A 144,179-nucleotide genomic window follows, 5' to 3' on the forward strand; every position below is an offset into this window, starting at 1 on the left:
CTACCCCTGTACTAGCACATTAGTCTACTTGGTTCTTAGAAACAATGGAATGATTTGGCCTTTAGTCAATGTGTAGATGAAGGTATATGAGGGAATGAGAGAAGAGGTACTTTGAAAATTGTGAACTGTGGTTTAACAGTGGGGCCCAGCTTTCAATTACCATATTACCTACAAATGAGAGACCGGTATAAGAAATGAGTAATACGTTAGGGGAAAGGGTGTTTCTTTACAGCTACACACCACTGCACCACAACACACATTTAATGCTATAGTTAATTGCAAACCTGACAACATGTATGTCTGTTTTAGATTAATCTAATCAATCATATAACCTTGTCATTTATTATTAATCAAGTAGCAATGCACAGATCTCGGCATTAACCCTTTGAATGCCAAAGGGGTAAGCAAGTTATTGCTCACTGTGGTGGAACTCCCAGGCTTAACACTAAATCACGAAAATATGGCTTCTTGTAAAAGTCGTCAGGTCAATTATAAATTAAAGCCAGCCTACTGATTAATATTAGTATAGTCTGATTGCTATTAAACCAGCTAGCTAGATATGATGTATGATAACAATCATTCAAAAATCATGACAGTGAAATCATTCAGCTCTACTGTTCAAATGCTCGTGGCCTATAACGGAACAAGATGTCAGAATCAGGCAAAAGGATACCAAGGCCTGTACGGCTATTATCTTGGCCAACAGTTTTGTTCTCAACCACTTCCATATCTACATACATTACTAACACAGCAAGAAACTGTTTTATCTCATTAACAGCAAAAAATCGACCAGGACATATGTTGGTTCCAGAGCCAAAGGGCATAAGGTAATGCTTGAGCTTTTTCCCTTTTTTGAAGAAGGTAGTTTTCTCTTTTCCATCTTCAATATAACGATCATACCTGAAATCCTATGAAAAAAAGGATAAAGAAAAGTTGGCAATAGGTAGAATAGATTCATTTTTAGGTAACAAGATTAATGCATTATAATCGATACAAAACAAAAAAAGTGATCGTATTCCTACACTTTCTTTGCCATTGTAAAAAATAAGGATGAGGAATGGATTTCTTTATGACCAAGCCAACTACAGTACAGATGTGAATACTGCATAGGAGACTGAGGTGCATACAGGTGAGGATTTTCCCTGCTGTGGAGATGTACATAATGAGATGGGTATGGTTTTTCTCATGGCGCAGATGGCCACGAGAATCCCATCTGCTATGGGGTATTGGGATTCTGTCTGCTGCTGAAGAGCAATTGTCAGCTTCTAGGCGGCCATGGTTTAATGCTGGACAGCTGCTGTCATTTCATAAGTGGCCTGAAGCATCCCTTGATGGTTCCTCTTATGTAAACCCACATTGAAGCATTTCCTCTACTTTTATCTTATGATATCATATGTTACCTAGTGTTGGTTCAGTGCAATTCCACCAGAACATGTGAATTTACTTTCTATATTGTACTATTGCTCCATAGGTATTACCTTCACAGGGATTTACATTTTACCACTGTTGCGCTTTTCATGAAAACATTCCGACAACTTTAGTAAACTAAAATCCATATGTTTGTGGTGTTTTTTGTCCATCCATACCACCAATGTAACACTTTGACACCTTATACTTTTATACAGAACACAAAACATGTTCTTGTTGTTTTTATGATTTCCTGGGTATAACTCACCAGTAAATATTTTGCATTTAAAGGGACATTTTACCCATTCCCATTGCCCACTGACCAAGGATATCTGACTATGTTGCAGGAAGAAATTAATCAGTGCTTTAAAAAAATAAATTGCTGATGTAGGTTCTGAATGTGATATTGTCCAAGGGCGTATCCAAGATGCGTGGTCCCAGACACTTTGCATTGAAGGAACATTCACCTTTCTTAGTTGCTTTGTATGCCTTTATATAACTTGTCAATCATTTTTTGGCATTAGATACTACTGTGTCTCCCTGGCCAAGTGCACCACCACTCAAACGGAATTATCCATAGCTGTCTTTGAGACCATGGATGTATTATTATTACTTCAAAAGTCTGCAACATGGAAAAGCGATTCAGAAAGTAGTCATAGCTACTACTCAGAACAAAAAAATGGGATATATATATATATTTATTTTTTTTGCAACCTTTTATGTAATTATTATTTTAAAGTACATCGTAGACTTTGGCATTTGGAGTCATAGAAATGTTTAACAAATTTTGCTTAATTTGTGCATGTAAACAATTAGGAACCTCCAACGAAACAAACAAACATGAATGAAACCTCAGCAATATTCATTGTTTATTCAACTTTTTTTCTGACTTCCCGTTTCCTCTCCTTAACTTAATCATTTGGGAGCTTGCCCAGATTTTCTGGGAACTTGTCCAACAGGTATTTATTTTACTGTTGGACAAGATCCCAGAAACTCTGAGCCAGGTTCCAGTCCATTACATAAGGAGGAAAACTGGGAAGTGAGCCAAAACAAATAATAACAAGAATGCAGGTAAAGTAAGTTGAGTATTTTTCACGTGTATATCTATGAATAGGTTAGTATGCTTGTGTATAGGATAGTGTGACTGTGTATTGTATAGTATGCATGTGTACTGCGTTCTGTCATGTTGTATTGTGTAGCAAGCGTAGTGTCACTGAATTGTTTGGGATGCATATGTATAGGGTAGTGTGACTATGCATGGCATAACAAAGCATGTGTAGAGAAAAAGAGAAAGATTAATATACTAAAATTTATTTTGAAATGAAAAAGCCTTCCAAATTTCATCCAAACCAAAAGGTCAGGAAACAAAATTCATTGCCCGAAAACAAGTGCAACAACAACAACAAAGGAAAAAAAAATTGTCTGAATCAGTTTTGGTTGCTGTGCATAAGTCTATTGTGTCTTACGGAACAGAATGCCTGCTATACCGGCACTATGACCTAATTCACAATAATCTTTCTAATACTGTTGTTAACTCCCTAGTAGTTTACATCATACATATACTGTATGTTAAAGGTTAGTTGAAATTCATACATTTATAATGAAATGCAAAACAGATTGCTTCATTGTGTTGATTGTAATAACATTTAATTCTAACTTGAACAGATCGCACTTTTCAAAATAATAGGACAAACAACTGATTTTATTTCAGTGTTTTCTGAAAGATCAGCCTCTTGGATAATTACAGAAAAAGCATGATTGCACTGGCTAATTCTGCCTTAATGAGACAATTTGAAGGGAAATGCAGTTGTGAGAAGGGATATTTTATGCAAAATACATTCATTGAATAAAATAATTAATCAAATATTTATTAAGGTAGAATCCTTATCAAAGCACTGTCTACATTGTTTTAGTCTTTTTTAGTTGCCAGCCTGTCAGAATAAGGATCATATAGAGCAACAAGAAAAGTTAAACGTTACGGGTCCTTCTCTAAATGTGCAACGTTTTATTCTCACATTTTCTCTAACACTTTTGGTCCATGGTGAGAACGGCATGGCAGAGAATTGTAGTACAGAACAGTGAGCTAAATCATGGCACACATTTGCAAACGTGTTATACATATGTAGGTATAGAACTTTCCATGCAGCTGGCCCAAAGCTGCTTTATTCAGACATTAACCATTTAATACATACAGAAAACCAACTATTGGACTTATATGCTATACATTACTTTTGTGATAGAGATTTTTATACATAACTTCCAGTCTCATGGGTGCCATTTGAACTCCAATAAATCTGGCAGCTAGTCCGACTTAGTGTATGTAAAGGTGTGGATATTAAGAACCATGCTGTGTTATCTCTTGACCACAATATTATATGACATGGTAGTCTAGACGTGCTACAGCAGACACATTACTGAAAGGGATGCTAGAAAAAAACGTCCAGGAGGTAAATATAAAGAATTGCCTATATGACTCAGCACAGTCCCAGATGAATACCCAAATATTTTCTTCATCTTCTATGAACCAGGACAAAGTCTCCATGAAATTCAGAATTAGAACAGCAAAAACAGAAAGGCCTTGGTAGTGGATACCAAACTGATGTATACATTTTAAGCTAATAGAAGATCATTTGGCTTGATTCCAAAAAACATCAACTTATTAATAACACACTCTAGCCCCCATATGCACCTTAATGTATATAATGGCAGGTTGTTACCTTATTAATTACCTCATAATGCTGCTCTGGAGCTGCACCGGGTGTAGTAAGTATTTAATATGCATTCATGTTTGGTGAATCTATTTGGGGAGGACATCATTTGGTCTAATAATAAAATATTAAACGGATAGTGAATTATACTTGGGAAATTTGGAAAAAACATCTGCTTGCCATGCTTTAATAGTGTTACAGAAATCTAATTTGCACTAAAAAGATCCAATTCCTTGAAGAAATAATGGATGTAATTAGGGCCAGTGGTTATTTCTCTTTTTCTAAGATCTATTTCATAGGACTGTCCCACTTAAAGAATATGGCAGTGGTGGATATAAGTTAAAGATGAGCGATATTTTCTGCTATGCCCTATTTTTCAAAGGAGCTACAAGATTGTTGTTAGTTATCGTGACCAATAACAACAAACATGTAATAATAAAGACAGCATACCTGTGGCCCTTTTTTAATTACAGAAGGCATGGTTTATTTGGGAGATTCAAAAGCCTGATCATACGTCACGGTGTCACAGGCAAGGGCTATGGGGGAGTGTGGGAGAGAAAGGGTAAACAAAACCAGATTCCCGGATTTCCAGTTACTATTCCCAGATTAAAATTTGCTGCCACCACTAAGACTTTATATCCGGACAACCAAATTACAGAATAAAATTAATCACCTTAATAATCAGACAGATATAATTAATAATAATATGGGAGGAACACAAGAAATCCCTACATACAATTACTAGTATTTCATCCTTGTGGGAAGTTCAAATGGTAAAGTTCTCATTGAAGTCGGTAAAATAGAAAGCTCCTCTTGGTATTCTCCAAGACCCATATTATATAGATAAACCACCCGGGGTTACCTGGGAGACTCAGAGGTTTGGCCTGACAGTTTATGGCCCACTTAATCAGATGTGTCAGGGACAGTAGTGAAGATTTTACATGAAAATTAATTTTAAAAAAATACATAAGCTTCTCAAAACATGCACATTTGTACCACACATACTTTTGTCATATTCACATTCCTCATATTTTTGTGAATAGCTGGGCATCAAATATCATGGGTTTAACTTCTTTCTAAGTAGCCCTTCTCATAACTCATAACAGGAGCATATCTCCCTGGGCATGTTTGGTATCCACCAAAAGGAAAACACCTGGGTATTCAAGATATATATTTATATTGAACATTTTAACAATATATAAACACATTCTCCAGATTTCATATTATAGTGCTGCCCCCTGGATCACCCTCAGAGCAGATGTCCCAGTACATTTTATGTCATTCTAAGACCAGCTCTGGTGATGTTACCTACTCATTCAATTTATGGACAAGGAATAGCACTAACACTTTGTTAAGGACTGATGATCAAGCAATACCCTGTATGCTCCTGGGTTCAAACACTACAATAAAATACAGGCGACTAGTAGAATCAAGCTGATAACTGTATTGGCTTATTACAATAAAATGAACATACCTGGCTTAACCCTTTGATTGCCAGGGGCTTGGACAGGCCAACTCATGCCTTGGCATGACACACTGCCTTTTTATAACTGCTTTCACTTTATCTTAATAGGTTGGCATACACCTTTTTGTTTAACTAAATTAGAATTTAAATAGATATTCTTTGTTCCTAAAGATGATTCAATCTGAAAAGACCCTTTTAGGTACCGTAAGCTTATGTAACTTCATATCTTTTTGTATAGTCACCCAATAAAAAGGTATCAATTTCGGCTAAAGACCGCGTTTTTTAACCTGGACAGTTTAAAATGCTGTTGAGAAATACACCCAGCATTGAACATGCAAACTCAATTTATTTAGTCGATAAATAGTAAATAGCTACTGTAAAAAGCATCAAATTAACACTAAAATAAAAAAGAAAACCATTGGTTTGCTGTCCTCATCTTAATGTTTTCCTTTCAGAAACCATCGTGCCAATCTAATTATGATTGCATGGAATCCAGAGCATCTCAAATGAAGCTAACAGATGGTTACATAATCTGTCTAAAGTAGTAGAACATTTATCATAATCATATTCTTTCTATTCAAACATTTCATTAATACAGATATTTTAATATTTCTACATAATCTATTGTTTTAATTTCTTAGAACTGACTTTTTAGGGACCCCGCACATAAAAAAAACATTAGGACGTACCAATAACACTGAGATCTTTAGTCGAAAGTTATTAGAAATGTAAAATGTAAACGCTCAACAAAATATATTTTGGTTTTAGTGTATGCAATGGCACTAAAAGACAAAAAACAAACTACTGTAGATATTAAGTGATTTAAAAGTTCAACATTTGATAAGTGCTGGGTTACTGTGCTGCTATATATATTTCATGTTCTTTCCAAAATAATGTATGTTCTTCAACCATTTTAAGTAAAGATACACATCAGAGGATGTTGGTTTCAACAGAAATGTATGCACCATAGACATCATGCAAGGTTGCACCCAGCGTTAAGAGAATATTGTCTAAGCTCTGATGATTCTCTCTGGACCTTATCAGAGATAATTTTCCTCCTAAAATCAACTCACCTAGAACTCTTTCTCCTCACTGAGTTCAGCAGCTTTTCAGACTTATCTTTTTGTTCACCTTGGCAAATGAAGGAAAACAATAGATTCCCCTCAATCTGACTATATTACTCTGTAGCTAAAGTTTTAGTTGATAAACCTCTTTCAATGAAGAGTAGGGGTCATTTTTCTACACCTCATTAATATCTAAATGTAATTTTACTAGTGGGTTGTAACAACATTCACATAAGGATTAACTCTTTTTAGGTTGTATTGTAAAAAATGGATGTTCTATAACTCCCGTCACAACTGGGGGATGTAAGAAATCTTTGCCCCGTGGCACAGATCTCATGTCCTTGTTCAATGCATATTGACACAATTATTTTAACACAACACTTTATCAGACCCACTACCAACCCACATTTTAACACAACACTCCCAGCTGAAGTGGTAAAGGGTTAACACGGTATGGCAATTTAAACATGTATGACATTGGCATAAGGCTATGCTGAATGTAAGATGAGACCAAGGACTGATTTAAATTGAAGTCTTTAAAGCAGAAAAAAACAGACAAATTAGATGGACAGAATGGTTCTTATCTGCCACCAAATTCTCTGCTTTCAGACTTCCTTTAACATGCATATCCTATAATATGTCTTTCTTTAATATGCATATTTTGTATGTTACGGATGCAAATAATGTAATTTCAAATGTTTTGCAATCTGATATACTTTAATCTGGAAGCAAGCTCAAGGTTATATAAATTACCTTTGGCACTATGGAGAAAAACAACATAATTTACATTACAATAATAATTTAAGAATGTGTGCAGTGTTCTGAAATTCATAAATACTGCCCAGCAGAGACACAGCTACATCATTTTGGGATATTGGGATATTCCATTATCCGTTAGTTTCCAAAAGAACAATACCGGTATATATTTGGTACTATTTCTTGCACATCGATGGCAATAAAAGAGTTAAACGCTCAATTTTTCCCAGTTTGAAGCCACCCCTTATTATTTATACTAATATGAAATGATCTAGTGACTAAGACAGTATGAATTTAGCCTCAAGTTTATGATATCCACTGTGCAATTGTCAATTTTTGTGAAAGGACCAGCATTCAGTCTCATCACCATTTTTCCTTCTTCAAGCCACTAAGCTTTTTCACCTGCAGGGCCCTAAAAATTGCAACTGAATGTGGGCGCATTACTTCCAGTAGAAGGGACAATATTAAAAAAAAATGCATGTGCTATAAAATGCTCTGTATATACAGTCTGCCTGAAGTCTAAAGAGAAGCTCCATGAGAATATTTACCTCGGGATCCTCATACACCTCAGGGTCTCTGTGCAAAGTCGGCGGGTACATGGCTATAAAATCTCCTTTCCTCAGACTATATGCCTGATCCTCCAGCTCCAGAAGAAAATCCTCCTGGACTACACGAATGTTCATGGAAGCGGAGCACAATCGCAGAGACTCATTTATAGCGCTACCTGAATTATAGGGGACACAAAATGAGAAAATGATAAAATGTTGATATTTCAAAAGAGTGTATAGTACATTGTTTTAAAAACAATTTTTTTTAAATCAGTAAAAAAAAAAAAAAAAAAAAAAAAACATTTTCCAAGGGAAAATTGGTGCAACTCTGGGGTAAGGTGCTCAGTTTGGAGAACACACCATAAAAAAAAGGGGGTCAATCTGTTAAAGGCTTGAAAATGTATAAGGTTGACAATCCATACAATATTTATTTTGAGAACCAGTAAAGTATTTCTTCCATAGATGTCAGTATAAGAAGGCACAAAATGTTAGGCACCAGCACGTGGCTCCTTGGATTTTCTAGGAAATAACAACAATCCTATATGTTTAGACAGACGTCCCATTTGTGCTTTGAATCTGAAGGCATATTTCCAGATTTTGGAAGCATGCATCAACCCAGGTACTTGACATTGCTTTCGTTATTCCTGCAAACTCACAGCAAAGGGCATATTACTCATGAAATACGCCTAACTTATCATATATGCTGAAACGCAAGTGTGGTTATATTACAATGAAGGCTGTTATGGATCTAGCTTATTTACCATTGTGTTTATCATTATATTGACTTCAGATAGAAGGGATTTATGGCAGATGCACACAACCCGTAGTTTTATTTACACATGTTTATACTCCATGTTGCAGATATGCTCCAGAAGCTGAATGTCCTTGCTTCCCCAGTGGCCTTCACCTTTTGCTCCTAGCGCGACAGATTTTATGGCTAATTTCCGGCAATTTATCCTGGCAGTTTGAGAAGGAATCCCAATGGGATTTGTATGAATAATTTGCATAAATCATTCTGATCGCATCCATATCAGCATGTAGCTCCATCTAAATATGCGTTCTCTTTCTTTGTAATCGCCATTGACTATTTTAAACTAGCTTGTATTAGAGCTCTAATGGGACTTGATTTCCTACGATAATGGGCACTTTGAAAGCAAAATAAGCTGAATATAATAATTTTACATTATAAAATAATAGCTACCAAGCAACCGATAATTTCAGATGATAAATAAAAGCAACATGTTCACTAAGCATTCAACAACTCCTTCACCAAAAGGTTAGTTATCAAAGACAGCAGTTCCGCAGCATACATGATGCATCTGAAATACATAATAACAAACGTTCTTTCAGTAAAAATTAAATCTGTTGCAGCATGCATAGCAAATAAAGTGGCCTTGGATGCTTTCTCGCAGGAGGTTTTTCCTTAAGCGTGCATTTGTCTAAAGAAATGAGGCTTCGGTCAGCTTTGTGTGGCCAGCGCTGTGATTCAATGTGACGTACAGTGAGTCTGTGCATATTCTTTTGGACTGCCTTCGTTACTATAATCAGGGAGAGTCAAATCGGCTTGTTGGTGACGAAGCCAGGAAGGAACTCTGGTTCCAGAATATGGCCTCTACTGCGTATAGCCACAAGGCACCTGACACGATAAATTTCAACTGGCAGCGCTCTGGGTACAAAAACTTTACACGGTACAAAGCCGTGGACCAGCCTCCATTTTTTGTTTCCTTACTGTCTGCAACCTTAAAACGCGAAGATGACAACACATTCAGAGTCTACGTTTAGAAATGGTCGATGACATATGCGGGAACACCATTTACACGAGAACCCTAAAGAGGGTGAGAAGAGGGAGGCAAAGAGAAAAAAAAAGAACTGTAACCAGCTACAGGACTATAAAATCACATTGTTACAATGTAACACGGTCACGTTATAGTGGTTGACATCTGGGCAATCTTTGCCCAGTGCAGTATCACAAATGACAACTGGGGAAGCATATCTTATGCAGACGTTAATCACAATAATAGAGCACAAAAGTGTGGCTTCACAGTCAGATCATAAATGACAAATCTGCTTTACCTTCCAGTACCAGTTGTGAGTGGAAGACGAGCCAGGCTGTAGCTCTGAGCAATCATTCCGATAATTATTAGATGACAAAAGTAATGAGCCCCTATTATCATAAACAAAAGGCAGTGGGACTTAGGTAGACCTGTCGACTAACATAAGAGGAAAGGGGTCTAATAACAAAGTAATGCTTGTCATTTTACGAGCGGGACAAACGTAAGAGCATATAGATTATATTGAAAAGAATGACAATGAAGCAGCAGCCTATGCTTGCAGTTATCATAGTTAGGCAGACACCGAGTGCTACTAACAGACCAGCTGGGTAGCCTGGGATGTCTTCCATTCAGCACCACGAGGAACAGTAAATTATCTAGCACAGTAGGGCAACATCTGTTTCTGAGCTGGTGCCGAACAAACAAGGCAATTTAAAGTACACCTAGGGATAACCAGGCAGCAAATGAACATGACCCATATTTTGCCCCCCTTCTTACACATTTGATGCTTAAACCGTCATTTGCAAAGAGCAAAAAAAAAAAAAAAAAGGGAATGAAAAGAAAACAAATAAAGAAAAAACAGGTTGCTGTCTGGCAAATTAATTCACATCTCTTTGGCATAAAGGGCTGCCATGCTCAAGTATCCTTTCTCGAAAACCACCCACACATTCTCTGACTTCCTTTCCGCCACGAGTTAGCATTTATGTCCCGATGAGCTACGCATTTTTTTTTAATTTTTTTTAGGAAACCATTCTATATTCTTAAAAATAGTCCGTCTTAAAATGCGTTTCTGCTATACTTAGCCTTCAAGCATTTGTCTTCCAATTTCCACTGAATAAATGCGTACTAATGAGTAACAGAGCAAGCTGCTGCAGCAGAACTGGGTGACTAGAGTCTGGCCGGCCACCAGCTTGTGATAGGCAGGCAAATTGAGTTAAAATGAAAAGTCTTGTCAGTTGAAATGCAACACGGTAGCCAAACCGTGAGCTGTCAATCACATAATCCAAACAAGAGACTGCAGGTAATAAAAGGTCATTGGAATCATTAGTGCATTTGGCTTTTGTCAGCCAGTTTATTATAATTAAACATGATCAAAAACTGTAAACACCGTAAACCACATATAACCCATGATAGCCCAGTGGTTTCAAGTGAATAATGAAATATTTACACATAACAGAAAGATCGGAATGATTTCTGAATGAATTCCAGAGAGCGCAATATTTTGAAACAAAAAAATCTATATTTGTCAAACATCTCATGGGCTCAATTTCTAGATTGTAAGCTCGTTTGAGCAGGGCTCTCAACCTTTTTTTTTCAGTAAATCCAAACTTTACATGTTGTCACAGAGGACCTTGTCTAAAGGTGTTCAGCAAACATCCCCATAGGTAACTAAACAAATTATGTACATTCGTGCTACTTTCATACTTATCTTAATTAGACATCATACTAACAGGTCAAACCAGCCACTGGCTCGTGAACTCTAGACAATACATATCCATTACTTATTTAATGTTACATCCCGACAGAAAACATAGTGCAGCTTATGGCACAGTTTATAAAGCAAGCTAATAAATAATTTGCACATATATGTAATGCACAATGGACACGGGCATATATTTCACATATGTCTTAAAACTCATGAACCTAGGGGGGGTCATGTTTTAAGATGTCTGTTATTCACATGCCTGTACGTGGAAATTGGCACCGAATAGTGCAAAATTGCAAGTTGGAAATTCTTACTATCAATGTATAGGCAATTTCTGGTGCTCTTGGTAATAACTAGGGCATGCAGCATCAGGCTCTTGGGGGGGGGCAACAGTCGGCCAACCATAACACAGTCAACAAGTCCCAAAATCACTTTTCCTAAGGTGTCAAGTGACAAGCCATTCAACATTTCAATTACAAGCGGCTAAGTCATCTAAGAGCAGATAACATAAGATAAGTAGCTTTTCCGCCAGAGGAAACACAATTATTACAGGTTAACAGACATCCTCAACACCACCTCCTAACACTGAGCGTAGTCCCCCTAAAGTCGTTCCCTTATTAACACAACTAATGAAGAATCTCTGATGTCTTGTAGCCCCAAAACAGGATAATATATGGTGAAAAGAAGGCATCACCCCAGGTGGGTGAATGTTCCATACTACTCCACACAGTACTTTTTTTATTTTGTTCAAGTTTTCGTTTTTTTATGTTTTCCTTGCAGTATCTTAAAGAACTCTCACAATGAATTTGCTGGTGAAAAGTACTATGCAATTTTTTTAATGCAAAGCCCATGTATTGGAACATTTCATATGCATAATTAACATACTGTTGGTAAGCAGCGTGAATCTTTTCACTTGAATTTTATAAAGAAATATAATTGAACATATTTTGTGGTAAATAAGAAAGGTATCTCATAATCTCATTACATAATCCATGCCAAGAGGTATGGATTAATGGGGTGATTTGGAAAAAAAACAGTTTTACGGAATTAAAGCTTTCATATATCAATATATTTGTTTGATGAAAAATTTATATATGTGCACCAGCAAATAAAATTAGAATATTAAGAAAAAATAAATGTTTTCCTTATATTGTGAAATCTATATTACTGTCATTTATTACTATAGATACAAACTGGCAGCCAGGTTTGTGTTCTATAAATATTGTTTATTTCACCACACTAAGGAGGCAGTATATAAAATATGTACCCTTGAAGACCAGAAAGATAGTACCATGTTTTTTTGTGAATGAGCCCATTGTTTGTGACAATTTTATTTTAAAAAAATTAAATGAATGTTATACATTTTAATCCAAATACAAGTGAAAATAAGAAAAATGGGTATTACTATAATCTCTAATGTCAACAAAACGCTCTTCAAAACACCTGCTGGATATCCTCACTAAATAAAAGATCCTAAGAATAGACTGTAGTCTCTGAAACAGATCATAAGCCCCACTACGTCACAACCCCCTGTTCAGATACATTTTTTATGTCGTTTTGTTTTAAATACACATATGGCACCATTGTGTAAATTGCATGAATAATTTGCATTATAAAGTGCCATTGCTTGACATGATTGTCTCTACCACAGGGAAATATAGTGAGTGATGGCTGAATATCATTTGTGACGAAGATGGTTAATCACTATGACCTACTACAGATTAAGAGCTATATATGAGACATTTCTGTTGTATTATGCCTTTCATTACAAAGGTATGATATTTTCATTTTGCTTACTCAGAACACTACAAAAACATTAATGACTGCACCCCTCTTCCTAACATAGCACTTCAATGCCAATAAAACTATATATAAAACTATATATAAAATATATAAAAATATATATATATATAGCGAGTGAATTTGTATTTAGGACCAGCCCAAGATATACTTGACTGTAATTCTTTAAGGCCATGGAATATTTCAGCTTGGAGAAATCTATTTGCTGGTACCTATCTAGGTCTACACAATAATGTGATAAGGGCAAGCCCTAGGCAACAAAAAAGTAATCCTCAATGATAACTTCATGTTACTTACAAGTCAGCACTTATGCCCCTGCTGGTCAAATGTCCAAACTATTGTGCACATTTCCGGTGGGGTTATACAAAAAGAACGTTTGCCCTGCATATTGTATAGCAAAATCAGTGAGATTTAGAGAATGCCACCACACTACATTATGCAAGACCAACTAGGACCTTCAGGACCAACTAGGCCACTCCTCTAGGTCTTCACATCAGTACAGGGAAACAATAACAATTTAAATATTTCTAGAAATTACCCCATGTATACCCCTGTAGTATCTGTTTAGCACTTCCTATGACAGAGCAAAAGGACATAACATCCACATAAAGAAAAGGCCCAGAGTAGTATACACACATACATCACCTCTAAGGGGACAATATGAATGAATAATTACATAGGAAGGTAAACTGACGCACACACCCTGTTTAACACTCATGTTAGCTGTAACAAGGATGGTTACTGTATCTTTAATCAAAGACCACGCTTAAGGACTTTTTATTCAGCTGGCGTGGAGGGCAGTGGCCAAGTCTTCTGAACAGGTTCTAATTCTAACCACAATGATGTGTACCTGTAGTATAATGACATACATTTTCTAGCATAATATCCATTCAAAGGCCCAGCCACTACCCCAGCATTTCTTTGCTTATGGGAAAACCTGCCTATCAAGTACCCCATGTTAAAAAAGTAAAGCCTCCCATGTTATGTTCTGTGTATGTATTCAAGGTATGGATGTAGGGAGTACACCAGTCCCATATGCCTGTACTGACTGTACCCCTATGGTAGTGGCTCTGATTAATTCAATGAAGAATAATTATGTTATATCGGGCCCCACTACCAGGGAGTCTCCTAAGGACACTGTCTTAAATGGCCATGTCGAATTCCCACATGTATGAAATTTACATAATGAATATTATATGTTTGACATGACACTTTTTGAATGGAAGTCATGAGATACATTTTACACATGCATGAGTCTGTCATGTTACAAGAAAGTGAACATCCACAATCATAAGCGTATAAAATGAATCACAGAAAATGTGCAGATTCTTCTTCCTAGTGTGAAAAACGCTGCCTTATAGTCTGTGAAATTTACAGAGAGGAAGCATTACTGTCACAATAAACAAAAGCATGTTTTAAATGGAAGCTGTCAGGAATTCTCGCTTTGATAACTGTGAAAAAGTACACTCAGAAATGCTATTAAGATTTATTTGACATACATTATTCCCAAAGCAGATGTTTAGAATCAAACATGTTATGTGTATATGTATATATATATATAGAGAGAGAGAGAGAGAGAGAGACAGAGAGACAGAGCACGAGCGAGAGAGAGAGCACAAGCGAGAGAGAGAGAGCACGAGCGAGAGAGAGAGAGCACGAGCGAGAGAGAGAGAGCACGAGCGAGAGAGAGAGCGCGCAAGGGAGAGAGAGAGCGCGCAAGAGAAAGAGACTGAGAGAGAAAGAAAGAGAGAGAGAGAAAAGAAAGAGAGAGCAAGAGAAGGAGAGAGAAAGAAAGAGACAGAGCGAGAGAGAAAGAGAGAGAGAGGGAGAGAGAAAGACAGATAGCGAGAGAGAGCGAGAGCTAAGCTCCGAGTCTTTTGCTTAGAATTGCTGATTGCTAAAGCAGAGAAATGTTTACATGCACTCAAAGTATATGCAGATACAAACTACCTAATTTATAATTGATGTAAATGGGTATTATTATGTCAATTAAGCAGCTGTGTCCTCCACCTTCTCTGTAAACAGAAACGTGTGATAAACGGAGTTTTCTATTACTTTACTCGACGAGAGGAATTACATGATTAAAACACACAAAAAAATTACCTAGTAAGACCAGGCTGTCCAACTGTGCTCTGGTGAGGTGGATTTTATAGTCTGGACCCCTCTTTTGACCTGTTGACTGTAGCAAATGGTCAATTTCGTTACGCACCGCTGCAAGGGCTTCTGGGTGTCTCACCAGATAATACAGGGCCCAGAATGTTGCTGGAATCGTGTTCCCCACAGAGGCCCAAAGGAAGGCAAAATGATGTGCTGAGAGAAATAAGTGAAAAGGAAGATTAATAGCATTTATTACACTGATTAGATTTGCAGTGTGCTAATTAAAAGATGTTAGGACACAGACCCAGCCAAGGATCAGTGAATGCTAATGAGGACCAATAGGCTTCTGAAGTCTAATTTTCTGCTTAATGAGAATAGTTTAAAATGTAATGTCAGTGGGAGGGGGGGTTATGTAGTAAGGGGGGGGTATATGCAGCTCAGTTATAATCTTATTCTCGTTATAACCATTAAGTATCTTTTTTACCATCTCAGCACAAAAAAAAATCAATTATTATAGACGGTTGTTTGAGAGTAAAACATTTTATCATTAGCCAATTAAAAGAAACATTAAAAAATGTTCAAGGTCGCAATTTAGATTTTTTATATCAAAGGTCTATTGTAAATTATGTTGTGTAAAGCAAGTCATTTTGCAAGTTTCCTACCTGCTTTGTCATAGTCTTGGAGGACATCATACTGTTCAAGTATATTGGTTCTAGATTGGATCAGATCCGAGACTTCCAATCTCTTTGCCATTTTATTAGGGTAAAAAAAACGTATGAGCTCTTCGCGAATCTTCTTGGTAGCTCCTAGCAACGCAATTGGTATGTTTATGACAAGATAGGGGAACTTGGCATCAAACTTTGTAAAATTTTCTCTGATTTCGCTAATAACTTTGCGACCATCTGCAGCAGGATCTTTTCCATAGAGTGTCATAAAACTGGCTTCAAACATAATACAGCAGCAGAACTGGTACATTTTTTCTGTTTTCCAATCTGTTGCTTGTGAGAATTTCCATTTGAATACATGTTGGATATTTCCCATCATGCTGTCAGTTAGTTTGTCCAATGGCCTACCCTGCATGATTTTATATATTCTGTGCATGTTATCTTTGAGCTGAGGGAACTTTGCTTCTGTCACGCGTGGGTAGTCAAAAGTTCTGGAAGCCATTTCATCCGCAAAAGCACTGAAGTCAAGATGCTTGGCATGTCTGATAACATGCTGAAACTGGGTGGAATCCATGACAAAAGTCATATATTTTCCTGCGTGAGGGAAAACATAACACGGTTGTCATTTTTTCTGACATTATTATTCTAATCAGTACAAATACAATATAAAACAGTTAATAACTACATGGTAATTTCTATATTTCATTCACAAGTTTTGTTAAGTCTAGTCATTTAAATAAAACGAGTGGGTCTTTCAAGTCGCCAGATTCATATGCCAACAGAAGAATTAGAATAAAAAATAGTAAATAGAACGCAAACAATATTTCACAATGTATCTTATGGGGCAGCCTTAAGTAGTACTTATAAATACTTTAGAGAGGGGATTCTCATTTGAAAGAACTACATGCTTTATTGTATTTCTTGAGGTTTATATGCACATCATTGTGACCTACAGGATTTTAGAACAATGTAATACATATGAATGCACTAAATAATCTGAAGTTCAAAATGAGGGGTATCATGGGACTAAAAGATAGGCTTTATAAATGTCTTCTAAAAATGGACACTGGAAGCATGTAAAGAGTGGCGAGGTGTCGGACCACCTCTGGACTACATTCTTTCCAAAAGCTTCATCTTCATTTATTCCTTCTATATTTGCTGAAGTAGAGCTTTGCTGTTGGCTTCAGCCAAAGATGTGCTGCTTAGCAAAGAAGTGATATGTAAGAAATTTTGCGATTTGGGCTTTTTGTTGTCACCCTAGTAAAAAAAATAAGAAAAAAGAAGAAAAGCTATGGTGTCACGGTCTGAAATCTACATTGTACACGTTGTGCAGAGCTTAATCACCTAAAAAGACCCCATATACAAAAGTGTATGCAGTATACAATGTGTCACATTACTGTAATGATTTTAAAAGATGAAAAAGATCCCAAAAAGCAACTACTTTGCATTCAAGCAGAAATATAGTTGAATATGCAAAAGAATACTAAAAATCAGCCTGAAACTGGAAATGTGGAGTGCTATTCTAGCAAAAGTAAAGCATTTTGATGCATCAGATATCTGGACCATGCAACAGAAATTCCAATTATTTAGATTTATTTGGGCCACAAGGAATTCCCTATTACATTTATAGATCAAGTTTGTCTATGCCTAGGCAGGGCAGGGTGCGGCTTCCCAGGAATTGATCTTCACAGAAATTCTCACCACACAAAACTAACAAAAAAACTGCAGAAAGATAACACTGTGAATATTAAGTTGCATTGTTCCTGTTCAATTCATATTTTATATGTATGACCCTGTGGCTCTTTTTAACGTTTTCTACTTTAGCACAGACATTTTTCAGTTTATGAGCTTTGTAGACAGGGACAGAGTTAGAACCTGCATGTCTAAGGTACCGTGATATGGTGGGAAGGACACCCAACCTTAAAGTTATGGACTAGTAGCCATCCCACAAGGCAGTTTGAGGATTTCACACTGCCAGGCCAGTAGAGGCCCACCTCCCATTGTCTGCTGTCTTTATATCAAGAAGTAATATTTGGGCAGGTTACTGAATGTGAGTATATCAATACTACCCACAATTGACTTGAGTGCAGCAACAAATCTAGACTTATATTATATGATCACAAAGAGTACAGGATGGTTCTCTTAAGACTGTTTTAGGTAAAGCAAAACATTTTAGGGTATGCACAACAGGGATACACATGTGTACAGGACTACTAGACAATGAATTGCACCCAAGTGCACCCAATAACACCTCAGCTTCCCATTCCCCACCCAGTGTTTAGGTCAATCTTACGAACACCTTTGACTTTTGTGGTATAACGATTACAAACTTGTTTTTGTATATATTTTGTTCACATTAGTTTAGAGTTGTTCTTTAATCACTTTTACTTTTAACTTTCTATTGTTTATTTAATATATTTCATTTATACACTGTGGGTACATACAGTAATTTCGAGAGATGATGAGGTATCTAAACACTAGAATTTTACAGTTAATGCAGATCATACAGTAGAAATGTACCCAATAGTAAGCAATAGAAATCCAGAACAGAAATTCAAAAAAGTTTCTGTTAACTGCTTAGATTCACGTAAATGATAGGCGAGCAGATATCATAATCACAGCACAGCGTCCAGTGATATTATGTCAAAAACAATGCATATTTAGTAATATCAAAGAAACCTCTACACACCCAATGAGGTTAAAGTAGTTGTCAAATGAAGTTCAGCTACGTTAAATATGGGCAACCGTACAAAACCAGCAGGGGTTCAAAGAATTTTTTCCTTCACTGTATAACTACAATGTGTAAACCAGTAATTATGCAAAACTTCTTAACTTATTTTTAGGCTGCGCAGGGGCCACCGGAAGCTTTAAATCCCGATTTTAAAACATATTTAAGTTTGTTGGCATCGGCATTTATTTATTTTGTCCCTTCACATATTTAACTAATAGAGAACCGAGACATGTCAAACCTTTCACCAGAAAAATGATCACCTTTCAATTAATTACCGGTAATTGATTTGAAACAGTAGGTGTAAAAAGTATCGATTTTAAACACCCTAAAATCTATGCACTCTACACAATCACTATAGTGAATAGTGATTGCAGTTTATCATTTACAACCACTACTTTATGTTTACACAGGGAACTAAATCATAAACTATTCATTTTAATCTTCTGTTAACACCAATTAGGATTTAGAGGCTCAGTGATTTGAACCCCAGGAGTCTTTTTCTGTAGAGTACGGAACCTGATCCAATGCGTTACACCGAAATAATAGATCATACATCATAGTTCTACAAACCTTTAAATGTAAACTTAAATGTATAAGAACAACAAGTATATATTCACAAAAGATTCCACATAAGGACAAGCTAGAAGATTCACTAGAAGATCACTGTTTAAAGCACCATCTGTTTTGAAATATTTTAGGAACACATAGGATGAGTTCATTATCTTAGTACAATTATTGAATTCATATCTGACTGTCTAGGCACCATGTTGTAATACTGCGTATTAGGAAAATACTGTATCTACTTACATAGTATGTTCCAAAGCACTAGTGTCATTACTCACAACCTTACAAAACCTACTTGTCTGTGATTGGTATCAAATATATATCAAATTGAGGTGTTTCAATCAGACCCATTGCCACAGGTGTATAAAATCAGGCACCTAGCCATGCACTCAGGGTCACCGCAAGCCTCACATCACCAGATGCCAGGAAAACATTACCTGCATTGTGCCAACTGTAAAGTTTGGTGGGATGAAGGCATGGAACTGTTTTTAGAGGTTGGGCCTCTTACTTCCAGTGAAGACATTTTGGACAATCCTATGCTTCCAACTTTGTGGGAACAGTTTGAGGAAGGCCCTTTTCTATTCCAGCATAAATACAAATACCCAGTGCACAGAGCAAGGTCCATAAAGACATGGTTGCATGAGTTTGGTTTGGAATAACTTGACTGGCCCACACAAAACCCTGACCTCAACCCCATCGAACACCTTTGGGATGAACTGGAACAGAGATCGCGAGCCGGGCCTCCTCGTCCAACATCAGTGCCGGACCTCACAAATGCTTTACTGGAAAAATTGGCAAACAGGAACACTCCAAAATCTTGTGGAAAGCCTTTCCAGAAGAGTGGAAGCTGTTATAGCTGCAAAGGGGGGCAACTCCATATTGTCTATCTATTTAGAATTTGATGTAAAGGTCCCTGTTGGTGTAATGGTCAGGTGTCCCAATACTTTGCCCATTTAGTGTGTATGTACAATATATATATATATATGAAGATAGTTAAATCTTGGCCACAACTAAGAAACTTACTTATGCAATCGAGAGAAGTTTTGCAAATTAACTGCGCGGTTCAGACTTACTGGGTACATAATGTATTGTTAAAAACCAAGACCAAAAATCTTATTCCACAAAAAGAGTATGGCTGTCCTTGCTTAGTTCAATTGATATTTTTCAATAAATCCCAGCTAAGCATTATGCTGGGACACCCAAACTCTTCTTTCAGAGAACTCTTGCTGGGGTCCAACCGTAATTTGAATTGTGAAGCAAAAGAGATGAAACCACAACTCACCTACAGTTTACTGCTTTAGTGAATAGAACCTGAAATGCTCCTAAATGTAGACAAACTGCTCAAGAAGGCTGGGAATCACCTGCCATAACGGCAGCCTATGCCAGAAATTCAGAGGGTTGGCAGGCATTGAGAAATATTTATAGTATTCTTGAAAAGCAAGGAGTAATATGATTTATTCCGTAAGATATTTTAATTAGCATTAAATACTAATATTTCTAGCTATTTATTTTTCATTTTTTCCCTACATGGGGTACATCAGCATCATTTATACTCTATTAAATGTATTTTCTCATCCTACGAAATAAATCTCCATTCTTCCGCATTGTTTTTTTTTACTTTGTTAACTTTATTTTGCTATTTTCAATATTGATTTACTAAAGTCTTGAAAAGCATCAGGTGCTCATATTGAGTAAGACGGGACCATCCCTTTAATAACCGTATCAGAAAAGTTTACAACACTAAAATCTGTAAAAAGCGTGGCAGACAGAACATAGGGAAATATGGCTAGTTAATCTAAAAATGATAAAAATGTTATAACCACATGCTAAACAGTCTTTTTTTTGGCAGGTAGCAGAATGGATTGAAACCTTAGGGTGATAATAGAAAGCCCTACAAAACAAATGGCTTAATGCACAGCATCCACAAATGAAAGCCAACATTATGTTTGGATAGCACAAGAAAGGAAGTGGCACAAAGATCTGAAAGCCTGTGATGCCATCGTGCGAGATGCTGACAGCTCATAGGAAACAGGGTTATGTGTAAAAAATGTACTAAGCGGATGAGATTCTAAATATTGCATCTGTTCAGAGCACAAAATATTCAGCTCAGCTGAAGTTTTTTCCAATTTTTGTGTACGAACTAAGATAAAATTAATATGCAGATGAGCTTATTTTTGTTATTGTATTTTTTTTTATTCTTGCTTGTAGCCAACTATTATATTGGATTGTATAACTGCCTGTCTAAGAAAAAAAACATACCATAACATGCCTATATTAAAAAGTTTTAAAATATACAAGTGTATAAAATGTATGTTACAGCCAAAGGTTAAATAGTTGTTTCCAAGGCACTTGGGGTCACGGGCTATTGACTTCTTGGAAATAATACGCCTTTTAACTTTAAATTTACAAGGTAAACAATTTAAGTTATTTTTTTTATTATTATCAAGATGAACCATCTGTCCACCATCTGCTAGTTACAAATTCAAAGTAGATGTGCCGTTATTATATGCAGAAAGTTATTACGAAGATTCATGTATATATGTATTTGTATACATATTTATTTTTTTCAGCAAACAAGTTGTGAAAAAAAAAGTCTAACACAAAATATAAACGACAAACGACATTCTGCTATTATTCAACAAGTAATTATTTTACAACGTGTCTATTAATATCTGTACTATAGTCTGTGCAGTTAATGACAGTAATGAGGTGGCAGCCACCTATTACGGGGTTCATTATTAGAGTCATGTCAGGAGTCCCACTGCAGTTTTTTTAGTATGTTGTCAGCTTCAATAAACCATACATTACCAAGATGTAAATCAGTCAAAGTGAATGATGTTTTCAAGGTCTAGTGAACATTAACAATAATACTTTGTTTAAGAGGTTGTGAGGAAACTATAGTGTATGATGCCGCATTCTGCCCTAGGGCGTCCACCTGTCCCAGAATATCAGAAGCCATCTTGCGTACCAGGCAGTCTCGTTTGGGGAAAATGTAACGTCTAGGATTGAGGTAAGCAGGAATAGATTGAAGGTGGAAATCAGCCCCGGAGCTTAAAAGCTAGTGGCAAATAAATGACATGCTCAAGGCCGTCAGCTTGACACAAGTGCTTGAACAGTACAACATTACACATTTAAAGAGCGCAGCCATTTATATCCAGCAGGATAATGTACACCAAAGCACTAGATCAGAGGGTCAGTAAAGGTACATGGGAGGTGATATTGGGTACTGACCCATAGGATTTGCCCAGTGAGTCTGATGGTCAGTCCAGGTCTGGCAGGAAGTATTGCTTACATATTGTGCACATGTGCCTGCAGACCCATTTGAAGGGGACTGAATTAACAATTTCCTACCTAGGATGCCAGCATCAATTAACCTAGCTGCACCTCATCTACGGCCTCAGCATGCCTGACAGGGCTGTGTTTAAAGCAGGGCAGGAGAAGTAGCTCAGGGCCCATGAATGTCTCGGGGGCCCACCACGGATCCCCCTCTTTCCATTTGTGTTTTCATAAGAAGAAGAATTTATAAACAGAGGAGGAATCTCAAAAAAATTGAGAGGATGACATTTTGAGAACCATTAGTAGTGAGAGGGAACACAAGCAGAGGTTTCTCCTGTGCTCCATATTGAAAAGAGATAGAAATGGGATTTAGCCAAGGCCAAAACTTGGTATGTATGTAAGTATGTAAATATGCTCAGAACACTAGTCCAATCGGCTTGTAACCTTCTTAATACTCAAAGGTATACCACTCAGAGAACAGTGGATTCAAAACACCTATTGTTACACTAAAATCCAGAATTCTCAATTACACATTCCCAAGCGAATGATGGAAGCAGATGCTACACATTATATTTATATAAAATTGAACTTCTACCAACAAATTTTCATTTAAGAAAAATATTGAATTGCAATGTTTCTATCCCATTACATTTTGTTTATAGCTATAAACTGGACATTGCTAAGCCATTAAAGAACAACTCTGCAAAGCTGGAGAATTCTTTTTCACTTCATTTGTCAACAACACACCAATTAAATTGCAAACGCAGAGCCTGTGGTACGAGATTTTTTTGCAGGTAATGCACTGACCTCACCAAACGGTCCACCAGTACTGACTCATTACCTAGATAGCGTCCTTCAACTTAATCTATACTGAAATATTTCAACCCAAAAACTCCATATGCGCTATGTCGTTATTACAAAGAACAACACAAAATATTCTGCGAGATCCCTGGAGATATTTAGAGAACTGTCTACTTTGCCTTGATCCTTACACAAAATAATGTCTATGAAGATACTATTATATCGTTTTTTTCCTCGTAAGACTATCGCATATACGTAATCGGTCTCTTATTAGGAAGATTTCAGTGAACTGGTGACAATGATGTACAGTAGTGCTTCGTCGGAATGACGTTTGTGGAATGAGATTCTGCTGCACCACCACACAAAACCAATTAGAGAACTATTTTCTGCGACAGGTCAGGAATTTACATTGTTTCTTATGGAAAGATGTGCTTTTTAATTTCTTTATTAAGATGACATACATGTCCCTTGTGACTTTTCTGGATGACAATCATTTGCTCATCACGTTGGAAAGAACAATCAGCAAAATCGCATCACCGGTATGGGGCAACGCCGGAATCTCTGAGCTTCGTTCTGTATTTTCCAAGTGAGCTGCTTCAGGAATTGATAATTAAAACAATATTTATTGATCACGTTGGTTGACAGGATGGCTGGACATTTGAACCTCAAGTATAAATAATTTATTATATGGATACATTAAATAAGGAATCTGTTTCAATTGCCTTGCCATTTGTCGGTTTTAAAGTTTTACATATTTAGAGTGTGAATTATTAGCAGCTTCTGGTTTAAAGAACAAGAGCTATAATGTATTTAATGGTGTATTCCTAATTTCTGTAAGCGCATTATGAAAATACACAGAACTACTGAAACTTCATTATCTTTCCTTTGGTTTTTGAGGTCATACGTCTAAAGCACTCATCTTTTTTCTTATTAAATAAATGACCTACTAGTATTATCCCTTTGGGAAATAGGAATCTTGATTCTTAATCATAAACATTCCAGATGCTCTCACTGACGTAAGGGATTTGGCATATTCCAAGTTAAAAAAACAAACAGAATTTAAACTTAAAAAGTTAACATTGCTTAATTAGAAAATAAACATTTTTTTATTAAAAAAACACTTAATATTTTATATGAACCAGATGTTCTATAAATAAGTTATTACATTAAGCATGTTTCTATTAAGACAAACATAGTTTTATAAAGCCCATTTTTTCAAGAAGGACAATAATTTGCTTTCATGTAATTAAGGAATTACAGTACTTTTGGTGATATTTCTTACCGGCCAAATAGACCGTAAAGATGTCTCCATGTTTCTTTTGTTGTGACCACAGGAATTTCAAAGGGTCTTTACCAAACTCTAAAGCATGTCCAATAAATGGAAACCTTCCGTTATCCAATGGGGGCTCCCCAGTCCTCCTCCTGAAAAAAAAAGACATCTTTATATATTGGAAGTTCTTCAGGAGGAAATATATGAAAGCGGGCGTCATAATTTCCAGAAACGGCAACTAAAATATATTAGTTTCATCTTCAAATCTAAACATTAGCCAGAACACTACCGTAAATAGGCAGACTTCTAACTTTTATTTTTTTTTAATAAACATGGTCACAGTGTATATTTTAGCAACTGATTTGTAAATAAAAGATGTTTTTTGCACTTTAATATCACCAAGGCTTTACGGTTCTTTGCTGTCAGGCATTTTAGCATGTCAAAGAAAGCTGCATAGCATGGTAAGGCAATTAAAGAGATTGAGATAATTGGGATTCAAAGGAGTGCATCCTTTTAATAGGGGGCCGGTTCATTGATCCTACTCAGTATGTTGGAACATAGGCTCGGTAACTGTTTATAGTACTGCTCAACGAAAGACTTAAAAGACAAACCGTATTAATAAAGCATTTTTCTTGATTTTTTTTTGTTTTGTTTTTAAATTCTTAACATTTTCTTGTTATTTAAGTGCATTTTTTGCAAACGCAAACGTAATTATTTAATCATAAAAAAAATAATCTTTTACTAAATATGTACTTATGGAATTGCGGCAAGACAAATAGTAGACATAATTCAAGGCGCATCCAAGGTCTATTTAATGTAGGTCCTTTGTCCAATTTGTGAAGGTACGGTTCTTTTTTTATTACAGCTGTTTAGCAGGCAAAATCCGATTTAACCACAGTAACACAGAGTAGGTCTATTTTAGATGAGGATTAATACAAATATTCCAAAGCATTCTGATGCTACATCCCATCTGTGAAGGTGACTTACACTACAAGCAGAACAAGCCATTTTGATTAATCACAAGATATTTACTACCCTGCATGTAATCAAAGATCAAGAGATCACAAGCTTACTACTATCATAACCAGCACAGAAATTTGTGTCACAGAATTAACTCTTTGACTTCTTTTTCCATAATATTAAAGTGTTTATTAAATATGAAAGCCTTTGTTATATAGACGTTATTGCCTGCTAGACCAGATAAATATTATTTAAATTCAAAACTGTTATTCTTTGGGAAAGTAGCTAAAATTTTACATGAACATAACGTGTTTAATAGCAATCTAGTAGATGTCACAGGGGCTATGGTAGGATATCATAAGTTATCTATTAGTTTTGGAGAAAAATGTGGACTAATTTAAATTAATTAAAAAAATATATAATTTTTGTAAAGAATTCTTTTGTAGGGCCTTTACAAAGATTATATTCCTTTCTAGAGAATATAGTAAAAATATAAAAGGTTGTATTATAAAATGATGTCGTGTTTTTGACACCTGAATTATTTGGATACTTATTTCATATTCTGGACAGTAATTAGGAGCTGGTTTCGCCACTTCTCCTCTCTTCTATAGGTAAACTTGTGACAAATATGTAGACAGGCTTTTTTGTCATATTCTAATTTAATACATCTAATTTCACCCTGTATGCTCTGTCATCTTGGTCAAAACCTGTATATTTCACAACATTTCCGCAGGGTAAAGAGGACGCAGCTCAGAAATCCAGGGTAAAATTAACTTAATGCTCCAAGTCTGTGAACTCATATCAGCGAGACGTGAGGGTCAACGCTTGCATCTGACATGTTTACCTCAGCAGTGATAACACTGTTAAGCACCGTGTCACAGGTCTGCAAACTATATTGACAAACGAAACGCAAATTCAGCATATAACATAGAAATATAGAATAATATAACATGTAGTTTACTACTATAAATTTTACTCGTAACATGCATGTACATATATATATATATATATATATATATATATATATATATATATATATATATATATATATACATACATACATACATCTATATATACTGGGATATGTGGTATATTGACCATGCCCAAGGTGAGCTCAACGTGAGATTCAATACTTGATGTCCCAGGTTCAGTTTTGGTTTAGTTTTGTGTAAGTTTGCCTGGGAATGTAGTACAGGCTGAGGTCGGGGGCTATGGACATGGCAGCAGACTGTCTGGCCTCCAAAAATAACCCTGATCCATGGGTAGGGGGGAGCTGCGTAAGTCTACTCACCTACTTGTGTTAGCCATTCCAAAAGTATGGGGAAGTTAAGAAGCCTAGCACCACTTCATAGTGTTTCCACGATGCAGAGCAGAATACTATCGAGACTATTTTAGTAAAATAAACTATGTTTTTAAAAATATATAAAAACAATACAGGTGCAAACATATCAATACTACTACTACTTATAAATCATACAATATCAGTAAAAAGTACTTAAAATAGTTCCATTTAATTATAGCTAAACAGCATAAAAAGGGTTAAATTCAAATCGCACATCAAATATACTTAACACTAGCCACTGTACTACAGAACACCAAGCTTTCTTCTTAACAATGTCTGTTTTCAGTATGATTTGGGTATAACCTAATCTTCTTCTTGGGATAAACATTAATCCAAGTCTGCTTTGAAAAAATATACAATTCATCACCATCAAGTAATCTGTATACTAGCGGGTCTAATATTTTTGTCTTGTGTATAATATATATATATATATATATATATATATATATATATATATATATATATATATATATATATACACATACACACACACACACATATATATATATATATATATATATATATATTCATTTTTTCTTTAATCCATAGTCTCTGCAAGTAGCCTCTTTAGAAAGATTTTCTGCAATACAAACTTTAAGACGTGTACCGCTGCCAGTCCATAAGCAGTCATGCAATTGCTGGAAATGTAATTGAACATTCCACAATAACTATGACTGAAAAGTGCCTGCTCTAGGCCTAAATAAAATGTAGGTTGTCAGACAAGTGTACTTTTTAGAAATTACCGGCATGGACATCCAGTAAATGTAGTTGATTTAAAGCTCAATTTGATTTTTCCAGGGAAAAAAAAAGGAAATATTTGTTGGTACAAATACATCAACTCAAAAGATTACAAACAATGACAATGTAAAAGTAGGCAATGCCTGAGTTTATAAATGTCAATTTATTGGTACAAATATAAAAACTCAAACAAAATTATGAACATGTCAAAACAGTTCATTGCAGTTCATAAAAATACATCACAGGATTTAAACAATTCTGAGTTTAAAGCAGGATGCGTGGAACCCCTAAAGGTTTGTCTGCCTTGAGATGAAGATTAGCGTTAGAATACCTGTCAATGTTCAAATTTGTTAAAAATACAGAATTTTATATCTATCCTTCAAAAACTACACAAGTAAGTTTTTGTCGGTAGAACTTTTATTGTGTGTGTGTGTATATATATATATATATATATATATATATACACACACAGTGCTGTGCAAATGTTTTAGGCAGGTGTGAAGAAATAGTTTATTTTTATCAGTTAACAAAATGCAAAGTGAGTGAACACAAGAGAAATCTAAATCAAATCAATATTTGATATGTCCACCCTTCAAAACAGCATCAATTCTTACATAGAAACACAGAATTTGATGGCAATTAAGAACCATTCAGCCCAACTAGTCTTCTATATACATTTGAAACACAGTTACTAACTGAAAGAGAAACATCTGTGTAGGACGAATAAAACTGGGTGAGGAACAGCCAAACTCACTGACAAGGAGAGGTTGTTGAAAGCAGTTTAATGTCAAAGCATGGCAAGACTGAGCACAGCAACAAGACACAAGGTAGTTATACTGCATCAGCACGGTCTCTCCCAGGCAGACAGATGTTCTCTCCAAGCTCTTTTGAAGAAGCACAAAGAAGCAGGGGAACACGCGATGGTAGACCGTAGATGCAGTGGTTGGCCAAGGAAACTCAGTGCAGCAGAAAGACACATCATACTTACATCTCTTCGTAATCAGAAGATGTCAAGCAGTGCCATTAGCTCAGCATTGGCAGAAAACGGTGGGACCCTGGCACACCCATCTACTGTCCAGACAAGTCTGGTCAGAAGGGGTCTTCTTTAAAGACTTGTGGCCAAAAATTCATACCTCTGATGTGGAAACAACACCAAGTGACTCAACTATTCATTAAACCCAGGAACTGGAGTGCAGACAAATGGCAGTGGGTGCTTTGGACTGATGTGTCACATTTTTAAACACTTGGCTATAGCTGAAGGCAGTTTGTTAGCCGAAGGGCTTTAGAGCAGTATAAGAATGAGTGTCTTCAGGCAATAGTGGAGCATGGTGTAGGTTCATTGCAAGTTTGGGGCTGCGTTTCTGCAAATGGAGTTGGGGATTTGGTCAGAATTAATGGCCTTCTCAATGCTGGGAAGTATAGATAGATACTTATCAATCATGCAATACCATCAGAGAGGCATCTGATTCGCCCCAAATGTGTTCTGTAGCATGACAATGACCACAAACATTAAGTCATTAAGGTCTATCTAACGTCCGCATAAAGAATAACAAGGAGTCCTGGAAGTGATAGTATGGCTTTCCGATCTCAACATCATCAAGTCTGTCTGGGATTACATGAATAGAGAGAGAACAACTGAGGCTGCCTAAATCCATGGAAGAACTGTGGTTAGTTTTCCAAATTGTTTCTAACAACCTACCTGCCGAGTTCCTTAAGAAACTGTGTGCAAGTGTACCTAGAAGAACTGATGCTGTTCTGAAGGCAAAAGGCGTTCACACCAAATATTGATTTAATTTAATTTTTCTTCTGTTCATTTACTTTGAAGTTTGTTAAAAGATAAAAATAAACTATTAACATATCTATTTTGCATAGAACAGTATATTTATACATACACATATACACTGCATTAAAGAGTGTAAACAGAGAAATACACCTTTGTAAATTTGTGGTACATTAAATAAACGAACACCAAAAAATGTTGCTTCTTTAGCACAACTCACACGGGCAGCTTGTAATGGTCAATTACATCACTGGTCAAACTCTAAAAATAGATCATTTTAATTAGAGGTTGACAAATGCGTTCTGGCAAAAGAACACATTTTATCAATAGTATTTTATCTATAGAAAAGTCACTGACCAAACATTCTGTCCAGAACCTGTTTTAGTAAAGACATGCTTCCAAAAGAACCACTGACCGGTACTTTCAAGCTCCAAACAGAGGTTTTAGTTAGTTCAGATAACTAGCATCACTGGAGATATGATTGGGGGTTTTCTACATATGCGTATATTTAATGGTGTGATAAACAACATTAGATGCAGGTTATATCCTGACATTTCTCCAAGATATCATTTTTTATGAAGAGCGATTCTTGTGACAAGTGGTAAATGCAAAGCAATCAGCAAGGGGATGTTACAGGTTGTTATGATGATTGTGCTACTTTTACTAGTTCAGAACTGCATGCATTACCTTACTAAAATATTATTTTATGGGTTTCTATAACATTATAAGAACTATGAATACAAGCACTAGCTTCTTTAATTATATCTTTCGCTTAATTTTATCTTAGTTACAGACAATTATCATTATCCAGATTATCTTTAATTTTAGTAGGAACCTGCGCATTCTTCTGTTGTTGGGGTCCATTCTTTATGTTATGCATTTGGGTTGAGGACACATGCCTATGTGATCACAAAAAACCCTCTTGTGTTATAAGACTCACTCTACCACATTCTACACAAACATCATGGCCAATTTTTTTACAAAATTTCTGCATGCATGTACAAATATTTTTGTACAGTACATTTAAGTGTATAATATAAACCAGTTATCTTTTTTGGAATAAAACACAGTGTTTTTCCACGAATAAATAAGAAAAGACACATCATTTATTGCCATACTTGACAATGTCCCATGGTAGGCTACCTCAAGCCATGCCTCTTCTGGGTGGCTTTGCAAGGGGGCAGTGGTCTCTGGAGATGAGGCTAGCTGTGTGTGGGGCCTGGTCAGTCGAGAGGGTCTTTAGTGGGGGGGCTTGGTGGAGAACTAAGGATTGGCATAGCCAAACAATGCTTCTCTGTCTAGAGAAAGAGGAAAGTGACCCGAGGGGCAGTACTTCACACAGGGGGCTCCCAGGTACTCTTACTAGGTATTGATTGAGATTGAGATGTTGGGACACAGATGGGGCTACAGCTCTGTAGCTAAGGATTCTCCCTCATACAAGTGTAATTTCCTTATTGTATTCCAACTCTCAACAACGCACATGAAAGTGCTTACGAAGGACAAGTATTACTTCAAATATGTCATTTTCCTTTTTTTGCCCAGTTGTTGTCATTACTAAGCACATACAGTTGTGTTAAGGACAAAGACTTTAACTTTGTCCTTAATACAATAACTTTTAGGCATTCTTTTAATTCTTTAAAGGTTATGGTTTGGAGTTCAGTATATATTTTAGAGATTTTCCTTCTTCATAGGGCCCCTATATTTTGACAACAACTGCCCCTTTAGGCTATCTAGAACAACACTGTACAATGCTACAGAATATGATGGTATTACATAATAATAATTATAATATTAATGTGCCAAAGATGTTTTTCACTCCAATGGTTACAATTCATAGATAGGCGGTATTAAATTTCACCTCTAGGAAGCTGAGACTTGAGTGTTAGAACAAGTTTTATCTAATTAATTAATCCCTCTACATTTCTCTCTCCTCTCCTTACTACCATCTTACCGATCAGCAACAGATAGCTTAATGGAACAATGTAATGCCCAGACAGCTTCACCAAAACAGAATGATAAAAGTACTTTAGGAGTACTTGTTTCTTGTTTTATTTTTTTCAGTTTTCAAGGAATGTTAATCTGCATTTCTTCAAAATAAAATAAAAACAGTTAGGTACTTACCTAAGCTGCAGCTCCCTTCCTCCTTCATTGTCAGATGATTCTCACCACTGATTGGCTACTTGAAGCTTCCCACCACCAATGTGGTCCAAGGAATTTTACCACAGATTGTCAGCGACAGGAAAGTGTTGTCACTATATGCACACGGGGTGCCAATAGTCAACCGCCCAGCACAAATAGAAGCTGGGGAGCAGGCAAAGAGGCAAATGTATAGGGGCATATGGCAGAATCCTCCCAAGCATTAAATTGTTATATATTATTGGTTTCAATATATTTTGTGAGGAGTATTCGATCAAAGTACCAAACAGGAAGAAGAAGAAGATTGCCAGCCCTTCTGCAGGAAAGGCAGATTTAATCCCGAATATTACATAGTTAATTTTCCCAGTTATTAATAATAGATAAACAGCCAGGCAACTGAAACTGAAAAAACATTTAGCTATTTCATTGATATCCTTGGCTAGCAAAATGTTCTTATGAGAGAAATGCTTATACTTAGTTATCCCATTTCATTGGAGTCTGGAGTCATCATTGATAGTTTTCATTGGGATAACATGGAAAAAAAATATGGCCCTAAAAACTTCCAGATAATACTACTTGAAATAACATATCACACCAGTTTCACAATGATTCATGGTGCTTATATTTTTTATCCTAACACATCAAGGGTGAAAGAAGCTTCTTTTTGCTGTCAAAGTGATCAAAGAGAGGTTGAGAAAGAATCTATAAACAGATGCTGCCCAGTGACAAACCTTAAAGAAAAAAACTGCAGGGCCAGATGTTTGAGTGACCTTCGGACTATAGAACATGTTGGCATGGTGTTGATTTAGATAACTGTTGGCAGGGACCTTCGATCCTGTAGCTGAAGAAGAATCTAAATTATGGAAATATTTTTTCTCATCTTTCCCCTCTCTACAATATGTAAAACTACTGGTCAGTAGGGCTGATGGCTGTCAAAGAAGTTGAATTCAAAACACAATCCTGCCAGTAGGTATCACATCAAAAAGAAGTTAGCAGAATGAACAAGAACATCTTCAGGCTGTGCCATTTTGCATCCACTTTACTTCCAACAGCTGTTTCTTGAGTGAATACAGATGCAAAATAATTATACAAAATGTTTTACATCTCCAACAAATCTAACGATTTGAAATTTCAGTTTAATTGTCTGATGGAACAGCACTTTAAATCACACAATGAAAGCCTGAATAAGATGTTGTTTTGGACAGTCCTACTTTCATGTTATTTCGTTGGTTGATGTACTAAGGCTAAAAGTAGTTCACATTCAATGCAAGAGAACATGGCACAATATATTTACATTTTGTCCATAAAAAAAATATTCCTCTATTGATATCAAGGAAGGACCGAAGTGGGATATGTTTTATCCAATGTCCGATATCCGTATGAAGTTCAAAAACGAAATGACAAATCTAGAAAAGAACATTAATAGTCTCCCTTTATAATATTAGATGTGATTGAAGACTGCACACCAGTTCTTACACTTTTCGACGTTTTGTCACTTTACCTGGAGAAATATACACTGCTTATTCCGAATTGCTGCTGATGTCCAGCACTTGTCAAAACTGGTATCTGTCAAGGATTTCACAAAGTGTTGCAAAATGACAGATCAGGATGTCTGAATAGATGGAGCCCCAGGAAAAACAGAACAGATAGAAAATTCATGACTATAAACTACATTGAAGCGACTTCTGTCAACATCTTGTCAAAGGGAGAAAAGAGGAACTGTTCATTTCAAGAGTTTTTTTTATCAGAATTACATAAGCACCTTCTTTTATGCACTAGGGGAGTCGAGTGAAATCAACACTATTTAGTAGCAATTCAGATTGCAACATAAGAATAGAAAAGCTTGGGCATGTTGTAAGACATGATAGGTTGGATGATACATCTTTTGAAACGCTTCAATCATGGGGTATTCATCACTGCTTCTACATTACCAGGGTTAAAGAATGTGTTTTATGTGCAACTTGTGATTGGAGAGTATGTCCACCGTGCAACTATTACAACAGAGGACTACTTGAATTTAAAGCACAACCCTGTCAATAGAGCGATAGTAATACTGTATGTGCAAATAAGAGTTTAAAATCATTTTCCCACCACAAAATATACTGCGAGAAGTACAACTACGCCTTCAAGAATATGATCACAAGATTTGGCCCTTCCCACTCAAAGTGAATGTTTCAAATATCCAGTGTGGCTACAATCAAAACTCTATGGAGCTTAAAGTGTAGGCAAAACCATCAATGTCTCCCTTACGAAAAAATTACTGCAGTTTTTCTGAAGTAATACTGCAAAAAACTGCAATACTGCACATTTACTGCATTTGTACTTCACTGTACTGCAGTTTTACTGCAGTTATTTTTGTACGGAAGTGCAATTGCAATAAAGCTGCAGCACATTGAAGTACAACTGTAGGTTTGCAATATAAAAAAAAAAAGTGCGGTAAATGCGCAGTAATACTGCAGTACAGTGAAGTACAAATGCAGTAAAACTGCAGTAAATGTGCAGTAATACTGCAGTAAAAGTGCAGTATTGCAGTTTTTTCATGCCCAAAAAACTGCAGTATTACTTCAGAAAAACTGCAGTAATTTTTCGTAAGGGCTCCTATTCACACGAGAGTATTAGGCCACCTTTAAATTACATTATAACAGCAGAGTATCTGCATCCAAATCCGAAAGGAGCAGCATACAAAGCAGGTGTCTTCTTTAGCGATTAGGAAGCCTTTTATGTAAATACAGTAATGGAGTCTATCTTTAAGATCTTTTACAGCTTGTTATGGGCTTATGTGTTGGATCTCCTATGAGACTTTCTTCCCTATGGTCTATAAACACACTAATAAATACATGTATCTTTAAAACATGAAAAGAATTAAAACAGCATTAAAATGGGCTTGTGATGAAAAAAAAATATTGTATAAAATCCATCTATATATTGTGTTCGCAGCAAATGTATAGATTTTCTTATCTTCTCTGCAGTATAAAAATCACCATCATTACAAGAATAAACGTAAAAAGTAAACAGGAGGTGCCTTGCAAGTTATCTCCAGGAATGAGTATCGATACTAAAGTAATTTACTGTTAACAGAAAAGTATGATGAGATTTACTATGCTTTCTGCCAAACATTATTTCAACCAATGTTTGCCACCTTTTATTTAGTTAAATATGACACACTCACTACTTTACAGATACTATAAAGCTGCCTCGGGCTACAAAACCTGATGATGGGGCTAGTGATCTGGAAACAAGTACTTGCTTAATGGCGCAAATATATATTCTCAATTTCCTCAAAGAAACACGCGTATTTTGTGCCAGGTTTGGTTAAAGGGGGGGGGGGAGTTACTGTAGCATGTGCAGAAAACGAATGAACACAATAAAGAAAAATACTTTTTTTGCACTGAAATTAAAAGGTGTGCTTTCAGAAGTCTTGATACATTTTATGCAGGGGTTAGCAATCCATTAGTGGTAAAGTGAAAGAGATCACTGTTTTTATTGCAAGCCAAGCTCAATATGCCTTGATTGCCACTTACTAAAGAACTTTATTATCTATAACAGTTTGGAAGGCCGTGCTTGCACCAGCAGTGATTGGTAATACTCTTTTTTTTTTACTCATTTACATTGATAGTAAGCATTAGTGAAGATATATGCATTTCATTTCACGGTTCACAAAGAACAAAGTATATGTATATGTGATAGCAGTAGGTGGTTAATGAAATGGTCTGACAAACATAAGCTAATACATAATCATACCACAATGTGCATATGAACACCTGTTCCAGCTTCACAGGCAAGCAATTCTTGAAGAAAACTTACAATTCACACAAATTGCAAGCATTGGTATTTAGCTGTTGATATGCAGAGAAGAAGCTCAAAAATCACCTTTATTCTTGCAAAATATTAAAAAGGGGATACAATTATGTGAAATCCCTTTTACTTATGTCCTAAGAGTAATGAAAACTTCACACATGCATGAGGCTCCAGTAATTATTTTAAACTGCCTTCTGTTGTTCCCCGGTGGAACACAGTGGTATTTGTTTGATGCAGTTTAATTAGTGTCAGGGTAATTAATGCTATGCTATCTACATGAGATCAAAACCTTCTCTTTGCAGCTCTATGGTTAGTAGAATATAAAAAAGGTAGTTTGCATTAAAACATGTTTATTTGGATCTAGTTATGATTAAGATGCATACTGCAGTTCAATATTTAAAACAATGTGATTAAAAGATGTTTAATCCACCCATTAAAAGTTTAATTTGCGACGTTGTTTATTATTTTTCTATGTTTGATTGTGTCTATTGTAACACAATTGTTTCTATTCTTTATATTTAGCTTTTTACTGGCCAAGGGTATTTCACTCAATAATTCTTTTGCAATTTTAACCATATCCTCGTTTAGCCATAATTTCCCTTTTTCCTGTTTAGTGTACCCTCACAAATGATATATTCTTTTTTTTAGGACAAGTAGGGGTTTACATATTCTTATAAGCAATATGTTTACGCACTATTTTCCCCCCATTTTTTTAAATTATTAATACTTTTTAACTCTTTTGACTAGAGACTCTTTGTGGACTTTAAAGATCTCAGAGATCTCTCTTGTAACCAAATAGGTATCACTGATGATGTCATGTTGACATCAATGGAGTCCCTAGAATTATTCATTATTATTATACTCATTTTATTACTATGTTTAAAACCAAAGTGTAATCAGACAATTGGGTTTGGAGGTTAAAAGAGATTCCTAGCATGGACTGAATAGACCCCCCTCGAAGTCTCTTCTCCTTCAGAAAGGGGAATATCCCGATATACATTTGGACTTTCAAACAGTGCAAGTATACCAGTGCCCACATCAAGTGCTGTTTCATTAAAACTTTCTCCTGCCTGTTGTCTCCTGCTGAGGGTAGAATCACGGCAATAGTTATATACAGAAAAAAGTCAGGACCTGCTATTATGTCTTAGGGTTTGGATCATTTTTTAGGGTGTAACTGTATGCACGTATACACTAAGGTGTTAACAAGTTACATCCAGATGATTCCAATGACTAACACAGTTTTACATACATGATTTACTATGCCATTTTGTCACTTTCAATATCCATTTACCTTATGTTGTTCCCTGATATTTTGGCCTTTGATTTTATGTCAAAACTATGTGGTCTTTTAGATTTCGGAGACAAAAATTCACAAAAGGCTTCTCTTCTGCTTTAACCTTTTATCACAGCCGTTACATTGAAAAAATGCTGGTTATCTGAGGGCCTGGGAGGGCCTGTGTTAAAAAATCAATACAAACTGTAATACATTCAATTGCAAAACCAATGTATGAAGTGTGATACGTTGTTTACTCTTTAAATACAGAATTCATATAAAAACCTTAATATTAATATCTGTTAAAAGTTTAACTCACAGATAAAGTGAGATCAGTGAAGTACTTTAATTAATAGATAGTAGCAATCCAGTAAGTCCAGCTGAGCATCTCTCATGTAACATCAAGAGATATAGGGACTTTTGTGAAAGTCGTCGCAGTACATAACATTAGGGTGCATTTATTGCAAGTAGGTCTCCCTTACAATTAGGTCTATTCAGGGAGAGTGCATGAGAGCTTATAATAAAAATATGTAATATAGGCAGGGCTGATTTAAGATTAGAGCCATTCTCCTAAATTCCAATATTTATGACACACCACGGCAAAAACATAATTTAGAGTAGTGTCCGCTGTTCCCAGCTGCACAACAGTACATTCTAAATGTGTGGTTTGTAACCATACCAGGTTTAATCCAGAGTCGTTATGTGAAGCCTTGCTTTCCCGTGTCTCAGGGCAGGTGAACAAAGTCTGGGCTACCCACTCCCCACCTACTATACTTTGAACCCACTAAAGGTTATCTGGGAATAGCCCCATCACTCCTTCAAATTCCTCTGTCAGCTCTCCCTTTAGTGAATAATGCCCAGTTACCTGCATTGTGCAAATAACAATTATAGTAATTTATAAACAGCAAATGTCACGGTGGTTCCGGGTAGAATATCAAGCTTGTAACACTTTCAATTCAAGCGAGTTAGTGTCTCCTTAACTAGTTAACTATAAAGGACTGACTGCAGCACCTGCAGCCTTAGCAGGAGCTGTCATCCTTGCATTGCAGACAACAATTTACCTTTCAGGGGTTCGTATAGTAAAATCATTGTATACCTCATTACGGAGATCTTGATATTGACACACCGCATTAAAGGCAATATACAGATCTTCTCCATTTGGAAAAAAAAGCGTATAGTTACTTATAAATAGTTAGCACTTTGCTACAAACAACTTTCCCATACATTTTCTAAACCATATGGGCTAAGTCCTATACTTTTTTCCTACTTCACTATGGGAATAATACAAAAAAATAAACATGTACACACAACTCAATTATTTACATATATATATATATATATATATATATATATATATTATACAAGATCAAGTATGCTTCAATTTAATTTTCTATTTTATGGGAAACATTGTGAGTAAATATGATTCAGCGGAACAAAACACCAGGCTATTAGATGAAGTAACCTGTAATACCTCTACAATATGCATTGTATGGGGAGATCAACAACTGTGAAAGAACTATACAGAGAGGACGCACAAACAAGTGACCTTGACTGACAACCGAGCTTCGTGCCAGCAATAAACTGTAGAGCTGCTGATAAGTGTTCATTGGCGCAGAGAGTAATTACCTATCTGTCAACGCTGCTGGTGTGTGCGAAATAGTATAAATGAAACATACATAATGTACAGCAATAATATCAGGCATGCAGAACCTAATGTATTATCATCATTCTCTGGGACCAGGTTTATGTGGCTGCCACTACTGAGTAAATGCCTTCCAGCCATGATAATTTCATTCTAATCTCTGTTCCATATTATAATTTTCATAGCTAAAAGATACAGAGAAGCAATACGTTTCAATCAAGGGCTAAATAGAACACAACCTGTAACCGGGTGGTTCAAACACAGATATTTTTATTTCATAAAAACAGTCAAGTTAAAAAAAAAAACCACACAGTTCTTTATTTAAATTTTTTTATAAAGCAATATCAATATAAGAGAAATGTGCTTAAGTTTTTGTTTTCCCTGGTTTAATGCATGAAAACACGTTTCTTCTAAATCCATGGTTTTAGGGAATTTTTGTGGTAATTATAGCAAGTTAATTTAAGGTCTTCAAGGAATGTCACAAAGCATTCCTTAATGGATTTTATAATGTATCAATAGCTGGTCCCAAAAAAATCTTAAATATTAATACCACATTTTACAATAGAAAAATACAAATAGGGTACTGAGTGACGTGATCCTCTGAAACATAAAAAATTGCACATGTGGGGTATTACTGTAACTACGGGATGTTGCTTCAGCAATGGCATGTATTACGTAGAAAAAATGATAAGTGAAATTGCCCAAAAATGAGTTTTTCTCAATTTTTAGCACTGAATTTTATTACTGATAAGTATTGCCTTACATGTATTTCAAAAGGATGCTCTAACTGTGCTGAAAAGAAAATATATAACTTGTGGATACATCAAACATGGGAGAGGGTATGAAAAACCCTTGGCCATGTTGGTTTTATTGCTACCATAAAAAGTTGGGGATGGATGGCCTCTTTAAACAACAGAGATGAGGACTTTTTTAACCACATCCATTCCACTACACTGGAGGAATGGGGGGAGGCATGGTTACACACAAGGCATAGGGTGACCTGGATTGCCGGTACTGCGCAAAAGGTTTAGTCAGGTGTAAAAAAAAATCTGGTAAAGTAAGAATGCTTTAAAAAAAAAATAGACATATTTTAATTTTATTTTTATCATTTAGTAAAATGCAAAGTGAGTGAACTGAAGAACAATCTAGATCAAATCAATATTTGGTGTAACCACCCTTTGCCTTCAAAACAGCATTAATTCTTCTAGGCGCACTTGCACAAAGTCAAGGATTTTGTAATCATGGTAGTTATACTGCATCAGCAAGGTCTCCCCCAGACAGTAATTTCAAGGCAGACATGGGTTTCCAGGTGTTCTGTCCAAGCTCTTTTGAAGAAACAAAGGAACAGGCAACACAGGGGACTGTAAAAGCAGTGGTAGGCCAAGGAAACATGCAGCAGATGAAAAACACATCATGCAATCAGAAGATGTCCAGCAGTGCCATCCGCTCAACATTGGCAAAAAACTGTGGGACCCTGGTACACCCATCTACTGTCCGGACAAGTTTGGTCAGAAGGTATGCATAACAATGGCAGCAGGTTCTCTGGACTGATGAGTCAAAATCTTCAGAGTAAAGAAGAACATTGAGTCCTGGAAGTGAGGCTATGGACTCTACAGTACCCTAATCTTAACATCATGGAGTCTGTCTGCCATTACATGAAATAAGAGAGCCAATTGAGGCTTCCTAAATTTGTTCTCCAAGATGCTTGCAAACAACCAACCTGCTTGGCACAGCTTATGGTGGTCACACCAAATATTGATTTATTTAAAAATTTTCTTCTGTACACTCACTTTGCATTTTGTTAAATAATAATAAAAAAAAACATTAAAAATCTATTTTTGAAAGCTTGACAGAATTCACACCTGGCAAAAACCTCTGCACATAACTGTGTGCATATACACATATACATATATACACATACACAGTATATATATATATATATATATATATATATATATATATATATATATATATATATATATATATATATATATATATATATATATATATATATATACACACATATATACACATATATACATATATATATACACATATATACACATATATACATATATATATATACATACACACACACAGTATATGCATACATACACATATACACTACATTAAAGATTGTGAAATGATAAATACACCTTTGTAAATATGTGATAGATCAAGTAAACATTAAAAAATATGCTGCTTCTTTAGCACAACTCACATGAGCAGCTTGTAATGGTGAATTACATCACTGATTAAGCTCTTTAAAGGGCACATTTTAATTAGAGGTTGAAAAAACATGCTCCCAAAAGAACCACTGACCGGTACTTTCAAGAGATCCAACACTTAATAAACATGTTTTTTTTTTAAAGCATTCTTACTTTACAGAATGTTTTCCACACCTGCCAAAATCTTTGCATAGTACTATACATACTGTATTGGCCCGAATATAGGCCGCACTTTTTTCCCCCACTTTAAGTCTTTAAAGTGGGGGTGCGGCCTATATTCGGGGTCTAGCGCCCGACGCCCGGGACATGCAGTCCCGGGCGCTGGGCAGGCAGCGAGGTTAGGATACAGATCCCCCGCAGCGGTGCAGGGGACCTGCATCCTACTGTCTGATACGCTCAGACAGCCTCCCCTGCCAGCACTTTCCACGGGGGGGAGTACCGGCACGGGAGGTTGTCTAAGCGCATCGCACGGACGTTCACCGGCAGCGGTGATGCGCCGTTGCCGGTGAACGTCCGCACGATGCATTTTAACCCCCCCGACTTACCAGGGCAGACTCCCGGGTGTCTTGCGGGGCCAGCGGAAGACATCTACGCAATACGCGTATACAACTTCCGGTGCCGGCACTTCCGCTGAGTGCCGGCACTGGGAGTTGTATACACGATGTGCATGGATGTCCCCCTCCGGCCCCGTAAGACACCCGGGAGTCTGCTCTGGTAAGTCGGGGGGGGGGGACAGAGTGGCAGCATATCTCGGGGGGGGAGGACAGTGGCAGCATATCTCGGGGGGGGGACAGAGCGGCAGCATATCTCGGGGGGAGAGGACAGAGTGGCAGCATATCTCGGGGGGGACAGAGTGGCAGCATATCTCGGGGGGGGGGGAGGACAGAGTGACAGCATGTTTTTTGGTGCTTTTTTAAAGAAAAAAACTTTTTCTTTAAAAAAGCACCAAACTTTTAGGGTGCGGCCTATATACGGGGGCGGCCTATATCCGAGCCAATACGGTATGTGTGTGTGCATGTGTGTATGTATGCCTTTTACATAATTTTATTTAAATATTAAACTTTATGTTGTAGGGAATTTGTTTTACAATTGAGAGCATGTAAATCGTTGAGTGAACCAACACAAAGACTGTAGCACACAGGAAATTAAAAGTAGGAGGAATGTAAAAACAACTTCATATTAATGAATGTTCAAGTTGCTTCTGTAAGTCATAGCATGGGAGTGCATACGACATACAGTAAGTTGAGTAACGTCACTTGACTTTTTAGTGAATAGATCTCATAACGATAAGAAGTATTTTTTGTCAGACCTAAAATCAAAGCCATAAATATTTGACTGTACCTACTTTTATTCATTCCTCCTTTTAATTTCCTACATTCACTCTGCCTTTTAATTATTTCATTTCATACTCATTACACTCTTTTCACTAAACATACATTTATTTCATTTAGTGTCAACTCAATGGCCCATTTTCTTCCCTAGCACTGCAACAACAGAAACACTGCCATTATGGGCAAAATTCCAGGGGTTAACAAAAATCCACAGCTAGCCTCTGTGAGAAAATGTAAGTAATGTCAAAGTGCAACATTTTCTCTTATAAGCAACACAAAGAATAAAACGAAACACAAGAAAAAAAAACATAAAAGTTAATTTCTGTCTCCTACATCAAAGTTACATTAATGTTATTAAAAGAAAAAATAACCTCTAAAATGTAGGTTCTCTGAAAATCACCTTATATGTAAGAGTCAAATAGTTTATGAATTAGCACGAGTATCAAGAGAGAGCTGGTCATCCGTCACGTTGAGAATGGCAGCAGGCTCTCTCTCTCTCGCAGTCAGTGAGCGAGTGTTCCAGCTGACATATGCAGAGTCAGTTTGCCCTTTGTCATGTATGTGCTTCACCTCAAAAACTGTCAGGGACTTGTCAGAATCAATCAGAAAGTCTAAAGTGGTTTCCTAATGATGTACAAGTTTGGACAGGATGACATCAAATTTCTGGTGCTGAGTGTCAAGCACCATATGAAAACAGATGTCCTCATTTCATTACAACTTGGTATTAAAGGCAGCATCTTACCTTTGGGTGACCTATATCCTCAAAAGCTGAAACTGTAACAGCTGGAAAGCCACCAATAACAATACAAATATTCCAACACCTAGTCTACAGAAGGGATTTTTAGGTAAAACATGGCCCAAAAACATTATGTCCGCTGTACAATTAGTCATTTAAATACTTAAGTATGGTATGAAAATGAAAACCTTTTTGGAAAGGCAGGTTTGAGAGGCCCTTTTATGGAGAAATAAGAAAGCAATGCATTTGAAAAATATTTTTTAATCATTTAAAAGCTAATCAAATATTAAACTATAACACAGTAAGAGAATCTAAACATGACTCCCAAACCTATGATGAGACCAAAGGCTAATTAAGGTTTAAGCTTTAAAAGCTGGACATTTTGTGCAGACTAGATGGGCCAAATGGTTGTTATGTGCCATCAAATTCTATGTTTCTATGCATCTATAATACATTATAAATTTCATAGGGTTACCTCAAACCCGATTATTGATGCACACTATTTGGACTAACATTTCACCAACAGGGACTTTTATGACATTTATGCATTTGAAATACATAGACATTAGAATGTAGTTGGTCCCCCTTTTGCAGCTATAACAGCTTCCACTCTTCTGGGAAGGCTTCCCACAAGATATTAGAGTGTTTCTGTGATTTTATTGCTCATTCATCCAGTAGAGCATTTGGGAGATCAGGCACTGATGTTGGACGAGAAGGCCTTTCCAGTTCATCCTAAAGGTGTTGGTTTGAGGTCAGGGCTCTGTGCGGCCGGTTAAGTTCTTCTACACCAAGCTCATCCAACCATGTCTTTATGGACCTTGCTTTGTGAACTGGGGCACAGTCCTGCTGGAATAGAAAAGGGCCTTACCCAAGCTATTCCAAACAAAGTTGGAAGCATAGCATTGTCCACAATTTCTTGGTATGTGCCTTTCAGCATTCCAACACATATTACCAACTACCTATAAACGTTGATGTAGTCACAATGCAATGTCATAAAAGTCCCTGTTGGTGTAATGAACAGATGTCCCAATACTGTTATTTACATATCCAAAAGGAATAGCTGAAATGTAATTATGTCTTACTGAGAAACACAGGTCACACCTCACAGTTTGCTAACTAATGATGTAACATTTTTATTTATCAGATTATGTTTTGTTCAAACATGTAAATTCCATTTATGTTTGTTTTCTTGAAAATGATATTGTTTTCAATGAATAACTTGAACCATTATATAAAGTCACTAAAACATTTGATGAAACCTCAACGCATGTTTCATTGCTGCGCGCAGCATCATCGGAGGGACAAAGGAAAACTGAATTCTGGGCAAAGGATATAAAGACCATCAAACAATCCTACTAACTATCAACACAGCCGTTCTTTCTAATTGGAGGATAATACTTGAAGCTCATTGGCACTTATATACATACCTTTATATGCGATTACCCTCTTAAAATATCTCTATCACTGTATGACTCTACTACTATCACTACTTATGGAAATTATTTTGCAAGATGCAATTATATATGTTTTTGAACACTGGATATGCCGTATTGGATCGAATATAAGCCGCACCCGAATATTGGCCACACCCTTAAAGTTAGGTGCTATTTAAAAAAAAAAACAAAAAAAAAAACAGCGGAATGGTAAAACAGTATTTTGTCTAATGAACAGGCATACATGTATTTTAACATTTTTGGCATCCATCAGTTTGTTAGCATATGTTATATACAGCCAGAAAACCAATAGCCATTTAATTCATAATGCACCTTACTTACAGAAATGCCCCATATGCCACTCTGTGCCCCAGATATGCTTTATAACCCCTGATATGCCACTTTGCCCCCAGATATGCCACTCTGACCACCCAGATATGCTTTATGCCCCCTAGAAATGCCCTCCTACCCGCTAGAAATGCCCCCTAGATATGCTTTATGCCCCCTAGAAATGCCACTCTGCTTCCTAGAAGTGAACCCCCCCAGGTTACCAATGCACCCCAGACTCCCTGGTGTCTAGCGGGGCCGGCTGGTGGACATCTGTGCGATGCGGGCAGACAACCTCTGCTGATGGGGCTTTTATGACAGAGACGCACTGGGTGAAGTGCTGGCAGCGGAGGTTGTCTACGTGCATCGCCGCAGCCGGTGAACGTCTGCGCGATACGCATAGGCAACCTCCGCTGCCGGGACTTCTATGGTGGAGCACCGGAAGGTTATGTCACGCCGGTGCTCCACCATAGAAGCCCCGGCGGAAGTTCCAGCAGCAGAGGTTGTCTACGCACATTGCACAGATGTCAACGGCTGCCGGAAAGAAGGATCCTGGTCCCCTGCAGCGCTTACCAAGCAGATTCAGAGATACTGGGGATGGCTAATTTCATCACATATATTTACCCAGATATTAACCAATCCTCTATAAGAGAGGGTGTGCTTTGTTTATAGCCAATAGGATCGTTTGCGGTCGTTATATACTTACCTAGAAAGTTCAGTGCTTCAGATGCTATGAAAGCTATGAAACATGTGGTGGGGCTTCAGTATACATTTGAGTGATTTTACTTTAGATCTGACATTAAGGATTTAGGTCCAGTAAGCTTAAAAATTGTGATGCACCAAAATATTTAGATCCACATTCCACAAGAATTCTGTTTATTAAGATGCCCCTTATAACCTGCAAAACGCCAACAAAAAACACATCTGATTTTTTTTTTATCATGAGTTTTTACTGCACTGCTAATTATGCCTCCATTATACTGTTCTGTTTTCAAATATATTGTGCATCTGAAAGTTACCAGTCTGTCAAGACATTAACATCTCTGAATTTTAAAGCAAAGCCTAATTTTTGCAGCAAGTCTGGGATTATCTGATAGGACAGATTGTTGCCTGTCTGACCGACTTAGTTTGTGTGACAGCACAGTGAGCTGCCTTTGGGTTCACAAGTCCTTCAAAACTAAAGATTTGTGCTAATAGAAAGCTTTTCACATAAAGCATCGAGCAATCAGACTTAAAGTTTTATTTATTGGCTCTGACCATCTACTTCTGTTATCTACCATAAGGGCCCATACACTTCATCAACTTCTAACAATAGCCGCAAGCTTGGACAATCTGTCTTGTGTCTTCATTGGGCTCAGCTTCAATAGAGCAGCATCGATTAAAGAGCAACACACGCAGAAAATAGCATCTCATTAAAATAAACTTTTTGTATACACGGTAATATCCTATCCAACTGAATTGAACAGTTTTGTAAAAGATGAAAGGCTCGTTTCTCAGATATACATTTATCTGTTCCTTTCATTCTCTTGGGACTGCCAGACACATGAATTGTAAATCAAGGTTAATAATTGGGTTTTGGTAAGTTGTAGAAATAAGCAAAGAGTAGTATTTTTATGTTCATGTTGCTAGATTTTGTAACGGTTTACAGGTTTTCTATCGTGACATCAAATTTGTGCTATTTTAAAGTCAAAAAAGCTAATAAAAGATTCATTTCATATCAGATTATTTAAATCGTAAAGCAGGAATCCCAATGTCAGAGCTTCTGTTCAGATTAGTGTATTCTCAGTAACAGAGCTCAATGTAACAAAACCTCACCTTTAACACCCGAAAAGGGCAATAGAAATGTAGCACTCAATCACATAAATAAAAAAGTATATTTTAAAGGTTATACATCTAAGACAAGACCAATGACTGATTAAAATCTGAGTTTTTACACCCAAAAAGATGGGCTAAATGGTTCATATCTGCAGTCTATGTTTCTATGCTGTCAAATGTTCCTTTGTCAAGTAAACTGAAGCAAAATAGTTTGCCACTCTAACCTGTCCATTTTAACCCCTTAATGACAAAGCCCGTACATGTACGGGCTCAAAATGCATTGTTTTCAATGGGTTTCGGGACCGCCCATTGTCCTTAAGGGGTTAAGGGCCTCTACTACCATGATATGCATGTAATTTGGGATAGATAAGTGGCCCCTTTAAAAGCATGGTCTCTGTTGCAAAATCCCCATATCTACTTCTTTCCCTACCTCGCCTCAAGCAGTCAATCAGCGATGTGAATTGCTGATCCATGGAGGAGTGTGTCTCTGGAGCTGCAGTTTCTACATGAGTCGTCCAGTTTGAGGCATGCATTTGGAAAGGTGTAAGGAGCAAAAAAACATCATAAGTGTGCCAAGCATGCTAAAAGCGAGTGCTTAAGAAGTAGAGGTTCTGGGGAAGGGGGACAAACCTACCCAAACCTACAACCATACCAAGTCACCACATTGTGAAGGTGGAGGATGACTAATCACCTGAGGAAACCAACATTCATTCATGTAAACTGGTGAGATTCTACGTAATGTACCTGCTGCCCTAGCGTTCAGAAAATGTATTACATCCTCCATTGACTTGAATGAGCCTCACTAAGACATCAATGAGATCCACTTATTTTGATTGTGACCGGAAATAAGCTGTTAAACCAAGCCAAAGGGTCCCCAGGACAGCAGATGGCAAGTAATGGAGCTATTTTTAAATGAAAGGATGGGCATTTATAAATAAAATGGCACTAAAGTAAATCCACAACTGACTGAAATAATTGAGACATGTAAATTTCATGGGACCCTGTTTGTATAATGCACACTAATGAACTCCATTGATAAAGAAAGCCACGGTAAACAAAATGAACTATATTCTCAGTTACTTGGCATATACAAAATGTCAAGTGAAATTTGTCACAGAACAGAAATATCCAATGACTGGGGCCACGGCAAACCAAACCACTTAGTGGCATCTACAAATGACATAAAAAAATGACATTATGTGATTTGGGTTTGTAAATATAGTAATTGAATCATTAAGGATATATAAGATCTAAGATCTACTCCAATTATTGTTTACTGGGTATTTTCACACAGTCCCTATAACTATTATCTCTTCTTTGGGGCTCTTCACGGCCCCTTTATTTCAGTGTATTCCAAATTACTTGAACTCATAGAAAATAATTTGAATTCTAAGCAGACATATGGGACGACAGGCTACAGATCTGAACCTTTTGACATGGGTGAGGAGCATTGTTTAGCTTAATATACAAAATGACTGCTCTTCCCTTACTCTTTTGACACACACACTAAACCACTTTTATCAAAAGGAAAATGGTTAAGAATGCAAAAAAATGTAAATATTAAATTATATTTTTATTAATTGTAACAAAATAATGAGTAAACAGCAAAACAACTGCTGAAAATATGGCTGCTGAGGGGGCTATGCATGCATGTGTCCATAATGGAATCATGAATTATATGGTTAATCCACACTTTATAAAAATATTACTTTTAAAATTCTATGACAAGAAGGAATACAATACGATGTATTTACATTTATCTTTGTAAACTGGCGTTACCGATTGCAGAATGCGAGGAACTGCATTGCAGCAGACGCCATATGTAAAAGGCAAACGTCCAAAGGAACTGGATGCAAATATTGGCGTACAAAGCCTTTAATGAATCTGAAAACGCAGACCAATAACACTGGATGTTAAAGTTTTTCTCATTTTTTGAGAGGCTCTCCTTTGGTTTCGAAACATAAGGCCCCATTCACTTCATTGCCGTTTAACAATAACTGAAATCCTGGTGAATCCGTCTTGTGTCTTTCTCGGGTGAAACTGCAATTGAGCGGAAGCAACAGATGAACAATGGCCGCATTCACAGCTATAGCTCATTAAAATAACGTTAAAAAAAGGGTAAAATCTCAATTGTAAGTGAATTGAAGTTGAATCCATTCAGCATGACAAATGTGATTAATAAACCATACATTCATTAGCTATAGACTAAAAAGGTATACAAAGTGAGTTTTGGGTAACTACTCCTCCCACCAAGCCTTTTTAAATAAAATCAAATAAATAAATTATACAAGATAGCTTACTTTTTTCACAAAGGAAAACCCATGAAATCTGTTTCTATATCTGCTTTTCTTCATTATATATATATATATATATATATATATATATAGTTATTTTTACCTAGTAATAGAGTTTTTACCTTTGATAACTGTTTAGATCCTCTAGATACTATAGCGGGATTTGCCTACAAATGCATCACTCTACAGTAAATTGGCATCATGGAAAGGTCAAAAGTTACTATGTTGCCGGCAGCATACGTAGATAACATCACCTGGCATTTCTGTCATAAATAGTTCTAACCAGGTCTAACCACATAGGCTAGATTAATTTATGTGCATGCATTTTGCTACATACTTTACTAGTAATACAAGGTGTCTATCATAATTCCACTTGCACGGGGATCAAATGATCTGCCATGTAGCAGCATCTATCATACAACTTGTAGCAGCGTTGGAGCATGCTGTTTTGAAGTCATTTTTATCATCTTTGATGACTGTAGACCATAGCCAGACATCCCTAGAGATCCTCTAGTTTTCGATCTAACTCTCTAGCATTAGTTATATTTAGGTGATTATCTTATACACAGCTTACATTTTACCCAAGGAATCATTCATAGAAACCTAGTTTAATGTAAACTGTGTATCTTATCTCATGATATAATGGTGACAAAGTGTTATTTTCCTTGTTATTTCACCATACATTACAAACTAAATAGTAAAAACCAAATATATTTATACATACACAGGCGTTTATATAATTGTTTACAATGGCGAGGACACCAGCGACATTACTAAAGGCAGACATCTTTTTTTTCACAGTTTGGGAACCTGTCAATTAGTCATATAGCGTACATCGAAGGTTAGTAGAAGTCATGCAAACACACAACATTACTAGGTAGGGGAAGACTGCCCCACTACACTACAGAAACGTATTTTTGGAAATCAATTCTAATGATCATTAACATGGGGCTCCTAGTGTGCTACATGGTTAGCATTATGGGCCCACTTTGCCAACTACATACCATGTATGTAACTGCCACTCTAGAGGCTAAATATTATATAATAATACTTCTAGATTGTAAGCTTATTTGAGCAGGGCCTCGTTATCTTTTGAGTCTGTAAGTCTAAAGTGCTATATTGTGCCCTACTTGTCATGTCCTGTTTATCTGTTGTATTTTGCTGCAAAATGATGGTGCTATGTAAATCAATTAATATGGCCATTAACTTTGGAGGTAAGTGAGTATAAAGCATATATAGTTTTGCAAAACTGGACAACTGATTTCATCTGTATGGCTATGCAGTGTTGGGTACGTTTAAGCATGGATGTCTCGGGCTAGGTGTATATTTGAGGTACATTTAGGCACAGAGTTGGTATCTATGGGGAAAAAAATAGAAAATGTGCAGGTTGATAGAAAACGGGCACAGCATAAGCAAGACTATGTGGAGATAGGATAAGCGCTTAATATTAATCCTTAAACCCCAGGGCATAGGGTGGGGGCATTTATTTCATTTTCTTTGTTACAAAGTTGTTGTTCCTATTGTTCCTGCACCATGATATCCCTGTACATTTTAAAATCGCTAGCAACTTACCAGCAATTTGGTGGTTAATAAATCTCCAAGTTGTTGTTTCTCAAACTCGAGTTGCTGTTATGTGGTAGTAGTTAATATGCGAGAGGCATTTTGTCCAATTTGTGCCAACTTGCATTTCCTCATGCTTTGGTGAATTAACCCAAACGTTGGGAATGTTGGTAACTATGGATAGGCTCTACATAGTTAAGTGAGAAACGCCAACCAATTCATCGGAAACCACTGCATTATAGAGTAATATTTAAATATCAAGTACTATGCCATTTATCCAGATAAAAATCTAATCTTTTGCTATTGTGCCATCTCTCTGTTACCAGATTTCAAAGGAATATAAATAAAAATCAATTGTTTTGGATCCCCAAACTGAAAAGGACTCAACAATGATATTCAGACTGCATCTAATATAATTGCTTGATCATACAAGTGCTTATTAAATATAAACACATATGCTTATGTCGATTTGTTAGAAGTATTTGCTAATTGCGTAATGAAAGATGTCTTTGTGAAACTAATTCCTCCATTTAGTCGGACAGATTAAATTTTATATGTGAAGATATTAGCATGCATGTAGCACAGAGACAAGGACATCTAAGATGCACTAATGCTGGATAAAGTGCCTTGTCCGTATTTAGATTAAATACAATACTATAATCCTTATTACACGCATTTAATATCAATCCCTATGCGCATGATTACAACAATAATGCCAAATTATTAAATGTCATTAAAAAGCGCCAATACATATACATACAAATAATTGTAATTAGGAAATGAATACGATTGCAACAAAGGTCACATGAGTTGAATGTTTATTTAAATGATGACTGCATTATGTACAGTACATTGGTTTTCACATGAATAATTCATATATGGAAAGTAAAATATGTTCTTACCAATAACAAATTGCAGGTTACGTTTAAAGAGAGAGTCTAATATTTGCTTCTGTCCGTGTATGGTATGTATAAATCTGTCCAAATAAGTTTAAAAAAATTTAAAAAATATACAATTCTGCATTTTTTTATTATTTTTTTTCTCCATATTACAGATAACCCTGGAAGAATGGTGTAAGAGATGTCAAAATTGCAAAGCTGAGGAGGTCATTATTTTATAAATGTGCCACCGTTTTATAACATAGATACTTTATTTATATAAAACCCCATTATATGTATACTTTAAGAAAAAGTTCAAATCATCTCTAAATTTTAAATAATGTCTGGATCCTATAACAAGTAGCCATTTCATTCTTATTTCCAAGTTTTGGATACTGTCTTAACCCTTAACCTAAGTGATAATTACTTATTCAACGCTGATATGCATTTTCTTTAGCAAAACAAAACGGCCAGTCTGTTCTTCCCGAAAGGGCGCAGAGAGCCCTCTAGCTTCCAAGTGTATTTTTTCTCAACCAAATTGAGAGATGTACAGCTGCTCCACATAGCTGTTTGATTGTACAATGGGGTCATCCCACCACCTTCCTTTCAGATCAATCTGATTGGTAGAAACAATAGTTTGATTTTGATTGCTGTATATTACGCCTGGGTAGAGCCTCTGAATAAGAGCGAATTGCTTTGAAACAATGGACCGGTTCATCATCCAAAGCGTCCCTTTTCAGACAGCTGCCTCTGCCACACTCACCCTGACAAACATCCAGAAAAACAGATGGTTTCAGCATTCATGACCAGTTTAGCAAAAACCTAAGAGTCAATTATTCAATACAGCGATTTGTCAGCTCTGCGGCAATGTTTTTTTCTTTCTTTTTGAATCAATCCTAGACCATGCATGTGGTTTGCAACAAATAAAACTGGAAATGCAAAAATTGTTACCCTATCTATAAGGTTACTGTCCCTCAGATAAAAGATCACATGAAATGATATACTATTCGTACTTATGTTATGTTTGTGGACGTAAAATTCATAAGAGAAAAGATGTTCTGCCTAGTCATGCCGCCTTTCAGTCAAACCTCCTATTACCATGACTGCCAAGATGCCAGCTGCTTCACCCAAGAACCAAACTGCGAAAGGACAAACAGCAGCACCCCAGACTACAGCAATGCCCCACATGCATGTGTAAGCCATGTTTCTCAGATGTTGTGGGGTCAGGATTGGAACATGCGCATTTCAGTTTTCAAACTTGGAACTTTAATAGATCACTTTACTAGGCCCCTGTCTCATTTAGGACACAGTAGAGGTCCCATATTTCAATTTAACACCATAAAACTATATATTCCCTAGTGCATCCCTTTGACGATTTCACCTTCACCTCAATGACATTCCTATGTGCCCCCCTTCAACCAAAACAAACCATGGAAACTGGAACACAGAATTATGGTGTTTTATCTTTACCTAAAAATTGATAGAAAGGGATACATATAATTTTGATTCAAAATCTTGTGTGCTTATTTGCAGAGGGAAAGCCGTCTCTCTTATATAGAAAAATATATGCTCATCCTCAGGAGAAAGAATGAGGTGTATGTATATATATATATATATATATATATACTGTATGTATTGTAAAAAATGCTACATACATTGTTGGCACTATAATAATAAGAGATTTCACAAGACTGTAGGAAATGAAAACAAAATAGAGGGCAAAACTGCAGTAGGCAGTAATGATATGCAGGGAGGCAAAGATTACGAAAGATCAAATTAAGGCTATGCCGATCAAATTATTTATACATTGGGAACTAGAGCATCAGTATGATGGAGCAATGACAAATTTGCAACTTGAGAAGCAACCTGGATTAATAAATCAATTTTTTATCCTCCTTTAACTTGCCTCTCCTGCAGTCAAGCGCATAATTCCAGTTCTGGTGGTCTAGTCTAACTAGCCCTACTATTTTTAACAGAGACTTATTTGTGGTCTGCTAAAATAAAATAGGTAGAGTCCAAAACTCTTTGTATCTGGCTCATCACTGAGACATCATGGGAACTAAATAGAATTGTGAATGAGATGCCTTGGATAAAACAATAACATAAGTGATGAGTCATTTTCACTGCTAAATTTAATTACGGTTACACCTCAGACGTCACGGTGCTCCTTAAACTGCTGTACAGTTGCGCTAAGTCATTTATCCACTAAATGATATCCAGTTCAGTTTTGCGACATACTCATTAGATGAACATGTTAATTTCTAAAGAACTCTCCAGCATGATCTGTCTTCTCCGGTGTTCTGCTAAAGGGTTGAACTAGTATACTAAGCTGAGATAATGCAGGAGAGAGTAAGTGAGAGTGTGTAAGAGAGCATGTGGGAGAGTTAATAGGAGCTGTCACATACCGAAATGGGGATCCCCAGCAATCATCCTCAGCTCGGGCTTTCAACAGTACTGCGAGTGCTTCTGTGACATGCCCTAGGGAGTGCGCCATGACCAACACCGGGAGGTGGAGACAAAGTCCCTGTCTGCTTATCTTGGGGCTCAACCCTTTGCCAGTTGTGAAGAACTTCATTGGTGTGAGCTCCTGGGTCACGGGAGTCATGACAAGAGTGAAAAAGCAATGAAATATACACGAAAATTCAGCGCTCCATAAGGACCACAGTTTGTATTAGGTATAATGTCCATGAGTCTACATTTATAGAAACACCATGTCTTTGGTTAACACCCTAAGACCGGAAGTCTAAACCGGGAAACCATAACCATAATTGGGGACATATGGTTAGAGACTGGGGCATGGTTAGAAGCAGTGTTGGGAACAGAATAATCCACCCACTTTACTCATTTGGAAGTCTAGCATTGGATTAAGCAGAACACTTGGATATGACATCATGGCAGCTATGCTTCTCGAGGCTACCAAGTGGTAAGATCCTCAGCTTGCCTGAATCACCATGGCTCCAGGCACCATGGCACCATGGCAGCTCTGTGGCACAACATGACATTGCCGGACACCTGGGACTGTCCTGCATAATATGGGATGGTTGATAGGTATGTTGCTATAAAACGAAAAAGCTCCTTAAAGTTTAACATTTAGTTCCTCACAGGTTCCTCACAGGCAGTGATAATCCTTAAAATTAGCTATTTACAAACTGTATTAAACAAAATACATCAATATTTAATTTAATATACAGTATATGAAGATTCTACCGTTTTGTGAGGATTCTAAATTTCCTTAGCATATATAAGAACAATATTTTTATTCAATGTGTAATGTACCATTTTAAGCCAAAATTCATAGTAAAAGATCCGTACCTAAACATTTTACATTACATTTAGCCATTTAAGCTTTAAGCTATCTAAGTCAGATTCACTAGTTTTCAAGAAGAAAAAAAAAAACAAATATCGGGGTATGTCTTAAATTCAAAGATATGTAGTGCAATGCAACATTATACAAACTCTCCATGCTTCATCTAATAAGCAGATATTTCAGCCGTCAAGAAGTATGCAAACAGCCTACATGAGCATAAAATTTACCCTACAGCTTAACTTTTATATGTGGCACAGTTTATTATTTTAACAGGAGAAACGTGTATTCTGCAATAATAGATATAGCACATTGCCATGGTCCGGAGCACTCCAGCAGGCCTGTGACATAAATAGTGATAATTGATTTTACTGCCCAGCAAACCAGATGCCTTTAGTTTAAAGGAACCATTTACAAATCACATCAACCACAGTGGAAAGTTTGGACAGGAGCAGAGCCTTGCATAATCAGCGCTCCAGGCTTTAAAATAAAATGTGTACAGAAAGCTAGGAGATATGGACACTGGCTAAATTAACCAGCACTGAAATATGGAAATATCGAAATGGGGTCAAGTTCTATAGAGAATAAACTATTCACATGCTGATCTGCAGTGTCAGTTAAACCAAAAACACACACTCGCTGTAATAGGATTCCTTAAAAACACAGTAACTTCAGCGTAGGCACAAGAAAACAGATCTAAGCTCTAACACAGCCATATATTGGTACGAAAACTGGTCCTTTCTACACAAAGGTGTGTCAGCTTCACAGTTCTTTGCAACACTTTTGTTTTTATATACACACAATATCCTTGTGTTTTCATGGTTTCCATCGTAGACATAGATCATGTTTAACTTTCTTTCGAAAAACATTCAGGTCTAAAGTGACCGTAAAAATCATACAACCCAAAGTATTTTAAAATCTGTTTTATATTATTTAAGCCATTCTTCTACTAGAATATTATCATATACAGTATACACTTTCATGCCCATGATAACTTTTGTGTTGTGCCACACATTTAATAAGAAGGGTATCTTGAAACCAAACCATGGGTAATGCCAAGTTCCTCATCAATAAGTAGAATTTACACTTAACTGGAATTAAAGAAGAAAAGATCCTCTTCATTGCTAGGGGAAAAGGTATACGGGGCTACGTATATTTGGTCACATTGATCATGTGAAGCCAAGTGTTATTTTTTTGTGATCTTTCAGACTTTATATTTACTGGGTGTTTTCTGCCTCTTTTTGTAAATGAACAGATGAAGAAATATAGACACCATCATAACTATTTTGTTACTAAAGAACAAGGTTCTTGTGTTTGATTACATACTAAAAAACAGGATGGTTCACTCGAGACTTTGTTTCAGACTATACACTTGAAAAGAAGGAAATTATTTGATTTCAAGGGTTTTTGCTTGCTTCCGTGTTCCTCACACTATCATGCCCTCTGCTGACCATATTAAAAACTGTGCATTATCATACCTTTTCTGTTCTCTAGATTTCCATTTCTACATTCAATAAATCAGTCAATTTTAATCTACCGCTGCATTAAATAATAAAATTAGAATGATTTATAGGTTTATAAGTTTTATTACTGGCCTAAAACTGCTGGATACGTGAAAAAAACACCATAAACAAGATTATGTGCTTGATTTGACAGAACCAGAGTGAAATCCGCTATAGATCTTGTATTACTTACCACCTTACAAACCAACGTGACATAATATCCTAGAGCACCATTTCGGTGTGTCGCGAGGAAGCCATGTGGGCCCCTCGATCAATTCCACAGATCATTGGGCTGGTAAGGGGAGATCCTCTGACCTCCCTAACCAGGCCTGTACTGGTCCCCTGGCACAAAAGGCAAATGCCCGGTAGGCCATTGGCTGACAGCCAATCTACCTCTCCAGCTGCGGATTGGGTGCTGCAGTGTGTGGCCAGTGCTTGGATATGCCCGGCCACATGTGAGCATAAAAACTTAGCATGCAGCCACATACACGCAGCTGTCGGCAGCATTTAAGTCATCAGTCAGCCCCTGGCCTTAAGGTGTCAGAGCCACCTCCGCCATTGCCAGTCTGACTCTGTCTGTGACTGGCCAATCATCCCAACCGACCACAAAATTAGGTGCCCTGCCTAAATTGCAAAAGTAGGGAGACCACACCTTTAATTGTGAACTCAATCTAATGTATTGCACAATGTGTCTAAAACATGTGAAATCCAATTTCTGTATGTTATTTACACATTCTGCATGTGTGTACTCCTCCCTGGCTGCAAATGAGAAATTCTAATTTATGACAACATGTTTCACTGGGAGGATATAAATACAGACTTAAAAGTTAAATCTGAGCCACACTAAAACTCTTGGCATGTTTCAGAGGTTGGTAAAACAGGAATTATAACAAAGTTTAGTAAAGCATATACGTACATTTATCAAAGAAGAGAGAATTGCTTTAGCAGAGCTCAAGAACTTTTTTGTGCCGGAGCTGGAGCTGATAAAGTCACGTGGGTGCGGACAGCAGGAGACGCGTTTGGCCAATTCCACGAGCTGGTGCTGGGAGAAATAAGCCAATGCTTTTAGGGTCATTCTGCAGAATCCCCTCATGCATTTGCAAGTGGGACCCACATGACATTGCATATGATCGCTGGAGCGTCCCTTTAACTATTTTTTTCCTATGGTAAAATATGTCTATCCTGACCTAAACTAAGATCGTTCTGTATGAATGGATTTTCTAGAAGTAAAACACTGTTTTATAAAGCATGCAAATTCACGGCAGTACCACTTTATGAGACGGAAGCACCAATAAGTACTGAGATGCTTAACAATCTGTTCAGATTAATTTAAGGTGCTTATCAATCTGTTCACATTCATTAGAGATATGATTCATATTTCCAGATGTGCTCAGTGACACATTAGCAATAATGACTCTTATGTTCCAGTGATATATCCCAGGCAGTGGAGGTATATATATTTAAAGAATAGGCTAAGAGCACTCCAGACGTAATAAAACAAATAAAGTAAATCAGAGATTTCTTTTTATTTTATGATAGTTCTTGAGGCATTGTAAATTCCATATGATGTGTTATCCAATAACCCAGCTCACGTTCTCTTGTTTGGATGCATTCACTCCTGTTTCAAATGCAAATACCTCCCATGTAAAGTATGTAGGCTCTGTCTACAAAAAATAGACTGCACATTAACCAAACGAGCATAAATGAACTTTGTGTTGTGATAACAGCTTTTAGCACATCATATGGCACATACAAAGATTTTCCAGAAATGGGCAAAGTCTGTTGTAACCACGAACATGAACACTTCTTTACTTACTAAGCATGAAACAGAAAAAAGGCTACTTGATGGAAGAGAACAAAAGTTTGCTTTTATTATAAGAGAAAATGAGAGTAAAATAAAAGCGATCCTGTTTCTAACCAAAATAGGCCTGGCATCTACCGAGTAAATGCAAACAGCACAAATGAAATCTATGGCCATCCATTCTATTCAGTAATGCAATACTTAAGTCACATATATAGCAGGGACCTGATAAAAAATATATCAGCTTGACTCTGGAACTATATATTAACATACAGCGAAACACATAAATAAAACACAGGAGACATGCGGTCGTTGGAAAGTGTAAGGCCACAGCGATTTATCACTGTGACAAAAAATGCAAGAAAATAATTTTAAGAAATATGAGATAGGTTATGCATCGATTAACCTGTAAAACCATAACCATTGTTAAATAACATTTTGTAGGGATATCCCACCAAATACCACACGGGAACCGTTGGGTCGGAACACCCTACCCTTTAAAAGTTCCCCCAGGGACTGAACCCGTGGAGAAATTAAAATGAACATACATGTCGGCATAACAGCCAATTGTAAACATACCAAACCTATCTCTAAAATTCAGCCATAAACCACGTTCAAATAAAGAAAGGTGAATAAATTGGGGAGGGGGGGTGGCGATTCACTGCTTTATAACGGATTACTGCTTTATAACGCTGGTCAATAGTATCTGACCAAAGGCGGGAAAAGGGGGTCCCATAAATAGACAGCCAAAAAACCCCACCCAACAGGTCGAGGAACCCCATAGGATGTCCCCTAGATGACCCTTAAATCCTGGCCAGCATGCTTACTGTTAATACAGGCCCAGTCATGCAGCCTTTCTCTTAATATCCAGGGCGTGTCTGTCTAATTCCCTCAATATATGTTATCCGTGTTGTAGGGTGATTATTGGCCTCTGTAACAACCTGCTAACTCTGTCAATCCAAACTACTATAATGGAAGACTCTTTATGTTAAAGAATATGTCAAATAAAACAAAAATACCCTCAATCATATGATATATAAATGATGCATTTGTAACCATGTTACCCATATTGTAAGTCAATGTGTATACCTGAATACCCTTTCTTGCCTAGTTTATTCTCAGAGGCAGCTGAAGTACTGCCTTGACAGGTAGTACATTTCAGAGGTTTCTGACCCTTACTGTGAAGAACTAAAGCTTTGTAGAGATTTATTACAATTAAAATTTAAAATTGTAATGTTAAAGCCCTTTTATTGTTACTATTTTGTTAGCCTTAGCAGCTGCTGCACGTCTTTATGCATAATTGCTGAGTTTGTATTCAACGAGTGTGCCAGTGACGATTTCCTCACTATCCCCACTCTGTTTCCACTTAGCTCATGATTAGTATGTGTGTTTTTATTATCAAAATGCATTACTTTACATTTATCAATATTGAATATCATCTCTCATCGCCTTGGTCATTCCCCCCACTTGAGTTAAAAAATTCTGAAACAATCACATCATCAACTTAATAGCACAAATGTAGTATTATCTGAAAAAATTAACGTTAGCATCTCATCTCTAGATCATGAATATACAAATCAAAAGGCAAAAGAGCTAAAATAAAACCCTGTTGCTCCCTGTATTTTTTTTTTACAACATTCAAATAAATCTTTTAACCAATTTTCAGTTCATTTACAAATACTACCCCTGCCTAGGCCTAGACCCCTTTAACGACAGGCCGTCAATAACTATATCTAATACTTTAGCAAGAGCTGAATAGACTATGTCTATTTTATTGCCCTTCCTGATCTACATTTTTGCTTAGCTCATATTAGATCAAGAGGTTTGTTTTATAGGATATGTTTAGTAAAACCATGTCAATTCATAATAAAACTGTTGTCTTCCTTGAAAACGAACCTTGCATCCAAAATTACACTTCCTAATATATATGATTTTACAGTAATGTCTGTGCCCCCTTTTTAAATTGGAAAACAAGAATAAAGACTGTAGGGCACACCAAAAAAAATAAATAAATAAAAAGTCTAGAAAATTAGAGCTGCTGCTGCTTGTAGTGTTACCTCTCATTAAACCTTCCTAAACATAAGATAATTAAAGACACAAAAAATATATTATTTAATAGCTATTAGGGAAAAAACGCTGATGTATGTTTTGGCCCGCATGGGCCAACGTCAAGGCAAGATTACTATTATCTTTTATTTATATAGCGCCAACAATTTACGCAGCACTTCTTACAATACATAATATATTTTAAAAAAGACAGGGCGGCCCAACATCACCAGTATAAAGTGCAACCCTTTTGTGAGTTTATATATCGTACATACTACAGGCCAGCATTTTAAATGAGCTGGTAAGCAACATGGGAAATGTATATATGCATCCTTGATGTAGTCTTCCTACAGTCAACACACATGTGATTCCATATGGAAATGATCACCAAATCAAGAATGCATTTTAGTGTATTTATTCCATTGAGAGCTGACATGAGCGTTTTGTTTCAGAGTGCAGAAATCATTGTATGTTTCGTGAAGAACATGTGTTGTGTTGAACAAGACTAAAGATAGGACCTCGAAATCTGGCAGGTAGCCCTACTCTTTGCCACAGTAAAATGCAATGACTGTACGTTGCACGCCAAACACATACTGTATGCATTAAAATAAAATGTTATGTACATAATAAAAATGGCACTTTGCTTTTAAAAATACCACATTTTATAAGTATAAGAAAGTTCATTGCAACTGCGTGCTTTAAGCTTGACACGTTTGTAGAGACAGGAGATTCTGCACGCATAGTTATTTGACACTTTGTTACTTGCAACTGGTTGTTTAAACTGGATTTGCCCAGCTCAAATGTGTTTTTAAATAAAAATTTAGCAAGGGGTGCCAGAAGTATACATAATAATACACAAAACATCACTTACTGTATGTGCAGCCACTAACAGTGTCATCTAGGTTGTTGAAATTGTTAGTGCCACTGTATATAGATCACCCATTATTCCCTTTACTGTTTTACTTCTAGCCACAATTTACAGGCCTACTCTATATACTTTCTACAGTTGTAGATTGATGCACCTTAAACATTGTTTAATGTGGTTGTTGACTTTTTCTTACTTCTTTGATGTACACTGTAATTTCCTTCGGAGTTAAAAGGTTTATTTAACAGTAAAAAAACCCACACATTACACTAGCCTACATATTGTCGCGGTTAGATTTCTAACAATTTCACTAAATTGTTGTGTTTAAATGGACATTAAGTAACAGTAATAGGCCTTGTAATTACCGTGTAGAGATGTGAAAAAGTCTACTGGCTTGTGGCTCTAGGGGATATAGCAAATGAAGGGTAGAACAAACAAATGTGGCTTTGCTAGAAGTTTTCTAATACCCATTAGAGAAGGCAGTGGTACAAACAAGTCACATAGATATTATACTGGCACTCATACATGTTATTGTATGGGGATGATATATATATTCCCATACAATAACAAACCCGCGCCAAAGGTTTTGCAGGAAAAGAGGATAAAAACTGGCCAGGGCTGCCATCATGAATCCGGCAATCTATGCTTTCCTGCGGGGCCATGGTAAAGCAGGTGCCTCACAGCACCCATGCTCCCCCCCACCGTGTGCATAGCGTTAGAGTGTATATTTTATTTATGTGTATAGTGTTAGCCAGTGTGTGTATGTGTATAAGTGTGTGGTACTTGTGTGTATAGTGTTGTATACTTTACAGTATGACATTAGCATGACTATGGTCCTAAGGAGGTCCTTGAGTAACTTTCAGCAGCAAGTTTTAAAGCAAAAAGTTTCTTCTTTAAGTAGAAAGACTATGTGGACAAAACAGGGACTTTTATGACATTGCATTCTAAATACATAGACATTTATATGAAGTTGGTCCCCCTTTGCAGCTTCTGGGAGGGCTTTCCACAAGATATCTGAGTGTTTCTTTGGGAATTTTTGCTTATTCGTTTGTGAGGAATAAGGAATAAGGGAAATAAATAAGCCCCAAAAAAGTTTTCTGATGATACCTTATTATATACCGTATTGGCTCGGATATAGGCCGCCCCCGTATATAGGCCGCACCCTAAAAGTTTGGTGCTTTTTTAAAGAAAAAGTTTTTTTCTTTAAAAAAGCACCAAAAAAAACATGCTGCCACTCTGCCCCCCCCCCGAGATATGCTGCCACTGTGCTCCCTCCCCGAGATATGCTACCACTGTCCTCCCTCCCCGAGATATGCTACCACTGTCCTCCCTCCCCGAGATATGCTACCACTGTCCTCCTCTGCCCCCCCCGAGATATGCTGCCACTGTCCTCCCTCCCCGAGATATGCTGCCACTGTCCTCCCTCCCCGAGATACGCTACCACTGTCCTCCCTCCCCGAGATATGCTGCCACTGTCCTCCTCTGCCCCCCCCGAGATATGCTACCACTGTCCTCCCTCCCCGAGATATGCTACCACTGTCCTCCCTCCCCGAGATATGCTGCCACTGTCCTCCTCTGCCCCCCCCGAGATATGCTACCACTGTCCTCCCTCCCCGAGATATGCTACCACTGTCCTCCTCTGCCCCCCCCCCGACTTACCGGAGCAGACTCCCGGGTGTCTTGCGTGGCCGGCGGGGGACATCTACGCAATACAACTTCCGGTGCCGGCACTGCATGTGCCGGCACCGGAAGTTGTATACACGTATTGCGTAGATGTCCCGGCCCCGCAAGACACCCGGGAGTCTGCTCCGGTAAGTCCCGGGGGGGGTGGTAAAACGCATCGTGCGGACGATGCGCTTAGACAACCTCCCGTGCCGGCACCCCCCCCGTGGGAAGTGCTGGCAGGGGAGGCTGTCTGAGCGTATCGGGGAGTAGGATGCAGGTCCCCTGCACCGCTGCGGGGGATCTGTATCCTAACCCCGCTGCCTGCCCGGCGCCCGGGACTGCATGTCCCGGACGTCGGGCGCTAGACCCCGAATATAGGCCGCACCCCCACTTTAAAGACTTAAAGTGGGGGGAAAAAGTGCGGCCTATATTCGAGCCAATACGGTATTTCAAATGAAACCTTCAACAAACTCCCCAAATTATGAAATTATGAACCTGTCCTAGCAGCATTTTGGAATAAATTAAATACACACTTTTTTATGTTAGTTAACTGAACTTGGTTACTAATGAATTTAGAAATGAACTATAAATAAGTTGCTAGTGGTTTGAGCAGGTGCTTTTAATAATAAAAAAAAAAAAAACCAGGAAGGTTTATCAGATATGTTTTTATCTGCAGATCTCACACACCTCAGATGAATGTGTATCTGCACCAAGGAAGCAGCTATTAAAATGTAATCTTAATTTTATATAGTCAATTAAAATTTAAGAAGCTGAATGCATTTAATAAGCATTATTCACTGGCTTCGTTGCTGGCAGCTATTTGGATCTGACCTAGAGGCTATTATTTACATGATACAATAGTAAATACAGTAACACAAAACCAATGAACTTGATATTGGTAAAAAGAACCTTTCCTGTGCAGCAAACTGAATGACATTATTGAGCAGAGACGAGGGGGTAGTTCCTCATGTCTAGCGGTGGATTGAGGGAACTTAGTAGAAAATTCTCTAACAGCCAAGTTTAGTGTGGAGGGTCTGTTTATGTCCAATGGCAGGAATCGAGCGTTGTGGCACTACGATAAGATATATACTTCCAGGCTACTAAAAATAGAAACAGCACAACCTTAATAAAGGATTACCTTCCAGTTTGTTAAACCTTATACTCCTCTTTTCACTTAAAACCTTCAACTTTATCACTTTTTAGTATTATAAAATGCATAAAAACAACCATAAAAAATTAACAATATCATAGGGCAATTTGGCAGGTATCTAGAGAGTATCTCGGGGTTTGTTTGCATGTCTCACATAGTTGTTGCTGATGTCGGCCTTCAACTCTGTGAGTAATAAACAAACAAAATCCAGTAAAGATGACAGACTACATATATATAAAAGATATAATAAAAAAGGCGCTTTCTTGACATAGAAATTGTAGTAGTCTGATAATATCAAATTTGTAGTTGTCACGACAGCAGGTACTGGGTTAGGCTGGTGTCTCTGCACAGGGACAGGTCCTTGCTCAGGATCCTCCATAAAGCAGGCAGACTCAAGAGTCTCTGATAGAAGATGTCTACTGCAGCCTAAGGCCACTTCTTGAGTGCCATCTACAAATACAGGAACACAGGAACCTGAGCATGATTTCCCGGGCTGAGGGTTCTAATCCCAAAGGTCCTTTTGATTGGGTGACTAAAGTAATTGATCAAGGTGGTGCAGTAGACATTGCGTATCTGGATTTCAGTAAGGCCTTTGACACTGTCCCACATAGAAGACTTATAAATAAACTGCAATCTCTGGGTTTAGATCCCAATGTTGTTGAATGGATTAAGGAGTGGCTGAGTGACAGAAAACAGAGGGTTGTAGTCAATGGCGTATATTCAGAACAAGGTCTTGTTACCAGTGGGATACCTCAGGGATCTGTACTTGGACCCATTCTCTTTAATATTTTCATTAGTGATATTGCAGATGGTGTTGATGGAAAGGTATGTTTATTTGCCGACGACACAAAAATTTGCAACAGGGTTGATGTTCCTGGAGGAAGAAGCCAAATGGCAAACGATCTAGGTAAGCTGGAAAAATGGTCAGAGCTGTGGCAATTGGCATTTAACGTGGATAAATGCAAAGTAATGCACCTGGGGCATAAAAACCCAAGGGCAGAGTATAGACTATTTGGTACTGTCCTAACCTCAACGTGTGAGGAAAGGGATTTAGGGGTAATTATTTCTGAGGATTTAAAGGTAGGCAGGCAATGCAGTAGAGCAGCAGGTAATGCTAGCAGAATGCTTGGTTGTATAGGGAGAGGTATTAGCAGTAGGAAGAGGGAAGTGCTCATGCCGCTGTACAGATCACTGGTGAGACCTCACTTGGAGTATTGTGTACAGTACTGGAGGCCATATCTCCAGAAGGATATAGATATGTTGGAGAAAGTGCAGAGAAGGGCTACTAAAATGGTTTATGGATTACAAAATAAACCTTACCAGGACAGGTTAAAGGATCTTAACCTATACAGCCTGGAAAAAAGACGGGACAGGGGGGATATGATAGAAACATTTAAATACTTAAAGGGAATCAACAAAGTAAAGGAAGAAAGTTTATTTAAAAGAAGAAATAAAACCGCAACAGGAGGACACAAGCATAAACTAGAGGGGCAAAGGTTTAATGGTAACATCAGAAAATATTACTTTACGGAAAGGGTAGTGGACGCATGGAATAGCCTCCCAGTGGAAGTGGTAGATGTTAATACAGTAAAGTCATTTAAGCAAGCATGGGATAGGCATAATGCCAAGCTAGATATAGGATAAGGGCAAGTACTAAAGGAGAGTACTCAGAGGTTGGGCAGACTGGATGGGCCTTCTGGCTCTTATCTGCCGTCACTTTCTATGTTACTATGTTTCTATGTCCTGACAATAGTGTGCAGCACTTAACTATGTTACGCATCCACAAAAAGAAGTAGACTGGTGGTACAAAGAGCTTTCATGAAGAACCCTGAGATACGGGCCAACCAAGACACTTATCTAATTCTACTGTCATATTACCTTTTGTTCTGTCTTATAGGCTCCCGCTATCACAAGTAAATCCGGGGGAATCATTTGGTTTATTCTGCACCTCAATTTCTATCAATTCCCCTGCCCGCGGAAGCATTGCATTGTCATGATGCCTGGTAGTAAATCCTAAAGTATCCTCCTGATTCACATAATCTAATGTAGGGTAGGAAAAAAAGCCTGTTAGTTCAAAAACAACTGTGGAGCTACTTTTCCTAACACTGGTCAAACAGAAAGGCCTATTCACTACACTGAGAACATTTCCTCTCACGGACTTTGCTATAAATTATGCAATATATTGCGTTAAATTACAAAATCTCCTGCACCTCCAACTTTCCAAATAAATAGAAATACAGATCTGGGTCAAGATAATGGAAAAGGCCACACCTAATTTTCGTGATCTTATAAATTACAGTCTCTCATGTACAGTGTGTACTTTCACGGGCGTAGGAACCGGGGGGGACGGGGGGGACAGATCCCCCCCAGGAAATCATGCGGGGGGGACCGATAATAGAGCAATCCCCCCCAGTGCCCTCGGTGCACAGCTGCCCGATCAGCAGCTGCAGCGTGCAGGACTGGTTGGGGATTTCCCTAACCAGTCCAACACTTACCGGTGTGCTGTCTGTCACTGAGTGCCGGGCGATGGGATATGACGTTTATATCCCAGCCCCGGCGCTCAGCAGAAACAGCTCTGCGCAGCTGCACTGCACTAGAGCGGCAAACCACCAGAAGGGGAGGAGGAAGAGCAAGCAGAAAGCAGAAGAGAAGAAGAGAAAGGTAAGAGATGTGCAAAACGAGGGGGGGGTCTGATGTGCAAAACGAGGGGGGGGTCTGATGTGCAAAACGAGGGGGGGGTCTGATGTGCAAAACGAGGGGGGGGTCTGATGTGCAAAACGAGGGGGGGGTCTGATGTGCAAAACGAGGGGGGGGTCTGATGTGCAAAACGAGGGGGGGTCTGATGTGCAAAACGAGGGGGGGTCTGATGTGCAAAACGAGGGGGGGTCTGATGTGCAAAACGAGGGGGGGGTCTGATGTGCAAAACAGTGTATATGTGTATGGGCAGTGTATATGTGTACGTGTGTATGGGCAGTGTATATGTGTATGGGCAGTGTATATGTGTACGGGCAGTGTATATGTGTACGTGTGTATGGGCAGTGTATATGTGTATGGGCAGTGTATATGTGTACGTGTGTACGTGTGTATGGGCAGTGTATATGTGTACGTGTGTGTGGACAGTGTATATGTGTATGGGCAGTGTATATGTGTACGTGTGTATGGGCAGTGTATATGTGTGTGGACAGTGTATATGTGTATGGGCAGTGTATATGTGTACGCGTGTATGGGCAGTGTATATGTGTATGGGCAGTGTATATGTGTACGTGTGTATGGGCAGTGTATATGTGTACGTGTGTGTGGACAGTGTATATGTGTATGGGCAGTGTATATGTGTACGTGTGTATGGGCAGTGTATATGTGTATGGGCAGTGTATATGTGTATGGGCAGTGTATATGTGTACGTGTGTGTGGGCAGTGTATATGTGTATGGGCAGTGTACGTGTGTATGGGCAGTGTATATGTGTATGTGTGTGTATGGGCAGTGTATATGTGTACGTGTGTATGGGCAGTGTATATGTGTACGTGTGTATGGGCAGTGTATATGTGTATGTGTGTATGGGCAGTGTATGTGTGTATGGGCAGTGTATATGTGTACGTGTGTATGGGCAGTGTATATGTGTACGTCTGTATGGGCAGTGTATATGTGTGTGTATATAAGGAGTGTATTTGTCTTATAGTGTATACGTCTGTGTAAGTATGTGCAAAGGCAGTGTATATTTATGGGGAGGCGTGTGTGTGTGTGAGCAGTTTATGTATGTTTGGGCAGGCGTGTATAAGGGTAGTGCATATGTGTGAGTACTGGCAAGTGTGTATGTGCAGGCAATTGCAGTGTATGTGTGTGTTTTTGTGGGCAGGCATGCGTAAGGGCAGTGCATATGTGTGTATGGATAGTGTATATGTGTGTATGGATAGTGTATATGTGTGTATGGATAGTGTATATGTGTGTATGGATAGTGTATATGTGTGTATGAGCAGGCATGTCGTACTTAAAGGGAAGATTATGATTCCCTGTAACACATGTTTAACTCAGGGGCACCTAGGGTTAAATCCAGGCCTATTTCTGGTTAAAATGAGTATGTGTGTCACTGTATGTCACAGCATTCGGACACAAGAGAATATTTCGGGGTGCTACTTGGTCTAGGGCATCACTAATACAAAGCACCACGAGTTAATCTAGGGGTAGGCAGAGTAAGTGAAGGATGTGTTTGCGTGTCTGGGTGTGATAGCGTATGTTTGTGGGTTTGTTATTGTGCACATCTGTTTTTATGGGTATGATAGTATGTTTCCAGGTGTGTTATGGTGGGCATGTGTCTAGGTATATTAGGGTGGGAATGTTTTGGGGTGTATTATTGTGTGCGTGTGTATGTTATTCAAGTGTTTAAGTGTGTGGATATGTTCCTGTGTGCATGACGTGTTAGGAGTCTTAGATGGATCCTTCAATACATCATAGTAGTCTCTGTGGCCGTGTCCAGTGGGGTCCATCTGTGGTTGTAAGATTTTACTGTTTCTGTGGGAATTTTCTCCCATTCATCCAGTAGAACGTTTTATGAGCTGTAGGTGATATACCTTTTTGGACAGCACTATGCTTCTAACTTTGTGGGAACGGTTTTGGGGAAGGTCCTTTTCTATTCCATCATGACTGCCCCAGTGTACAAAACAAGGCCCATAAAGGCATGGCTGCAAAAATTCCCCACAGAAACTCTCCAAAATCTTGTGGAAATCGTTCCCAGATGAGTGAAAGCCGTTATAGAGGCAAAGGGGGACCAACTTCATATTAATGTCTATGTATTTATAATGTGATGTCATAAAGTCCCTGTTGGTGAAATGGTCAGGTATACCCTACCAGAAAAAATGCTATCCCCCCCAGATTTTTAGGGGTTCCTACGCCCATGTGTACTTTATATATATATATATATATATATATATATATTCCCTTTCTTCTGTGTCACAGGTGTCATTGTTAATATTTGTGCAAATTTTAACTTGTACAAATGGACCAAAAATGGACAAATTTTTTTGTTTACTTTTTGGCCCATTTGTTTCATGAAGGGGATTATCCTGCAGCCAATCAGTGGCAAGAATTGTTTGAGCACATAGCTGCAGCTTCTCCCTAAGGTAGTTCCTTTACATTTTCTTTTGGTCCCCCTTGCAAATAGATGGATGGGTTCTGCATCTCTATCCCTGTCCCCCTAACTCCTAAGATTGCAGCAAACGTGTTTGGCCAAAAACACGAGCAGAAGGGTTCAAGCAGCGAAAAGTTGTGTGAAAGACAAGAGGAATGACAGGATGAAGCTGAAGCTTCCTAATAAAAGCGATTCATTTTATTTTATTTTATTTTTTGTAACTGGTTGAAGAATGTACTCTAGTATGCATTCTTTATTGGTGGGGTGCATGGGTCCCTGGGAAGTGTATATGTCAAGACATATTTATCTTAAAAGTTCTTGCAACCAATATACTGCAGTGCATTATGGGTTTGAAAGTGAACCACAGGTTTATGTCAGCAACCAACCTCACGTACCCTAATAATTTTTACCACAGGATAATTCTACATTTTGGCCTCTAAGCAGTGGCTTTTACATAAATAAAATATAATATAATGCAAAATAATACTAATAACAATCGTACTATTATATAGTATGTATTTTAACAACCGCTGAAACATAGATCGCTAGTTTATTACACCCAGGTCATAGCAATACTGCTGAATGCCAGGACTTCCTCACTGGAGCATAAATGTAATTGTGGAACTCACTCTCTGATTAATGATATATGCTAAATATAGCATTTAACACTAATGCTGAAAAGCAGCACTGTATAAAACCTGGAGGCCAGAAACAACTGCATAGCAGTATTTTTAAAAGCACAACCTTTTACTGGGAAAGTGAGAAAAAGAAAACAATATCAATACAAATAGCAAGCCAAAGTTCGCAGGTGTACTGAACTCTATACAGAGCAAACACATGCTGCAGATCAGAATCTCATGACGTCATGGCTTAGAGGCAAGGCAAGCAACACAGCGCAGATTGTTTCAAACAAGCTTAGGCTTGGCTGTTTTCAATTTCCTAACACAGCACACAATGTATACATTTTTGATTTGTTTATATATGTTTCTGTTTGAAAACATGCAAAGAGATCTATGTTTGGAATCAAAACACAGAGATGTATGTGCAACGTTTCTAAGCACTTACCTTCTTCGGATCAGTAATAAAAAGAGTATCAGCAGGGAGAACGTGCCTACCAGCAACCCACTGGTGCTGAACAGCAGCTGGGTAATGTCAGACATTGCGGTCTGTTGAGTTCCTCTTCTGGTTCAAAGCAATACTTTGCTTCAGTTATTGAAAAACAGACTGTGCAAACCGGGGGAACTTTTGGTTTTCTTTGTGCTGACCAGAAGGTGTGTCAGAACGGCTGCCATTGGCTAAGAGTGATATCAGAGCCAGCCCAGAACGATGATCCCAGGCGTTCTGCACAACTACCAGCCCAGCTACAGTGCACCCCCAGGGGAGGGAGAGGAATGCTAGGCTCGGGGAGGGCTCTGCTCGTCGCAACACTTCTCAAAAAAAAAAAAAAGAAAGAAAGAAAATAAACAAAAACAAAAAAAAAAACACATTTTCCCTTTTTTTCATAAAAAGTTTTGCACTTCATGCTGGCTTTCGGTTTACAGGAAGGGGGATTGTATCTCTTGAATGCAAACCTTTCTTTTTACTAAAAATCGACGTTCTAGAGAAGTTTTAAACTTTTTTTTTCTGGTGAGAAGTTGTTTTTATTCCACTGACATGGTTTACCAAAAAAAAAATGCAGATCACTGAAGGCCTGCATCGTTCTCAATAAATAATGTGTAGTGAGTGCAATGATGTTATTCTGTTTGCTGCTAATGTATAGCTGTGCATATGCTGAAAAGTGTACAAGGTTACATTTCTAGGGTGCTGTGACTTTTAAATAATATGTCTAGTATTGTGTTCTAGTAATCCTATTGTGCTCATGTTTCAGGTTATACATAAAATCTTCTTATAAGAGCTTGGGATGTGTTTTTAGACCATCGTTTAACTATTTGAGTGCCAGGGGTGCAAAGGCAAACTTTTTTAGTTTTGCAAAAGTTATTCTTAGGTGACCAAAATACAAATGGGAAAAGTCTGTAAGCAACGACCACCTCTGTTCACATTGTCCAGGTGAGGTGGTTGTGCATTTGTGTTACCAAATAACTCACCCAACTAAAACCTGCCTCTAACAAGTATGACACCGGAATTTTCATGTTTTCCCTTTTCCCAAAGCTGTGGAAACTTTTTGGAAATTGCCCAAAAAATGATGTGTGTCTCTTTGGGCTTCTGTATCGAGCTGTAGTATGATGAGCAGTTCTTGTATTGTCAGCAGCATTCACCACAAATGGATCAACTATTCAGGGCAGAATATCTATATCAAGTAAGTCACAGAAATGCATTTCTATATCATTATGAAACTGTCATCATCTTTCAACTCAAGACTAATTGCTCCCAAAAAATAAAACTGGGCAAATGCCTGACGTCCAATATTGTTTTGTGTGCAGCTTCAGTTTTCCAAGAAGATCTCTTAATAATCTCTATGCAAAGTTACAGTTTCCACCTTGCAGTTGCTTCTTCAACAAATTAAGCTTTTTCTGGCATTCATGGCCCCTTGTCCCATGTCCCGTGGCTCCCTCATTACATGTTTTTCACCTGTGGTCCCCTTGAAATATGCTAGGGTCCCCAGAGGGCCATATGGTCCCGGTTGAGAAACACTGGAAGAAGCTATTATATAATGCAAACAGTGCAACTTTTATTTATAGAGCACCAACTATTTTCATAACATAGTGGTACAAATGCAAAAAAAAACTATTACAAAGTTTTTTCAGTATACATTATTTCCCTGTAAATGCCAAACCACATAATAATCATAATAATAATAATAATAATAACAAAGCCCATGTAAGTGACATGTATACACACACAAATATACTAAAGAAACACAATCTGCTGTTGAACTACTGGGCCCCATGCACACCTCTATACAGGCTGTTATAACTTTCATGGCTGCATGGAACATTAAAGCAAAAGATAGTTAAAATGACCAATATGCATGTATGAAAAACCAAATTTACACAGCAAGAGCTGTGCTGCAGGTAAGGGCTTTATGCAGGGTAAGAGGGCAGAAAAGAGTGGGGGGTGAGAAGCTGTATGAGGGGAAAGTGAGAGAGGAGAGATACAAGAAGGGCACAGGGAGTGAAAGAGAGTCTGTGTATAAGTGTATGGTGTTCAAGTGAGTGTGTGTTAGTGTATGGTGTTAGCGTTTGTGTGTGAATGTATGCTGTTAGTGTGTATGTACATGTGCTACTGTATGGTGTGATTGTGTGTCCACAAATGGTTATAGAGTTTGTGTATATGAATGTATGGTGCTAGCTTGAGTGTGTGTCAGCGTCTGGTGTTAGAGTATCAAGGGTAATCTTAGGGTTAGTGATACATGGCAGAGGGAAAAGCTGAGGGTGATGAGGAGAGTGATAGAGTATGTGTGTTTATTAGTTAGTGTATGGTGTTAGAGTAAGTGTGTGGGTGTGTAGGGTGTTCGAGTCAGTGGATGTGTGAGAAAAAAGTTCACTAATCTGCAGGAATATTTGTTGGATGGCAGAGGAGCAATTACCCCCAGGGCCAGTCAAGGGCTATCTTTAATATTGATTGGACCCTGGGCAACCATTTGCCCCCGCTCATGCTCCCCAGCATCATGGATGGATGGAGCCGGCTTGCTTGTTCCCTGGTGGTGGGTGACTGGTCAGCCAAGTGTATGCCACTTTCTCAACCACACTTTTCAGTGCAAGTATTTATATGATATAAAAAAATATATGGCTGGGGGATGTGGTATATGTATATGTGGTAATTCCTACAGGGGGACCATACCTGGGATACTTTAACGACTCAAAAGGGAAAGTGCTTTGCAAATTCTAGTTAAGGCTTTATTTGTAGAGCCACACTGAGTGGTACATATGCACATTCAAAACAAGTAAAATTCCTTTTAACTGCGATTTCACTTGTTTTGAATGTGCATATGTAAGTTTTTTTGAGAGGACAGCAAATTTACGCTGTTATACAGGCTGTACTCTCACTACTTTACATTGTAACAGAGTGTAATTTCTTCAGTGTTGTCACATGAAAAGATATAATAAAATATTTACAAAAATGTGAGGGGTGTACTCACTTTTGTGAGGTACTGTATATAAATAATGGAAAAAAATGCAGAAACAATAGATTAAAAATAAACTGGTATACAACAAAAAGTGCAGCTCATCTCACAGTTATTATAGAACCCAGCAACACCCCTGGTTGGGAAAGAGGGAGGGGACACCATTGTCCTGTCAACTGGATATAAGATTAAACCACGCTGGGTTCAAGAGCCAATAGAGCAAGGGAAAGAGGTCAGAGGATCTCCCCAACTGGCGCATGATCTTCACTGTCCTCAATGAGGCAGCAACCCGCAGCAGTGGAACAGCTCCCATGATAACCAGGACTGTTGAGAGCTGTGTTTTAAGAGTAATTACCTAATGGTCAGATAGGCCTATATTGAGTATAATGACTATAATAATTACCACAACTGGGAACTTTCTAAATTAGCTGACCCTACGGCTATTGTACCCTGGCTCACCTAATAGAAAGTATGTATTTGAGAAGGTTCTATTTGAATGAACAGGACTCAGAAAATCCACTTGTCTGTGATGAGTTAAAAATGAAATGAGTAGATCAGAAGGACATCTCCTCCACTGTTCTAAGCTCCTTTTCAATAATCTGTAGCAAAACAAGTGACATTCCTTTTCACTGCGAGTTCGCTTGTTTTAAATGTACCACTCTGTGTAAATCTACAAATACAGTCTTCACACGAATTTGCAATCGCCTTCTTCACACCCTAGTGTGACTCCATGTGAGAAGCAGCTTTGCTGAGCCTGGATTATATATTGAAATTTTTCATTGTTGCAGATTTTCACATAATTATCTGAGTGTCTGGGAAACAGATACTTTGTAACTATATTGTTACTGGCAACTGTAGTTTTTTTAGAGCTGATAGCAAGCGCTGAAATTGACACTAAAGGGACACGCCAGCTTTCATATGCACTTTAATTTATTCGATAGTTAAGCAGTCCCATTATATTAACATGGGATCTCCATTGCAAATCCATGGATGGGATTCTACAGAATTCATGCATGTGCCACTTTTCCCACCCCTAGCTGTTTGCAGTGCAGGAGATGTGTTAGACCAAATTAATTTCCTGATATGTGATATTTACTGCCAATCAGCTCCAGCACTAGCTCAGCAAATGTCGTGGGGGCTTTAACAAAACAAGTGGGCATGTGCAGTAATCAGTGGAAATGCTTTACTGTTCAAAAGTCCAGAGTTTTTGTGTAATGTTTACCATATGTTTGTTAAACAAAGATTTTTATTTTCCTAAATCACAACTCACATAATTATTACTTTGAAAAACCCCACACTGAAATAAAAAAAAAACTTTTTTTGCAATTTAACTAGGGATTTCTTCTACAGAGTGTGTGACACTGCTGAACTATAACCCAATATATGATCTGCAACATTCACTGTTTATAGTAATACCAAATATGCATAGTTTCTTATTTTCTAGAAGGCCACATCTATCCCTTCCATATTAGCCTATGGTTTTTTTTTATAATTCTGGCTTATGAGATGTGGGGTAGTAAAGTTTATTATTTTTTTTTTTTTTAATTATACCTGTAGTGGTAGGGCTAAAAGGTATTGGACACATGTTTAAAGTTTTTATTATTTTGTATTTACTTTTTATTATTTATTTATTCACTTGGTGATCTCTCTTATAGAAACAGAAATTTGACATCATATAAAAACAATAAGACGTATCTAGTCTCCCCAATTCCCTGATGTAAAGACACAGACCTTAATCAACCTTGTGTTTTGCCTTAGATGTAGGATATCTTTATCCTTATTCCATTAATTTTTTAATTGTCTTGCTTATTTTGGGGTTTTGTTGGTCAGGGTAAATTACCTATATGTAAAGTGATAGGAAGGGTAATGCATTTAATAAGAGCAAAAATAACAAACCTAATACCATAATAATGAAAATAAACATATCAATTCAACTAATTACTTAGCTTATAAATAATGTGTGTGCGTCATTTTGGCTGAGAGTGGTCTGTGAGTTTGTGCACTGATTTGAGTGTGACAGTGATTAAAGTTTATTATTTTATTTCCTTCTTTTGTAGTTTATACATTCATATGTCATGATTTATGAATACCCCCATCAACAAGCCTTTGAAGATCCATATATAAAGAAAAAGGAATAGACATCAAAATTAACATCAATAGAAGCCAGTAATGAACTAATAATATTATTATATATGAATTTTTTGCCCTATGTTCACTTTATAATATGAACGCACAAGTAGTCATTAATAAGCTATTATCATGCACTGTCACTTTATTATCTGATCATATATGTATTTAAAATGATTTATTCAATTTAATGACATTTTTCACTTTGTTTTCATATTTATTCACTTTTTTTGATTGATTTTTTATTTATATTTTTCTCATATTGTTATCTAATTTTGGGCACAGTAATTCAGTTATGAATATGCATTATATGCATGAGAATATATGTGAATTTATGCACTCCACACTTTATTTAATTATAATATATGTTCATTATGCACATAATTATGCACTTTATATTTATATATTTATAGATATTTTTATATACTTTTTACATTTATTTATTATGAACCACTTGCATTAACACAGCTAAGTGACATTCTGGCACAATATGATCATCACAAACGTAAGACAAGTTCCGAGCCGAAACCTAGTGCGCCGGCGCGGCGACGGCCATCCTGAGCTCCTGCATTGGTCCGGTGCCTCGTCCGTGGTGCGCACTTAAGAAATGTAAGAGATAGGGAGAAAGAGGTGAGATAGATAATGAGAAAGTAAGAAGTAAGAAATTGGAGAGACAAAGAACTATAAGGGACAGATAATAAGGAGGAGGAGAGAGAAAGGAGAGTGGTAGGAGAGAAGAGGAAGCTAATGAGATAGAGGAGGGATGGGGAGAAAGAGGAGACATGGTGAGAAGGGGAGCTAATGAGAAAGAAGAGAGATAATGAGAAAGATAAGGGATTGGGGAAAAGGGAAGTGATAACGGGAAAGGGAAGAGATAAGGAATAGGGAAGAGATAGAGAGAAAGGGGAGCTATAATGAGAAGGCTGAGATTGGGAGAAATAAAAGAGATATAGAGAACAAAAGAGAGATTGCATTCAGGCTGCGGAGCCGCATATCTCTGTATTTCCCAGTCTTGCTAGAGTTCCCCTTTGCTGTAATCCATTTCTGGATTTCCATATGCTCTATCCTGTACTTCTGATTCCTTGATTCCTGCTCTGCTCTTTGCTTCAGCTCTGTTTCCTTTATAAGGTGTGCCCCACCCATTATGTTTGTCTCAGTATGTGTTTAGTTTCAATGTTTAGTTTGTTTAGTACTTCAGTAGGCAGGGTTTAGTGCAAGGACCCACCGAATATTGGAGTACTTTGGCGTAGTGGTGGGCTAAGCATACTATGGCCATAAGATGTGACTAAATCTCCAATTGTTATCATATAGTCCTAGGCTAGTCCTGTATTTATTGTGTGTAGCCTGTAACCTGTATTCCTCATTCTATAATCTGCTTTTACTCCTCTAGCTCTGCCCTGCCCTACCTTTTATGTTCTTAGCTCCAGATATCTCTATATCCTGGTATCTGTACTGCATACCTCCCGCTGCTATTTCACGGTCCTGGTGTGCGGCCACACAATCCTGTTTCTGTGTCTCCGCTCTTGCACAGTGACTCTTGCAATACCATCATTGGGCGCTCTGGGTCATTACAGTCGTCTGTATGTACCCAGTACGTGACAGAGAGAGAGATAGTGAGAGAAGGAGAAAAAGAGAAAACGTAGAGATGAGATAAAGGAGAGAGATAATGAGAGAGAGGGAGAAATGAGAAAGATGAGGAAAAAGAGATAATGAGAATGCGAAGAAGTAATGAAAACAAAGGTGGATAGACATTGAGAAAAGAGGGTGTCAAGCAGGGCCGGCCCAAGGCAGAATGCCACCTGGGGCGAAGTTTAAAATGCCGCCCCCCCCCATTATCTTCCCTCCCTATTATATACCCTTACGCTCCCTCCCTATTATCTACCATACCCCCCCTTCGTACTTACCTTTCAGCAGTCCTGCGGCGAGTCTCCCTGCTCGGTCTTGGTGCCGGCTTGTAATGCTGAACGCCGGAAATGACGTCATCTTCCGGCGCTCAGCATTACAAGCCAGCACCGAGACCGAGCTAGAGGGCTCGCAGAGGAGAGAGAGGGGCGCCGAGCAGGTAAGCGAAAACCACTCGGCGCCCCTCTCTCTCCTCCGCTTTAAAAAAAAAAAAAGGGCTTGGGGCAGCAAAGTGCCACCCCTTCAAAAGTGCCGCCTGGAGCAATTGCCCCACTCTGCTCCATGGTAGGGCCGGCCCTGGTGTCAAGGTGAAGTCTCCAGATCTGGTCTGGAGGCTTTTGATCATAATCAAGGTACAAGCAGGAGGTCAAGGTTCAGGAAATCTAAAGATAAAGAAAACATGCAAACCAACACAGGTAGCTTCTTAAAAACAAAGCAATGAAAGAGAGGAGAAGTTGATATTTATAGCATGACAGTGACCTTTGCCCTGGAAAAGTGTATCCTGTTACATTACTACAACATTGCCATAGCAACATTCACTTTATTAGTAACATAGGGAAATATACCTGAGAACGCCCCCTGGTGGTTATCATCGTGTAGCTGCAGTGTGGGGCGTCACCCCCTTATTCACTAAGTCCCCCTTAATCAGTGCCCCTTAATTAACAACAAAGAGATTTTGCATCCTCCCACTCCTCCCAGCCTCTTGGTGTGGCTATTAACTAGGGAGGCCAGATGTTCCCTCAAAGCCCCCAGTTGATCCATGAGAGCAGGATCTAAGGTCAATTTGTGAGAAGTTTCCAACCTAGCTATGTCATTAGTGAGACGCATGATTTCGCCCAAACGGATACGTTTGAGGTTCGCCCCCATTTGGATCAAATGGCCCCGTATCACCGCCTTATGGGCTTCCCAGACAGTGGAGAAGGGCACATGGGCAGATATATTTTCCGTGAAATATTGTCTAAGTACCCTGTCTAAAATTTGAACGTTAGCCGGAGTGGAAAGCAGTGACTCGTTGAGCCTCCAGCACCACGACCGAGGGGGGAGACAAGAAAGGGAAAGAGTAACATGTACAGGGGCATGGTCCCCTACGGTGACAGGGCCGACACTGGAGGAGGACAGCATAGGTAAGTGGTGGTGGGACATATAAATGGCATCAATTTTGGTGTATCGAGAGTGCAACGATGAAAAATACGTATAATCCCTCGTAGAGGGGTGCTGAATACGCCAGGCATCAGCGAGTTGTACAGCGTGTAGGGCTTTTTTTAACCTGGGCAATGCGAGAAAAAGGGATATAGGAGCGTCCCGAGGAACTGTCCAGTCGCGGGTCTAGCGTCATATTAAAATCACCTCCTAGGAGAGAAATACCTTCCTGAAAATCAGCAAATTTATGAAGGGCCGACACCAGGAACTTAGTTTGATCACGATTAGGGGCATATATACAGGCCAGAGTCATCATTTGGGAGGCAACAAAGCCTTTTATGAAGAGGCATCTGCCCTCCGAATCTCTCCAGGTGTCTACATGCTGGAACGGCAATGATTTGTGGATTAAGATGGCAACCCCCTTAGTTTTAGAATCGGGGGAACTAGATGTGTAGAGCAAAGGAAAATGTTTAGAATACAATTTCGGTTCCTTCCCAGCCTTAAAGTGAGTTTCCTGGATAAAGGCCACTTTAGATTTCGTAGAGCGTAGGAAATGGATCAGATGGGAGCGTTGTTCAGGCTTATTGAGGCCCCTAACATTAAGGGTGGTAAATCTCACTTTGTCAGGTTGCATGTATACGACACCCGGAGGACCAAGAGCTTAAGGAACAGACGACACGCGCCAGCACAAAAGGAACCATACAAAAGGAAACAAAAGAAACAAAAACCATAACAAGTCGTGGAAATACCACAGAGTAGGCACCAAGAGGAAAAGTGCCCAACAACAGGAGAGCCATATAGTCCAGACATTGGACAAAACCGAAAACCCGGAACACAGGGAACCAGGATGGGTGGCTCGGGGGGCTAAACAGGTAGCAACACAGAATCATAGAAGTAGAGCAACAAAAGTCACTGAGATGTAGGCTGCACTGCCCACTGCAAGGAATAGTGTAAAGTATAGGTGTAATAAAACAACAAAACGGCATGTTTAAGTAGACATTTCTACCAAAGTGTTTTTGAGACGTATAAAAAAAACAAAATGGCGTGTGTAATAGAAAAACATGAACGGCACAAGGTAGCGACCATATCAATAAAGATAATAAAACAAAAACAGTTCATAAACATGGAAAACAAAAAGGTCAGTTCTCACGGGCAGGCATCACCGAGCGCAGACACCGGATAAGGTAAGACATACAGCGGTACCGGCAGCCGAAAAGATCCCGCGGTGAAAGTACGGTCCGGCAGCAGGAGAGCGAGATGCAGGCCCAGAAGGGCCAGGAGAACAGCGACGTTAAAGAGCCGGTGAGGAACAGCTTCGCGGTGACAGCCCGGAATGAGCACAAATCCGAAGGCCGCAGTGAAAAGATCTGTGCACACGCAGAGGTCTCACGATGAGATGGGGGCCGATCGATCCAGCCTAGATTTACGCCGCCTTTGTGGCTTGGAGATCCAGTCGGGCGCTGAGTCGCTCAGCTTGGGTGGCACAGCATAGGAAAATTCCCAATCAGGGACCTGTACTTCCGGAAGGCCTAGCTTCTCGAGCAATCCCGGGATATCTTCAGCTCGGCGCACAATGAAGCGATCCGGCCCTTTGCGAACCATCAGGGAGAATGGGAAGCCCCATTGGTAGGGGATGGCAGCATCTCGCAAAGCAGAGGTGAGGGGTTGCAGCATCCGGCGATATTGCAGTATGATGGGGGATAGATCAGGAAATACCTGCACCGCGTGGCCGTCCCACTCCAAGGAGCTGGTCTGGCGGCAAGCGGCCAAAATGGCTTCTTTGGTAGCGTATTCCGTGAGGCAGCACACTATATCACGGGGCGGACGGTCGTCAGGTTGTCTAGGCCTTAAAGCCCGGTGAATCCGGTCAAACCTAATCACGGCGTCCTCAGGCTGACGAAGCAGGCGGTTAAAGAGGCCCGTAATCACCGCAGCAACCTCAGGCCCGAAAACAGACTCCGGGATCCCTCTGATCCGCAGGTTAGAGCGGCGTCCCCTATTATCAAGGTCCTCAATTTTCTGCGTTAGGCGTGAAATAGTCGTGGCCTGGAGATGTAGCTGATCCGTGACAGCATCCACCGCTGAACGGGTGGTAGTCGCATCAGTTTCCAACAGGGAGACCCTGTCACCGATTTGTTGGAGGTCCCGTTTGATCTCAGAGAGATCAGCCTGCAACGGGGCATGTGCTTCACGGATGATGGAAATGAGATCAGCTTTAGTAGGCAAATCCTTCAGGGAGGCCCTCCAGTCATCCCCGACATTATGTGATTGCAGATGCAGCAGATCCCGGCCGGATTCAGAAGGAAGATCTGAGGCCTGACTTCCAGGACTACCAGGCGATGAGGCCTTATCCGTGGAATCACGTGAGTCAGTATCGGGTAGGTTGTGGAAAAATGACTTCACAGAGGTCGGCATTGATCCACCCTTAAGGTGAGGGTGTTTAGGGGTAGCCGTCGCCTTTGAATGTTTCCCCATTTTAGCGAGGAATCGCCGTTTTGAAGTAGCTTTGGCAGTGGGTCAGCGGAGCAACCAAATTACACGTCCATCTCGGTCGGCTGGCAGCCACGCCCCCCAGGTATACGTGATTGTGGACCCAAGAATTTTGGACAAAAATTCAGAGCTTTTTGCTTAGTTTTCAGTGGATTCATGGGGGGTTTGGCCTCGTTTTCAAGGCTTCGCACAAATCACCAAATATACCAAAATTTGGTAAATTTGCAATTGGTACAAATCTGAATTCAGAAGTCTACTACTTATTATTTGATTGGGATAGCACATATACAGTGCCCCCAGCCACATCATTTTTTATATTATATAAATAAATATTTGCCTGCAGAACTGTGGTTGGGCAAGTGGCACACAAGTGGCTGACCAGTCACCCACCACCAGCAAGTGAGGCTGGTCCATCCAACTATGTTGCTAGGGGGTCAGTAAATAGTTGCCCAGGGTGGATTCAATATCAAAAACTGCAAAAAACGGCCCTGGCTACTATATTAGTAACTAGATGCCGGCGTTTTATAAATAAATGTATTGTAGATAATAGAGCCTGCTGGACACAGTGGACGGGATGATCATTTTTACATATCAAAAACAACAGTTGGGGTATAAACTGTTTTACTTCAGGATACCAAGCAACCCTGAGTGAGAGTATAAAGAATTTTTACTTTGACTGCCTTTTCTAAAAAAAAAAAAAAAATGACATACAGTTGTCCATGACTAAATACGCTTTGGGACAAATATATTTCAAATTTACTTAAAGTCTGACCCTGACTTTTGTTAATGGATATTACAAAATGTAAACGTGCTGGAAATTGCCTACTGTAAAACAACAATTTTGCTGGCCAAAGGTTCTGTATCATTTAGATCACCTGACATTTGCTACAATATCTACTTACAACCAAGGGCTCAAGGACATAAGGGCAAAATCCCAGTAAAATTGCCTCTAGGTCATGACACTGGTTATCAACCATTAATTATGTTCAACAGTGTATTTTGCGTTGATGGTAAGTGGGAGTTTTGTTATTAATTTAGCTTTAAAAAGCTGTCAATGCATTTACGTAGCTCTTCTGTTTGAGAACAACGCGATGACACACTGCATTACTCACTTAGTTTTTAATCCAAGTTTGCCTTATTATAGAGATAATTAAAACCACGTTACATTTTAGGTAGTCTAATGATAGGATAGTGATAACTATCGTCCTACCAGATAAAACTATCTAGATCGCTCCCTGTGAGAAGCTGGTTTATCTCATTTAAATTAAATTTAAAACATTAAATTTTTGCTTTCTGTATAGAAACACTGAAGCATGTGAATAGTGGAACACTTCAGATATTCATCTAGCAAACTCCAATTTTGTAAATAATTTAGCAGGTAACAGCTTCTACTCAAAACTTATTTGGCTATATATAGTTGTTAGCAGCAAGTGAACATGGAAATGTCACTGCAGTCTCTTAGCATTTAAACACCAAGTTCTTCTTCTGCTACCTTGACTGGTGTAAAGTTGGTTCCCAAGGTAAAAACTAAGTGGTCTGTTGGCATATGGTGAAGCCTCCATTTGCGCGCTAAAAGCTGGATGCTGCTTTTGTGAAACAGATGTTGTCGAGTGCAGCAATGCACAACTGAGTCTCTCTAACAGCTGGGAATCCTTGGTGACCCATATAGCTCGAAATAAACATGGCCTTGGCTTGGCAAAAAATCTAAGAAGCACATTTCCATTTGTTTAAAAGCTTATCAAATGAAGAATAAATTTTTCTAGCCATAAACTGATTTTAGTCACAAGAGTAAACCTTCCAACAGTTTATGTGATGGCCTGGTATTATTATTTTGAGCACCCATTGGCAGAGGAAGCCCGTAGTTCCACTGATAGATAGTGCAAATGTAAAATAAACATCTGCCTTAATCAAGAGAGAAGACCAAAGACAAGGTTGACGAATATTGTCTGGCAGAGTTTCTTTTGCAGGAAAACGTATCGCAGCTACAGAACCAAAACTACTGGCATCGTCTGGTCCTTATGTGGTTACTTATGTGGTCAGTGACCATGAAGAGAGATGATTAGTATGCACTCTCAAAGGAGGAGTGGTGCAGATGCTCAGGATGATATCATTCCAAATTTCTAGTGTAAGCTTTCGAACAGCAGCACTAGGCTATTTGGAATTCAGTTTGAAATTGTTTTTCATGGTTCAGCAACATTTAGAACTACAACTTTGTTGCTCAGTTTTAAAAAGGAGCCAGGACCACATTCATTTTATATTTTTCTGTCATTTATATTTAACTTTACATTTGTTGCTACAGTTGTTTATGCACCTACCTTGTAGCTCAGAATTTTCTTCTGAAATTTACGGGTCCTTTCACACTTTCTCACACACTCTCTAAATATTTCCTTACCTTCACTGACAATCACCTCCACTTCTGATTCTACTTCTGCATATTCTTGTTCTTCACCTTCTTTCTTCTATCTTCTTTCTTTTATCTATTTTATATTCTATCTTCAACAGCAAAACTAATAGCACTTCCAGTGACGTCCTCTCCCTCGATCAACCATTTTGCCCTAAGGTGAACTTCCACCAAAGTTGTGGCGTTTTCGGTGACATCCTCCCCACTGATTTGAGAAACAGGTTAGAGGACATCACTGGAAACCTTGCCATTTTGGCAGAAGTTTGTAACAGGTTATGCCCATGGGGATGTGGAAGAAGATAGAAAAGAGGATATAAAAGATGAGGAACAAAAAGATGTGAAAGTAGAAGCAGAAGTGGTCAGCAGAGAAGGTAGGGAAACATTTAGAAAGTGTGAGAGAGAGTACATGAGAATGAATGCGAGTGAATGTGGCACTGGGCAACACATTTTATTCCCGAATTAAAAGTGCCCCCGATTTTTATCCGAACTGAATGTAATTCATTGTCCAAAAACAAATCGGCCAAAAACGGACCGAAAAGTTTGTCTGAATCGTTTTTGGGCAATTTGCACATGTCTAGTTTATATACTTTCAGCAAATTGAAATCTCCATTAGTGTAACATTCAGGAAAACCAAAAGAGAAAATAGGAATATTCTTTGAATATTTTTTTTTGCTTTGACCCTGACCTCAGGACACACTTTCAAGATCATTAAATTACCATATTAATGTCATTTTAAGGGAGGTATAACAAATAAATTATACAAACAGAAAAATACGCATTAATTCATTGGAAACAACTATTTATTGAAAGTTTGCTTTTTTGTCCACTATAATGTTTGAAATTGTCATTTTGACAAGCACATGCAAAATATAATAAGAAGGATGTTTATGTTGTAATTCCATGCAAGGATTTAGAAAGATATAAAGCATCATTTTTAAAAATTACAGTAAAATGTTATTTCAAATATAAATATTCTCACACCTAGCTCTGTAGACAGAGATGGCTCCTGGAATAAACACTAATTTTTCTAATAAAAAATATTGATTATTGGGGACAAGATGACACTTGTCCAATTTTAACTATACTTCCACTATTGGAACAAAATAGCATTTTGCCATAAAAGGTTCTCAGCCAGCAAGAAAACTTCAGTAAAAGTAGTTTAAACTAGATATGTGCAAATGGTCCAAAAAGATTCTGATACATTTTTTGGTTCATTTTTGGCCCATTTGTTTTGAGACATCAAAAATGGCCATTGGGTTCAGTCAAAAATGAGGGGGCATTCTTGATTCTGGAATTAAATTTGTTGCCATTGCCCACATTCAGTGGTAAGTGTAGGAACGATATATAGGCAGGGCACATAAGATACCACAGTCAAGACTGGGGAGTAGTGATGTCCGGATCATGAACGAATCGTTCATTTGATCCGGTTCTTTTTAGTGATCCGGATGAGTCGGTTCACTAGACTGAACGATTCGTTTGTAGCGGTTCAGTCTGTGAATCATCATGCAGCTGTAACCTGATCCTAGAGCTGTGAGTCATCTGCAGAGCACTCTGGGGTCAGGTTACAGCTCATTAATTCTCATAGGAACGATGACTCATAGAGTCAGAGAGTCGTTCAAAGAGTCGAATGAACCGAAGAGTCGAATGAACCGAAGAGTCGAATGAACCGAAGAGTCGAATGAACCGAAGAGTCGAATGAACCGAAGAGTCGAATGATTCGAATCTTACAGGGATCCGGATCTTACAAGGATCCGAATCTTACAGAGATTCGAATCATTCAGAGAATATTACTGATATCATACTTTTATAAATAAATACATTAATAATGTTCACACTGCCCCCAGGATTTAGATTCCCCTGAGTTTGCCCCCCTTTACCTATTACTGCACCTACAGTTAACTTTATTAAATTAATTAAATTAACCCTCAGTCATCAGCATAAAATTAACCCTTATACCCCATCAACCATAACTGCCCCTGAAATTAACCGTAAAGATCCCATTAACCATAACGGCCCCTGAAATTAACCCTAAAGACCCCATTAACCATAACGGCCCCTGAAATTAACCCTAAATACTCCATTAACCATAACTACCCCTAAATTAATTGCATGTACTCCAGATAAATTACCTAATAAATTGGTATGGTTGATGGGGTCTTTAGTGTTAATTTGGGGGCAGTTATGCTTAATGGGGTGTTTAAGGATAATTTAGGGGCAGTTATGCTTAATGGGGTCTTTAGTGTTAATTTGGGGGCAGTTATGCTTAATGGGGTGTTTAGGGTTAATTTGGGGGCAGTTATGCTTAATGGGGTGTTTAGGGTTAATTTGGGGGCAGTTATGCTTAACGGGGTGTTTAGGGTTAATTTAGGGGCAGTTATGCTTAATGGGGTGTTTAGGGTTAATTTGGGGCAGTTATGCTTAATAGGGTGTTAAGGGTTAATTTTAGGGGCAGTCATGGTTGATGGTGTGTTAAGGGTTAATTTTAGGGCAGTCATGGTTGATGGGGTGTTTCGGGTTAATTTAATGGTGAGGGTTAATTTAATTAATTTAATAAAGTTAGCTTAAGGTGCAGTTGCAGGTAAAGGGGAATGTAAATCCTGGGGGCAGTGATTATTAATATATTTATTTATAACAGTATGGTGACATTCTCTTAATGATTAGAATGCCAATGAAGGCAGAGAGTCGTTCAAAGATCCGGATCTTACAATGATCCGGATCTTACAATGATCCGGATCTTACAGTGATCCGGATCACTGTAAGATTCGGATCCCTGTAAGATCCGAATCTTTGAACGACTCTCTGCCTTCATTGACATCACTGGAGGCAGGGGGGAGGATTCATAATAAAAGGGGCGGGGCCAATCGTTAGTGTGCCTGCACGGAGTTACTGGAAAACAGTAACTCCGTGCAGACACACTGAGTGATCCGAAGATCCGGATCATGAATCGGATCATTTCAGTGAACGAATCGAAATGATCCGATTCACTTTAATGATCCGAACTTCCCATCACTACTGGGGAGGGGGCACTAACAATTTCCACCACTAAATCATGCCACTGAAAAACTAAATACATATATATAAATAAGATGCCAAAGTACCAGAGTAATGATACCTTTGTTATTGGACTAATACAATATTTAAGAGATAATCGTTCAGGAGTTTTCCTCTCTTCCTCAGATCTGAAGCAATACCTTTACTTCTTTATGTGGTTATATCCAGAATCTGCCAAAGTAATGTAGATTAGATTAGCAGTATTCGTCCAGTAGACAAGATACTGAAGTATGCAATTATGCCTTTTCTATTGGACTATACATAATACTTTCAAGAATTTTCCTGTTTTCATTGGGTATTGCTTGAGACCTGAGAAAGAGAGGAAAACGCTTGAAAGCTTTTCTTTCTAGTTAACAAATCAGGGAAATAACATTACTACGGAGGTTTTTTAAAGAGCGCCGGTGTTTTCCGAAGTTGCAAAACACTGGTGACAAACTTTGGCGTTTCAAAAAGAGAATTTAAATGATGGCAGGAGATGATTCATCAGTGAATCTTCCCCTCCCCTGATATGTCTTTTGTGATCTGTGTCGCCCTTGCAACAATGGCAATTTTCACCATTGTTTGCAAGTTCAGCAAACAAGTTTGAATAATGACATACTTTAATGTGTGTCATAGAGTCTGTTGGGGTATAAGGCTCCCCTTCAGTCAAGGCTTCAAAATTCGTACAAATCTAAATGCACAACTCTACTAAGTACTGAGTTATTAAGTATTTTGATATGCTATTTGGCAATGCTGTTTTGGGCGGTAGACCACCCTTTTAATGATAGGTAAACTTTAAGTGAGGTAGACTAGATGATCTTCATTTTAGGCCCTCCTGTGAGAAAGGGATGTGGGAATCTTTGTTTAATGGAAAATATGGTTCCAACATTGTGTTTCTATTTTTCTATGCATGTGGCCATTCAGAAAGTAACATCTAATCACACTAAAAATGCTAGCAACACCAAAAGTGATAGAAAAGACATCTTCCAGCTAAGTTAGCATTCAGGTAAAATTGAGTGAAAATAAAATTATTCTGCACTTAATCACCACAAGCAACATTGTCAAGACAAAAAAGAAAAAAATATCATGGTAATTTTACTATATGTACATGTATTTTACATTGAATTCTGCAAATCATAATCCTATTATAGAACACCTGGAACCTAGTTATATTAAAATAAAACCATTTACTTGGTGTATTTCATTTTTGCCAAGGGGACCCATTTTGTCAATTAGTACAGTTTATTAAGCGCACAAGTAAGGTAAGAACTTTCTCCGTGTGAGACTAGTAATGTAGGCAAAATTGTGCCATAGAAATACCCAATAGACATATCTTTTAAAACCAGAAATAACTTCTGGTGATATTGGTCCTGCGGCTGCAGCAGTCAACATTGTTTTAAAAAGCTCCCTTATGGTGTATCCATTAATTAACTGTACTGTTTGTTGATTTTAGATTGATTCCGTTTGTCCTCATGAGAGTGTTTTTGGAATCTGTGTAATGGTATTATGCAAAATTTCATCTTCAGGCCTTAAACTCCCATGATGGCGCTTTGCTGGGACATATAGAAGATGAAGTGAAAATGAGGATGTGTTAGATAAAAAAATGGTAATGAAAATATTTTAAATTCAGATGCCATTTTTGAAGATTCTCCCTACAGAGCAAAAATGTTACCTGAAGCAAAGTCTGACTGACAGCCGCAGTTTAGTAAACAGAGAACAAGACAAATGGTATGCAAAATAGTGATGGCAGTATTAGTTGCTAATTACCCAATACATTATTTTAATTAAGCTGTTTACCAATTTTGTCCATTTTTTTTTCTTAAATAAGCATTTATAAATAAATTATTTAAATGCTACAGTTTTTACACCATAGTATGTGATTCATATAGGAGAGTAACCAAAATGAAACCAATTTAGTTTTTGAAATGGAGATGGTAGAGTTTTGAGACAGATTAGATGAGGGGGGTGGATGAGAGGTCAGAGTCAAGGGCGACACCAAAGTGGGGGGATAAGGAGATGATTGACATTGAGAGAAACTGTTAAGGCAATGTTAGAATTGGAAGGAGGGAAGATGAGATGTTCGGTTTTAGGAAATGTGCAGACATCCAGTTAGAAACAGAGATAGACTATCTAAGAGGTAGGAGGAGAGATGAGGAGAGATGAGGAGAGGATAGGTAGATCTGAGTATCACTGGCATACAGGTGGTATTGACAGCCAATACTGAGAATAGTTTGACAAGTGAGTAGTGATGTGAACCAGGAGAGAGCAGTATCAAGCTTGAAGGAGTATGGGTGGTTGTGGAGTCAGGAGAAGCGCAAGGGCAGGAGGGGTAAGAGAAGATATTTCACATCTGATTGTCTGATTGTTTAAATGTAACTATTAAAGTATGTGGCAAGGTCAGAAGCAATAGGGTTAGTAGTTTGGGCTACATCCTCAAGAGGAGATGTGAGAGTGGAATTATAGAGAGAGCTAGTAAGGGAGTAAATTGGTTGATAATTTCTGAAGATCAAGAGAGCTAAGGTCTCTGGTTAGAGGAAGATGTTGAGAGGGAAGGGAAGGAGTGGCAGGCAAAGAAAGAGCAGGATAGGATGTGGTGATCGGAGAGGGGGAAGTGGAACTAGAGAAGTTATTGAGAGAGCACATGCTAAAATAAATAAGGTCTAGAGGAGGTAATCTAGAAAAGAAAATTAAAACCATGGGACGCAAAGGAGTGTCTACTAGACATGTGCAAATGGGCCATGTGTTTCCTGTCCGTTCTGTACAACAAACGAGAGTGTCATACATATGACAAAAAACATATATATATATATGCATATAGATTATATACAAATGTTGGGCACAAGCTCTTATGAGGAAACAATTTCAGTATGGCTTAACATATAAAAAAACCAGAAAGCAAGACAGTAGTAACCTTAATATGGTAACAAATAATGCAGACCAGTAAAAACACATTGAGAATTCAGAGTAGGTGAATGAGATAGGAGGTCATCTAGTATGGATTGAGACAAACTGAGCCCTGTAAAGAGCTAAATACCAAGCCATCAACAATTTGTCAAATGCCTTCAGATTTTCATTTTTTCATTTTCATTATTAATAATATCTCTAAATTCTGAGTTGCTCAGCATGTGTTTGTCTCCAGTAACACCCCTAGCGCTATTGTGTTAGCCAATATGATATAGCCTAGCAGCCCTAGGTAATTTACAACATCTGCAATTAATATTTTATGTGCTAACAATTTTTTAAAAAGTTCTACAATGTAAACTTGATACAATAGTATGGGAGACTAACTTTATTTATAAACTGCAGGTCTCAGTATTTATCATGAACCCCAAAATAAATGGACTGCCTTTGTTAGTTTAAAAATCAGTTGGGTAGTTCAACATATTCATCATATTATGCTGATCTTCCTATAAAAATAAAACATTTTCATATGCTATAATCCATGTTGTTTAGAGCTGATTTGACCCTTTCAGCTCCATTAAGCAAAACATGTTGCTGTTTATCTAAAATATAAAAAATTAAAAAATCATGTGGGGGCACCAACAATATTCTTGCCTGGGGTGCCATTTGGTCAAGGACTGGCCCTGATACCACTATCCATGAGATGATCAAGGCAGGAATGAAACTGTGAGTCTTTTCTGTTTTTCCTCACCCTACAAGAGGGCATTAGAAGATGTATATTCCTGGTGAAGACATTGCAGCTTTTTAGACCAACACTACAGAGAGCTAAGTGCTTCCTCCGCCACACACACTATGTCTCTATTTGAAAGATTCTACAATTCACTATTATTATTAAAATAGGCATGCATTTTTCAAGTGGTAGTCAACAATGGCAATTTGTTTTTCATTACATTTGACAAATAGAGAACGTTACACTAAATAGTTCTTGATATGCTATTGAGATCGCCATTATTACATTCAGTTGCATCCTCATAAATCTGTTGCTCCCAAAAGTAAATATACAATTTAACCAAAAGAATGAATGGATTTTCCAGTCAATAAGTCTTACCTATACATTCAACACAATGGTTATAATGAGTTTACTTTTGCTGTTTAATTAATATTTTGGTAACACGTTGGCAAAATGGGCACATGTTGGAAAATGGGTCAAGGGACTAAGGGGCAATTGTCCTCATGAGCAACTCTGCTGCATTAAACTACTGGTTTATCAAAACCAAATACTTTATAACGACTAAACTAGAATTATTATTTTTTAAAAATAATGATATTATAAGATAATATGACAACAGTGGGTCAAATAACCAAACATATGCTTCACATGTCTGAAAGTAAACAAACCAGTTGTCTCTTGTTTCGGACTGTGAGACTAACAAAAAAAATGAAAGGTCATTCTGAATAAGCAATCAATGCGTTTGTTCTTTCTTTATTAACACTGTTCAACATTTCTGCCCACCTTACAATTCCTCGCCTTTTGCACAACTTAAAATGCAATAATGGGGTGAAATAAACTGCAAATTAAAAGATCACAATAATATTGTACATTATTAAACTACTTGTATCACTTGAATGGAGAAATGATAAAACACGGTTTGCTCAACTAATTTATTCCCAATCAGTATTCAGCCATCTGGATATTTTGCCTTCCTTTGAGAATCACATTTGGTCTATGGCAAGGTTGGAAGGCGATAAGGACCAAAAGTGAAAGACAACAGACAAGGAAGCAATTATTTTCCCCAAATTAGGGACTTGCATATATTTACAAATGAAAAACTTGGATCATTGTTTTTAATTAATGGCTCTTTCTCAAATTCCGATTCCTGGCAACCATAGAAAGTAAAAGTACAAATCATATCTGTAAATTTCAATTTACAGTTTAAAATGAGGATGTAGCACCTCTTAATGGTGACATTCACAATAACAAAATATTGCTAAAAGTGTTCATAATTTATAACTGTATTACATTTGGTTAGCATATTCACATTTATTACATATGTGAGTATCACAATTTAAATTAAATCATATGTTAAATTATATTTTACAAAGAAACATAGGTATAACCTGAACATAGACAATAGCAATCCTATTAAAATTATGACTCTTATGAATAAACCTATACATTTGTATTGATTTGTCTCATGGGAAGAAAATTATAAGTTTATATAATGGATAATTTCAGCAAACCTTAAAAAAACAGAGAACACTCATGGGTCTTAAACACACAATTGTTTTGAATGATCAAAATTTAGCATGCTAATTGAAGACCTTAATTTCAATTAATTTTATTAGTATAAATTATTAATTTTGAAAAGTAGGAATAATAAAAGGAAAACAAAAAATAATCTCTGAATATATATATATATATATATATATATCATTATTGAAGAACCTTTTTTTTATCAGGAATTAACCTTTTTTACGCTGTTTTTCCAACGAATTATGATTTAACTTGGATGTAGACTGAAATTCCATTTGGATAAGGCTGTCAGACAAACAAAGCAATTACTTAATAAAATTCTCCTTTTGGCCCTTAATTAAAAATATATAAATTAAGCTTCAGTAGTCCTAATAATTTGAGAAAGAGTCTTATTATTTCATTAATTTTAGCATAACTTAATTTCTTGGGAAAAATTAACATTGGCAGTTTTCCATTGACCCTGGTCACCATATTAGTAGGATATAACTGAATTTAGATTACTGGAAAATTTCTTTTTTTCCCTCTAAGGTGATATAAGATGCTTTGTCGTGAAAAAAGGATTCTAACAAGACAAATTAAATAGCTCTTGTTCTGGGAGACTCTGTAACTTTATAATTTTAGATTGCTGTCTATGTTTAGACCAATTGTATTGCAATAATCATAAATTGGTCACTCTTTTTAAAATAAAATCCAGAGACATAAGTACCAACATTTGCCATGGCTCACAAAATATTTATATATGGGGCTCTTTCGCATCACCTATCTAAAATCTAGTCTTAAATAAATTGTGCACTAAAATAAGCAATTCATATCCTAGGTTTCTAACGTAAAAGACAATATCTAACTGCTCAAATACACATATATATTTAGCATAATCACGGCATGCGTGCTGCTTCCACAACTAACTAACCAGTTAACTAATTGTGTGTCTACAAAAAATATTTTGGGGACAGCCACTAGAGATCATCAAAAAAGGAAACTTTGTAAAATAAACTAGCTAAGCCGAAAATGCACAACACTTAAATAGCTTGATTTAAGATAAGTTATGGCCATACTTGGGATCTCTCAGAATTTGAACCTGAGTCTCAGGGTGTTGTCTCAATCTCAGGGTGTCAGTGGGTAGGGTCATATAGTCTGGAATTGACTCCTTCTTATTCTACAGTGCAGTGATAATATTTAAGACTCCCAATTGGTGGGCTTGTTTCCATTATGTAGTTGCTATCCCTGCTTCAATGCAGTGACTCAGTTAAGTGTATTTTTAGATAATCACAAATCAAGGTTTCCATAAGGACTGGTATTAGAATCAGTTGGTTAACACAAGGGTCAACAAATTTGGTTTAGATCTAGGAGCCAGCCAGGTTTTTTTATTTGCTTTCATATATTTAAAGTTTTTGCCTTCTCCCCTATCTCTTCTAAAGTTATGTGTCACTATCATACAGTTAGGTCTGGAAATATTTGGACACTGACACAATTTTCACATTTTTGGCTCTGTACGCCACCACAATGGATTTGAAACGAAACAACTTAGATGCAATTGAAGTGTGGACTTTCAGCTTTAATTCAAGGGGTTGAACAAAAATATTGTATGAAAGTATTGCAATCATTTTCATTCAAATGAATTCTTAATTCAGGGGCTCAAATGTAATTGGACAAATCAACACAATCACACTTTCTAAAGAATACTTTGCAGGTAGTTTCCTTCTTTGTGATGCTTTGCCAGGCAAAGCAAGTAAAATAACAAATAAACAGTGAGAGTAGGTGAGCTGTAAGTAATATGTCAATCAAAAAAAACATGTTATAACATCCAGTGATTTGAGTACTGAAATTGTACACACATATATATATATCTTCTTTCAAGTTGATATGGCTCACTCACATGAAAAAGGAACAAAATACACCGTACATAGCGTAACACACAAAAGTAAAATGAAAGAGATAATACTCTAAGTCTTCAAAACCGATTTAAAAAAGCACTAATGATTTAATGGACAATAGAGATACGATCAGCAGTGGGATTTCAGTAAATGGTATATTGCATATTGTTCTCCATACAATTTAATAGCAGCATCGAAAAGCAAAATGAGTATGCTTACGAGAGGAACTCAGCATGTAAGCATTGAAAAATCCCAAAGCAGAAAAGCGAAGGGCTGTTCTGATGATCGGTTGGCGTTTTTCCTCTCGCGAACAAAACGCAGATAGCTCCTGTGTCCAATCAACTTTACTGAATTAGACTGAATCTAACCAGACAATATATCCATATACACTTGGATCATTCAAGCTGCTTTTGTCTTCTGTCACACCACGAATAAACACTAGTTACCCGGTGCCATTGGAAGCCATGTTATCACACTGCCTCCACTGTGATGTGGTCTGCTTCGGATCATGAGTGGTTCCAAGCCTTCGCTATACCTTTTTCTTCCCATCATTCTGGTACAGGTTGATCTTAGTTTCATCTGTCCAAAGAATAATTTTCCAGCACTGGGCTGACATTTCTGCTAAATAATATGCGTCCTAAGTTTAAAAATACCCAATGCCGTTACGTTTATTTTTGAAAGTTATAAGGCTATAAGTAAAAAGTCTGGTCATACTGTGGCCATGTCCTATTTGGGACACCTTTGAAGCTGGTCAGTTCAATTTATGTTTGAAAACTTGACACCCCAGGGTATTTCAAATGCTAGTATTTTAAGTCTTTACATGCACTCATTCTACGAGTCTTTGTCAAACTTTGTGATTTGTTTTGTGTGGTTTTTTTTACTTACATTGTACTTTAGGTATAAATTTACAGTTCCTGGTATGTGTCACTGCCAAACAACACCCTAATATGTGTTCATCAGCATCTCCTGAGCAGGGTGATACTACCCGTGCATAGGTTGTTGGGTTGTTTGGAGGCTTAAAAGCATGCACATCTCAGTTTCTTAACTTGACATTTTGGCATCTGGCCATCCTGCCCAATGTCATATTTGGGACATCTTTGAAGTCAGCCAATTCAGTTTACCCCATCAAAACATATATTTTTGAAAACAAAATACCACATGGTATTTCTAATGCTAGTATTTTATCTCCATGCACTTATTCTATCACCAGCATTTCTAAAGGTTTGTAGTAGTAGGGTTTTTTTCCACAAACATTGTAATTTACAGTGGTACTACCCATGCATCCATCCATGCATAGGTTTGTCGGGGGTGCATAGAATGTTTGGGGGGGAAAACAGAGCATATTTTAGGAATTGCTAATATTTTAAATGTTTTAATTTGTCTTATATTTTTTTTTACTGAACACATGGTGATCAGTGAGCTGGCCTCCATTGACCTGCATGGTTGCAGTACCTGTAGTCAACCTGCAGGTGAGCTCAGAGCTCTTGGGAAGGTCTTGAATGACCCTCTGGGAATTCTTTTATTTTTCATGGGTGCTGTCATATTGTGGGACACTCTTTCACGTGGCAGTTTTAAATGCTGCTAGGAGCAAACACACAGGGCTACTGAGTTGGCAGTTGCTGCCACATTTGAAAGGCATACAGCCTTTGAATATGGTTATTATGATTGCTCATATTCCGGCACTCAGCGTGTGAATCCGCGCACACCGCGGCAGAGCAGCGAGACACGACAGGACTTCAGCACGGTAAGTGAACTACAAAGGGGGGGTAGGGAGAGGGTAGATAGTGAGAGGTGGTAGATGAGGTAGATAGTGAGAAGAGGGGGTAGATAGTGAGAAGAAGCGAGAGGGGGTAAATAGTGAGAAAGGGGATAGAAAGTAAAAAAGGGGGGTATAACAATATTGAAATAAAGAGTGAAAATTAGAGCGAATGAAGTAATTATTATGTGGATGAATTGTGTGAATGAGTAAGAGAATGAATGAATGTGTGGATGAATTATGTGAATGAGTGAGAGTGTCAGGATTCCACCCTGTCAGCCAGGACTGTATTTATTTTACTTCATGTCATATCAGCGGCAGCCCCTAGAGGCCTCCTTCAGTCAGAGTCTTTGCATTGAAGTTAGTGGACTGTTTTGCTCTGGCCCTGTACCTGATCGTGACTTGCTGTTTGGCTTCCTGGCTTACTTCGTACCTGATCCTGCCTTGTGCCCTGTCCAGTGGGCTTCCTGCCTTGTGCCCTGTCCAGTGGGCTTCCTGCCTTCAGCCCTGTCCAGTGGACTTCCTGCCATACGTTTTCTTGCCAAGAGACTGTTTTAACCTGTATTTGCTTGTCCTCCCATGAAATACAATACATAGCATTTCCTGGATTTCTGCCTGTGGTGCATTAGTTTGTGCCTATCTGTCTTATCCTTCGGTTACCATGCATCGCCTTGTGCAGACCGAACCCCAGGTATCCCCTGCAATGAGGCTCCTACCCAACCTGATTACCTGGGCCCTGACAGAGAGAATGAATGTGTGGATGAATTGTGTGAATGAGTGAGAGAATGAATTGATGAGGGGAAAGGCAAACATGGCTCAAGCAGGGTGTTTGAGCCATGGGGACCAAGATTGCACAGACAGGGTTTTTATGGGACAAAAATGGCACCGGGTAGGCTGTTTGGGGACAAAGATGGCTGTTTAAGGACAAAGTTGGCTCACTCTGGACTGTAATCTGTTTGTGTAATCTGGGTGCTGGTCAGGTTCTATGTGGGGAATGTGGATGCTAGGGCTGGCCTTTGGAGTGGGCAACCTGTGATCTATACCTGTAATTTATCTATACTTGTAATTAGTTATTATATGAATACCAGTTGATTTATACCTGCAAAGCTGGGTTTATGTGTTGATCTGTATCTGCTATGCTATGTTTTATGTATACCTGCAAATATATGGTTTGTATGTCTTATTCAGTTGATCTATACATGCACATACTGTTTCATGTGTTGTTTATTTGATCTATACCTCCAGTGCTGAGTTTACATGTGATTTCCAGTTGATTTATATCTGCAAATACAGGGTTTTTATGTCTTATTCAGTTGATCTATACCTGCAGTGCTGTTTAAATGTGTTGTTTATTTGATATATACCTGAACTACAGGGAGTAATTAAAAGAGAGCTGTGGCTTAGTGAATAAGGGGACAACGGGACTATGGGGATGATTACGGGGGAGAGGATCTCATAATGCCATGGTAGGGTCAGAAGGAGGAAGGACTGCACTGGCTCTCACAGTCTTCCCCTAATCTGCAGTCAGTGTGGCAAATATATTTTTTTGGTGTTGGAGCCGAGGGAGTGATTGCAGGCTAGGGAGCATGGAGGGGGACCCAAGGAAATGCTTGCCTAGGGTCCAGTTTTTCAATATTTAAAAAAATGTTTTTGTTACAAAGACATTAACTTTTCTTCCTATATTTAATGTATTAAACATATATTATTTATACTAATGTTTTATTATTTTTGTACAAAGAGATGGGAAGAAAGTGGGGTAGGGGATAGTGAGAAAAAGGGGTATCTGATGGGGAAAAATGCTATCCCTCCAGATTTTAAGGGGTTCCTACACCCATGCTTATATGTATTAAGCACTTACATATGTACTGTTGTATGTACAGCAACATGTAATATATACTGTATGTCCTGGGAAAAAGTGGTACCCCAATTCTTTTTTGAGCAGAGTTTACCCAGGACATAGGGATCATCTTAGAATCAGACAAAATATACAAGATAAAATTTAAAGGCATTTATTAACAAACAACCATATGGCACATTTCATTCGATTTGTGGCTTACGAAATAGACAACCTACCTATCTTCCTATAACATCTCACTAATATTACCTATTAAATACTACAGGCGGGACTTTCTAGTTCAATAAACCTTCAAGATGTTAAGAGCCTTAGAAAGAAGTAGCTGCACCTACAAATATCTGCTGCAACTTAAAGTCACTTAAATGATCTTGCAGATGCCAATTACTTTTAAAAGTCCTTACATACCAGAGCTTTATAGCGCTAAGGTGCTTCTTATATCCACACACCTGAATATTTTGGTTGTAACTATTTGTAAACTAGACAAGAGACAGTTTCAGCAAATAATTAAGAGCTTCTAGACATACCTTTCCAAGTAAAATATCTGACACTTTTCTCTCAAACCTTTTCCATAAAATCATCAGTATCGGTAGAATGAAGCCAGATGCTTTAAATCTGTTTCCTTCACTGCTTTGATAACAGCGGGAAGCGAGTTAATGATGGTTTGACTTGCAGTCTATAAGGAATCAGCAGGTAGCCCATTAATGTTGACTAAACAAACCCTTATGATGTGGTGTTATTGTAGGGGCGAGATGTTGTTGGGATGGGAAGAAGAATCAGAAAGCATACATGGCTTACTCATTGTACTTGGTTTATACATATTTTGTCCAATTTCCCTTGAGTCAGGTTGTGATTGCTTTGACTTTCCGTACAATATGTCACAATATCTGTTCCAAAAGCTTAGTTCTAAGAACAATACATATGATATTAGTGACAATGTCTCTAAATGTTTCTGCTCATTAATCTAGCTTATCATGTAGAACTTGGTTTTGATTGAGTTTTTTCTATGGCACATGGAATTATTTAGATTGTGTTATATTTTAAATTCAAATCCAGAAGTAATGAAATTAAAAAGCATTTAGCCTGAAAGAAATATAAAAATGTTTCAAGTGTCACAGGGTAACACTGCTGAAATGAACTCGCATCATTGTATTATCGTTGATGACAGAAATGTTTTATATTCAGATTTCCTGCTTTTTGCCTTTTTTGCATAATATTATTTCAACCTTCACTGTAATGTCAACAAACAAGACAGATTAATGCATATTATCCAGAGTTATCCTACAATTGGCTTCTTCGACCGGCATTCAAATCTTCATTACAACAAATTGCATTTCATTGTATAATTCTAGGACTTCACTCGAAACCGTGGCACTTTGTTTCCACAATGTCATCTAGTGGATGACAATGACGATCATAAAGTGACACTGTGCAATTTACCTCGAATTATACCCAATCTTTTATCCAAACCATACACATGTGCAGGTTTAAGTGGGCTATCAGGGAAAGCACTCAGTAACACTGCAAGCACATGGAGGGTGACAGAAGGTAAATTGCTTGTCGGGAGGTCTGTATTTCAATTCACAGCAGATTCCAAGCACGTTGTGTTGATTGTTCTCCCCAACAGCTGCTTTCATTGCTAACTATTTTTGATGTAAATGTCAATAAAGCTCCAGGCCCTATCATATTTTTGGCGTTGATTGTCCATCTTTCCCATTGCAGGCTGGCAGGTGGGGTTTCATTTATCTACTCTTAGGAACATGTCCGATAATAATGAATGTCCCTAGAGACTATTTAGAATGATTGAAAGTAGTGGTTAGGGTAATAGGCTGCTAAATTTCATTCCTGGACTGGTCTGACAGGTGCCTGCGTTTATATTCAATAATCACCAACGGAAGGAAATCAAAAACACTTTGTAGTATCCAATTAAGGATTATTCAACCACTGACATTGAATGTTGGATGTTTAGAGGTCCAGTCTGTCATTTGGATTGAATTACTTTTATTTCACTTTTTGAAAATGATTTACTAAAGTGCTCCAATGATGTAGTCTCTATCAACACAGTATTTAGGGTTCCGTTGCAGAAAGTTAAATGTTACAGAAAACAGCAGTCTGGATAATGGGATATTGCTGTGGCTGTCAGTGCAATCAAATAAATAATCTGACGTAAAATGCTTAAGTGATACATTAATAATTTAAATAGTAGAAAAAAATCCTCATGTTAAAAATGATAAGATAATATTACTTGCAGGGCAGGGTATACCAAGCAATACAATTTTCATTCAACACCAGCATCTGGCTTTTTGGCAGACCCTATAGGCAGTTGTGTTGGTGGCTTTGAAGCTGCTTCAGATCCTGATCAGTTGCCCTTGGTAACACTGCAGATGGGTTCTAAGCTTCCCTGTCTGTTTTAAACATTTTTATTTATTCAACAGTTAACGTTATCTATATATCTATCTAGCTAGCCATCTCTTTTTTTCTTCTCTTCCTTTTAAAAAAATAATCTAGAGAAATCATATAGTTGAACAGTTGAATAGGTAAATATATATGATATATATATATATATATATATATTTGAACATGTTATTAAATTATATAGTATATGAACTACTGGCATATTTGCTCCAAAGGTTTCAGATGAGGCACAACTACGGATCCTTTGTGATCGACAGACAGCTGTCCCCATGTACATATAAAATAGATGCTCTATGCCAACTGATTGTTCACCTTATTACACAGTCTAGGCCACCAGGTTAGTTTTAGAGCAGCGGGATTTAACATGTAATATAAACTTATATAGTCGGGTACCCCTAAGCAGTCCAGGACTGCATTCAAAGTGAACAAGGTGATGCCGTAGAAAGTGTCAACTTAAAATTCTACATTATACATGGCAGGTTCAAATACCTAAAAGCTATTAGAACTAGACTTGGATTAGACGTTTGGATTCACATGAATTGCAGATTCGTATGAAGCAATGGAATTGAGGCCAGACGCCCCACGAAGCAGATGAAAACAAAAGCAAAAAAGCACTCTTTATCTTTCAAGCTCTCTGCTTCCACTTTTGCATTTTCTTGTTCTTCATCTTCTATCTTCTCTTTTTCATCTTCTCTCTTTTATCTTTAATCTTCTTTCTTCGTCCACATCTTTGCAGACATAACCTGGGGCACACTTCGGCCAAAACGAAAGTGCCACCATTTTGGGGGAGGTTTGTGCCAGGTTATGTCCGATCCTCCAATCAGATGAGAGGACGTTACTAAAAGCAGCACCATTTTCCCCTAAGGTGAACATCTGCCAAATTTGCTGTGCTTTCGGTGATGTCCTCCCCTAGATTAGAGGATATGAGAGGATGTCACTGAAAACACTGCCATATTTGTGTGGGTTAAAATCAGGTTATGTCCACAGAGATGCAAATGAAGATAGAAGAGAGAAGACAGAAGATAAAAGAGAGAACAAAAAGATGTGGAAGCGGAAATAGAAGCTGAAGTGGAAGTAGATGGCAGAAAAGGTAGGGAGACATTTAGAAAGTGAAAAGATAGAGTAAATGAGAATGAAAGTGTGAGAGAATGAATTAAAGCAAATATGGGCAAACCGATTGTGCAGGGAACATAATTTGTTGCCTGAAAAAGAATGGGCCAAAAATGTTGTCTGAATTGTTTTTGTTCCATATGCATATGTCTAATAAGAACTCACAGGCAGATGATTAGCTAAACTACTCAATAGACACAACGGTTGAACAGATTGGGAGTAGATCAAAATTACATATTTTCTAAAATGCATGTATAAGCAGGGCCAAAAATACAGAGCATGATGAAACTTGTGGTCCTATGTAATAGCATTAGCAATAGAGATAAAACCAAACATAAAGTATCTGATTCCAGCCTACTGGACCTGATCATAATCAAAGGTCAATGATTTCTAAAAGAACAGTACAATCAAAAGAGCTGGTGTCACTGTACTATGCTATGATGTATTTCACATAGAAGCGGTTCATTATATATTCATTGAGAGCTATTTCTTACCATTTGGGAAAATTGCATTCCAGTCCCTAAGGTTGCAGGACTCAGGAGAGGGTCTTTTGCTTCAGCACACCTGCCCAGGCTTCTCTGAGTGACAATGATAGCCATATGTGAAGCTGCAGGAAAACAGATGCTGCTTTTCCATTTGTGAAATCAAGTTGTTGGAAAATAGTCAGGTTTCCTGCCTGCGATATTACATTTAATAATTCGAAAAACACAGTATGAACTTCTTTAGACTTTGTTTGACAGGTGATAAAAATGCATATTAGCTGTAAATGAAATAATACAAAAACGAAATACCACATTTAAACATAATTTTTTTTTACATTAATTTGTGTTAAATTATAAATAGGAAGTTGCCAAATAAAATAGCACCTGGGTAGATGAAGCTTAGCTGCCAATAGCTGTGATTTCATTGTCAACAGATCTGGTTTCCAAATACATCTTCACAGACAAATGGACTTTTTTCAATCCATAATTAAAAAAATAGCATGTAATCAGCCATTTATTTAAAGTATACTTTTAGTACATAAAGGAACATTTCAAGGAAGAACATGTACATTATTTCTGAAATGTAGGACCAGGAATACACTTTCAATATCTGGAATGTAAATGAATTCTATATTTATTCCCAGTCTCCCACTATTGATATTATTGATAATGTGGTTCCACCTAATTCCTAGTTCTGATGAAAGCCTAAACCCATATTACAGGTAATTATCCAATGGGATCTACAACGATTCATTATGCTAGAGATTTCATATTTTGTCTAAGTGGGACAGCACCTTTAAAAACACTTATGGTGCTATTGTTGAGCAAAATGATTTCATACTTAGATATTCTTGTAGTAATAATAGTAATAATAATGCTTTAGATCTATTCAGATCACATGCTCCTCAACATTTATATTATTTAGCAATACTTGTCTTCTCCTTCACATTCTTTCCTATACTATTTTCACTAAGCAACTAGCTTGCTATTTTCAAAGTGCCCTTTTAAAAGGTAATGTTAAGCCCTAATATTGTCAAATAATTCTTCAAATTAAACTGCAAATTAAATTGCACAAATTTTCAGAAGGTTCATAAAACATTAGGACTTGCTGGAATTTCACAATTCCAAGGCAATTTTTGTTATATAGGACATCATTTAAATTCAAGTCATTACCTTACGAATGCTGGCAAAAAAAGACTGAAAGTTCCCTTTTTTTTCATTTCTCTGGCAAGGAAGTGCTTATAAAGTTCTTTTATAATAAAGTTTAGAACATTGGCATTAGATAAAAATGACAACTCTATAATGAGACAGCACTGAAAGTACATTTCAAGCAGCAAGAGGATTGTGTCATGTGCAAATGTTTTCATCTTCCCTGTAGACATGCAAGGTGCTGCTTTTGGTAGGCAATTATTGTGTTTTATTCCTGACAAATTAGTTAAATGAAGTCTGGGGAGAGATGAATTTGCAATTAGTGATTTCCCTGCGGAAGCAAAATGTTGATTTACAGTGAAAACAAAGCTATGGTCAGACATTTTTCTAAATATTACACATCCAATTTGTGACTGTGCAATGTTTAACCTCAGGATAACAACATAACTACCAGTGACATTTTGATCTTTGTTTCATGTATATGGTGTCTAATGTGTACAATTTGCCCTTTCGCCCTTTTTCCTAAAGATGGTGCAGCAGATTGGTTTCAAGGTATTTTAAGTAATTTTACATTTAAAAATTTGGACATGTTTCATGTTGAGGTGTATTTCAAAAAGGAAATATAAATAAATCATATAATTAAATGTATTTTTCTAGCAAAAGAATGCTAGTTGTGGAAAATGCCCAATACCAACCGTATTAATGACGGGCAAGCAAATGTATTCTTGAGTCAGACTGAGACCCAGCGACCATCCCTGGGAAATTCCCAGGTCCAGCCAAGCCGTCGAATCATGTTAAGTCCTTTAAGCTCCCAGCTTTATTTCTTGCTAGCTACACCTGATACCACTAAATTATAACGTTATAATATGAGTTATTGGTTTAAAATGCAACTACTGATTTAACTAGAACTTTAATAAATCCTGCAAACTCTCAGGGTTTGACCCAGAGTCTCAGGATTTCTGCCCCAATCTCGGGGTCTCAGGGTGAAGTGGCAGATTCTCAGGGTCACACAGTCCTTACTATTCTACGTTGCTGTGATCATATATAAAACTGGCAACTGGGGCTTTTGTTACGAGTACGTTAAGTCTGATATCCCTGCTTGAATGCATGTGACTCAATGAAGTGTATCTTTAAATAATGACAGGTCAAGATTTCCATGATGATCAGTATTAGCGCCATTTAGTTAATACATTTGGTTAGTCACTACATAGAATCTTTACGATGGGCCATTAAAGGGTTAATATTTCAATAGTCTCAGCTAATTTCTTTAACATTAACTCTTCTTTAACACGCCAGTTATCAGCAGTTCATGTGTTTACATGTCATGTTCATTTTACACACAATTTTAATTCCTCCGTTTCTCTATTCACACTGCAGAAAAGGTATTCTTCCACAAAACGTTAATTGCACACTCTAGTATGTTAAGCAAACAAGCAGATCTGTCATTCTACTTTCCTCTAGGGAAAACACAGAAACTTTTAAGAATACATATCAGTGCTTGCCTTTGTATGAAATGAGGAGTCCCCTTCAAAGTTATGAATGAGATAGTATTTTACATGATTAATGAGTCATTTCCGGATATTAGTACTACAAATGATGCTCCTGATGCTGAATTTAGTTATATTCAGCAGTCGGTGGAACATCACCTTTAAAAAGTAAATTTTCACATCATATAATGAAGTAAATAATTTAATAAGTGACATGACATACCATATTTAAGGAATGTAAAACCCAAAATACCAATTCGATGTACAAAATGCAAATAGATTTTAGGAGACAATTTGACATGTGGCATTTCCTCACATATTCATATAAGATGTTTCTTTGAACAACTTTTTTAGCTGAGTTCTGGCACTAGATTAGTTGGCAGGGTTCCTTGGCACTACATCACAATCTAGCAAACCATACGTATGACGGAAGTAGCCACAGAATTTGACAACTGCTCTAAAACACATGGTTGCTGATGAGATCATGGCTCAAGCTGTGGAACCATTTTAATTAGTCTGTCACAATCCAAAAGACAACGGCCCTTTATGTACAGCTAAAAAGTATATTTCAGAAAAATAAAAGATAATACTTATTATGCAAATGCCAATTAATTTTCTTTGTCACTGGTGGATATTTTGTTCATCAACAATGAGGCCTTTAAAATAACCTCCTATGGAAACCCGTGTCTTGGCTTATGTACAGATAACATGTGTTGTGTATTTTCTGCATAAAGTGTGTTGATTCCATGAAAATTGGCTTCTACACGCAGCATCTCCGCATCTCCATATTACTGTGAATGAACAAACGGAAATCAAATATTTTTATTTCAGGAATTTCTGAATTTGGATTTTCTAGTTTTCTTATGGGCTTTGAATATATTTACTCTACGTTTTTCAAATATTTTCAGCATTGCGGTCACTAAGGGAAATGTAAGGAATGGAATGCCTGACCAACTCACGTCTTCAGAATGATTACGTTTCCAAACCCTTGATCAATGCCTTAAGATGCAATGTTAGGTGTTAATAACCAGAGCATAATTAGCGTTCTACAAAAAAACACACCAACTGAACGCTGCTGAGAGATTAACCTGAAAAAGCACCTCCCAACATTTTCTTTATTACAACTATCACATTAAAATGTGTTTTCAAAAAGATTGTATTGTTTCTTGCTTTAAAATGATTCTAGATTTAGAAGCACCACTGGGAAAACAAAAGATAACTCCACGGAAATATATGAAATTGAGTGAATGGTATAATAATGGAGATGGGGAATACAGGGTTAAAAGAAGGGAGTGATTTAAAATGTTACTGGCGCTTTAAATGTTTTATGTTATTATTTTTATACTCTGGTAGATGGAGAGACATTTAAATACATTGTTATATTGATATAATATATAATATATTGTTATATTGATATAATATATAATATATTGTTATATTGATATAATATATAATATATAATATAGTGTTATATTGATAAATAATATATTGTTATATTGATATAATATATAATATAGTGTTATGTTGATATAATATATAATATATTGTTATATTGATATAATATATAATATATAATATAGTGTTATGTTGATATAATATATAATATATTGTTATATTGATATAATAACTGTTAGTGTAAACAGTGCAGTTGTGAGCATATTCTGAGCGGTAGGTGAATTACTTAATTTCCCGGAGAAAATGCAAAGTTTTGTAGAACCACACTTAGGCGGTTGACCATGTTAATTAAAACCTGATGTACATACAGCTGATATTTTTCACCTTAATGAATAACATTAATTCTAGAACATGTGTGGCTTCAGTCACATTGCTACAAATTAAGGACGCTTTCCTTTATCTGTTTCCAAGAAAGTCTCCCCCTGTTTGCTTTGAAAATATGTTTAAAAAATATGACACTTTATTTCTCTGCAGCATAAATTACAGGCATCAATCAGATGAAGCTTAAATTAAAGCTCACATTTGGCAAACAAATATGAATATGTTGATCTCATCTGTGTATCAAAATGATTTAGTGCCAGTGCTCACCCCCTACTGATCTACACGAAGGTCAGTGGAATCTGATTGATTCTCATTTAGGAAGAGAGTATTGCCTTTCAAACCAAGTGGTATAACCCGTTCGATAACATTCATTCAAACTGGCAATTTCAACATAGCGTGAACTGATTTATTTTACAATGAAAATGCAGTGCCCCTTTTTATTTATGTAATGTACAGCAAGATAGCTAAATTAAAATGTCCTCTTTTTTGCTTTGTTCTGGTTTTTGAATTACGTAAAGTGGAATGGGATATGTTTAAATCTAAATGATTCAAAATGAATTGAAAAGCTACACCTATCAAATATTTTGCATTCATAAATCATTCTTTTCGACTCATGTTCTCCATGCTCCACACCGTAAAGGGTAATACTCATAAGGAATGCATATTATGAGGCAATCGAAAACTATGAAAGTCCATGCAAAAAAATGAGTGACGACCTTGAGAAGGCTTTAAGAAATGGTAATGACGTTTGTATTGAGCTGTGAATATTATTACGGTGTTATTCTTTTTATTCAAATGTCATTAATTCTGCATAAGACTTGTTCAGATGAAATGATTATGTTGTGTTTTGATGAAAAGTAAAGCACCACTTGTTTATCCACACCAAATTTAGTGATGTAAAACTGCATATTTAAAAAGAGCACATCATTCTAACACAGGCATTATCTAGGATTTTCCATAAGGTCTTAGAAGCTTTACACGGAGGTATTTTTTTGTGTATTTTCTAAGTATCCTGAAGTGAACATTCAAATATTATACGTGATCTATTACAGTGGCCACTATAAAACTGTTCCTAACAGTTACTGCCAAATGAATTGCAATTATTTGTAGTCTACACATACACACAACTCATTCCATTGCAAGTTTGTCCATTGGCTTTAAGATACAGCAACAACCATGCAGACTATGCTTAGCTTCACAGCAACAGCTCTCGAAGTAGTAGAGGTGCTACCACAGTGGATGAACAAGTGGATGATGTGGCTGCTTAGGGCCCGTTTTAGTCAAGGGGCTTCATGCAGTCTCTGCCCTTACGAAAAATTACTGCAGTTTTTTCTGAAGTAATACTGCAGTTTTTTGGACATGAAAAAACTGCAATACTGCACATTTACTGCAGTTTTACTGCATTTGTACTTCACTGTACTGCAGTTGTACTGCAGTTATTTTTGTTCGGAAGTACAAATGCAATAAAGCTACAGTACTTTGAAGTACAACTGTAGGTTTGCAATATAAAACTGCAGTATTTTTTTTGTAAGGGTGATTCCAATATATGTGTAGAACTTCAACTCTTCAGTCTTTGGGCTGGGAAGAAGCTTTTGGTCACACCAACTAACTGTCCAGGTGATAGACTTGTGCACATGGACCAAAAACGATTCAGACCAATTTTTTGTTTAGTTTTTGGCCATTTGTTTTCGGAAAATAAATTTAGTTTCTGACCTTTTCGGTCCGGATGAAATTGAGAGGGCATTTTCCATTAGGAAACAAAATTTGTTGCCACACACCATTGCTCGGATTGGGTCCTTTTTTCAAGTATGAAATACCTTCCACTCTACAGCATGGTAGTCAGCACAGCTCCTTAAGAATATCCCATCCATTTGATTTTCCTGATTTAATAGACCCATAATTAGTCCCTAGGAATTTGTATCTGGGGGAGAGCAAATGTACCATTTTTAAATGGTTCAGAGGGTTTTATGTGGGAACAATGTTTTCTTTTTACATTAAGTGTGGGAGGGTGTTTTATTAAACTGTTTACGTCTGGGCTTATTTATTAGTTAACAAATAGTGATCAACTCAAGGTAAAGAGAATTCATCCTTGTCTAGTCAACTAAAGGATACAATTCCCGTATACACTATTGCCTTGAGCAAAACACATAAAAAATGTTTAAGTATCACTACGTCCCGAGACTCCCCCTAGTCACTTTAAAATAGATACAACAAACCATTTGACTATAATAGCGGATATTATCTTGAACCTTGTTTGTCGGACCCATATTGGAGACTGCCTATATTTCTTTTCATTTTGTTGAAAATAAATAGATTAAAAGTAAAAAAGATAGTAGCTCTTGAGAAGTAATTCTAGAAATTAAGCTAAACTGGTGTAGGACTAAAGTTATTAAAGAGCAGTTCATTTGAATCGGGTGCTTATAATACATCCTGAAGGATCTTTTTCAGAGATATGCTGCCAATTTTCTAGCAATGGCTGAGACTTCACTGTCCCTTTAATTTTAAGCAGTGTTGCAATGCTGTATAGATAATTTTACTTTAATTTCATTCTTCCATAAAAGATGTAGGGCAGAACATTATACATAAAATAAAGCTATTTTACGACCCTTAGGGGTTATTCATTTTCTGACACATTATGGTTTTAATTAAAAGTTCATGAGTTAATTAAAATCTTGATCAATCCACTTATTTTGCATTGGTGTCATATTTTGCTACTTTTATTTTTTCTTCTCAGGAGCTCAATCTTTTTTTGTAACCTCATCCTGCACTATATAAATTAATATTTTGATTAATATGTCAGGGTTTTATTTCATGTTGACAGGATTCTGTTAAATGTGAAAAAGTTTATCATTTGTTTTATGTTAAGTTTCCCGCATTCCAGAATTATTTAACAATATAATTGATTACAAAGTGTAGATGACAGGGGAAAGAGACTATGCATTTTTATCCCCATCACATCGTACATAATCTAGAATTGGTGCTTTCCTGATGGAATATTATCATCTAGACCTTCTAAGGTTGGTTAATATTGTTGGTGAAATGATCTCCTTGACCATGCAAAAAGTCAAATTGGAAGGTGCCCATATCTGTATTGAATTAATGCCCTTCCCATGGCATTTATCCAATGTTCTTAATGGAAGATTCATCATCCATCTCTTGCCTTAAGGCAGGCTTTCTATGAGCATGGAAATAAATTTGGGAACCTGTTAGCTACAGCGCTTCACAAAAACAGCAACAAACAAATGACTAAGGTCTCCCTCAGATGGGGTAGTGTATATACTGGCAGCCATAGCGAAAACATTTCAGGTTGACTCTGGAGAGACTTAAAGGGTGTGAGAGATCAGAGACTACTTGAGCATATATTGACCCTGCTCAAGTGGAGCACATCTCCACTTAGTGACCGGGGAAAGCACCTAGACTAGATGGCCCCAATCTCTAGATTATAAGGGCCTTCTATTATTAGGGCCTTCCTCACCGGTTGGTTTCCTGAAAGTGTCAGCACTGGCATAACTACAGGGGTCAAAGCAGTCACAGCGCCTCTTGGGGGGACTGGCGACCCCTTGTTCCTGTCTCCTCAAACAGATTCTAAATTGTTTTTTTGTTTGTATGAATGAATGTGAGCATGAATGTCTGTGTGTGATCGTGGATGGTTAATTATGCACTCCGCTGGCATGTACTGTAAGATGCCATGCTTAAAGACTGAAGTATACTGTAATTACAAATAATAATATTGCATGCTATACACATAATAAAATGTATCAATTGCCAATATCAAGCAAAAAACACTGATTTAAAACAATCATTTAGGTTTTACATTTCTATGTAAAAATAAATATATTTATTTTCATATTTTTTTCTGTAGATTATTTAAAAAATATCTCACTAGCAATCTGGAAAAAAAAGTTTAAAAAATATATCCAAATTTTATCAAACAGACAGAGGTCAAGATGTCTTGCGCAGGACTGAGCTGAGCTACCAATCTGCCTGTAGTCATATGGTTCCCATATTGCAGGGCTCACAGATGCCAACAAAATGTGAAATCTTTCTGGCTCATTTGTTTTCATTCTGTTAAATACGCCTTCATATGTACAAGGAAGATATTGTAGTGGCAAACAATGGGGTATGTCTTGATTTCTTGAAATTAAATTCAAAAGAAGAAATTAACACTTATGTGCATCTAGGAGCTCATAAATAACAATTGACCTGTCTAGATAGACTATTCTCTATTAACAAAGTTCAGTCTTACCTATTGACTTTCTTGCCCATTGAGAAACACTCACCTCATTCATATGTCATACATAAGTCAAATCCCATACTGTCATGTTTCAAGCTTCAGTGCTATTAAAGTACATATACAAATGCACCATAATACATATTATCACAATAAGTTTTCTGGGCGTAATTAATATATTTGATCATGTCACTGTTTCCTCTGTCTCATGTTTACCCATGCCCACTCCCCACCTACTTTTCTACCAATCCCTACCCACTAAGAACTAGCCGACTCTGGGAACTTCAAGTGACGGGATGCCCTGTACCCCGACTTGGTACTCCCACCAAACATTGCTTCCTCTTGCCAGGACACCAATAATTTACCCCTTCAGTGCCAGACAGAACTATTATATTTAAAATCAATGCTTTCTTTATAGGCAATGCACCCTACAACCACTTGGGGCTACTGAGCAGGGTTATATTTATATCTACTCCTCTGGGGAACACATACAATTGGTGATTTCTGTTCCTGACACACACCTTATACATGCTTGCTTATTTTATGCATCTGACAGACAGAGGGGAAATCAGTTTGGGGTTGCACCTGAACTGATGACTCTGCTAACTTACATCACGTGGGTAAGAAGCCCTTAACGTTTGGTTGTCTATTTATTTTAAGAAGCTCAGCTTGCTCAGTTGTGTATTCATGCTCAGTAGAGTTGCATGGTGTCAGAAGTGCTGGGTTTAAAAGAAAGAATAATCCAAAGTCTACTGTGCTGAAAATTTGCGAAGGCTACTTTTAACAGTCTACCATTTAATTGAGAGCTGTGAAAAGCTCACAAAGTCAGGATGAGAGAAGACATGGAAGGCCTGTAACCACCATCAAAACTTCAGTTGACTGGGAATGTAACTACAAAAATAGCCAGTGACACCATCATGCAAAGCAAGTTTATGATTCCCACAACAATACATTAAAGTGAGTTAGCTAACTGAAAAATGTAAACGTTTACATTTGTCGTGAAAGATGCTTCTGTCCTTGTGTTGCTACACTAATGTACATCAACACACAAAGACATACATTCATACACACATACACAAATTCATATAAATATATTCCCACATACATTCACACATGAATACACGCTGCCTGCTGTTAACCCTGATCAAAGCTCCTACCTGTAGAAAGTCTTAATGGCAAGTTACTGTATATCTTTTTTGCAACCCAAAAAAATTATCTGCTACAGGGTAGACATTCTTGGTTGAATAAGCCAAATATCAAGTAATTTAAATTAGAAGAACGACCAAAGGTGTAACAGCTGTAGTTTAATGTTAAGAAATGTTAAGAACAACATACTTGGGATGTCAAAAATGTCAAGGAAGAATATAGTATTAGGAGCACAGACGAGAGGGTCTTGAGAGTCATTATTTCTGAGGTCTTACCAGGCAACGCAATAAAGCATTGGGAAAAACATCCAGCTAGAAGCATTAGTTGCAGAAGGAGAGAGGTGGTGCTACCACTTCACAGATCTCTGGTCAAACAGGAGGACATTGTCGGAAATGGGATATATTTGGCCTTAAACTAGTGCGTTTGATGTTTAGAAGTAATGTAAGAACGCTTTACTTTACTGAAGGATGGTAGATAAATGGCCTCTCATCAGAAGTGACAGAAGCTAATATAGTGAATGAATTTAAACATGCATATGACAGACTTGAAGCTATCCTGAATCTAAGACAAATGGGCACACTAAATGGGCCAAATGGTTCTTATCTGCATATCTATGTTCCAGAGTATCTCTGAAAAACATATTTTAAAACATTTGGATGATTTAGAATAGTTTATGTGCTCTATAAGATGGTTGGACTTTAAGTAAAACATATCATTAGCTTTTCAATACTCTAATACAAGATAAATAATGAATTATGCATATTGTAGATTACTCTACCAAGAACCAAGCAGCACCTTACCAACATTCATATTAAAAGCCTTCTAGCAATAAATTACTTTGAATTCAATTAAGCAGTACTAGAGGTAATATTATTTGTGGTGGAATTTCAAGTCACATTGCATTTGAGATGTTCATGCAGCTAGTTAACTGACTTCAAAATTAATGATCTGTAACATATTGTAAACAGTAGCAGGTGTTGCTTTGTGCAGACTTGACTCACATCTTACATATGCTATTTTAACTGATTTAACAGGATACTCATACAAGTGTGCCTTGCCATCCACCCATTGAATGAACACTACATACACCTAAAAAATTATGTTGATTTTTTTTTTTATTGATCAGTGTCAACTTAGTTCTTAAAATGTCAGGACAGGAGCTAGATTTAAAAATAGGCAAGGATGTATAGTGTAATTATTTGATTCAAAACTAACCCCAAGAGCTGTTCTGTCAAATTCATCTTCTGGTGGATTATTTTTTGATTGTCTGTTTAAAATCAATAGATGAAATCAGTTTTTTTTTTTTTGTATTAAGGTATAACTTCCTGAGACGGATTAGAGGTTTATTGCAGACAATATATTATGTAGCAGTATGCAATGTCAGGTTGCAGCCGAAAGGGCTGTTAAGGTAAAATGATGCACGAGATGTTGTATTGGCTCACTCATCTTTATAAGTCAGTGGTAAGACTCCACCTTAAATATGCAGTTTTAGTACTGCCTCAAAAAGTCACAAAATAACTAGGAGCAATCAAAGAAAAAACAGAAATGCTGGATAAGCTAGGTCTACTTAAGTTCTGGATACGGGAGGGCTTATACGGTACCCTATCTGGATACCTTCAAAGCCTATACAAGTGACTTTTTGTAGAGTTGTTCATAAGAAGAGAACACAACGTCATTTGGTGAGACTTGAAATAAAATTATGAATGCTTGGGAGTCCAAGGCAATGTTGCTTAATCTTTATAAACAGCTTACACATAACCCAAGGAAAACGTTATACTTTTTTGACCAAGTTAAGCTATTCATAGACACTTAAGTTAGGAATAATTCTGCACCTCACAACAAGAAATACACAACAAAACCAACAAAAACATATCCTCACCTTTATTTCCCTCAAAAAGCCATGATTATTAAATATTATATATTAAAATAAATATATTTAAGTCATTTGATCTAAGTTGATATTTAAAGTTAATTTCCGAAGTTAGTAAATTGATCCAATAGATGTGGCCATACACTATATGTTCAAAAGTATTGGGACTCCTGACCATTACACCAAATTTTATGACATTTTATTGCATTCCAAATACATAGACATTCATTTGTAGTTGGTCCCCCCTTTGCAGCTATAACAGCTTCCACTCTTCTGGGAAGGCATTACTCAAGATTTTGGAGTGTTTCTGTGGGAAGTCTTGCCACTGATGTTGTACAAGAAGGCCTGGTGCACAGTCTCCGTTCCAGTTCATCCCAAAGGTTTTCGATGGGGTAGCAGTCAGGGCTCTGTGCAGACCAGTCAAGTTCTTTCACACCAAACTCATCCAACATGTGTTTATGGACCTTGCTTTGTGCACTAGGGCAAAATAATTCTGGAAATATAAAAGGACCTTCCCCAAACGGTTCCCACAAAGTTCAAAGAATAGTATTGTCCAAACTGTCTTGGTATGCTGAAGGGGACATGGAACGAAAACAAAGCCAAAAGTTCAGAATTTAAAGTGCTGTTATTTTGTCGTAACTTGAACTCAGGCAATATGGTGGCACTTTTGGTAACGTCCTCTCCATTTGGGGGAATAGGATGTCACCGAAAGCCTTATCATTTTCCCCTTACTTGAACTGAGGGCAATATGGCAGCACTTGAGGTGACATCCTCTCTCCAATCCTCCAATTAAGAGAGGATGTCACCGAAAGTGCCATCATTTTGCCTGCAGGGGTAATTCCACAGAGATGTGGACAAAGATAGAAGATAGAAGATAAAAGAGTGAAGATGAAGAAGATAGGGAAGCAGAAGTGGTTGGCAGAGAAGAAGAGGGAAACATTTAGAGAGTCTGAGAGAGTGAACGAGAATGAGAGTTTGAGAGAGTGACCCATTTGCACGTCTAATAACTGTGTAATAATTGAAATTGTTACTATATTATTATATGTTATCACACACTAACATTGAATGCACAAATATGTTTGGAAAATATTTGTTTAAATGTGTTTTAACTCTGTAAACCCCTGTCCTTGTAAAGTGAAGAGCAAACCTAGAAATATGTAGTTATTGTAATCTGTGTTATTTGCCACCTATGTAAAAGTAAACTGTAATCCGTTATGATTTCCACTACACCATTTAATCATCTATAATAATTTACTCTTGGGGATATCCCAGATGATGAACAGATTGTGTATGTTTTGAGGACCAGATTAGTCTCCATGAAATTATTACATGTTAATAGAAATGCTTTAAACAGGTCAGCCTCACAGCACCTGAATTTGGTCCCTATAGGCTTCTCTTGTGTTGATTACTTTAAGAAATAAAATCATGTTTGTCTTAATATTTATTTATTTTTTAAATAATACTAGTCATCCTATAGCCCTAATGTATGCTTTTCTTACATGTTTAATTTAACACTAGGTTCTTTGCATATGGCACATTAGAGGTTAGTAGTTGTCTCTATGATGCTAATTGTCTGTAATGTAGTCTAAACTAGTCTTAAAATGGAGTGGCAATCTATGATTACCTAAAATTTCGATATTGGGGACAAAGGATGGTTTATCCACTACAACAAGAGGTGCTCGTGATTAGGATTGTCTGATAATCGGGCAGTAAGCCTTCATAAAGTTATGGGTTATTTATATTTAAACATATGCCGATAAAGACCAGGACAGTTGAAGAATAGTAGATGCCCGCTAAAACAACCCAGTGAATACCACAAACTTGCCCAAAAGGTGAGGGGATAATAATTACACCATAGACCAGGACCAAGAGTTGGATGCTATTTTGGACATAGGTGTGGGCTTCTCAGGCTCCATTGGCCCTTACCTGGCAAAGTCCCCTTCACAAGCTCCCTGCTGCACAGATCCATGGTGACTAAAATTGCAGTCACCCCCCAGAGGGCTTCCTTTACACGTCCAGCCCTAGGGCTGTTTGCACCAGTAGGGAGGGAGAGCTAGTTACCATAATTACCTCACCACCAATGGCCTAGGGGTAATAAGGCAACAGGTATGGGCAAAATAAATACATCCCTCTGCCATCCAATGTGATGAGGGCCTTAATCAACTTGAGGCAAGAGTAGACACCTGCAGCGCTTTAAAAACCCCACAGTCTTCTTCCACATTGCCCCAGTGTTCCAGAGCTTTGGTCCCTGTGTGTTCTTGGACTCCAGTCTCCAGATCTACCCTCCTAGTTGTGCTACAGTGTCCTTTTTAGATTACCTGGTATTTGACCTCTTGTTTGCATTTTAGATTACCTTGCTTGCCTTTGCCCTTGACCTCTGCTTGAGTTTGTATTCTCGTCTGATGCCCTCCTTGACTTTTTGGACTGTTCCTGATTACACCCATTGCGCCCTGTTCTCCTAAATTAACCCCAACAAGACTACTTTGGCCAAATGTGGAGTGTGTGAAGGCAAATTAAAGCTCATATAGATGTTCTATTGTGAGAAGATTCCAGACAGATGAATTTATTTGGTAAGTAAATGTGTTCATCATAAAGGATAATTACAAAAATCCTCCTCAGATGTCTACAGTAAATCAGTTTAAAGAATTCCCCATTGCCCAACCCCCAACCAAAGAGGGATAATCAATCAAACGTATACACAGAAGTGCATGTAGATTTAGGGAGTCTTTGTTGTCAAATCCCCAGATGTCTTACATTCAACAATAGCAGTCATATATTTTCAGAACTCTGCATTTTCAGTAGATCCTTAGAGACGCACCTACAAAAGATTATGACAATAAAAATGGCAACTTCTAACATTAGAAGGACAGGAGAACAGAGTACCTGTATCTGCAGGCCTGGAAATAAATGTATTCACCTTAGACTTCTGGGACCTCATCACATCCTAAAAATATCTCAGTTCTAAAGAGGTCTTGTATCTATGAATAGGTAAGCACTGAAAAGGCCACAGATGAAAATGGATGGAGTATTATCAAAACTAAAAGTGCATGAACACAATTGAGTAGTGCATGGCTAGGTGTGGAGAAAATCACAATTTAACGTATTTCACTTGGTAATAGGGGATTAGCGAGTAAGACAGGGGGAAAACTTCAGGGATAGACAGAGAGAGAAATATCTAATGGATAGGATGGAAGGAAAAGAATGAACTACAGCAAAGACAACAGATGGATCATGGAAATATATTACTGCATGAACGGTTTTATGAAAAGTACTGGTGCCCATGGGACATTTAGTCAAATACCTCAAGTTGGTCAAATAACCGTTGGATGTTAGCAGAAGTGCCAACATCATAGGGCCTACATTTGGGCACCAAAGCTTTTGAGGCCATTGTTTACACACGTAGCAAGAATCATTGACAGGTCATCTTATAAAGAAACATGAGGAATCATCCATCTCATCAACACAGTATAGATGTATTAAAGTATGCATCCCAATTGCTACTTAAGTACTGCAGCTGTGAAACACTGTTATGGAAGATAATTTTCCACAATGGCAATGCCCCCTTTCTCATCAATCCCAGTGATTGTCTCTCTGAAAAATGACGCCATTTAAAATTTTAATGCTGCATACTAAAACCAGCCATTTACTCATTATTTTAGCTGAACTTAACAACTCACATTTGAGTAGTAAATGTGTTTTATAACAATACCGCAGAAACAACTCTGAAAATCCAAAGTAAAAGTATTATATTAGAACTGCAAAGCTCAACCAACAACCTCCTGCTTAGTCAAGATTGCAATAACTTAACCTCAACAGCTACACAACCTCCTGACAACGGCAAGCTTGAGAGGACTCCCTCTAATTACAAACCGATTTTGTATCTTAGTAGGTGCCTACAACTAAGAAACTGCTTCATTAGAACTTGATTATTGTTTTTTTTTATTAATCTGAATTTATACTGTATGTTACTATTGTGTGTTCACACCAGGTTTATTTTTGTAAGTTTTGAACCTATTTTGATCTGAGATGGTATTTTATTCTTGTATAACCCAAAGTGTGAGGTGGTACTTTATTTGAAGGTTTTTTTACCTTGATCAGGCACGAGTCTCAGTGCAGATTCTAGGAGTTTATACTTGGTGGCCTACAACTGTATGATACATCATATGGCTCATTTATGTAATGTCATCCGTCCACAGCCCAAACAGTTATATTGTGTGGCCCCTCATCACAGCACTAAGTTACTATTGTGTGAAATACATATTAATAATACAGTGGCATCTATTCGCTAAAAAGTTCAGTTATTAAAGAGTTACTTTGACTGACCAGAGTTGCAAAGTAATTTGTATAATATTAATATTTTAGTTGCCTTCATGAACTTACGAGGGCGTGGGACTTCACGTTTCGTGAGCCACATGCCTTTGTCTGTATTTTAAATAAAAAAATAAATAAATAAATGTTAAAAAACTAAGCAAGTACAATGATTTCCCTTCCCTTATGCTGCCACCTTTGGGTAAAAAATAGGGACATTTCCAATTGTCTGATAATTTTATATAGAAGTATTACATTCCACTCATTTTTTACACCTTCCTTAGGGGACATCCAGTGATCATCAGTGAGGCTATTAATCCTAACTTTCAGTGCAAGAAAAGCGTACAGCAGCCCCTCCGCTGCATTACAAGAGGGAGAGGTAGCTCTATTGGAGGACCAGTGTACTGCTTAATCAATAGGCATGGTGGGGTAATAAAAGCATATCTTGGCTGGGCACAGAGCTCATCAATAGAGCCCCTCTACCCTGCTTTTCTGGTCAGAAGGGGATAGAAAAAAAAAGAAATCCCCAGACGAGAGTATGGAGCAGGAGGGGCGCATGACTGAGGGGACGGCAGGCAGCCCTCTCCCCCTCCCTTTTTCCTGTTTTGCAGAGAAATCTGCTTAGTCATCTTAGTCATATTAAGGGGCTGTCAGTCAAAGAATGAGTCATCCTAGTGGGCTTTGGGGTGGGTGTCACTATATATATATATATATATATATATATATATATATATGGGAGCCCACCCCACTTAGGTCATTAACTCGAATTGACCTGAAAAGCTTTCCCTCCCTCCCGCCCCTTTTATGTTTCTTTGCGGTTGGTTATTGGACTGACATAAAGCAAGGGTTAACCACCTTTAGGTGTGGTTTGACTCGTGGTGCACAGGCCCTCTGCCTAAGTGCAGGACACTCCTTGGGCTTGTGCTTGGGTGAATCCAGTCGTGACAAGGGCTGCCGTGCATGGGATGCCGGTGGTCTCTACAGAGTTACGGTTTTATGCCTATGCCAGCTGGGTCGGTGTAGTTTACGGTTATGTAAGTGGTTGTTAACAATTTAGGTGTTGGCACTTTGTAGCCTTTAGATTTCTTGCTAACACCTTAAGGCTTGCACGTATCACAAGTGCAGCACGTGCATTGCCATATTATTTCATGTTTATAATGTGTTTTCAAATAATGTATGTTTCTACTATAAATAAAGTTATTTTATACCTGTGTCACGGTGTGGAAGGTGAAAAGCGGACTGCACCGTGGCCAAAATTTTCCATAGTTGATGGAAAAACCATTATTATATAACCTTTGTGCTTGTGTATTTATTTGGGGGGAAAAAGAGGGTGCCGCATTGATGTTACCTGAGTCATGTAAATGAAAAAAAAAGGTATGGGTAGCATGAAAGACTAGCTGGTCCAGCCTCCACAGCATTAAGTACATAAACTGTATATCCTTAAGAAGAATACACATTTAAAAATAATAATATTAAAAATGTATACATTTCAAACAGTGAATCAGTTAACATAGAACATTTTAGAAATTTATGAGAAGCAAAGGAGAATATCAGCAGTTCAGGTGCAAAAAGGCAGAAGTTACTGCCTATTCCAATCACAAAGGATCTTGTATGAAGTAGGAGGGGACAGTGCTAGGAGATACATAACCTAAAACACCAATATAAATAACACACGGACACCAGATTGGATGTAAACAGGCCACAGCAATTTATTGCACATTTTAACAATGCATCCAAAAAAGCCGTCCTTGCCAGCCAAACACCAGAACAATCTTCCCAGGGTTCTCGCCTCCCCCCTCGTCCAACAGAATTAACATAACTCCAACAAAACAAGTGCTAACCACCAGCCGTCCATAAAGCTCGGTGGGCACGTCCACTTAATAACCAACCTTAACACATGAGAGGTTAGGGGAGGGATTGAGACCCAACTCGACTTCCGTACCAATCACTTCCTTTTGCTCCACTTATAATTTCCGACTGGCAAGGACATGACAACCGCCACTAGCCACGCTGATTAAACCCTTAACTCAGCGGGGCGGACCCCCCACCAAGGCCATGGCCTGCTCCACTGCCTCCTGAATTGCCAAATTGAATATGTCCAAGCCGATCTCGTTCAGATGAACGCCATCACTACGAAACAAGTTAGAAGCCTCACGTTCAAAAACCCTATGACGAACCGGGATACCCTTTAAACTAGAAACAAAACGAGACACTCGCTTATTTAGCTTAACTCGCGAGCGCTCAAGAGCCCGCTGATCGTGAGCCCTGTGCCAAACATTCCGCGAAACAACCTCTGACCATATAATCCGAACATCAGGAAATAAAAGCCGAGCTTGAGCTAAATCACGCATAACGAGTTCCCCCAACTGAAAAACCGGAACCAGACCCAGATCGTTTCCGCCCAGATGGATCACGAGCACCGACGGAGAGCCCAGCAGCCTGGATAACTTCACCAACTCCGGAAGAAGCCGAGCCCAGCGCATGCCCCGGAAGCCGAACCACCTCACCTCCGCTTCATGAGATGCCAAACCCAGACTCTCCCCTCCTGGACGAACCGCTGCACGCCTTCTGGCCCAAAATATGTAGGAGTGGCCGATGAGCCATACCTGAGGGGGAAGCATACCTGAGGAGAAAACCAGAACACTTAAACTAAGGACTCCAGGCGGACATAAGACCGAAAACGATGAGAGCGCCATCTACCAATGCGACGAACCGCTGAATCCGACAAACCCACCCTAGTGGCCTCAGTAGCCGCCCCGATACGGAAGGAATGGCCACCATAGCAGAAACTTGGTAACCCCAAAAATACCAACGCTTTACGAAATACCTGGATAAACTGGAAATGAGACAGAAAAGAGCAATCCTGATGGAGGAGAAGAGGACCCAGAATGACCGGACGAATTAAGCTATAATTCCGAAAAGCCAAATAGGGACAGATCACCGAACCAGGGATAGCCCGAAGGCGAACCCATGAGCCCTTCCCTAAGACATCAGTCTTGGATCGCCGAATCCGAAAGCGTAAAGAGCGATCATCACACAGGACATCCTCCCAGCAAATCCCCCCAGGAACTGACCTGCTGGGGCTCACCAGTTCCCCGATACGCATTGCTCCAAAAAAGGCCAGAGAAAAAGACAAGCGAAAAAGACAAACCTCGAATTCAGACAGACAAACTGAAGACAGAGCGGAAAATAAACTTACCAACAGAGAGGCTGACACCGGCCTCCGCCAGTCACGAGAGCCGGAACCTCGTTGCCACCCCTTCAGTGCTTGCCTGACTACGAACTCCTTGGTACAGTCAGGAAAACCGGAAAGCTTAAACAAAAAACTAAGGGCCGATAGTCGAGAAGACACAGCTGAGTGAGATAAGCCGGAAGCCTCCCAGTGGCAAAGCAACGACAATACACCGTGAGTTCGGAGACAGTGATCGCGAAATGGGCCGAAGGACTCTTCGAACAATACCCACTCATCCCATACTTTACCATAACGACCCCAGGTCGCCTTGGAAACAGAGTTGCGAATCCACCCCTTCAGTCTTCCAACCCAAGAGCCCAGAGCTCCATTGGACATGGTGAACCGATCTGATCCGCATGTGGTGCGGCGGCGCGAAACTCTTCCCACTGAAAGCGAGAGAGAGCATCAGCCATGATGTTACATACACCCGGGATATGCAAAGCCCTACACGACACGTTCAGACAAAGGCAATGAAGCACAAGATGACGCAGCAACCGAACAACGGGGGGGGATGAGGCCGTCAGGTTGTTAATGGCCTGTACCACCCCCAGATTGTCACAATGGAAAACAACCCTACGATCACGGAGAAACTCACCCCAAAGAACCACAGCCACCACTATAGGGAATAGCTCTAAGAACGCAAGGTTTCTGGTGAGACCAGACTCACGCCAAGACTCCGGCCAGCTCTCCGCGCACCAACGCGAACCCAGTATGGCACCGAAGCCAGCCGACCCTGCAGCATCGGTATAGAGATGCAGTTGAGCATTGGACACTTCCAGGGCCTGCCAATAAGACCTCCCATTATAGGAGTCCAAAAAGGTACCCCAAACCGCTAAGTCATCCCGTAAAGGGCGAGACAGCCGTATGAAATGCCCAGGCCGAGTTGCCCCAGCCGTGACTGCCGCTAGGCGTCTACTAAAAACCCTGCCCATCGGCATGATACGACAGGCAAAGTTCAATTTGCCCAACAGTGACTGCAACTGAACCAAGCGAATCTTCTTAAGAGCCCGGACTTTCGCTACCTCAGCCTTCAGGTCCCTCAGTTTTTCCAACGGAAGGCGACACTCCATGGCCTGAGAATCAATCTCGATTCCCAAGAAACTCAGACAGGTGGTTGGGCCCACCGTTTTTTCTTGAGCCAAGGGAACACCAAAACGCAGCATAACGTCCTGCACTGAAGCCAGCAACCGGGCACATGCCGGCGAATCACGTGGCCCAATGCAGAGAAAGTCGTCGAGGTAGTGCAGGATGGAGGAAATCCCAGACTCCGTCCGAACCACCCACTCCAAGAATGTACTGAAACATTCGAAATAAAAACATGAGATTGAGCATCCCATAGGGAGGCTCAAATCCACGAAAAACCGCCCGTCAAACTGACACCCGAGGAGGTGATGGCAGTCCGGGTGCACTGGCAGGAGGCGGAAAGCCGATTCCACATCTACTTTTGCCATGAGTGCACCAGAACCAGATACTCGAAGCAAGCGAACCGCTGCATCAAAAGATGCATAGGATACCCTACACAATTCCGCAGAGATGTCATCGTTGACCGAACCCCCTTTAGGGTGCGATAAATGATGTATTAACCGGAATTTTCCGGGCTCCTTCTTGGGGACCACACCCAAAGGAGAAACCCTCAAATTAGCCAACGGAGGATCAGAAAAGGGGCCCGCCATACGACCAAGTGAAACTTCCTTGGCCAGCTTCTCACGAACCACCTGAGGATAATCACGGACAGAACGTAAATTCCGCACAGTGAGCGATGCAGGACGGTCCGAGAAGGGGATCCAGAAACCGTGTGTAAAACCATTAAAAAGGATCCCCGCAGCCCTGCGGTTCCTATAACGGTTTAGCCAAGGGAGCATCGCGCCGACGTCCACTGGCGTCCTCCCCCTTACCTCCCAAGTCGCTTTTTTCGGCAGCCTTACCCCGCTTGAAGCAACGGGAAACAGGGTGTGAACCCCCGCATCCCGAACACTCGTGCTTGAAACGGCAATTTGAACCCCACCGACACTGGCTGTCGTTAAACTGATAGCAGCAGCCCGGTCTGCGTTGAGTGGCCAGGGGGGTCGTGAAGCCAACCCCACCGGCCCCCCCAAGAAAGGACGCAAATCCCCCTTGATGCGTGGCAGGGCGGGTCATGATAGACAGCCAGAGAGCGATATCCATGTTATCCCATCCAATGGATGGGCGCACTGCCAGGCGCTGACGAAACTGTTCGTCATAACGCCACCACCCCAGCCCCCCATAAGTACGGCATGCCGTCCAAATCAGATCCTGGTAGGTGAAGAGTGCGGAGCATTTCTCCGGACTCTTCTCCCCAATTACACTGGCGAGGATGGAGAAAGCCCTAATCCAGTTCCCAAAAGTCTTGGGAATCCTCCTATACCGGTATTTTTCTTTTTCCCTTTCCTTTTCCTTATCCGCTCCTTCCTTCTCGGGAGGAGGGGCCTCCTCCAGGGGCAGGAGGGAGAAGATTTCCACAAACTCCCCCTTCCCTATCTTTTCCCTAACCTCTGGCTTGAGGTGTAGGCCCAGGGGCCCTGCCCAACACATGTAAGCGGCACCTCTGGCAACGTCCGCCACCCCGGATAAGGGATCAACTATAGCCGGCGTCCCAGAAGACGCCTCCGGCGTCGTTGGAGCAACTACGGGAGCGCTGGCAGATGGCACCGCCTCCACAGAGGTCAACCCACAAGGAACTGAGGGAGCCGCTAACGGAACCGGGTTGGCAACCGTCGTAGCCGGCACACCGGCCACGGGCGACCTGGAAGCCTGGCTTGCGGAAGCCCAAAGCGAACGCAAGTGAGCGTCCATATCCCCGAGAGGAGGATCATTCTGGCTTTGTTGAACCCCGCGCTCCCACCTGTCTAGTAAAGCCTTTAAACTTGACAAGACATCCCCCACGGCTGGACCCAGAGAATGCCCACGACCGCTATCCTCCCTTACGGGACCCATAGGAACAGAGGAATACTCACCGTCTAGAGACCGTCTGGCAAGACGTGGCGCTGTGGAAGCAGGAGCATCGCCCGGTGTGTGGAGAAGATCCGAACGGACAGCCACCGGAAACTGCGCTTCAGCATGAAGAGTTGGTGGTGCAACCTGGGACAAGAAGAGGGATGAGACATCCAACCCCTCCCTCCTATCATGGGACCCAGGAACCATAGCGGGCAGTTGGAGTGGAGAAGGAAAGCCACCATCAGGGGCCGTAACTGACATGGCAGGGAAGGGGTTAACAGCCTCCTCATCAGAGGAGCCAGACTGATTAAAATTGGGACCCCCCCCCTGCACAGGAGGTGATAGAGCATCAGTGACAGAGGGATCCAAGGCTTCCGTCCGAGAACTACAGTTCCCAGAAGCCTCTGCTCGACGGCCATTTTGGGCCGGAGCATGTGCTCGGCGGCCATCTTGACGCACCCTCCGTGAAGCCCTGGCAGGCCTACTCACCCTCCTCCTGACCGGAGCAGCACCACGTGGAGTCCTAGCAGCAGCCTGAAGAAGAGGAACAGCAGTTCGGGGGGCTCCGGTGCCCCCATCTTCGCGCGCTTCACCGCGGGTGCGCCTCCTAGCCGGTGAGTCTTCTGCAGCAGCCCGGTCATCTGCCGCCAAAACCGCGGACCGGGCCGGTCTCAAAAGCCGCTCAGACGCGGTCCCGGCGGCCGGTCGCCGAGGAACCGCAACCGGGGGTGGGTTAGCAGGCACGGGAACAGGCCGCGCATCCCGGACGGACGCCCCCCGGGACGCAGGCGGCCTAATATCGGGACTCCTGCTCCGGTAACGAGTACCTGGAACCGCTCCAGGACTCAGCCGAGCAGGGGGACGAGAGCGTCGGCGGGCAGACTTGACTAAATCCTGAGCTACTAACAGACACCCCACACAAACCACACCCCCCACATTTAAACACAACCAATCACACCGCACTCACCCCCACTCATACATGGGCCCTGTCCACTCAGCTACGCTAGCTCCCAGGGGGCCTGTTGCTATTAAACATCCCTCATTAGGATGGACATGACATGCAATGCTGACATTACTATAAAAAGAGCCTTTTACAACGTCGGTAGAAACCTATGACACCCACCAAACATTTGAGCTCCATAAAAGAAGGACAGAAGGTAGGAGTCAGAGGGATTTGGGGTCTAAAGCGTATCATTATCAGAAATGTGGCAATATTATAATTTCATACTCCGACGAATCATTAAATAAAATACCCCGGAACCCAAACTATAATATAAATTCATAGTCTAAAAGCAAAACGAAATGTGCCAAATAATAGGCCCAAACAGATATAATAACAAGGATAACATCTCTAAATCATAGCAATTCATGTATAATGTTATAGTGGTTAAGATAACCTGTAGAATTATGTGAAACAAATCTACACTAATCTTATTTAATATGTGCGCATTTAAAGCTATTTAAATTTAATTAACAAGGAAAAATGTATGTAATAACCAGCCCACAAACAGATCAACAGTTTTTTTTATATATCTGGTTGTCTCGTTAGTCTGAAACAGACATTACTACAAAAGTATTGTAAAGTAATGCTGCTTAAATTATTTTTACATAAACACCATTACAACTATATTGTGACTCAAGGTAAAACTGTCAAAAATCAGGGGGGTCTGTTAGATCTGTTGATGTATCTTAACACCTGCCAGCTGTTTGTGCCCTGAATTAGGGAAATCATGTTTTCAATTTTCTCCAATAATGCTATGAATCTCGCAATTTGTTGGCCTGCTGTAGTTAAACAGAAAGGACAATCTGAAAAAAAAAGATCATAGTTCAGGCTCAGTCAGATGGAAACGATTGAAAACAGAGTGCTGGCCGCTATGTTTCCCCAATGCAGCTTGCTGTCGCAGTTTGACTGACAAACTGACTTTTTGAGGTGCTCATGCCCATTCCAGTCAGAGTTTATTGAAGGTGATTTTGTTCTTCTCCATAAGGCCACAGCAGTGGCCATGCCATCTGTCACCTTGATTGCATCGAGAATTCTCTGGAGAGAGTTCTATGGCTCCTGATCATTTACAGATTGTGCCGCTTTCGCCTTCATAAGGACCACATGCACAGAGCCAGATGGTGAACATACAGGCTTATTATAAGTCTTTATCTCTGTGCAGGAAGGAGAGGAACCATTAGATCTCTCCCAGGAACGCTGTACTTCTCTGTCATCATGTTGCTCTTCAGCCGTTAGCAGCCTTCCTCAAATTCTTTTTATTTTTTTTTATCGAAACATGTCATGTGAAGCAGTGAGATGTACAAAACTTATAGAAAGCTGCCAGTCTCGCTCCATTTCTCTCTGTCAGCGTCAGAGGAAGACAATTTGTTTGCAAATAGGTTGTTAAATGTGCTGCTTCTGAAGAACAGTAAACAAAGACTCAGTTTCATATTGCTTTGATCTAAAAAGAGCATTATGTCAATTTGCTTCTAAGGAGGAAACAATTATACAAATGTCACATATTCCGCTAAATATATTTTGAAATTTTACTTGTCATTCAAGTTCTCACAGTACAAGCGATCTGGGAAGCAGGGAAGGGGACAGACAGCACACAGTAGGCAGATGTCTGCATTCAATTGCATTCAGTTACAAGGAAAAATGCTAGCATAGATGGCAAAACAAAATTAGTTTCTTTGAATAACACCATTTGTCTCTAGGGAACGTAACAACAGGAGGGAGGTCAGAGTTCTTTGTAGAGCTGGGAAAGCACTATCTGATTATCAAAATTTCACTGTCTGTTATATTCCGCCAGCATTACATGTGTATGCCTCTGTGATAATAATTTGAAATAAATTGGATGCATCATCTAAACAGAAATAACACAGCTCAAGTGGGGCAAAACCTACTTACCACTTACAGTCAATAATCCTTAAACAATGGTACATTGTGCTAGGTACAAGGTACGAGTGTGAGGTTCCTCAGAAACTTGAAGACTTGTCAAATATTGGATGTGAATTCCACCTGTGGGTACCATTTAAAGAACACACACTTGTCAAATTTTACACCTCAAGACACTGGTGATAGATAATTACCTGAATTTCTTTCATAAAAAAACAGAGCTGTTACTTCTATAGAGTTATTTTTGTGAATACATTTTGAGTTTACTGACTACAGACAAATAAGAGTCTATCCGGAATTATATTTACTAGTCATCTTTCAAAAGAGGGAGGACGCAGCTTCTGTTATGTTATATGTCCTACATTAAGGCACCTAGGGGCAGATAGCCCATGCAGCTACCTGCGGGACCTGAATTCGGGGGGAGGGGATGCTGGGACAACACATTGTCCTGCTGTTAAATTGTGAAGCACATGAAGCCCACTGAACAATGTTATGTTCATATAGTCCAACTGTGGACCAAGAGACAGGCCCAGCACTGCTTAGAGACCAGACACTTCCCCCAAGAGGCAGATTGCCAATGGAGATGGGCGCTCGGCTGGGCCGTGTAACTCAAGGTCATGTGATACCACACTAGTGTGGCAGGCGGCAGCTCCAACCATGAGCAAACACAAATTCCTCAAGTGAGCCTATTTCCCTGCAGTAAACTCTAAGCTGTCAAGTGCACTGACTAGGCCATTCTAAAAAAATTTTAAAAACTTCTATTGACCCATTATTATCATGCTGCATAACCCAACTGCACTTGAGCTTTAGAACACATACTAATGGCGGAACATTCTCCTTCAGGATTATGTGATAGCAGAATCTATGGTTTCATCAGTTATGACAAGTTGTCCAGGTCATGAAGCAGCAAAGCAACCGCACCATCACAATATCACCACCGTGTTTGACTGTTGATATGATGTTCTTACTGTGGAAGGCTGTGCTAGCTTTAAGCCAGATGTAACGAAACCCATGTCTTCCAAGAAGTTCCACTCATCAGCCCGCAGAATATTATACCTAAAGTCTTGGGAATCTTCAAGATGTTTTTTTGTAAAATATAAGACTTTGTGTTCTTTTCAGTCAGCAGATATTTTTTCCTTGCAACTCTCCTATGGTTGCCATTTTTGCACACTCTCTTTCTTACTGTGGAATCATGAACACTGACCTTAACTGAGACAAGTGAGGCCTGTAGTTCTTTACATACTCTGGCTTCTTTTGTGACCTCCGTGTACAGTATATATCCATAGATCTGTAGATGATGCATGTAAACAGAAGGGATAACACATCCCTACACATACAACAACTGACAATCGGTTTATAAATCTAATTGTATACGCACTAAATGTGTATACATGTATTGGATTTGAAAATCAAGTGACCTTTCAACATTTTGTTTGGAATCACAGATTGTTTATGTGTTTTGTTCACGTAGCTAATCTTTTATATTTGATGTTAAAATGGCATTTATACTAACAATAATACTATTTTTGACTGCATGCTACAGTTAATAGTGTAAGTGGTAGCATTATTTTTTGTGAATTACGAAATTTACATTCAGAGAATTCAGACATCTCACATTTATATTTCTCAGCATTATTAATAATATAAAGGGTGCACAGAGCGTGAAACAATAAAGCTAAAATGAGCTGATACCCTGATTGATAGATAAAGAGGTCCTTCTTACATTAGCCAATAGGTGAGTGTAGTTCAGCAAACTACAAACCATATGATATCAAGAGTTAATCCGTCCCATCTTGGGTAGGCAATGTAGTTTACTCCAATTATGTATTGTGGCCATAATTGAAGTGATAATAATAAATAAAGAAGTGGTCTATTTGTGTATCAAAGTTTCCAAAGGAACTCATGGGACTGCAAGCCTGTTTCCAGAGTAGCTAAAATACAAAGTAGAGCTCATCTTATAGGGGAGATGCAGCCTGTCACGTAATTAGTTACCTTTTCTTGGCTGAGATATGTATGTAAATACATTGCATGAAATATGTTTTTAGGAATATGCAGATTTTGCAATTTTTTAATGATTGACAACCCATGTGCATGTTATTATGGAAACTTGTGTAATGTTACACAAATTAAATTAAAACACTTTTAAATAGGAAGCAATACTCATGGTCAATGAGTCCTTTCTTTAAGCAGATAGAGCAGGGTATTTACCTTTGACAGGGTGTTTCCTTCGACCCACTGTACAGTTACAGGTTATTCCCTGGTTTTGGTTAGGACGGCATGGATTTAGGAGAGTGTTATTAGCATGTCCCATGTGATAAGCAGGTTAATACATTCCTGCCCATTGATGATCACATTCAATACAACTTTGGCGATTTGGTATTTAGCATCAGGGTAAGTAACAAAAATAATTAGTATGCACAGATATAGGAATCAACTCTGCAGATCCCTGTGAGTGCTTGTTAACACAGCAATTCAAAGTCCCTCCATGAATCAATAGTTATTTAATAAACTGCCACTCACAGTAGCCTGTGTAAATTCATGCAATATATATATATATATATATATATATATATATATATATATATACATTTATAATAAGGTTCCCCACCAAACCGAAGCACCCATAAAGGTAGACACAGTATAGAAATTGAACTAGAGCCTCCATTTGATTCTCCAAACGAGGCAAACAGGAAATTTGCCTGATTGCACCCTCTCTATGCACTACATTAACACCAACAGGGTCAGATTAACCAAAGAACATATGAGTTGCTCCAGTTACCCAGAGTTCTGGGGGGCCCTGAGTCACTATGCTGTAGTAGCTTGGTTTGTAGTGGCCTGAGCTGCTCCACAGCTGTAATAAACTGTGCTGCCTGTGAGTACTGGATTAATGTCAGGGACTGTCGGACACTAGCAGAGAGGAGCCGGCTCTACAGCAAGCATGTGTATTACCTCTTTAATCTCCCAGTTTCCACTTACTCCAGGCGAGAGAAGTGGGAGGGTTTTAGGAAACAGAGTGTTCTCTGATTGGCTGTTTAACCTCCTTGTAATTGTAAACACCTCAGGATCCAAGGCTGAGATATTTCCCCACCACTAGTAATATTTAATATATTATTTAATTTCATTTACGTTTTTGATTTTAGTTTTTTAGGTTTCTTAAAAAAACAACGCTTAATATGAACGTAGAGTGACATCAAAAAGGAATGTAGAGGAATCTGCAATAAACTGTTGTTCATGTTATTTTACATTATGTTTTATTTATGTTGACATGGAAAAATAGTTGCATACAAGAAAAAAGGGTCTCTTTTTGTATAAATGCTTTAGAGCCCAAAGCTCCTTAATCTGGCCTGAATATATAACACATTTTTGTACAAATGATCAGATACAAAAGATGCAAAAAAAATAAAAAATACCACAAATTAAGAAATATTACAAATTTAAAACATAAATTAAATCATAAACTTAATCAGAAAATATTTATATACGTAATAGTAACAAAAAAATGCTCTAGACAAATAGTCAAGAATATTACCGATTCATTGAGTCAAACGCCAATCATTAATAGTAGGTTAAAAAAGAAAAAGGATGGGGTTCTTATTTTTTTTTTTAGAGACAGGGTGATGAAATACCGTATTTGCTCGATTATAAGACGACCCTGATTATAAGATGACCCCCCAAAATCTGAATATTAACTTAGGAAAAAAAGAAAAAGCCTGAATATAAGACGACCCCAAAGGAAAAAAGTTTTACCAGTAAATGTTAATTCATGTAAACTATTTTTTTTAATAAAAGCTATGATTGAGAAAAAGATTTTTTTTTTTTATTTCTTGTATTTTCCAACCTGTCCCCCAGTTACGCACATCTGCCCCCAGGCTTGCCACTCCAATATGGCACTGTGGCCCATGATATGCCTTTTAACCCTCTATATGCCACTGTGCCCCATGGTATGCCTTTTGACCCCCTATGTGCCACTCTGCCTCCAGAAATGCCTTATACCCCTATATCCCATTCTGGCATTTAGGGGGTTAAAATGCATATTATGGGGCAGAGTGGCATATAGGGAGGTATAAGGCATTTCAGGAGGCAGAGTGGCCTTAAGGGAGTTAAAAGGCATTGTATAGAGCACTCTGCCTCCAGAAATGCCTTATACCCCTATATGCCACTCTGCCATTTAGGGGGTTAAAAGGCATATTATGGGGCAGAATGGCATATAGGGAGGTATAAGGCATTTCAGGAGGCAGAGTGCTCATTAAATGCCCCCTTAACGCCACTCCAGAAATGCCCTATGCCCCCATTTAACACACACACACACCCTATACCCCCATTTAACTAACACACACACACACACACACACACACACTCTCTCTCTCTCTCTCTCTCTCTCTCTCTCTCTCCCCCCCTCTCTCACCCCCCTTCCCCCGCTCTCCCCCCCTCTCTTACCGGTGCTTCCAGCCGGGGCAGCGGGTTGACGTCGCCTTCTGCTGCAGCCGGAAGGAGGTGTGGCTAGCAGCGGGGGTTTGTATGCGTCCGTCGCGTATACTTTCCCCGGCTGTCAGAGATCAGAGTTCCCCGCACCGGTGCGGCACCGGTGCAGGGAACTCTGATCTCTGACAGTCGGGGAAGGTCTATGCGACGGACGCAGACAACCCCCGCTGCTAGCCACACCTCCTTCCGGCTGCAGCGGACGTTGTCTACGCTGATCGCGTAGACGTCAACCCGCTGCCCCGGCAACACAGCAGGAAGCACCGGTAAGTGTGTGTATGATGGGGGGGGGAGTGAGACAGGAGGATCCAGGTCCCCTGCAGCGGTGCGGGGGATCTGGATCTTAGTCTCCTAATCAGACCTCTATTTGAGGTCTGATTAGAAGACGACCCCGATTAGAAGACGAGGGGTATTTTTCAGAGCATTTGCTCTGAAAAAAACCTCGTCTTATAATCGAGCAAATACGGTATCATATAATCCTTTTTTATCACAAAAATATACATACTTTAAATTTTAATTTAAACCATTGTACAGCGCTACGGAATTTGATGGCGCTATATAAAACAATAAATACTAATAAACCACCAGGAAATACCAACTATCCAGTTAGCTTTGTCTGTAAAAGTATTGTATCCAAATATCGCCCACGGAATACCAAACTAACCTTTACAATGCCATACTCTGGTAGTTTCTTCAGAGTCCCTTTGCTTCCTAAAAAATATGTCTGAGGTGTGTCTTTTTCATATGAAGAAACTCATAGGTTTAATCTGTCATAAATTATTAGGAGTAATCCTGCCGTGACCAAGTTTTCAGGATTGTGGACAAAATTGTGTTGGTTGGTGTCTCCACTAATTTTTGTAAGATATGTTTGCATGACCTTATATGAGTTGAATCTGACTGGTTATTTTTCTTTTATACCAAACTGCCTATTGTTTAGTGAATAAGCATGAATAACTTTAATTCTCTATGGTTTGACATAACCAAATAAACAATTTGTTCTACTCCCCAGGGTTCATAGAGATACTCTATCTACATCCCATACAATTTTATGTTATTCCAGATCAAATGCTCATAGATAGAATAAAAAGTAACGTGAATGTCATAAAAGAAAAAGCACTAATGTTTTGCAATTTGGAATTTTGATTTCATGAGGTAACCAAACAACATTAACAGGAAAAAAAATCATATTTGAAACCGTATAAAAAGGTAGTTTAGACGGTAGTTGGTCAAAAGCATCATCAATGGTAAATGTGAAGTGATTCAGTGGTTACGGAAGATTATAACCATTGAAGGCATAAAAATGGATGGATAATTTTCATTTAGTTTCAGAGTCAGTGATCCCATCACAAAATATGCATGCAAATCTGCTAGAGCCCAAGGTGGTATGATTTGCTCTGTTATGTTTTTATTTTATGAAAATGGAACAAACGAAAAGAAATCAAACCAGCAATATTACTATAGCATCTTTTATTAACTGGGGAGGATTTATTATATGCTATTCATTGAACAATAAAATATGTTTATGAGCATTTCAAAATGTTTCTGCCCTATCAAATGCTTACGTTTGATATGAGAAAAAGTACGTTTGTTAAAGTTGTATTCTGAACAAGTCTATTGTGAATGCATAACAATGTAAGTGTTGATGTAACCTATTTTTGGACTACTTGACTTTTGTAGCTTGGCTACCTTCATATTAGCGCTAGCAGGTAGTCGTTAGACTCTGTAGACTGTTGAGGGATTGCCTCCACTTAGCTGGGATATCCGAGGCATCCAGAGATATTATTGGCTAAGAAAGTAACTTTGTAAGCAAAGGCAGACACAATAAGATCGTTTTTTGTAGGTAAACAGTACCCACTAAATATATTGTAGTAGAGTATCCTTTATACAAAACTATTTCAAATAATATATACAATAACTATAAACTATGCAAGAAAACAAACAACGCTTAATGTATGGTTGTTTACAAAATAATGTCCACTATAAAGACCACTTCCACAGTATGAATTACAAAATAATGACCACTTCCACAGTATATTATCGCAAAAGTGTAGTCTGTTCCCAACTAAAGAAATTCAGTCCCAGATTCCCCAGGAGAAAGGTGGTGCACTTGGGTAGGGCCATTGTATGTGTTAGCTAGTACTTAGTACTACCTTGGTGCGAGAAAGATAAGGCTGACGTGACTACCTTATGGCAGGAACTGAAGGAGTTGGCAGGCAGGCAGGCAAAGGCCAAAGGGATAATTGATTCTCTTGATACTTATAACTGAGGCCAGTAAAAAATTGTATGTATGGTGTCTGACATTTGGTACTAGCTGGATATACAGAGTCTTGATGTGAATATAGGGGTGGTCTCATGGCTGAGAGGACTGAATTGTCTGTCTGTACTTAATTGAGGACATGGAAGATGTGAAACAGCCAACGATGCAACAAATAGTACCTTACATACGAAAGTTAAATAATGACTGTGAATGATAAGAGTTTCTAATTAATTTAGGATGGGGATCTACAAAAAAGTAGACAATTTATGGGGCACGACTGAATACGATAAGCAGAAACAGGCCTAGATATCAATGCCGCTCAGACAGAAAATCAGAATCTGAAGGGGGATACACTTATCACCCTTGCTTGACAAATACTGAAATAAAAACAAAAAAAGAACTGAACAACCTGTTTTTGGCAATTTAAAAGGATAGGAAGATTGGGTGAAAGGGTGAGAGCGATGGAACAAAAAATGAAAGGTTTGGATTGGTAACACTTTTTTGTGTTATAGTTGAGATCAATATTTGGAACATAGGTAGAAATAACACTAAATTTATACTTATGGCTTTATACAAAGAGGATAGGGGGTCACTGATAAAAAAAACCTTTTTACCTGGACCAATATGTGTTAAGGATAGTATCACTTATTTTATGGCAATAATAGACAAGTGGTGAATACTAAAATAAAGTATGATGTGTAAAGCTTGGTAAAGTTTGAAAAGGGGATTTTAAACTGAGCACCTCTTAGCACGGATAATCTATACATACTTAAATGTATTTTGGATAAATGTTTTATTTTTGTTTGTGAAAATATATGTAAACAGTGTAGAGATTGGTTATCCGATGTTGGTATAATGTGAATAATAGTTGAGTACATTCAAAATGATGACCCTGAATGTTGAAGGGATTAACATGCCACAGAAATCTATGACACTTCTGAACATGCTTTTTAGAGATAGGATAGACATGTCTGTTGTCTGCAGGACAAAAAGGGGCTGAGAGGCAAGAAGACTGATAAATAAAACATTTCCAATGGTAGAATACCCTTTAATTTAATAGGAAAAGAGGTCTAGTAATTTTGGCCTCGAATGAGGTAAAATATGAAATGTTGTTCAAACTTTGTGATAAAAAAGTAAGATATATATTCTGGATATGTAAACTAAACAATAAAGTTTCCTCTATTTTAAATGTCTATGCACCTAATAAAAAGCAAGTACATTTCCTGAACAGGATCTTGGGAAAGATTTATGGTCAGATTCAGGGAACTTTGTGCATGGTAGTTTTAAACTGTGTGGCAGACATTTAACTGGATAAAAAGATCCCAAATAATAAGAAATATCTCCCAGCACTCCGGAAACTAGCTAGATCATTTCAAGATTCCCTAGGGAAATTGAAATTGTACAATACATGAAGAACTATGACTGGGATTGATAGGTATTACACTTTCTCCAAGTGTCACTGGTTGTTCGCCAGGCTAGATATGATATTGACCAAAGAAACAACAATTAACCCTTTAATGACAAGGCTCGTACATGTACGGGCTCAAAATGCATTGTTTTCAATGGGTTTTGGGACCGCCCATTATCCTTAAGGGGTTAAAGATTGTAAGACCATTAAAATAGGAGCATTAGCATGGTCAGATCATGATTTGGTGATCTTGTAGACTATATCTGCAGATTGAATGATTCCCTAAAGCTAAACACAATTAACAAGGAGAATATCCTTACTCTAGCCAGACAGTTCTTTGCAGAAAATTCATCAGGAGATATAACTAATATGTGGTGCTACTTCAAACGTGTATTAAGGAGTCATTTTAAGTTGGACGCTTACCTGAGAAAAAAAGTGAAAAAAAACCATATATAAATACATACTGTCCTCTAACAAAAGTACAGTACATTACATACACATGTTGTGCAAAAAAAGTACACTTTCTTTGAATTCCATAGATTTATATATCAGGACATAATAACAATCATCTGTTCCTTAGCAGGTCTGAAAATAAGGTAAATGAAACCTCTGATGAACAACAACACATGACATATTACACTGTGTCATGATTTATTCAACAAAAATGAACAGTGAAACATTTATACACACTAACTTCTGTACTCACACAGAGTAACATAATTTTGCATACACTAACATACTCACACACAAACATACTTACACACACTGTCATACTTACACACATTCTAACATACTTACACACATTTACAGTAACATACCTACACACATATAGTAATATACACTCACTGGCCACTTTATTAGGTACACCTTGCTAGTAACGTGTTGGACCCCCTTTTGCCTTCAGAACTGCCTTCATTCTTGGTGGCATACTTTCTACAAGGTGCTGGGAGCATTCCACAGAGATTTTGGTCCATATGGGCATGATGGCATCACGCAGTTGCTGCATATTTGTCGGCTGCACATCCATGATGCGAATCTCCCAATCCACCGCATCCCAAAGGTGCTCTGTTGGATTAAGATCTGGTGACTATGGAGGCCACTGGAGTACAATGAACCCACAATGAACCCCAGTTTGAGATGACCTGAGCTTTGTGACATGGTACATTATCCGGTAGGCTGTCACGTTTAAACAATGTTTAATTGGTACTAAGGGGCCCAAAGTGTGCAAAAAAAATCCCCCAGACCATTACACCACCACCACCACCAGTCTGAACCATTGATAGAAGGCAGGAGGGATTGATGCTTTCATGTTGTTTACGCCAAAGTCTGACCCATCTGAATTTCGCAGCTGGAATCGAGACTCATAAGACCAGGCAATGTTTTTCCAGTCTTACTTACACACATACAGTATCACACTTATACACCCACAATAACATACTAACACACACATACTAACATACACACATATACTAACATACACACATACAGTAACATACCAACACACAGTATTAACTTACACACATATTTACATACAGATACAATAACATACAATACAGACTAACATCCTTAGTTACACACACTAACATACACACATACTAACATACACATGCACACAACCTCCTTTTGCTGGCTCAGGAGGGGGTAGGCTAATGCCAACTCTTCTGCTCCCTTAAGGTCCCATGTTCGAGAAATTAGTGCTGGGCCTGAGGTAGAGCAGCACACATCACGTGCCTAGCTTTATGCCCAAGGGTGGTTAGTGGAGCTGGAGCCTTAGTGGAGTCTCCAAGGGGGCCATGCCCTAATCTTGCGCCCCCAACTGAAATGCTGCAGCCCTGTGATAAATCACATTGCTTGCCTACTGTGATACCAGGGAATTTCTAGTAGGCCCCCTCACCCAGGGCTGGTCTTCAGAGAGAAAATCTGACAGAATGAGAAAAGGAATTCTAGAGAAGGGGTAAAGCATATGTTAAATCCTGGGTGCAGGAGTGGGAAGAGGTAATGATGGTAGAAGAGAAACAAAGGTCTTGAGAGAAACAAAAAGGGCAGTTAGGGGTGTATTTGGATAGGAGGGTAGAGATACATGGGGTGCAGAGTTGTTAAGGGCTCTGCAGGAAGGGTCAGGAGTTTGACTCTGAAGGGTATGGGCAGCCAGGGGAGTGATTGGCACAGAGGAGCAGCAGACGACAAAAGGTGAGAAAGAAAGATTAATCTAGGACGGATTGGAACGGTGAAAGCCAGGAGAGGGGGAATCCAGTTAGTAAGGAGTTGCAATAATCCAGGTGGGATATCACAAGGGAGTGGATTAGTATTTTGGTAGTTTTTTGTGTGAGGAATGGGCAGATTCGGAAGATGCTTTTTCAGGTGAAAGTGGCAGGATTTGTTGAGGGACTGGATGTGAGAAATGAAAGAGAGAGAAGAGTCAAGTGTGACACCAAGGCAGTGAACTAGGTCTGTTGGTTAGATAGTGGGGTTGTTAACAGTGATAGCTTTGTCAAGAATTGTGGACAGATGGATGGCATGATTAACATAAGCGCAGTATTGGACATGTTGAGCTTCAGGTAATGCAATGCCATCCATGATGCAATCCCAGAAAAATTGCTATGTATAAGTTTATCATAGTGTTCTACAGCCCTAAAAGTCACATTTATCTGAATATAAAAGATAGAAATGTATAAAATAAATGATAAATATCAATCAAAATGTTCTTGTAAACATCTTATAGCATACAGTAATAACCAAAAAAAGATGTACCAACTATTTAAAATTATTTTTGTATTTTTCCTAGGCGACCATTTTTCTTGGTAGATTTTGTTTGCGTATTGGAGTAATAATTTTATGATACATTAATTAGTAATTTTGCAAACGTGAGATAATCTATATGTAGATATCACAACTATTCCCACTGTAGTGATTAAATTCCCAGGAGTTAAACATCTGTTATCAGGGGACTTGTACTAAGTACTGGTCATTTGTGTTTCATAATTATCCTGAATAAACACAATTAGTTCCACATTCTGCTGTTTTTCTAAAGGCATCTGTAAACATTCTGTAAATCTCTTGTAGCAGCTTTTGGCAATCATTATAAATTCCCCCCAACGCAAGCTAGTTCTCAGCTGATCCTTCACTGTTTTCTAACGAAAAAGCCCAGAGGAGTTTTGAGACCTATCAAATAACAACTGCAAAGGGTTATATCTCATTTAATTAAGCATTGTGTTTGTGCAGACAGTAACTGCCATTGTATGCTCAAAAAATATATTTTATCATATGCCTGTAAATATATGTGTAGTAATAGGCAATATATCTTCTTTTCTTGTAAGTTTCATCTATTCTGGGCCTTTTTGGTTAGCAAATAAACACTGACACCATATAAATGTAAAACTTCTTCTGCTATGATTAATAATTGACCACATTGTAATTTCTGCATTTTTGTAATTCACAATAGTTAAGGGTATATATGAGTATAATTCACACAGTTCTTAATTGCTCACATAACATATTTAAAATTAAATCACTTAAATATTTCTTCCCAGTTCTATGGCCATAAAACCTTGACCATTGGACATTTTCCATTTAAAACATATTGGCTGATATAGGCATAATACACACGTTTTGCTGCTCTCACTAGCATCCTCCCATCGGCACACTGATCAAACTCAAGGCGCTAAGTCACCTGAGCTCACGACCCAAGGAGTGTCCCACACGTTATACTATAAGACCTGTGCACCACGAGTAATGCCGTATTACCGGTGGCCTACTCACTATGCCGGCAACAAACACAAAGAACTGGGACAGCCAACACATGCAACCTCCTTGCATATTTTTGGCCCCCCACAACACTGCATTCTTTCAATACCGGCATGAGTGGACGGAGTCCAAATGTCCAACCCTAATTCTAATAAATGAACTCTACCATGCCGGAAAAGACACGTTGAGGCAACCATTAGATTCTTGTGTCAACCTGCAATACCCCCATGACTTCCCTAAAATTTACATTGAACTGTAAACATCTTAAAATAAATACCTTAACAAACGAAGAATCATGGTGAGGAGAAGATGTAGCAGAGCTCAATTGCCAACAAAATTGGAAACAACTCAAGGAAGTTCAAATTGCAGGAGGGTCCTAAATCCAAGTGAAAGGCCAACTGCCCACACACCACTGTCCCTGAAATTATGCTCAAAAACCTGAAACCCACAAAGCACCTTGTCCATATCTGCCATTTGATTTCCCATTATACCACTGGCACTGTGGCACTCTGTCTACTTACACTGGCCATCATTTTATTTTCAACAATATCCCTTTGGGGTCGTGGCCTGCATACTGATAGAGGCTGATGTACCAGGCTCCTGGTAAAAAGGCTGAAAACCCAACCTACCCGGGGCCACCACGCACAGCCATTAGGCAATATCTTCATCATTCCACCTTCGGCCCTTCTTTATTGCCATTCTTTGTTCATCGTACCTAATCCATAATTGGCCCCATAAAGTAAATAATGTGAATATCTCCACTACTCATTTTTCCAGACTGAGCAACCCATGCCTCCTCGATCCCGCTGCCCATAGGAGCAGAAACTGATACCAAACCTCCGAGTGACAGACTCGCACAAGTTGTACTATATCTATCAAGCAGCTCTCTGAAACTCGTAAGCAGCTGAAACACCACTGGGACTAACTTCAATTAAGGAATAAGCTAGGCCCTGAATCAAGGCTCAATCAATGTAGGTGCTGCAAAATGTGAGCATAAGCCCCCTTCTGCCCTGTAGCTGCATCCTCGCAGATAGACTTCACCATTAACACTGCACGGAGCTCCTGGATCTTCCCTTGCAGCCAGTCACTCCCACGCATTGTCACCACCGCATGGTTTTATCCATTATCTGCCTTTTAAGGATTGTGTGCGCAAAAAATCAGAATGGAAACTTGTGACTTCTGATACATTTTGCCACAGCAACGTGTTTCATGAAGTAAACTAACCTAACTAAACCTAACTAAAACAAATACATTGATAGTAATAAAGTAATCTTCTACATGGACGGCACTTAATTTCGCTGGGTGTTTTTAGCCCAAAGGCTATGGATCTGTCTGCAAGTCGCCCAAAGCCATATTCCATTTTTCCTGAATGTCTTATTACCAAGTACCCTATTTTCTTTGAAACAGAAGAGTGACAATTCATTTGATGGTCCCTCAGCTAGGTTTCTTTTTAGAATAATGTATAAATAAATGCTTGTCTAAATTATTCCCTTTATATATATATATATATATATATATATATATATATATATATATATATATATATATAGCAGCTTGGCATATTGATAGCAATTAACAGGTTTTTAAATGTACAGTGTTATCTGAAATTCCGCTTGTTATTAAAGTGTAATCTATATAAAGCAGTATAAATATATCAGAATTCAGCTGCTTCTTTGTAAATGTTTCCAGATTGATGTTATATTTAGTTTTTAGTGTATATATATATATATATATATATATATATATATATATATACACAATTGGGTAAAGATGGGTCTTCATATATCTTGTGAAGTTGTTTGAATCATTTAGATTAAAGGCTCATTTTATTAAGACTCAAGAGTGATCATAGAAAGGGTGACGTAACAAGCTTCACCTGCAGGAAGGTCTGAGCTGCCTCTGTATAATGTATAGCTAAATCATTGAGGAAAAATCTCATACATTACCTATGCATTATGCTGGACCAACTCAGACTATTTTGTAGAAGGTTTGTCCTTCGTATAGTTAAATCAAGGAGACATTTTCAATTGTCATGCAGTCGCTCTCTCCTTAGTTTGTTTGTAAGTATTTTGGAGAGGTTGCAGTATAGAGGTCACTTACACACGGTACTTACTTACATAGTGTCAGGCCTGGACTGGGACCATTACATCATACATAAACTTCTATGGTCATTATAATAATGCTTGTATTTTATTTTTTTACCTTTCAAAGCATGCTAAGCTTTGTGTTTACTAGTGCCCATCATTTCTTCAGTGAATGCATTCAGACTTTGGACCCCTAGAAGCTCATGCGTAAGGTTTTAGGCATATGTTAAACTATTGCATAGGGTGAGGTTAAAAACACATTTGACAAATGCCAGTTTTGTAGATTGGTCCAAGAATGTAGGCCCAAGCACAAAACAAAGATGGAGTTCCATGCTGTGCATGTGAGTCAGAATTAAGATAATTCAGATAAGGGCTAGTTATCAAATGAGAGTTCAGATAAAAGTAAGTATTATAGCATTATAATTATGGCTAAGGATGTGAGACAGGATCAATTATCTCTATATATTTCTGCTGGCTGTAAGCTATACAATAAAATGGCTTCAAGCTGTGTGGTGTAATGTAGTCCCCTATAGGGTCCTGGATCCAAAGCTTCTAATTGCATTACTTATGAAGTTGACACTTATATCATCTGTTGCTATTACCTTCTGTAATTATTTATGACCAGGAATAAGTGGAGTGTGTGTTATCATATCAATTATTTATTATGTGCAATGTATTTACTCATTATATAGCCGTACGTGAACTAGTGGTGATTACACACATACACAATGACATGCTTAGATCCAAAACAGAATATGAGAATGGAGTGGGCTTCAGTGTTTTGTGTTACATCTTTGGTTTCCAGTGGCACATTAGTACTACCAACCAAAACATAATCAAGTAGGTAAACACATAGATCCATATATTTGTAATAAAACACATTTTCCTCTCTAATAAAAAAGAGGTAAGAAAACCCTGGGGTTCATATGCTCTGTTCTTTTCAACCCAATTTGCCATTTAAATATTTATTAGCAGTCACTCACCTGATGTTCTGCTGAAATGCAGATACCTAAACTATTCCTTCCTGACAATACTGACTACATGGTGGTAAGAGCCTTCTTCCTGATATAGGATTTGTAACAAATGACTGTATCAGTCAGTTCAAAAACACGAAGACAGGAGTCACTGATGAAACACATGGAGACAGTGATATACCATATAACAATGTAAACTAATCAAAACACCTATCGATTAAAAACAATGTTTGGCAAAGTAATATATGTCATTGCTTTATAGCTACAAATATACTTTTCTTTGTTTGGTAAGTTCTTTCTGATTAAGTACAAAGCTTCCCACAGTATTTAAGCACCATACAAAAAGTGTCATTCTTTTGTGAGCCTGGAATGTGCCGTTGGCCCAGACTACATGCTACGTATCTGGCTGCCCTGTAGAGGATGTGAGCCATAATTCTCTCCATGGAATACCAATGAGCCGTTTGTTAAAGGGATCAGATTGTTCCTGTGATGTACTTTCCCTTAAAAAAAAAATGTATGAAAGTAGCAGGTTTTACATTCTAAACATTTGGGGGTTTTTAGTAAAGAAAACAGCGGATATCCTAGTTTCCAAGAGTATTTTCCTCCTTCTTGTCAGTGTCAGCACTGCAACTTAAAAAAATCTGTTTTCTTTCAAACCTTGTCTTTGTGCAATTGGTGATATTTTTTTTATTTATTATTTTCACATTTTGTCCTTATGTACAAGGGTAAAGACTATGCTTCTGCATCGAGCTAGAGTGTGCTAAAGGGAGGATAAACAGTGGGGAGCCCTAGCTATGCCACTGTCCTTAGCCTGTTCCTGATTCTATGGCCCGAGGCAGTGGTTTGCATTTTTAGGACAACAGCCGGCTATCTGCAAGCAGGAGACCACTCGTCAGGCTTCATTACTGCACACAAAATGACACAAGTGAGCCTGTGGTCACAACTGTGCTTATGGTGTGTCAAAAAGCCATTACATCTTATTGAAGAAAATATAATACGGAAGGCAGTTGTATTTGCTTAGAATCCTGAACATTAATTTGTGTGCCACTGTGTCCATGTGCTAATTACTGTAACATAGCAACTAATAAATCCTACAAAAAATATGCAGACTTAGTGTCGGTAAGCTACTACTTCATTCAAAAATATATTCTTTTATCATTCTAAAGTGGGCATAAATTAAGTAGCAAACCAAAGCGTCTGCAAGCTGGGTCTGCTAAATTGCATTTGAGGTTAATGAATTGGAAGCAGGCTATATAATGTCTAAGCTCTTACACGTACACTCATGTGTATATTGATTAACACTTTAATATAGAAAAGGGTATCCTCCTGACTTAACAGCTCAAATCAATTTTAAAGTCTTGTGCGTGCATCAAAAATACAAATCCAGATAATATAATGATGGGAGGTCCTGATGGGTAACCTCAAGCTTCCTAGAGGCTGCCGACTACAAATCCCAATATCTGTTAGTGGCATTTTACCGTCTATGGGTGATATGGAAGTCCACAACAGCTTGAGTGTTAAAGATTGGCTTTCCCTGAGAAACAGTCACATGTTCACCACACCATATCTCCTATTTTTAGATTGTCTTTACCATCTGAAAGATGACAAAGCTGCTATAATTTTATTGTCTATGTACAGAGCGCAATGTCTGAAAATACTGTTCCTTGAAAATATGCTACATATAAATGTAAAAATGTAACAGACTCATCAAACATGGCCATCTGGCTTTAATAAAACATGTAATAAACACCCAGTCTCACATTAGTCATTTGTTTTATATGCTGATTATGACTTTAAATTATTATGAATGAGATATGACTATTGCCATAGCCAGAATAACATGAAACAATGAAATAAATAGAAATAAATTAGCTAGACAATATCAGGTGTTTGAAATATGACTCTATAGTATGTCAAACATACAGTCTTGTGCATAGAACATTCTCAAATGTCTCAAAGGAAATAATGTGGGGTCTTTCAGTTATTATATTTTATTTTATTACCTTTTATTTATATAGCGCCAGCAATTTAGCCAGTGCTTCTTACAAGAGATACATTCAAAAGGTGTGACAAAACTAGAACTGACAGACCAAGACAAACCGATACATTAGGGAAAGATATATATTTTTCTATAATTACACTTATTCTGAGAAGGTGTAAAAGGGCACATATACAAACCCGAGCGTTTTTGTAGTATTTCCTACTCCCTCTGCTGCGGTTTGAATGCAGGTGTATATATTGAATAATCCCTGCAACATAGAAACAATGAATGTAATCAATGGCATTAGAACATCTTGTTGACCAGCAATTGTAGCTCAAAAAAAGGGCAAAAAACAATTCTTGACTCCAAAATGGCAATATGATGTCTTATGATCTACAAAGTATAACTAATCATGTCCTTATAACCAATTTTTGTAACATAGAATTTGTCAAGAGATAAGAACCATTTGGCCCATCTAGTCTGCCCATTTTTCCTGATGTACAGACTCTGACCTTAATCAGTCCTTGGTCTTGTCTTAGATTCAGGATAGCTTTATGTCTATCCCATGTATGTTTCAATTCCCTCACTGTATTAGCCTCTATCACTTCTGATTAGAGGCTATTTCATTTATCAAACATCCTCACAGTGAAATAAAACTTCTTTACATTACATTTAAATCTCTAACCCTTCAGTCACCAATTTTACCCATTGTTTAATGCTGCACAAAATGCTATCTAAATCAATAAATAATAATAATATGCTGTACCTCCCAACATTTCAAATGGCCAAAGAAGGACAACTTAGTTTTCAGGGGGGAACTAGGAGACATGGCTTTACCACGATTTTGTTATGTGACTTTGGGGCCTCTAAATGGTTATTTATGTAACCTAGCAAAGCATTTAAGATAAACAAATTTCATTTAAGAGAAGAAGTCTGCGTAGACGTAGGGAGACATTTCAAGACATTTCAAGTGTAAGAAAGAGTAAAGGGGAGTGTGAGAGAGTGAATGATACAGTAAGAGGGCATGAGACAGTATGACAGAGTGGAAGTGTGAAAGAGCATGAATGAGGGTGAGTGTTGTCATAACGGCCTTAGGCTGAGGACACATGGGGGTAGGTGTGAGTTTGGGAGTGGGGCCATCACGGATTCATAGGGCAACTTCTTGCCTGCCAGTCCAGTCCGCTGTTATGTCTAATTCACCTTGTGCTAATTGGGGGTATAGGGTGACCGAAAAACCCAGTCAGGTCTACCCCAACCAGATTCCATATACCTTCTGGCTATGAGGACTGTGCAGAGCCAGAAATACTCCATGTGCCTGACTGGGACAAGCATAGAAACTCTGTGGAACTTCCAAGCAGACTGGAACTTTGCTACAACCCACTAGATCTTTAACCGGGTGTAGCTTTTGACCTCATGCGATGCATAACAGTGCTTTTCAAAAAATTAACTGGGGGGTCTGGAGCTTTCAAATGATACCTTACTTGTGGAGGAGCTCCTGTAACTCCTCATGTAGTACTTTTTCATCTGCACCCAGTAAATCTTTAAATCTGTATCCCATTGTATTGTTTGTTTGTGTGTCCCCCTTGCTGGACCTGAAGGAGGACTTTGTGTGTCTTTGGCTTCCATTGTATGTTAATTGTGTTTGCTGTATATAAGTACCTATATGTCTAATAAAGTGAGTTATGTTTTCACTGTACATTGGTCTTGTCTACCAACTGGCTGAATTGGGCTATATTCCATGTTCCTGCTTTTACTTCTACATTGGTCCTGTCTGACGCTTGGAGTAACATGCTGTACTTTCTTTTCCGGCTGTGTATGCTGTTCCTGGTTACTGGAGTTCCCAAGATTCGTCTCGGGCTAAGGGAGTATGCTTTAGCGGTAGTATCCAGTTGGGATATGAAAAAATCCCAAATGAAAAAAGCCCCTCTGATTTTCAAACTGAAAGAGTGGGAAATTAAGTTTGTTGTCTGAAAATGAATGTACCAAAAACTAAACAAAAAAATTGTCAGAATCTTTTTGGTACAACTAAAATGTTTTAGTGCACTGACAGTTTAAGTCATCTTCTCT

The 144,179-nt window shown here is 38.4% G+C and overlaps 1 protein-coding gene across 1 annotated transcript; it reads right to left on the reverse strand.

The window, feature by feature from the left end:
* Positions 1–259: 259 nt before the first annotated feature.
* On the reverse strand, positions 260–69,680 carry LOC128496421 (cytochrome P450 7B1). Its single transcript, XM_053466046.1, has 6 exons — positions 69,422–69,680; positions 24,642–24,781; positions 15,985–16,581; positions 15,329–15,535; positions 7,949–8,124; positions 260–908 (listed from the first exon to the last, which is right to left on the reverse strand). Exons 1-6 carry the CDS (start codon positions 69,514–69,516, stop codon positions 612–614), a joined length of 1,512 nt encoding a protein of 503 aa, XP_053322021.1. The 5' UTR covers positions 69,517–69,680; the 3' UTR covers positions 260–611.
* Positions 69,681–144,179: the final 74,499 nt, after the last annotated feature.

This window comes from Spea bombifrons, chromosome 5 (genome assembly GCF_027358695.1).
Source record: "Spea bombifrons isolate aSpeBom1 chromosome 5, aSpeBom1.2.pri, whole genome shotgun sequence".
Classification (NCBI taxonomy): domain Eukaryota; kingdom Metazoa; phylum Chordata; class Amphibia; order Anura; family Pelobatidae; genus Spea; species Spea bombifrons.

Excerpts from the sequence above, each read along its gene's own strand:
- LOC128496421 (XM_053466046.1), bottom strand. The coding sequence starts at position 69,516 with ATGTCTGACATTACCCAGCTGCTGTTCAGCACCAGTGGGTTGCTGGTA. Across the intron at positions 16,582-24,641 it reads CTTTACGGTCTATTTGGCCG|GAAAATATATGACTTTTGTC; the intron begins GTAAGAAATATC and ends TCCCTCACGCAG. Across the intron at positions 909-7,948 it reads AGGTGTATGAGGATCCCGAG|GATTTCAGGTATGATCGTTA; the intron begins GTAAATATTCTC and ends TTTTTTTCATAG.